Below are 144,179 nucleotides of genomic sequence, written 5' to 3'. Positions count from 1 at the left end.
TGAATTCTGATTTGTTCTCTCATTCTCAACTCCACTAGCAAAATTAGTCACCTTATTCTATCAATGATTAAAGGATTTTTCAAAATGTATACATAATACAAGTACAACCCCATTTCCAAAAAAGTTGGGATGCTGTGCAAAATGTAAATTAAAACAAAATGCAATGATATGCAAATCATTTAAACCCTATATTTCATTGAAAATAGTACAAAGAAAACATATCAAATGTTGAAACTGAGAAATTTTATTGTTTTTTTTTTAAAAATATATGCCCATTTTGAATTTGATGCCAACAATACGTTCCAAAAAAGTTGGGACAGGGCAACAAAAGGCTGTAAAAGTTGTGTAATGCTAAAAAAAATTTACCTGGTAAATTGGCAACAGGTCAGTAACATGATTGAGTATAAACAGAGCATCTCAGAGAGGCTGAGTCTTTCAGGAGTTAATCCAGAAATGCTGCCACCTTCTCTGGGCCTGAGCTCATTTAAAATGGACAGTTGCACAGTTCAAAAACCAGTATTCATGATGGTATAGGGGTGCATTAGTGCACATGGCATGGGTGATGTGCACATCTGCGAAGGCACCATTAATGCTAAACAATATGTACATGTTTTGGAGCAACATATGCTGCCACCCAGATGACGTCTTTTTCATGGAAGGCCTTGATTATTCCAGCAAGACAATGTCGAACCACATTCTGCATGTATTACAACAGCAAGGCTCCGTATTAAAATAGTCCAGGCGCTAAACTGACCTTCCAGTCTAGACCTGTCACCCACTGAAAACATTCAATGTGTTACAAATTGGAAAATGCGACCAAGGTGACCCCGAACTGTTGAGCAGCTGAAATCCTATATCAAGCAAGAACGAGAACACATTTCACTTTCAAAACTACAGCATTTGCTCTCCTCAGTTCCCAAACGCTTACAGAGTGTTATTAAAAGAAGAGGTGACGAAACACAGTGGTAAAGATGCCCCCGTCCCAACTTTTTTGGAACGGGTTGTTGGCATCAAATTCAAAATGGGCATATATTTTTCAAAAAACAATACAATTTCTCAGTTTCAACATTTGATATGTTGTCTTTGTAGTATTTTCCTTTAAAAATATGGTTTACACAATTTGCATATTATTGCATCCTAATTATATTTACACTCTGCACACGTCCCAACTTTTTTGAAAATAGCGTTGTACATAATTAAATTACTAATATATAACAAAAGTCATTCAGAGTGTTTTAATGTGAAACGGTGCACTGTAGAGAAACTTACTGAGTACACATGTCTTCTGAGTTTTACTATGTAATGTTGATAATAGTGAAATAGTCATAAAAAAATGTTAAAAAAACAAGCTTTAGACAAAAATGTTACCTGAAAACTAAAATTTATCATTAAAACAAAGTCTCAGCCATTAGGGAACATATTTCTAACTACTTTGTGCAATAACTTTCTGTTAAGGGAGCTTTTAGAGGCTTTAAAAGCTTCAGACTTCTGGTTCCTATCACCACCACTGTGAACAATTCAGACTCGGTAAGTTTTTCTAGAATGGTGCATTTCACATCAGATCACTCTGATTGACTTTGTTTAAAATCTGTGGATTTCCCTTTAGAGGACAGACAATTACTATTGCATTAGGATGTCAGAGATGCATTTAAACTGTATATAAAAGCCTTTCTTTATATGGGCATTTACCTCATACAGGAAATTATTGGGAAATTATTTGCAGTAATGACTAAAGGAAATCTGGCCAGAAAAGAGTGTTTAATATCTCAAATGCTGAAAGAAGAGTCCTGGGACCACAGATAGGATTTATATGTTTCACTTCCCCTGCAAGACACCATTTTTTTTTTTTTTATCATGTCTTACTTTCCTTATCTGGCCATAATTTACTGCTGTGGCTGTTCAGTCTAACCAAACACAAACACTGGGCTGTTGTGGTATGTTGACTGACTCAGCTAGCAGTGAGTGACTGGGGTAGTTGAGTCGCTTTGCTTATGTAGTCCTTGTTAGGTTGTGGAGTAGAGGCTAGATAAATGCTAGATATATAAAAGGCTAGATATAGGCTCCGACCCCCACCCCACACACACATTCCTTAATCACAGGACACTTCTTACTTATCACTGCCACTGGCCAGCTCCGCCTTCCATAGCCTGGGAAATCATACAACATGAATGAGGGAGGGCAAGCTGGATATCATCTTTGGCACTCTCTGGAGTCAGTAAGGCAAAGCTCAGAGCAAGGCAGAGATTTCAGCAGAGAGCAGGAGCACCAAATACCACTTTCTTATGGAAAAATAGATTCCATCAAATGAAGGAATGAAGGAAGGACCTGGGTAGACCATGATGAGGGGCTCTCTTCAGCTGTTTAGTAAGTAATGTCATTTATCAGTTTTGTCTACACTGCTTTACTAGGATTTAAACTCACTTCAATCAGTTTGTAAACTTCTAAGTACCAAATACTGAAGCTAATTTTGCTAACGTAAATTTAAAGGTGATTCAAAGGTGTGTTAAAGGGCCCATATCCTACATTTTTCTTGTATTTGATCTTTTTCCCTGAGGTCCACCTATGACATCTGTGTAATTCTGTGTAGCAAAAATAGTCGTAGTTCTTTTCACCTGACCATTTTTCCATCCCCTTTATTTCTTAGAATTAAACAGGCTGTTTTTGTTACTGTGCCTTGTCGACTGATGTAAATTATATTTTCATAGTATAACCATATTTTGACTATATGTGAATTAACTTTGCTCTGATTCGCTGCCCTGTACTGTGCTTCATTCAGAAAGCAGTCTGGGCCAAAACATTGTAACTTCAGTATGAATGGGTTGGGCCACATTGCTGTTGGTTGAATAGGTGGATATATGTAAATGTGTTGTTGTTTGTGACATCACAAAAATGCTGAATTCAAAACAGACTGTTTTTGCAGTTTATACAAACTGAGGAGTGAATTGCATGTGTTGAAACTTTAACATTGTCTACATATTACCTCAAAATTGAAAAAGTGGAGTTAATTCAGTTTTCTATGGACCCCTTTAATGATGCTTACTGACCCAATTAAACCAAGTCATTAACTATGGATGACAAAGGATGATCTATTTTGGATTTCTATTAATGAGCACTTCTACTTCTATATCTGTCCTCCTCATGCAGGGATCATGAATGTAGGTTGGAATAATGGGAAATGTTGTTCGTGGAGCTGCAGCCTTCATCCCGTCAGACAGATGTCAGAGATACTTGGTGGGGGACTTAAAGGAGATGCCCCTCGACTGTACTTTAGACCTGAGCAGTCACCAGCTGCGTCGCTTTCCCATTAGAGCATGTGCCTTCAGCGAACTTGTTAAACTTTACCTGAGTGATAACCACCTGAGCAGTCTGCCTCCTGAGCTCCACAGCCTCCAAAAGCTTCAGCTTCTGGCTCTGGACTTCAACTGCTTCGAGGAGTTGCCTTCGGTTGTTTGCGACCTTAGGCAGCTCAACATCCTCTACCTCGGCAATAATCGACTTTACAAACTGCCGAAGGAGCTGGCTCAGCTGACTGAACTAAAGACGCTGTGGTTGGAGACCAACTGCTTCATGAAGTTCCCATGTGTTGTATGTAAGCTTCCCAACCTCAAGACCCTTCATCTGGGCTACAATCAGTTTCGTAGCTTGCCGGGTGAGCTGGTTAGGTTAAATGAGCTGCGAAGCATCTGGCTAGCAGGAAATATGCTGAATGAATTTCCACCAGTGTTCCTAGAAATGCACTATTTGGAAGTGATTGACGTAGACAGGAACCGCATACGCCGTTTTCCAGCTCTTACCCACTTGAGGGGACTGAAGCTGGTCATCTATGACCATAACCCTTGCGTTAATGCACCATCAGTAGGGGAGGGTGTGAGGCGGGTGGGTCGGTGGGCTGACAGCTCTGAAGATGAAAATGATGAATCTGAGGTAAAGCTAGCTGAGGTGTCCATAGAGGTGAGAGGACAGATCCCAGAGAGTGAGTGATGTGAATGCTACAAGTACTAGGGTGTATACAATGCCTTTAGTCACACTGTATCTCACAATATGATATGCAAGCAGTAAGACACTGACCATTAATACTCAAATATCAATTCTATATGTGGTATTATAACAGGTACTTCCTAATGCAACAATATTATTGTTTAATTAAAATGTTTCATCTGGAACAGTGAAAAAATCAGAACAACAGCAGCTTCCATTGTAGTAAATAAAGACGTATTAAATATCAGTAACTTGTTTGGGTTCCTCTTATTTGCATTGCCTTGATTTCAGAAACAAACTAACTATTGCTGGTTGGTTCACTTGAAAAAGATAATGTATTTCAATGATGGATTGTTAAATTCCAACAATGTACCTCATCTCCTCAATTATGCATGTTTCATGTGACAGATTTGGGTCTCCATTTTGATGTAAGACCTTTAATAGGTTTTTATCATCATTCTTGCTGCTCCAGGTCTGTGGTAGAGCAAACTGCTGAACAGATACTGTTCTCTGCACAGTTATGAATGACCCTCTTTAAATGATGTGTTTACACTTGTTAAAATACATGAAGAGGTTTCACTGATACTGTTCAAGAGGGTTTACTGTATGCATCAATGTTTGTGATTAATGTCTCAAAATCTCATCATGACTATGTGAAGTGTGTTGTTCTCTGTCTCTCTCTCTCTCTCTCTCTCTCTTTCTCTCTCTCTCTCTCACACACACACACACTTAAAGAGAAACAGAAGACATTCCAACCTTTAGTATCAAATTCTAGTTCTTGAAGACTTTGAAAATAGACTGTTCTTGAATACCTCAGAAGTCAACGTCAAAATGAATAGGAAACCACAAAACATTTTCCTTCTGTACCGTGACATATTTCTGCATGAAATGCTGTAACAGGAAGAGTCTCTGAGCTAGCAGAGCATGTTATCTCAATGATAAGTGTAGGTGGTGAGAATTGGATGATGATGATGATTGTTATTATTATTATTATTAATATATAATAATAATAATAATAATAATAATAATTTTAAGGTGCTGTCAAGTTGAGTCTGACTCTTGGCAACCAAATACATAATGTTTCTCCACAATATCCTGTCTTCTGTCTGCGTTAATAATGATATTAGTATTTAACATTATTTTTCCCACCCGCTGGTGCATGGTGATGTAACCAAGACACTGAAGATGTTTTAGAGATGGGCTAAAGTCCCAACACTTTGATTAAAGGTTACAAGAAAAAAAGAATTGTGACTTTGAAATGAAATGGAATTATTAGTTGTGCTTAATATGACCAGGGGCGAACTAACAAAGAAAAAACACCTGTTTTGATTTCATACGACCTCCCACAGAGTCACCGTTGGGATTAAACAGAAGAAGCCTGAAAAGCCCTGATGGCAGCACGCTGGGTAACAACAAAGTTCGAGCGAAAGTTTCTCTTTGATGGTGGTAGCAAAACACATTGGTCTTTTAAAATTTTTTTTTTTTTTATAAAGGATAATTACTGGATATTTACAGTGCGAACCTTGCGAACAGTGAAAGAACAAGCAAACAGCGAGTTGGGTCTTTTATTATGGAGGGCGTATTTCAGGCCACCGGCGCTTCCTTCACGCAGCTTGAGCGAGTTTCATTTTGCGGCTAGCTGGGCTCCATTACCGCACAGCGCCTTCACAGACCGTCACAGTGATGGGAAAGAAAACCCGGACGGGGACGGGCCGGCGGACAATCCTGCAGCTTTCTCCACCAGGACCTCGCAGTGGAACCGGAGTAGGAAGAGAAGAAGCGTTAGCTTCTGGGTCCGAAGGTCAGAAAATGTTCTTGTTATGTTTTAAAGCTCATTTCATTTGACAGGCCCAGTAAATCTAACATTATGTAAGCTACTTAGTTAGCTCGACTGAGGTCTCCGTGCCTTTCGGCCTCGCCCAGGCCAAAAAGATTTACAGCTAACCTCGTCAGCTTTTACCGACAACGTATCACGGTAGCCAAGTATGTTGAGTAACGTTAGCTAGCTAACTGAATAAGCGTGGTACATTCACAGTAATTAGTTTACTGAACTAATACAACTAACCTACGGTGTTTAAATTCACGTTGAACAGGACTGAGTTGAGTCACTGTGAAACAGGAAGCTAACGTTAGAGGGGGGATATCAAGCTAACCTAGCTAGGTTAACCTAAGTAACTGTTAACGTTAGCACTAAAATGGACTTCTAAAACGAGATAGCTTCAGACAACTAGCAGGGGATTTTGTCGTTTTGTTTATTCAAGCGGTAGTTAGCTACGCTGTTTAGCTCCGCAAAAAATCACTGGTATAACTTTGCTAGCTAGCAAAGTAACGTTAGCTTTAATGTGGGTCGGCTCGCTAACAAAAGGTTTGTAAGTTAAGCGGAGTTTGTTAGCGCACACTGCACGGGGCTGCAGCGTTCAGCGCAAAGCACACCACTCACTTAATCAGTAGAGGTACACAATATGGCAAAAATACTTAGACATTTTTATTGATTAACGGTGTGCATCGCTATATTCCGTTTTCCTGAAGTTTGATAAGGTGGAACTGACCAAACAGAACCATAAGTGCCACATTAAAAATACTGTCAAAAATTGAACGCAGCATTTTTTGTTCTATGTCTTCTATACGACACCACAACTTAATAGTAGGGGTAAATAATTTGCAGAAAGTACCTGATTGAGGTTTTTCTGACCTGTATTTGGATTGAAATTATTTTCTATAAATTAAGCTTCAGGACTTATTTTTTTTTTTATTTGTGTGTTTGTTTATTTTTGGCAAAGAACACCAGCGTATCTGCTTTTCAGGCTTGAGGCTTGAACGCTGAACATAGTGTGCCAAACTGTCAGTTAGTTGTGGTTGTGTTGTCCGGTACGTAGCACATGGATGTTTAGTTGCTTCTGACTGCTCGTGTTTAGCTGATCTAAGGGCAGCTCACAAGCTCTTTGTTATTGGGTTAAAATTCCCCTCTTAACACTTGTGAAGACATTGGGCCTCATTTACTAATATCTTCCTATGTTTTTTCTGAAGTTTGTTATTATGAAAAGTCCTAAAAAAATGTACATCAGATTTACATGTTCTTAAACAGAGCACAAAGGTACAGAACGGTTCGCACCTTTGTGCTCTTGAGTGTGTGTAGATTCTGTTCCTACCTAAGAACAAATCCCAAATAAGAAAACATTGGTGAATGTCAGAATTTTCATGAAAACCGTGTAAGTGGGTTTTGCAGGTTTAATGATATGAAATAATGGCTTTTTGTGATTTTTATATAGAAATGATAAGTCTTTAAGCCCTATTAACTTATATGCTTTTTTTGATGAAAAATACAGTTAATCATTGTTCTTGAAGTACTGACGATATCCACAAATAAGTTCTTAAAAGCATATTGTGATCTAATGTGACTCCCTACTGGCTAGGCAGGCGATGTCTTAGCAAATTACTGCGTTGTATTTCTCTGATGTGTCAGTACATTTGATAAATGTTAATGTTAGTGTAGTGTTAGCTGTATCATAGCTCTTGGAAGTTCATTGGTAAGATTCTGCGTGTTTATTAATTATTTTAATATTTTGCAGAGGAGCCGGAGGGTAACACCGACGACCACAGTGAACTGAACATCAGAATGAAAATGCCAGCTGTGAAGGCAACACGTACGTCAAGTGTCTTATACATACAATGCCTACTTCTGGTGGTCAATGTTATGTTTATCATTTTAACTAAGTAGAGTCTGGAGTCTGAATTTATTTTTCATAGGAAGAGTTCTGTTAGCATGAGGTCAAGTTCGTTGTGTTTGTTTTGTAGAGGGCTTATCATTGCTGGGTGCCTATGAGGATAGTGAGGAGGAAGATGCATCTGAAACCAGTTCTACCACAAAGGGAAAGCACAACCGGTCTGCCGACATTGACAGTACCCTTGCCAGTTTCATGGCTGTAAGTATGCTTTATTTGCTTTAATAGTCATTCAGTGGTTGACATTTGTATTTATATATTGTTGTTTTCTCTGCATTAGATCTCTTTAGTGGAAATTTTAATTATATGAGCTTTTTTAAAATATTCACACTGTTTTCCCACTTTCTTACTGTAATGACTAGATGATACCGATTAAGTATCTGTTGATAACTCCCCTCACCCTTTCCTTCTGTTGCAGGAAATTGATGCTATCACCACTCAACCCCCCCAGACTGATGATTCTACGCCCAGTGCTCCTGCACCTACCCCGCCACGTCCTGAACCCAAGATAGAACCACAGGCCCATGTTCAGAATGGCTCAACACAAGAATTTCAGTATAACACACAGTATTCCTTGGCAGGAGGTGGGTTTTCTAGTGTGCTTTTCTCAATTAAGAGTATGTCCAATTTGTTAGTAGTTGCTTAATGGTGGTTATCATTAAAGTGGTACATGCATTGTAGTATGAATACTTGATTATACAGTTCAAGTGTGCAACTTATTGTATTGGATAGAGCAGTGTATTTAACTCTGTAAACGAAATAAAACATTTGTATTGGCTAAATACTGGTTTTTCCTATAACAATACTGTAGTCTGTTAGGAAGAGGTAAATAGCAAGCCTGAAGTAAACTTTTAATTTTGTTTTACTTTAGCTGGGCTTGAGATGGGCGATTGGCAGGAGGTGTGGGATGAGAACACAGGCTGCTACTACTATTGGAACACCCAGACTAATGAGGTTGTGTGGGAGCTCCCCCACTACCTGGCAGACCAGATGCAGAGTCTTCAGCAGTACACAGACAGGTGAGTTTTGACTAAGACGTCAGTTAAGCAAACAAAACATTTAATTTGATAATCATTTATTCTCCATAGCCATTTGGGAAAATGTCTATATTCAGATTATTGAAAACATATGCTGCAGAAAGATCTATTGGAAAATTGTCAGACACCGCCTTTGTTTCAGCTGAATGTTTTATGTTCCACAGTTCATCTGTCAACGGCAGTGGCGTGTCGCATCATACAGATGGTCATCCTGAACAGCATTCTGCTTTGTCTACTACTGCATCTAAGAAGGAACCAAAGAAGAAGGCATGTTTTAAATTTTTACTTCATGTCCATGTCAATAGTATTATAACTTGATATTTATATATATATTGTATGTACATTTGTTGTTTACAGTTTGGTTGTGCTTTGGTGGTTAATAATTCCCAGTTCTGTGCTGTTACACAGGAGGTGATTGAGAGTGTGGTGGCTTTAATTAGTGATGAGGAGGAGAGGAGAGGGGTGGCTGCCTCTCTCCTTGCACCCCTCTTACCACCTGAAGTGAAAGAGGTAGAAGAGAAATGGAGGAAGAAGGTTCTGGCCATGGAGGAGAATGTGGAAAATACTCCAGAGATCGAGGGTGATGTTCCTCACTCTTCAGACTCCCCTGCTGTTGGTGATGTAGAAAGCCCTGCTCACTGTAACCAACACAGTAGGAACCACTCTGTTGAAAACTCTGATGGAGAAGAGGAGACAGAGGAGGATACCATGGAACTGGAGCTTGCGTTAGAGAGGAAAAAGGTACCAGACCAATCAGACTTTGTTCACAATTACTAGGGACTGCATGTGTATACTTATTCAGTTTTTATATGGCAGGGCAAATACTTAATCTCTTGTCACCGCAGGCGGAGCTTCGTGCATTGGAGGAAGGTGATGTCAGTGCTGGTGGTTCCAGTCCCTGTTCTGAGGCCAGTCAGGAGGGCTCTCGGGGTCTCTCGTTGAAGAAGACAAAGTGGAAAACGGCTTTTCTTCGCGCTCAAAGCCCTGACTCAAACAGCAGAGGCTCTGATAAGGCAGGATGTGACACGTTGGAAGATTTAGATGCGGGTAGGAAGCACCACACAGGAAAAACACATGATTTACACTCGACAATTTAATGGTTGTTTTAGTGTTCAATTTGCATAATGTCCACAACATATTCATTTTTTTAACATGTATTTCATGTTATACCATAGTCATACCATGCATAGCTACTATATAAGTTTTTAAATTTGTGCATTTTTGGGTTTTTTTTTCCCAGTACATTCCAGAATAGCTGACAAGCAAGGGGACAAAGAAAAAGAGGAAAAGGACAAGACTGTGCCCAAAGCCCCAGAGGAGGAAACTCCAGACCTCAAAGTAATGCTAACATATAGCAAAATTTCACATAATAGTAAATGTTGATTAAAAAGAAAGTTCAGAGAATTGCAGTAAGCTTTTCTGATTATTAACAAGTTGCAGCACAGTTGAGTAAAATCACACTTTAATTTTGCTTTAATTAGTTTCAGATCGGAGAGCTTGCAAATACATTAACCAGCAAAATGGAGTTCCTGGGAATCAACAAAAAGGCCATCTCTAACTTTCAACTGCTCTTGTTACAAACGGAGGTAAGTCTGTAATATTGCAGTTTTCTGTGACCTCAACAAGAGTACTTCAGCTGAATGAGTTTTACATATCCCATAACCTAATGTTTTAGGAGTTTATATTGCCTGTGCAAGTAATTGCACTGAAATGTGATTGAAAGAACAAAGATTATTGTTGTGCTCCGTGAAACATAGAAAGTAGATTACTGCAGGTGTATAAATAAAAAAATCTGAATAAAAATGGAGTGAAAGAGCGCTGCTGAAAAGTCTAATAAAAATATATATTTCATTAAATAGAGTGCAAAAATAAAGAGTTTTGTGTAAACCTTGGTTTGTGTTAGGCTTTTATTTATTTATTTATTTATTTTAAAGATTTGTCTGACTTTTCATCAGTGCGTGGGCAACACTCATTTTATTTCAGTGAATTAAATGACCACAGAATTGTGATGAGCTGTTTTTATTGTCTCCTTTTGTGTATGATGCTCCAAACCAGTCAAATTCAATTTGATGTCATTGCAGAGTTCATGATTTCTAAAATTTCTGAGACTGCATGTACTGTGAATTCTAATTTTCACATTTGGTTTTCTATCTTCTTTAGACACGGATAGCAGACTGGCGAGAGGGTGCACTGAATGGAAATTATCTCCGTCGCAGGTTGCAGGAAGCCGCTGAGCACATAAAACATTACGAACTTAACGCCACTCCCAAGGGCTGGTCCTGCCACTGGGACAGGTACGCGCTCCTTACCTTTCACATCTTTATCACGCCACCCCCTCCCTTAAAAAATAAAAAAAACAAACAAACTCTTAACTCCCATCCCACTCATGTGATGATTGACTACATTACCTCTGCTACATGGCAAATATCTGACTGGTTCATGTAGTGTTGGGGAATATCACCAAACGAGGAGAAAGACAGTTATGGTATAAGGGAGCATCTGTAAAGAGCCAGCCTGACAGCAACAGAGCCCCAAAGAGATGAGCCCAGTCACCCCAAAATCAGACAGAAGGGTTCATTAGCTCTTAGGAAGGTGCTTGCGCGTGCAAGAGCTTTGAACTTTACAGGACTGGCCCAAAATGATGGGAGAATGAGTGACACAGAGTGACTACATGGAAGCAGCGTGTCACACAAGCATCAGTTAAAGCGAAGACGGTGCCTTTCCCTTGGAGCCTGAAGGTCAGACCAATCTATTTTGTTTACTGTTTTCTTTTCCATGCACCATTTGATGATTGTATAAATGCTTTTCCTTTTACCCTCTACTGAAGATGTCTTAGGGCATCTCGGGTGGGTTTTTTCTGTGTGAGTATTGCTGTGGTTGTTGTTGTTGTTGTTCAATAAACTTTACAGGTTTTGCTATAATTTTTTGGTTTGTTTTTGAGAATAAGGTGGGTCCATCACCAGTGTCCCCACTTCCAATCTGGCTCCTCTCCTGGGCTTAAAGCGAAGCCCAACTCAACTTGCCCCAATGGGGAACTAGAGACCCCCTACTTCTTTTTAAGTCTCCATGGGTCTCATGTTCTTAAGCTCAGTTTAGAAACCAGTTGGTAAGACCTTGTTGTGTGTTTGTTTCTCCACCTCTAGAGATCACAGGCGGTACTTCTATGTGAATGACCGGACGAGTGCCTCCCAGTGGGAATTTCCAGTAGTGGAGGAAGAAGAGGATGCCAAGGCTCCTGAACCTGCTGTAGCTGTCCAAGGAAATGCAGGTCATCTGCCTGCTGAGGTTTCCAGTGGTCTAGTAGGTAGGCATCTGTTAAAGAACTTTACAGTACCCAGAACAGTATGGGTATCATGTTTGATGTAATGTGCCCAATATTGAAGGCGTTGATGAACAGCAGCTGGTAAAAGGTAACGAGCACGTGTTTATTTCAGCAGGAGCATCGTTTGGAGAAAGCCAGGCCTACTGGTCTGTTCATCAACCTCCACTTCCTCCAGAAACTCCACCTCCTCCTGTAGAGCAACCTCCTCCACCGCCACCACCACCAGAATCACCTCCTCCACCCCCTCCCCCACCCCTCAGTGACGATGGGGAGATTGAGGAAGTAGAGATGGAAGATGAGGATGCTGAGCCACCTGCTCCTGGAACTGAAGAATTCAAGGTTTGTGTTCAGTTTTACTAAGTATAATATATGTGCTCTTTTTTATGGAAGGGAGTTTTCCTTTTTATTGCAGTGTTACATTTGGGCTTAAGCATTTGTCTTCCCCAGGCCAGTGAAGCAGCAGCAGCAGCAGCAGCAGCAGCAGCCCAAGGAGCCACAGCTAAAGCTCAGAAGCGGAAAGCTCTGGGCTCAGCACAGCCAAACAAGACCATCACTATTGGGAGCAGTCCCATACTTTATACCCAACCAACTGCCAGCTCAGGTGAGGGACGAGGCTTGCAAAAATGCACCTCGTCAAAGAATTGCTTGCCTTGAATTTTGAGTATTTATTCCTTTGCCACTTCATCCAATTATGAATGATTTCATGTTCTCACAGTCCCTGTGATGGCTGGAAATGCTTACTGGGGAATTCCAGCAGTAGCTGTACCCCCTCTGCCATCAGAGAACTTAGCTCCACCAGTGCCAGCCCCACCCTCTCAACCTCCACCGCCAGCACCTCAGCCCCCAAGTGACCCACCGTCTGGGAAAATGCTTGTGGACAAAACTAAAAAGCTAAAGAAAGAGAAGGTGCGTTGTTGAGTTTGCCTGTCTTGTTCTGTCTCTCTTCTGTGTTTTAAAATGTTGAAGAGGGTGTATCAGATCATTTTGTTTTTTGTACAGTAGCCCCAAATGTGAATAATATTTATGAATGAACACTAACTGTACTTTCTCTGTTGACTCGGGCAGATGAGATTTCAGTGCCGATGAAAAGCTTGCGAAAACAAATATTAAATTCCACCCCCCCCCCATTTTTGTTCTTAGATGAAAAAGAGTAAGACAAAAATGCCGTCTCTGGTGAAAAAATGGCAGAGCATTCAAAGAGAACTGGATGAAGAGGAGAAGTCAAGTTCTAGTGATGAAGATCGAGACCAGCTGAACAACAGGCGCATTGAAGAGTGGAAACAGCAACAGCTTTCCTCGTAAGTCTGTTAAAGAGGAGTGAGATTCGATACTTTTTAAAATCTATTGAATGTACAATTACAGTGTTGTTAATCTTAAATTTGCAGAGGAAAGGCAGTAAAGAATGCCAACTTTGAAGCCCTTCCTGATGACTGGAGGGAGAGGCTGCTGAAGAAGAGGAAGATGATGCAGAGTTCATAACATCTGTAATGCACAACTCGCACATGGTCACTTCAAACACTTCCATCTGCAGTGGTCCGTCTTTGACTGCATCTTTCTTCTTTCATCCTGGTCCCGTAGGATGAATTAGAGCAAACTGAATGAATGTGTTTTTTTTTGTTTTTTTTTTTGTTTTGTTTTTTTTTTTAAATATATGCACAAATATTGCCATCTTCTTACCTTCAAGTCCTTTGTAACACTTTCATTGAAAAGACAAAGTTTTCTGTAAAAAGGTGTTAAACAAGATGTCTTTCTGCTTACTGGCTTTTGTAAAGTGGCCCCTGAGTGTAAATAGAATTTGTATTTCATATTGTTTACATGTAGACCCTTTACGCTAATCAAAAATGTCAAAACATTCATTCTCAAAACTGCCTTCCTTTTTTTGTTTCAGCATGGTTTGACTTTGAGACTAATGGTCGATATGGACTATGTCTGTTTTTGTGATGGGGATAGTTACTTTTGGGAATCTTGAGCCTTAAATCTCAAGATTGTTCACTGTGGAAATTAAGGGATTTTCCAAAAATGGACACTGATGTCTAGGAGATGCAGCCCTGGTGATCTAGAGTATTTTTACCAACTTGAACCTAAAGAGTAGTACACATTTGTGGAGGGGACATTTAAGAACCACTGTGCAAACAGGTTTTCTCCACCACTTTTGTCTTAGAATGTATGTGATGAAGCTATATGAACAATGACAATAACTTAATTTCTGTGGTTATAAATTATTTAGGTTCCCAAAGAGAGAACTATAGCCTGCTCACTCTAGTGTTGAGATCTTGTGCTCATTTGACTAGATGAAATGACCATGCTGGCTGCAACCATTCCACTCTAATTCTTCATAAGTGGACTAACGGTGCATCATTTTCTCAGTTGAATCTGCATGGAGACAAGTCAGCTCTGTGAATGTGCCAACTGCTTCAGTTTTCCTCAACACATCTCAACGTTTATCTGTTTTACTGCAGTGTTACTTATACATCTCTCACTGGAGTGTTCTGTGTAGTTGTATACTTGACAGGAATGGGGGCCAGTGAAGTTTTCTATGTTGTAAATAATGAATAAACTTTTTTCCATCTGTACAGATTATAAATTGTTTAGCCGTTTTGAAAAGCGTTACTGGAAACTACAGATCTACAAATATTTGCTTTTTATAATAAAAAGTGTCTGAAGGATTTTTGAAATGGTAGACCGTGCCAGTTTATTAGAAATGAGAGACAGTTCCACAGCAAGGGTTGTTCAAGGTTTTAGATAAGAAATTAATGGTAAATAACTATGATGTGTTCAAATTGAACTGAACTTTCAGTCTGAAGCTAATTTGTGTTGTTTTAACCAACTACCATCCTACTGTAAATGGGCTAATAATGTGACCCAAATTTAGCTCTTTATAATCTGTGAGCAAAATTAGATTAACAGAAGACGCAACTATATGAAAGAGTAGGCATTTAACACATTTCTAGTGTTGGACGATTTATAACGGGGAATGCTGTTATCGGTTTAATTTAAAAAAAAAAAAACCTTTTGATCAGATACCTATAGAAATTCTGGTCAAAAGCAGCACATAAAGCTTATTAAAACTACATAACGTTATTTTGGAGCACAACAGTCTCCCTGTTAAGAAATTAAAGTTGAAAATAGTTCGGAGCCGGTCTTACAGTAGACTGCGTTTCATTAGGTATATTAACCTTTTCCCGTCCTTACCTGGAGTTATTATTTCATCTCGATTAAAATAAAACGGGGAGGTGTTTTACAGTGGTGGTGATAGAAACAAGGACCAGGAGACCTGATGTCTACATCGCAAATACAGCCACTTTAATTACTTCCCAAGACCGCCAGTGAACCTATACGTGTCTCCTGAGTTATGTATGTAATGGTGAAAAATCTGAAAAAAAAAAAAAATTGTGGACTGTTTTACCTATGAACACCCTGCATGTATCCCTCCACCGTAAATGGATTCAAATTTGATTAAAATTTGTTTTGGACCAAAACTTAATCATAATACTGCTGCAAAATACTGTCTCAGACATCAGGCTGAGCATTTATAACCATTTCATGCAATGAATTTCTGTGAGGGAGGTTTAGGGGCATTAAATTCTTCAGACGTCTGGTTCCTATCACCACCACTGTGAGCAAAACTGTAAGTTTCTCTAGAACAGCGTTTCACACGAAACCACACTGATTTCCCTTTTTGACTTGTTAACCACTTAATTATGCAGAAATGTAGAAAAAAATGGTGGCGTCCCACTTTAAGGATTTTGTGCAATCATTGTGGCTTTCACGGAAAGTGCACTTGGTATCCATAGTAACGACGGCACAACGACGTCCGTTGCCTAGCAACTACGATACGATTGATACATGCAGTATGCCACCTTGTTAGCCAGTACGCCAACGTTAAGCCAAACAAAGTCAGCGTAAAATATTTTTTCCGCGTCATTAGTTGTTTTTTTTTTCTTTTTCTGTTGTTAAACGTTAGCTAAGCTACATGTCAGTGTAAGCAGCTCACCATGGACAAGTCGTGAAAGCTCTTTGAAAAGTTAGTTATCGAGCTGACGTTACTTCGCTGTAAGTTAACGCACATCTTCAACTGGCTGGCGAACATTAGCTACGCTAGCTAAGCTAACCAAGATGGAGTGAACTAGTTTATATCTTGCATTGAAATTCATGCTTATAAACGGGGCGATGAAATGCAGGTAAGTGGACTTTTTAAACTACGTGTCATCTCTACAGATGTTCTTAAGATACAAAACTCATTATCTATCATTATTTCAGTAATAGCGTACATATATGTGTATGTCTGTATGCATTATATTATATGCTATTATAGTAAGTTATGTAGGTTAACGCTAACTTAGTAACAGGTTGTGCTTCACTGTAGCTTATCAGGTTTGCCTGTTTTGCATGTTTCAGTCTAGTGGTTTTAAAAGATAATTCTGTTCATTCCCTTGTTCATTCTTTCCTCCATATGTAACTTAAACTTCTGATTTCCTGTTTTCTTTTTATTGATAATGTTAAAAGACCCTAGATGATCCCTATGAGAAATTTATTCTGCAACACTTGAAGCATTATGGACTTTTTACTGGTGAGTCTATGCTCTTTTTCCAACATGCCATTAGAATTCTTGCTTCAATGAAAAGCAGCAATATGATTTACAGACTGTTATGGTGAAGTATCTGAGTTAAAGTCAGAGCACATTTGTCCTTTTTAGTCTCTGTTAAAAGTGTAAAATTCAGTACTTCACATTTAGCAATTTAACATGTGATAGGAGTACTACCTTGAGCACTTAAATGAATATTAATTTTGGTCTCTAGGCCAGGGTTCATCATCTATTCAGACAAAAGTCTCAACCCGTAGGACGTGGGAACGCACCCATGACTCTTTGGTCACAGATGCCATCCATTTACCTGTCGACAGCATAAACTTGGAGGAAGAGCCAGAACCACATCAGGGACAAGTGTAAGTTTTGTTGCTGTTTTTGCGTGTTTTGCATTACATTAACAGTTTCCCAATATTTTCGCACATCTCAGCTCCACACATCTCAACTGACATCTTATCTCAGTTTATTTAAACAATATGTTTAACAACATTTTCAGCATGTATGTCATTCATCACTTTACACTGAGTTTACCACACCTTGAAGTTAGCAATGCAGATGGTTATGCGGTACTGTAACATTTCTACATAAGATTTCTTTAATAATGATATAATATTTGTTAAGACATTTATTTTAAGTCATTTGACTGTTATGAATTTTCACACATTTCCTTCTCTGTATCTTTCACAGGTTAGTAATAGGTATTTGTTTCATCAACTGTTCAATCATTTATAAAATTATTCATTGTGCATTCTTTTATTGTTACCAAACAACTGTTGTATTGACCTGGTAGGTCATAGCCTACATTACATTTGAGTCATTTAACCAATTCTCGGTTGGAATTTACTGCCTTTATAAAAAATTCAGACACTTACAACCTGTAACTGTTTAAGGGAAGACGAACCAGTGAAGTAAGTGTAGACTGCCTCTCAATTACACAGTTAATTCACTAGTTAAGCAATAAGTGCTGACTCTTCTTCTCAGATTTCTTCTCTTTCTTCCAGTATGTGTGTTCCAGTGTGAACTGTGTGGTGTTGGATGGCTTGATTGATACATTTTTTTCACTTTATTTTTGTTTTTACTTTGTACTTTCTAGTCTCTTTCAATGTGGAGAAATATCTCAGGACCAGGCAGCTGCTATTTGATTTTGAAGGTGGACGGCCTATCCCTCGCCTGAGGGAACCGTTGGACCTCTTTACTATCCCCTCCACCTCCAGTCCCTTCCAGGGTGTTCGCTGGCCTGTTGAATGCGAAGTCATCTGTGACAAAATCCATCACATAGGTATCTGTTCCTTCCTGGTACATTAACATTTTTGATTCATACTTTGTCCCAAAGGGATACAGCTTCTTAATTTCAGCAATTTAGTCACATTTATTATGTACTACTGAGCATGCAGCGGAAAGGACTTACTTCCCCTAATTGTCCACCTATGTGTTGGTATAGAATGGGACCCTCCTGAACCAGAGCCATTTTACCAACAGACAGGCCATGAGCGCACCCCAATGCCAGTTGGAGAAGAAAAAGGAAATACTGTCTACTGTATAGACTCAGGTAAGATGAAAGTTTTCATTTTTGAACTTACTTTGTTCTTCAGTGTAATGGCTTTGAAACCACTATTTATAAAAGTATAGCCTTCTTATGTGACTGTTTACTGAATGGCCATTTATAATTTGTTTACCTCATACTTTACCAACTGCTGTAGTTTGAAAACACTAAAAGACTTTCTGAGACTGTCAATCATAAAACTGTCCCTATTTTTTCCATTTGTTTGTTAAGCCACAAAAACATTGTACTTCACACGCTCTCGTGTTGGTGGAGGCAGAGAGCCTAAAAAGGGGGCCACATCTTGTGCCAACAGCCAGGCAACATCCACCCTGTCCTTCGAGTCTCGGTTCGAGAGTGGTAATCTTCAAAAAGCAGTTCAAGTGTAAGTGGGCCACACCAATACCTCCAACACTTTGTATTCACCACAGTGTTTGCGCATATCACTAGGTTTTCAGGTGAGGCAAATGAAGTAGTGATGCACCGATATGGGAATTGTGGGCCGATTCCAGTGTACAATATTTTTATGTACATACCTGCCAATGCTGATGCCAATATATACAAATGTGTATATACTTAGCATTAATGTTTATTAGCATTTATTTCTGTATTTCTGATTAGTTTTATGAATAAAGCTTTAAGTAAAAGGTAAAGAACAGCAATATTTTGTCATCTTAGGTTTACTGAAAAACTGTTTTCAGTCTGCATTTCCTAGGCCAGTACAGTTCATGAAGAATGTTCAATATTATAACATAATTTCAAGAAATGTACACAAACCTGACTGGCAAAAAAAACTTAGCAGGAATACTGTAATTCTGCTCTGTTATCTCCATGTAGTTGTGATTTATTAGGAGAAAACAATCAATTTACTCAACGTGAGATGATGCCATTTCAGATGAACATTTCCTCATTAAACTACCTCACAGGTAGTGCTATGTCAGCACTGTTTAGAGTCTCCTGATTTTTTTGTTGTTGAGAATTTCATTCTAATGTTACTGTGAATCTAAAGTGTAATGAGTGTTTTTTTCTTTTTTAGTGGTGTGTATGATTATGAGCTCACTTTGTGCAATGACATGTACACCACAAAACATACGCAGTGGTTCTACTTCCGTGTGAGGAACATGAAGGCAGGTGTCACCTATCGTTTCACTATTATCAACCTGATGAAATCCAGTAGTTTGTATGAAGCAGGCATGCGCCCACTGCTGTACTCTGACCTTGCTGCATGGCTGAAGGGAGAAGGTTGGCGCCGTGTGGGCAGCAACATTCGGTGAGTTTAGATGGCTGTTAAGTTAGTGATCCATGGTGTAATGTAAGTAAAGTATACATACCTGCTGACACCCTGTCACATCTTCATGAAGGTATTACCGGAATGACAGTGAAAAGGGTGGAAAAACACTCTACTCCCTCACCTGGACACTTCAGTTTCCTTATGAAAATGACTCCTGTTACTTAGCCCACTGCTACCCGTACACCTATTCAGACCTCCAGTGCTACCTGGGTGGTGTGATTTCGGACCCGGCCCGGGCAGCTTACTGTAAGGTGCGGGTCCTGTGCCGCAGCCTGGCAGGAAACGCTGTGTACGCATTGACTATCACAGCACCCGGTGGTACCTGGCAAGAGCGAAGGAGCAAGCGAGCAGTGGTAGTGACAGCTCGAGTGCATCCAGGAGAGACTAATGGGTCATGGATGATGCAGGGCTTCCTGGATTTTCTGTTGGGAGACTCACCAGATGCACGGCTATTGAGGGAAACATTTGTCTTTAAGGTGAGTGAATGCAGTTTTGAGATCATTTGCTTCTGTAGCACCAAAAAAATAGCACAGTTTTTAAAAACAGGAGAATAAAGGCCAAAATGTACCATTTGCAGGTTGTGCCAATGCTGAACCCTGATGGTGTGGTAGTTGGAAACTATCGCTGTTCACTGACAGGTTGTGATCTAAACCGCAACTATCGCACTGTACTGCGGGACTCTTTCCCCTGTGTGTGGTACACTCGCAACATGGTGAAACGGTAAGGAAAGTGCTTTATGCACTTTTAATGCATGTCAATGAGTCAACATAGTCAACATAGTCAACACAGTCAGCGTAGTCAACTAATTTACCTTTAACTGTGTAGGTTGCTTGCTGAGAGAGAAGTAGTGCTTTATTGTGACTTTCATGGACACAGCAGGAAAAACAATGTGTTCATGTATGGTTGCAATGATCGTAAAGATGCTTCACTACATCTTCAAGAACGAATCTTTCCCCTGATGATGAGCAAGAATGCCAAAGACAAGGTGAGAAAATGATGGAGCTGTCTCGGTATGATAAATTAGGCTTAACTGATACCACTTAATTGGATTGATGTTGGTTGATACAGCTACATGAAGCACACTTTTTTGTTGTAGTTTTCTTTCAGAAGCTGTAAGTTCAAAATGCAGAAAAGCAAAGAAGGCACTGGCCGTATTGTGATGTGGAGGCTGGGCATCAGAAATAGTTATACTATGGAGTCCACCTTTGGAGGCTCCACTTTAGGTACGCACCTGAAGAAATACCCTGTGCATAATCTCAAAACTAAAAAATTCACACCTGGCTATTTTCTCTATGTCAAATCACTTCAGGCCTTAAGTTCAGTTCCAGTCATGGAAGGTCTCAACTTTGACTGTTCTTTGTCTCCTCTGTTTTTAAAGATCTGACAACTTTAAACTGGTTTCCATAAAAAGTCTTGTAAAATCTTAATAACAAAACAAAACATAAGGATATAAAATGTCTGAAATGTCTTATTTTTACTGTTGGAGGTATTAAATTTTAGTATCGTGCCTAAAGGCTGGTTTTAAAAGAGTCCATGTGTATTTTTTTTTTTTGCACCAGGACTTTACCAGAAACATGTCAATTTTGCTCGCTTTCTCCACAGCCATAGACACAGCCATAGTCATAGACCTGTACATACAAGAGACGTGGAACTGTTGTATGACATTACAGATTACTCTGTAAGTGAGAGCAAAATGGCTGTAAATTGCGATTGGTTAGCCAATATTTGATTTTAATAACATTTAAGGGGCTCATATCCTACATTTTTCTTATTTTTTTATTGTCTCCTTTGAGGTCCAGTTATAACATTTTTGTGCTTTTATATACCTGATTGGTCTGATTGGCTACCCTGTAATGTGCCTCATTAAAAAGCACTCAGAGCTAAAACACTCTTTTGCACTTCAATATGAATGGGCGGGGCTAAACTCCTGTAGGCTGAATAGGTGGAAAATAGTTGGTTCTTGTGACGTCACAGAAACCAAAATTGGCTGCTTTTGCAACACGGTTTCCATATATGGACTGTATGGACAGATTAATGAATGGTACGTTTTGAAACTTTTTACTTTAAACTCCTTTATTTCTAAAAAGCTGTTCTCCATGATATGTGCCATTTAATAATGTCTACCATTTTTAAACAAGTACCACTTTTTTAGATATGGCTGAAGCAGATTTAATAAAATGACAAAATCAAAAATAATGAAGTGGTGATACAACTTGGAGATGTTTCTGCGGCCCCTTTAACACCCCACTGCAGGGGCTTTAGGCCCTCAGTTTGAGAACCACTGGGCTAGAGGATGGCTAAACTGATAACAAAGTCAAAAGCACACTGAAAGACTGTAAGGAAAAGAGAGAGCAGTTAATGGGGCTAGATAGAGAAGTTGAGAAGAGGGCTAGTGACTGACATACATTAATTTAATAACATTAATGCATGCCGTATTTGAGTTTGCATGCGATGTTTTGGAAATTATTTTAGTTTTCCTTTTTTAAGTTCTAAAAAAGTATTAAAGTTCATGGAAATGACTTTAAAAATCTGTAGCAATCCTGTGTAACATTAAATTATCTGGCTTTTCATCTGTTAAATCAAATCTTGAGGTCTAGAGAAACAGTAATGCTGTGCTGTGGTTGTCTAGGACTGAGTTGCAGGAACTTGCCTTTGAAAGTTGACACTTCATTAATAAATTCTGAGGTATCTTCTCATTCAAAGGGGACAGGAAAGGTACACATTTCTCCATAAGGGACCTGAAGTCTATGGGCTACCTTTTTTGTGACACCTTGTTGGACTTCTGTGACCCAGACACGACAAAGGTCCGCTATATACTCCATACTATATTGTAAATATATGTTCTGCCTGTGAAACAGTACATAAGGCACTGAAAATCTGTTTTAATAATTTGTTACCTGTTTTGTTCCCCAGATTGCACATTGTCTGACAGAGTTAGAGGCTTTACTGAGGCAAGAGATAAGACGAAAGCTGGGTCAGGATGTGGACTTGGACTCCTTCGAAGGACTTTCTGATATAGACATTGAGTCGAGGTGAAAAAAAAAATTCTTGAACATGCTAGAAGTAGATCTGGGTGTTCTAACAGAGAGGATGGTCAATGATAAATTGTGGCTCAAAGGAGAATAGCATTGTTGTTTGAAGGCATCTGCAGTGCTAAAAGCAAGTCAGCCGGTTTCTGGAAATCCTTGGAGATATTAGTGTTTTAGAAAGAACTGAATATACTAATAAGTAACTCTAATATTGCACATTATCTGTGACTCATTACAGCACCAGTGGTTCAAATAGCACCGAGTCAGATGGTCTGCCTGTTCATCTTTTAAACTGCTCAGATCAGGTGCAGTATTTGACTGATTTATATAGAATTATAATAATTTATATACTGACTAATAGATGTATTCTAAACAGCTGACTGCAGTTTTTCCATTGGTTGTATGGGTACGCATGGGTGGGCAATGTATCCTTAATTTTTCTTTATATTTATTTATGTCACAATATGTTTTAATCCTGTCTAACTGGATTTACTGTAGTGCAGTATGTGAAATGCTAAATAAAAAATCATTGTACTTACATTATTTGATAACGTGGTTTCAAATGTGGTAGGACTGGTTCTTTTTTCTTTGTTCCAACCGATCGATTCTCAGACAAACCAAAAAAATGTGATGCATATTGTGTATCGCAAAAATGTCTTGAAGTATCGTGATATTGATTTTTTTGCCGTATTCCCCACCCTTATTTTCATGTTGCTTTTACTTTTTCAAGAATATGAAAGTGAAGAAGAAGCATTTGCGAAGCAGAAAAGAAAGAAATAAACTACGACAGCAGCGAACACAGAGTGCGACATCCGAGATTGTTCACAGAAACATCAAAAACGCTGTAAGCCTCAATCACCCAATGCCCAAAATATGACGGAAAAGCACCATCTCCCACTGCTGTATCATTCCTGAGGATCTCTTTTCTTGGCAGGATCCTTTACCATCAAATGAAGACCTGGTGAAAGTGAGGATTCAAGAGAAAGCAGTGACTCTAGAGAAAGACACAAAGGACAAAAGTCAAAAGGTAATGAAATCATATGCTGATTCCTAAATATAAATAAATTATGTACATGAAAACATAATGAATAACATGTATAAACATATATACAGTATATTCACAGTATATATGGATCATTCTACCAAATTAGTACAAACGGCAGTCCCACAGTAAAAAAAAACTACTACAAAAAGTACTTAGAAGATATTAAGATATTTAGAAGAGTTATGTTATTAGTAATAATTAGATCAATAGATATTAATAATAATAATAATGATTATGAGATAGTAATAAGCCAAATGTATACAAAATTGTAATGTATAGAGTACTTTCTATTGGGAGGTGGCTGTCCCAAACCCTAACCCCTAAATTTTGTTTTTTTGTTTTGTAAGTTTTGTTTTTTTTTAATATGTTTTTCTTTATTTTTTAAAGAGAAGCTGAACGATTTATATTAATCATGAGTTTAACTTTTAAATAGAAAGAAGTCTAAAGTCTAAAAGTCTAAAGTGTTTTAGCACTTTGAAGCAATTTGGTATTAATATTCAGTAAATGTAAATTATATAAACATATACAGTAAATGTTACTGTATTCAGACGCAGTTAGTAGTGAGGGGCAATCAGTCTGGAAGGTCCTGGATCCCTCATCCCACCACACGCATTGGTGTTCTTGACCATGCAACCTTTTGGGAGCACAAGCCAGAAAAGGTAAGGCATCGAATTTTAGTGTTAATGAGAGATGGTATCTGTGGGAAACCCTCAGGGTCTTCTAGGCCTTCAGAGAATGCCTAAGTATTTCTGGGAGCTAAAAAAAGTCTGTAATTTTTAGTTCATTTTTTTTATTTAATAGAATCATCACGCTTGTTGTAATTAAACTCTGCTGTATGGTAATAATACTCTTATTTCATTGTTTGATCCTGAAATACTGAATGAAAAATTGGCCAGTCAGGATTTTTTCCTCTGTGTTATCTCTATGCAGATAAAGCCGTATGTCACTGACTGAACACGAGCAATATTCTAACTGAGTGTTATAGTGTACATCTGATCCGGTTATTTCTTAGCACCTACTCTGATTATGTAAAACGTTTTTAAATGCTTATTAATATTTACTGATTTTCTTCTGTCATGGTATGCTTGCATGGTTGGTGTTGACTATATATCCCATGCTTTATATTTGTGGCATCCATAAAAAACCCAATTTAATTATTTTCTGTCATTCAGAATCCATATTTGGAGGCTGTTAGTGCAGCCTGTCTGCGCAGTGGAGGCTTGAATGATTCCTGTCAACGGCCTGTCACAGGTAAATGTCTGCAGAGGATTAGTTATCTATCCATCATATTGGCATCTTTTGTTCCAAGACAAGAAAATGTAAAATTCAACATCTGAAAAAAATAAGCTTTTATCACCTTTTTGGAAAGAATCCTTTTGAAGTACATTGGCTATAAATCTTTGCCTTGCTCGGCGTGACTTGGGTGTGTTCTTCTGTCTTAACAGAACAAATGTGTCATTACGCCTCGCGTCACTCCCAGACACAAAGGCAGCGTCAACCCCTGACCATCACTGCAGTCCGGCACCGCTTCTCGTCTGTGCCAGTCCAACAGTGCTCTTTGCTCTTCAACTCAGATGTCAGAGCACATGCTGGAATAAGAGGTGCAGCCATAATGTTAACATTATATGTGTGTGCCTTTCACCAAAATTAACATCCAGTAAATCTCATTTTAGATTTTGTGATAAAAACTCATGCAAGACCTGTCAGTGTGATGTTCTTTATGAGATTAAACTATACTATATACTTCACAGGAAGGTGCTCTGTGCCAAACATCTCACTGCGTAGGTAAGTACTCTGTTCACATTGCATATCTGTCTTTTTCATAGCGATGCGGAAGGTGATGTTCTGTGTTTTCTGTAATCGTTACTCTACTTCTAGTCATTGTCTGCCCTTCGCAATTGACCCTGATCTGCTCTTCATTTCTGTCAAATTTTTGAAGAACTGTAGTAACAGACCACAGACAGTGCAGGGCTGTTCCAGAGTTTCTTCCTATCAGAGGCCTGGAGCCCTGTGCCTCTGTTCACATCTACCCAACCCACACTGACAACCAGCAGAAGCTCATACAAGAAGGAACATCCCAGTCAACCAACATTTCATTCAAATACTTCATGCCTGAAATACAGGACACTATGGGCACCCTGAGGACGAATCATAAGAGAAATGCAAGAGGTGAGGATGATTAATGTTCATATGAGATTTGAAGAACGTGACTCCAACATGAAGTGGCTGTTTATGCACATTAAGTTGATAACTTGGTCAACGAAGTCTAAGTCTAATCTAAAAGTTGAGGGTAAAAGTAGGTGTGAGCAGAGAATGCTGGTACATAACATTTGTCTGAGTGTAAATGTACTTCTCTTTCACAAAGTTCACTGTTTTGGGATAAAATGGAATGCAGGTCAGATATTTAAAGGTGTAGCATATTTCCATTACTCTAGATGTGTTATCTTGTGTGAATAACAAGACAAATGCCATTTAAGAAATCCACAATTAGAGCTTAAATAACTGCTAAACCAAATGTTAGTGTTGCAGACATTAACAATTCATTTATAATAAGTAACCCAGAGATATTTTCTTTGTCTTAGCGGCTCCTACCGGAGGTGTGGCAGTACTGGACGCTGTGCAGTCCAGTGAAGCAGAGCAGCTCAGTAAACAAGGGAAAGAGGACTGCTCCTTTTTTCCTGATCTGAGGAGTGTTAACATGCATGGCAGAAGGTTTTTTTTGGGTTTTCTTCTACAACAAATCTTTTTTTGTTTTTCATCAGTTCACTTTCAGAGCTCTCACTACTGCATGCTGTTTTAACCCACAGCCACAGTCATGACAGGGCTTCAGGTGACCAGGCTGGATTAGGGGGTCTGGGGAAATTGCCAGGAGGGAGCGCAGGGCAGCGGGTATCGGAGGGAGATGCTGCTTCACCAGAAGGCCTACACAGTGAAGGCAGGTATATGGTGTTTAGTAAACATACCATTTTTTCTCCTTTATCATAACAGAGTTCTTATTCTAAGGCCGTTGGTTTATTTTATTTTCTGGTTCGTTTATTCTTATCTTTATTTTCAGTGTTGTTTCAGTCTTTATTCTGCACAGCGGTCCATCCTCCATGATTGTGCTGTTCTGTACCCTCACTTACTTTACTGTGAACAGTCAAATCTTTTATGATCGTGCGTAATTATTTTTAGCCCTGGATTGAAGATTATACTCATATTACTCAACCATTTTATGATTTGCTGAAAGGATCACCCATAGACAGGGTCCAGTTTCCATATACAGCTGAAGCTGCATTTAATAGGCTTAGATCTCTAATCTCTCATGGTTAATGATGACTACTGTGTAATTCTCATGGTGAGACAGTTCCGTGTCAAGTTAGTTAAATGTTATAGATTGGTCAAATGTTGTAGCTGTTAACGTCTGGCCTTACTCTGTCTGCCCTAACTCAGATTCGATACAAAATACTTCGAATAAAATTCAAATAAGGACAAGTGTTGTTGCACACCATACTAACACTAGAGCTGGGAGGGTGCTAGAGTGAGCTGATTAGTGCTGATCGTGTTCATACAATGCAACTGCATTAGATAGCGTAATTAATAGAATTTCCATTCACCACAGTGCCTTTTTACATCACCACAATACAAATTGTTACAGTTATGCACAATGTCACCATGCCTTGTTACACCCTTAGCCATTACTTCCTGTATCCTATGATTGACATGACATTTGCAAGGAACAGATATCTTACATCTCATTCTGTCTTCTCAGAGAGGGCCCACGCTGTACAGAGACTGCAGAAACAGCACAAAGCTAAAATCTCATGAGGCGCATAAGAAGAAGGAGTGTGAAGAAGATGGAATCACAAGATCCACAAGATCAGCACCACTTCAGGGAACAACATGGAAACATCAGTCCTGGGATGCTAGGAAAGAGTATCTTGGAGTATGCATATTTCATTTGACCTACATAATACATATGTAGTAAGGTGTACTGTGGTTGGTAAAGTTGAAGTTAGGAACTTGAGCATGTTCCCACTCTGAACTAGAATATACTTTTGGTTTTGTACAAAACCTCTATGGTGTCTGTTTAATCAGATTCATAATCTACATTTTTTCTGGCGTTTATGTACTTCTGCACCCATTTCAATAAAACTGATTATCTTTGTAACATATAAAATGTAAAGGCACCGGTGTGTTAGTGTCATGGACATCATATAGCTTGGTGTAATGTTTTCTGTATGATAAACTGCGCCAAGTATATTTTGGAAAAAAACGCATTTGTGACCTCTGGACAAAAACTAGTTGCAAATTTTCAGTCTCAAGTAAGCATATTGTGTTACTATTTATATACTCTCTAAGTCCCCATCTGCATTTCGTTTACTTTGAATATCATCTATAGTAAGACAAACACAAGTATTTGTTCTTCGTTTTTTTTAAAGAAACATAAATAACCATATAAAATTCTATGACAAGATGCACTGCTGATATAACAAAACTGATTGGGTGAAAAAAGACATAATGCTCCAAAATATTTCACATGAACAGTACTAATGATCACTTTAGTCTTTCAAATAATATTATCAAAGATGTATGCAGTTCTTCAGCAGCAGAACCACTTGTCATGCTCCAAGTTCTTGAATCCCATTAAACTGGCGAAGGTGGAAGCGGCTTTCAGTGTGTCTGACCATTGCACGAAGGGCGACAAAACCAGACAGAGCCTGCAAATGTGTGAAAAAACATACAAATGGGTAACATCAAGAAAAGAGTAAAGTACAACTTTTAAAGAGCTATTTATGAAGATGCTTTAAGTGTGCTGTTTATACCTCTGCCAGAATGAACAAGGCGAGAATTATATGAACTCCTCTTTCCAAAGGTTGAATTAGTATAGCTTCATTGAAGAGCTGGAAGAGTGTTAAAGGGAACTGCAGAAGGAGGCTCAGGAGCCAAAAACCAGCCAGTTCAGGGACCTGCAATAATGAATAATATATTGTTCTCCAGGTAACCAGTTTTAAATTAAATTAGAGCTGGGTGATATGACAACATATATCGTTATCATGATCAACTGCAGCCCTATTTGAGTGGGATCAGTATTACCTGGGGACGTGCTGTAAATGGAGTGATTACTGACAAGCACTGTGATTTTAATCCAGTATAAATTTAATATGTCCGTAGTTTTTACAAGCCTGCTAAGCAATACTTTTGTGATCTGAAACTCCATGACAAGAATATTCACATGATTTTTGATGATGGCCAAATTACAAAGAGGAGAAAAATGAGAAAGGAGAAAAACAGGAGTACCAGTGCATTTCCTCTCTTGTTGGGTGGCATTTGGTAAATTGAATGAAACCACTTTACTAGCCTAATGCTTGTCAGTATTTACCCCACATTGTTTTTTTTTTGTTGTTGTTCAGAAGTGTGGTGCCTGTGGAATGATGATGTTTCGATCTGGGCTATTTGGGGTTATTTGGGACAATTAGAGATCCATTATCCTGTATGAATCGGCCAGTAAAAACACAGACTAATTACATTACCAGACCTCCTCTTTTGAAACTAATCCAGCTTTCTGAACGTATCGTGGGTATCGTCAGTATTTGCAGAACACTGACCAACTGCACGTTTCATTATAAAGAGAGCAAAATTAGTCCCATTTAACTGGATTTAGTGCAACACAGTATGCTAAATATTAATAATTGTGTTCACAGTTTTTGATAGTATTTTTTTTAAATATAGGTTCTTTTTTCTCTGTTCCAACTGATCAGATGTCTAAAAAATACAAATCGTGACATAGTGTGTATTGTGATCATTTCTTGAAGTATGGGTATATTGTATTTTTGCCATTATCACTCACCTTTACATTGAATGTAATTATACATGCTCTAAAAGTTACCTTTTCTTGCAGATTCCCTGCGTAACCCAGGTAGAGTCTGATAGCCTCGATGAGAGTCATTAAAATTAGGATGGTGATTAAGATGAACTTGTAGTAGTCCGGGAGAGCAGTGTACTGAAACAGAGGACGAAAGGTGCCCATCCAGGTCAGTCAGTTGAACAATACTGCTATAATAATCAACTGTGCACCACAACCGCGCGATGGAAATGAAAGGGAACTTACTTTGAGGTGCAGCATCACTACTTCACTAATCCACCACAGAGGAAAGAACCACAGGTTGAAAAAAAGGGACATCTGAAGAGGGAGGTTTGATACAACTTCTCTGTCTGTGGAGAATAGAGGTGCTGTGAGTGGCCACTGCACACACTTCACTGATGCGGCAAGGTATAAACTAATTACCCAAGTTAGTTACTGAATTAGCTAAGCTGATTTAGCCACTTAACAAAACATCTCATCGGTAAAGAGCACAGCACCTGAGGTCAGTCCTAGCCATACAGGTAAATTAGTAACGTTAATCTTTAAGTGTTAGGGTTAGCTGCATGGATACGAAGCTAATGTTACTGCATAGAGCGGTTAGCTGAGAAAGTTAGCCTGCTAACTTTAGTGTGTGGAGCTCCATAACAGAGCTGCAGACTCACTCTGATTAAGAAATGTGACATGATCCTCAGGCGAAAGTCGGGAATGAGTCGGATCCACAAAAACAGTTCTTGAAAAATCTCCCAGACGTCTTCTTATGGGCTCGGGAAGGTCCATGGTGCAGACATCTCTGTCTCTAGCTAACGCTAATAACAACAGAGCAGTTGCTAGCAGCAGCTGTAGGCGTGTTCAGGCAGTGATGCTGAACGTTACTAGTACAGTTAATCTGGCAGTTCATAAACTGAAGATACATTTTAAAACAGCAGTTTGTACATCTAACCGCTATGAAATTACTGACAATGAATGTAAAAATAAACAATAATTTAAAACAGTTTAAAACAACATAACTGTTAAAAAACCATTAATAAACGTCCGTCAGTAGAGTTATTGGCTTTCACTGTAATCTGATTAGTGGGAACAGTAGCCTAAATGAAGAATCCCCTCATAAATAGCATATTATAACATGACTTTATTGTTCACTTTATTACTTCTGCCACATCAAAGGAGAATCCCACCATTTTTTTTTTAAATTTCCGCATCACTGAGATGTAAATAGACGTTCGGAATGGTTTAGAGTGAAATTGTGCACTGTAGAAAAACCTGCAGATTCAGATTTATTTAGGGTTGTGGTGTCTTTCTAAAACAACCAGTGAACCTACACGCTTTTTAAATATGTAAGGTTAATAGTGGCAAATCTGAAAAAGAAAAAAAAAAAGTTTATTGTGGGACTATTTTGCCCTGTTTGTATCTCTCCATCATGAATGGATTTTTAAATATATGTTTTAGGCTAATACCTAATATTAAAACAACATAAAACTGTTTCAGGTATCAGAAAAATGTATTTGTAACTACTTTGTTTAATAGCTGTCTGTGATATAGCTGTTAGAGGCTGTTAGAGATGTCTGGTTCCTATCACATCCACTCTACAATTCTCTCAGCAAGCATGGTCAGAATGAAGCACTTCACTCTGAATTACTTGTCGTAAATCTTAATGATTTAAATGTGCAGAAATGTAAAAATTTAGTAGAATTCCCCTTTAAGGGACGCACTAAAGCACAGCTTACGTAGACATAACAGGAAAATTTAAGCAAATTCATAAGTCATTGTAAGTCTTTATGTTTGTGTGACGCCAGCGTCTTGGGTCTTGACCATCATGCAGAAGTTAAAGGATCATTTCCAAGGAAGCTGAAGTTCCAGAGTGATCCACTGTGTCATAGAATCGGAGACAGGCTTTATACTGCAGGAGCTTTTCAGCCAGGTGACTCTGTCTCACTCCTTTATCCAGTTCAATACTCAGATCTGTGTACCTGCACAACAAAACATATAAGTTGATCTCAGATGCTTACAAGACAATACAGCAATGAGCCAAAGCATTATGATCACTTGCAGATGAAGTGAATAACACTAATTATCTTGTAACAATGGGCATGTCAAGGTCTGGGATATATATTTAAGTGTTGGTTCTTGTAGTCGATGTGTTTGTATTTCAGTCAGTTCTTGTAGACGATGTGTGGGATGTGGGAGAAATGGGCATCTATGTGCAGGGGCAACAAAGGCTATCCTGTCTGGTCCAAACCAAAAGAGGGGCTACTGTGGCACAAGCTACAGAAAATTGTACTGATTATGGGAGGAATGTGTCACAACATAGTGCTTCACACCTGTTGCGTGTGGGCCTGCATAGTCAGAGTGCTCATGCTAACCCCGTCCACTGTCAGAAGCATATCAGTGTCAGAACTGAACCTTGGAGCAATGGAAGGAAGTCAGGTGGTCCAATAAGTCTCTTGCGTGGTCCGATAAGTCTTGTTTTCTTTTACATCATTTGGACAGCCTGGTACGTTTGCATTGTTTACCTGGGGAAGGGAATGGCACCAGCACATACTGTGGAAAGAAGACAAGCCAGTGGAGGGAGAGTGTTGCCCTGGGCAATGTTGTGCTGGGAAACCCTGGGTCCAGGCATTTATATGGACATCAGTTTTGGACGTGCCACCTATCTGAACATCATTGCGGACCAGGTACACCCCTTCATGGCAGTGATATTCCCTGATGGCAGCGGCCTCTTTCAGCATGATAATGCACCCTGCCGCACTGCACACACTCTTCGGAAATGGTTTAGGGAACATGAGGAAGAGTTCAGGGTGTTATCCTGGCCTTCAGATTCTCCAGATCTCAGTCAGATTGAGCATCTGTGGGATGTGCTAGAACAACAAGTCCGCAACAAGGCAGCTCCACCTCGCAGCTTACAGAACTTAATGGATCTGCTGCTGATGTCTTGTTGCTAGACACCACAACTTCAGAGATCTGACAGAGTCCATGTCTTGGCAGGTCAGAGCTGTTTTGATGGCATGCAGAGGTCCAGCAGCATGTTAAGCAGGTGGCTATAATGTTTTGGCTCATCTGTGTATTTGTGCATGTAGTACCATCAGTAACAGCATCATAGTGCTTTCTAGGTATAATATATACAGAGATGTATAGTAAATAGTTACATTTACCCCATTGCATGTACATGCATTCAATTTAAATGAATTTGTCCTTTCCGGAGTATTCTTGGATGTTTTTACATTTTTATTTAAGTAAAAGTCATTTTATTTAGTTCTTTAGTGATATTTAGTTACTGATTCCTTTTTTTCTGTTTAATTTATTTCTGTAATGTTGGCAACAGCATCACACTGCTTTGTGATTGGTCACACCTCTGACTTTTGAGGTTTATTATTTTATTTTAGACCAAGAGTATGCAAAAAGAGAAGAATAGAGCCTAACAAACTCCTGTTCCTATGTGGATACATACTAAATGTACAAAGTAGTTCTGCTGCAGTTCTGTAAGTTACTCAGTACTTAAGTAGTTGTTTGACTTAAGACTTTTAACTAATCAGGATTTCCAGAAGCAGGGTTGGGCACCCCTGATAAGGCAATATTTGTGAGTGATGTGATGTAGCCGTGCCTATCAAACCTAAATCTAATACTTTGAACAAAAAACAAAGTACGCATTCATAGCCTACCTGCAAGATAATTTCCAAAACACCAGTGTATTTATGGCCATCAGCAGCGCCAGCATGAAGAAAAATCTCTCCATATTGCCGTTGCTGAGTGTATTTGGATAAAAGTTCCCTGAAAGCAGAAATGATCAAAGTGTTAGTCATCAGCCAGTGGCTTGGCCTCTGTCCATGAGCTCTGTTGTGTTTAAGGAATGCTGAAAGAGGAAGTAGCCTCACCGCCAGACATGAGATAAAAGAACTGAATCAGAAGAGCACCCAGAAAGCATCCTCCTCCATAGAAGAGACTAAGGAAGTGTAGAGAAATGCCTCTGAGGTTGCTAGGAGTCAGACAGAAAGAGATGAGGGAGCCTGAGTAAAGGGATAAGAAAAAAGAGTGAATTGTGCACGTCAAGGATATCAGTGACACAGCGTAGTTGCTCTGCTCTCAGCTAGATAGCAGAAAATGACAGGAGGAATCATACCATTACTGATAATGTGTAGATGCCTTTGAAAACGCTTTTGAAAACAGGATCTTGTATTTTTTACAAGAAATGAATGCTTACATGCTGGTGTGACAAAGGCCTCCGCTATACCCAGTAAGATGTACTGAGGTGCGAGCTGAAAACAGGCCATTGAGGACACCTGTAGCACTGTCCCTGACAGTGTCTGCTCCACCTGAGGGTAATCCTTTCTGTGGATCTCAGCAATCCCTGCAGCTAGTGCAGAAAGAGCCGCACAGGCATGCCCCATTGCTGCAAGACAAGACACCACAAAGTAGAGCTTGTTTTTATCTGTTACATTTATGCAGTGTGGAGTAAGTTGTCTTTAGAACTGTAACATTATTTGTAATTCAGTGTAGATGCGTACTTATGAATTTGGTTGGAGAAGGAGGTGTTTTGTTTGAAGACTGGTAGCAGGTGTTGACAAATTCCAATAGTGGTGCTAAAATTAGCAATGGCAGGATACTGATCACATTCATTGCTGCTATTGGAAGGAGAAAACCATTGAAGTTCAGGTGTGAATGCATGGTCTGGAGGTAGTATCCTGAAGGAATCTGTAAGGATGCAAATTAAGTTATATCCCACATCTGTGAGATCAACATGTACATTCAGAAAAATAATATGAGTATTTGAAGAATGAAATGTTCAACTAGACAAATAAAATTGTCTATGTTGAATGAATGTTGTATTTTTATAGGTAGTTTACTACTGCATGACCGGTTGGGAAGGACAGTACATGCTTTTTCTGGTTTCACAAGATCTTTTTGAGCTAAAATCTATGTACTCCTTAAAACCATGTAGATGCAAAGTCTGACTGGTACATTGCAGTAACAGAGCTGACAGATTCTCAGTGAGATTGCGAGCTTGTGCCTTCAGGGAACCCTTGCCAAGAATGGCAAATGCACTCTTAAGAATAAAGATGGTTCTTAGATTGCATGTATGGATCAAGAAAAAAACATTTAATTGTTATAGAACAGGGCTGGCCAAATCAAACATCCTCACTAATTAACTTTGGCATGTAGGCCACACTTTTGGCATAGAACCTTTCCATTATGTTGAGGTTCTTTAAACTTTAAACATCTGCCTCAAACTTACACACCCCATTCACAAAAACTTTAGGGAACCAGATTGGCTCTTCTATGGCACCACTGCTAAGATTGTTTTGACACAGTTATTTTTCAGTGAGGTGCAAAACTGGGACAAATGTCCACCTGTAGGACACACTACTGTACAATGTATTAAACAGTCCAGAGCCAACCAAAAAGTCCAGAACCAACCAAATATCTGCAAGACACTTCATGCTTAATTGATTACATTGTTACCATTATATATCATTACTGTTGTGTATTGGACCAGTGTACCAATGTTACCCTACCCCTCCACCATCTTGAGGGCCACTATCTTGAGGTATTTTACAAGATATTTGGGAGATTCCTGACTTTTGACTTTTGTATTTCCAGGCTGCAGGTTTAATTCACATGAAACAGGTGATTCATATATTTTACATACATTTAGATACATTTTACTGTGTAAGAAAGCATTTGTTTTGAATACATATTTACTTGGGTAATACAAGCACGGTAGAGCAGCTGCAGTCCGAAAAGAGGAAAAAGCTTGACCAGGATCTTAACGTTTTCTACACTGGTCTCAGTGTAGCGTCCTCCATTGTTCTCCTTGGCGCGGTCAAGCCAGTTAGCCACATCTCCACTCAAGTGACGATAACGGAGGCAGCACATTTTTAGGGAGTTAAGGAACACACCCAGTGTGGTCAGTAACGAGCTGCCTGTATGTTGCCGAACATATGAAAAGTTCATGAAGTCAAGGAAGCAGTCACAAAGCCAGTAATCAAATACAGTGATATCAATATAGTGCTGCCTATTTCTTGTGTATAATTTGGGTAAACTATGTGGATCTGTTCAGCTTTATTTGCATGCTGGGTTATAAATGCAGTGAAGTCATGTTGTGCGTTTCTGGATATGTTTGTTAGTTTGCTACCTTTTTTTGGACGGAAGATGAGATTGTTGCGAGCCATATGTATGGCAATGAGAGCCAACAGAACAGAGGTGAAGGGGATGAGAAAGCCCAGGTTTTTGCCCACGGACTGCTGAATGTATGAGATCCCCAAGAAGACAACGGTAGAATTCAGATTGACTAGCCAGTAGAACCTGTGGGTATAAAATGGCATCTTTAGCACACTTTCCAGAAATGTAATTCAGGTTTGAGTTAGGTTGAGAAATTCTTTGGTAGCAGATGAAAGTAGATGTAGACTTTTTTATGTACTCATAATTAGCCATTACTAGTGAATGAGTTTCTTACCAGTTGAAAAAGGACAGTATCTGGTGTTGGTTGTAACCCTGAAGGTGATAAGCTCCTAATGGGCAGAGGATAGCGCGGAAGCCCCCGATACCAAGGGCAGCAGCCAGCAACCCTGTGTAGAAGAGAACATGTTGCTCTTGTGGCTCCAGTTGATGGATAGTATTGTGTGTGTCGATGTAGAAATCCTCAAAGGGGAATGCAACTACAGGGAGCATGGCAGTACCTGTGGATAGAAATCACGAGTTATAAGATTGATGGTTGCATCCTGTGCTAGCGTTGCCACCCATCCAGTATTTCCCTGGATTGTCTGGGTTTCTGGTTGCCTGTCCAGGAAGAAAAATCATTAAATTTCTGGACACAAAATGTCCAGGAATCCAAGCATTTTCATATGTTAGTATTTCTTATGAAGTTATGAAATCCAGTGCCTTTGTATAAAAATAGCCCCTGATTGAGTGTCCAATAATCTTACAGGGCTGAGGTGGCAGCCCTTTCTTGTGCATTAACCTGCAGGCTTATAATTCTGATCTTATCTAATCTCAACATTAAGACTTGCTACAATAAATCATTTGATAACTACCATGAAATTTATATGCAAGTTATGTAGTTACAAGAGTGAGGAACTGAAGTGTGGCCCACTGGGCTGTATATGGACCCGTAGGGTTTAAGGTTTTAAATCCTCTGAGTAGATTTGACTGAAACAAACATAAGGTACTTATTCTATAGTACCTCGAGGAGCATGTTTAAAGTCCTGATAAATTACCACATTCTATTCAAGGGGTTTGTTGACACTTAGGCTACATTAAGATTTGACATACATGTGGATCTGCATATAGAAGACATGGCTGTGTGTGTGCTTATCTTTGCATGCAAGATGACTTTTAGGGTTTCTGTTGGTCACATTTTTTCAAAGAAGATTTTACTGCTATCAGTGAAATTTAAATAGTCAAGCTGATTTAGCAGTAAAAAAGGAAAATCAAAATCAGTGAAAATGATATAATGTCTAGCCTTCACCTAGTAAGTGTATATGATATACAGTGGCCGCCAAAGAATTATCGATCTGCCCATCCTTAATTTCAAGTAGTTATCCTGCTGAAAGATCCAGTTATGTTGTTTTCATTGATGCAGCCTTGTTGAAATTCTTCTCCAGGCTTTCAGCACAAAAAAAGTCTACGATCTGTTTTATTTTGAGCAAAAGTTTTTTTTTAAAACTATTTTCATTTTGTTAACATTACTTTTTGGGACCACTTTACAAGGCTCATATAAGCTTTATAGCTTCATATGCAACTGCGTTTCAAAATGTTCCATATGTTATTAGTGGTCAGATAGTGGAGTCTTGAATCTACTTGCCTTTAGTATGTATTATGACAAACATAATGCAAACATGTATGTTAAGGTAGAAAACATAGGTAGAAAACATAGTTCTTAAGTTCCCCAAATTGACCTTATAATGTTTGCTTCATGGAACAACATTCTAACTACAGATTTGCAGACCTTAAAATTATTCAGTCACATAATGAAACACATTAAACACATTTTAAAGCATTGAACAACTTTTAATTTGTCTGAGTTCAGTATCATAATCTTACCAATGAAATGAAGTAGAGCGCAAAGATAGAGAACTTTTGTCCTTCCCAGACACGTCTCTGCAAACCAGCCCACAAGAACAGGAGTGAGTGTACTGGCTCCAACAAAACACAGGTTCACCGTGGCTGCCTGGTAATTGTGATATCCCAACTTGATGGTGCAAAAGAGGATCATATTGCAAACGATCCCAAAGAAGGTGAACCTCTCGAATAACTCCACAAAAAGAATACAGATAATCACCTGCAGCTTCTTTCTGGTCTTTCGAGGCTTATATGGAGTGACCATCCCGCTTGGGCGGCGAGTAGTGGAGAGCCGTCGTAGTGGACGGCCATCATGAAGGCCAGGAACGTTCAGAGCCACCATGGTGCTTCTTCAGATGCTCCTTTGGAAGTGCAGTGTGGGCTGTGGATTATCCCCTCTATCTGTGCCGGGAAACAACAGAGCAATTTCTCTTACAGCTGTGAAGTGTTATGCGTGCCAGCTAAGGTTTGCAGTAAAAAGAGCAAAGTCATCTGCACGTGCAGAAGCTCACACACATCTTCTCCTGCAAGTTCTGAGTAATGTTTGTCCACCTGCTCTCCTCACTAGTGTATGAACTGGTCTTCGCTGGTTTCTGGGGCAGCTCATTAGGACAGTGGACATGACGCCAACGTGATGACTCAAGCTTTTATAGTGGAAATGATGTCAGGAACTTGTGAAGTATTTTTGTAATGAGTTGCGTGGTGGTTCTAGGTTATCACTTGTTATTCTGCTAAAGCTAATTACCCCCTAAAAGGAGAGTAGGGGACTGTTAGTACAGAGAAATTGTAAGCCAGGAAAGGTCAAGGTCCTTACAGTGAGACACAGTATTGTGGGTTTTATCCCACTTTGCTTATTAATTCTGTATTTTAAGTACTTGTATTGTCCAAAAAGTGATCTGTTAAAAAACAGATGTATTGAAAGCGCTAGACTTGTGGTGTGGTATATTTTAACGTTTGTGTTTACACAAAGAAAGTCATTATTACATGTTGCTTTTTAAATTATTTAAAAGGCATCAAAATCTGATCAACAGGCTCATTTCACAGGTATATATCAAAATGGTGTCTGCGTTGACTGAGTAAATTAAATCTCATTCAGCCTTTAATGATTAGAGATGCCTACAGCATGTCACGTCTTGGTGTGAAAGTTGGTGCAGTGTGTTCGGGGTGGGTGTTGTTCTTAGGGGGGACACACTGCTACAGTTAGGTAGATTATATGAAGCATGAATTCACAGGTATCTAAATGCGTTGTTCAACTTTTGAAACAGGAGACCCTGAAAATCATGAATATGTTTTTGACATGTAGCACAGCAGTATTATTAGTATTCCCAGTAAGAGATAAGTAAGAGAATTTGGGGTGAGATGCCCCCCTTATGTTTACTCCTTATCAAATGATGGGGCCAAAGGCCCCCTTTATAATACTGCCCCAAAAATATTATTCACCATCTAAGGTTAATTTGCTCTTTAGTTAAATTGCTATTATTATTATTATTATTATTATTATTATTATAATCATAATAATCAGTATAATACCATGGAATGCATATAGATAATATCATTATGCAGTTAATCACTGTAATCGTACTTTAATTAATGAAGAGAATTGACATTTCTATTATGTCTGTTGTACAGTCATTGATCTTTTGTCATAGCTTATTAAAATGAAGTGGAACCATTAAGACATAAATTGATAGATGCATGAAATTAATTTTAAAAAATAATATATTTTTGTGTTGTACTTTAATAACAAAAAAAAGACATATTGACATATAAATTATACATTCTGTAAAACCTAGATGACAAATTGATGCAAGATGAAAGGCGATGACAGTCAAAATAGATGTACATTAATATGTGCATATTAATTATTATTTCATTTAATTGCTTCAGTTTTTACAGAGATAGAAATAATTTGTCATTTCATGGTAGGAGAGTGACCTTTTGAAGTTGAGTTTCTTTGTTTGTGCTTGTTGGCCTGTTGCCACTTGGCGTCACACTCTCACTGTTCTGGATGGTTGCGGTGTGCTGGACTTGAATATTTCTGCCTGAGCTCACCAATTATGAGCAGAGAAAGGGCCACACTGGTGGTGCTGACTGGGCGTGAATGGAGCTCTAAGCTAGCGGAGCTGCGTTGAAAAGAGAAAGGAAACCAGTAAGACTGAAAGAATACCAGCTCTGTGTGGTGCATCTGTGAATGAGCCCGCAGTTTGGTCGCCATGGATCCCATCCTGCGTTCATCCTGGACCTGAAACACTTGGATGAAATCATTTTCAGTATATTTCCAGGATATTGTCTTGTTTTGTTTCGCTTTTAGTTTTACATGTAATGTAAGTGGGTTAAGTGGGTTAAGACCAAAATAAGACCAAAATAAAGATATGAGAAAGCATGATGACGTGTAATGCTATAACAGTTGCTTAGACTTGTTTTGTGCCCATCTCTGCCTTCATGTGCAATTCCTGTAATTTCCCACTAGGAGGCACTGTTTGAGTTGGCATAGACACTACCAGGATGAATACATTTCTAAAGTGGGCAAAGTTTCAAAGCTGGTGTGAATGAAATGAATGTAGTTTTAAAGATTCTAGATGTGCAATGCATTATTTTGCTTTAACTCAGTTCATTGATTTATTGTTAGTCATATTTCTGAGTCACATATGTATTGGAGTAACCACTACAAGCCAGCAGTTTGAAATGTGTGCCTAACACTAAAGTTAATCCTGTTATTGTGGTGATTCTCAGTGTCAGGATTGGGGGGTTCCTGATATAACACATCTGATTCAGTTCACAAGATGTGCAGTGTGTGTGTACAGTTAATTAATTAATCTTGTTGTTGAATTGGTATATGGGCTCCTCAGGACTGTCAGTGGGAGCCAAAGCATTTTATCTATATTTTTATACACAGAAGTATATGAAGAGATATGTATAGGTGCACTTTATCTGCTTAAAAGTGAACGTGTGTAAGCTGGAGGTAACACAGTAAGCATGCACAGATTTTGCACAGATGTGCTTTTGCTGTTCTTTCTGCTTTCTGGCCTATTGTGTTATGGGGTGGGAAAATTAATAGATTCATAGATTTATCACAGTTCTCTCTTGAAAGATTCTGAATCGATTCACAAAAGGTCTTATTTTTATATAGGCTCTGCATTTCCCCTCCTGTCAAAAAAAAACAAACTCATGTGCAGCTAGAGACTTAGAGAAGTAGGACACATTAACGTAAATCAATCTGTAGTTGAATTCCACAGCACTAGCACTATAACAAAGAAACATACTTTTGTTTTAATGAAAGCACTGGGACGTGACTGTGGAACTCGCTCATTTACTTGTGCATGTATGGCAATCTGGAATTTCTCCACAAGGTGGAGCTCTTAGCACACAAGCCGCTTTTGTACTAATGAGCCTGCACCGGCAGGAGCTCACAAATGCGCATGAAAATCATGATGTAGGCTATAGAAATCAAAAACTCAAGATGCATTGTGAATTCGTTGTATAATCTTGGCTCCCTGAATCAAAATCAAATCGATTTTTTTAAGGTGTCTACTGATTCTCACCCCTGTTATGTTATTTGTGCTCAGACCTTTAGCCACAGGTTCTCGTAAAAGGCCCAATCTGTATCATTTGAAAGCATCACCTGCTCTTTACATTGTGTAAAAAATTCATGAAGAATGGATCAAAAGAAATGGTCCAAGATTACTCAAATCAAATGTCATTATTAAATTACATGAACAGTTAAGAACATGTTTCTGTTTCCTGAAAAGCTACCACTTTGGATATAAATTTAACAGCAATTATAAGCTGTTTGAATTTGGAAAAAAAATCTTTTCTTATCACTGTAGGTGATCATTACTGTTATTCTGACTGTAAGAAGTAGTAAATGTAAGTAACTGCTGATTTGCTAATCGAGATTTCCTTTGCCTCTGAATTTAAGACTGTAATCATGTTGTTTGTATAAGACACTCTTTCATGTGCCTGCCTTATGTCCTACAGGTCTACATCTTCAAGGATCTTTAATTAAAACCTTTAGCATGTGTGTTTAATGCACATCAGGCCTGAGTACAAAAAGAGTTTAGTTTGCCATCAGCACTGTTTAGAATATCATGTCACCGCTAATGAACCTGACAGTCAACAGGTGTGCTTTTCATGCTACAGCCATTACTGATCTGCTAAACACTGGAGCAGGAAAGTGCATAGCATTAGTTGTCTTGTGTCCTTTTTTGAGATTCAGGTCTAGACAACTTTAATCACATCACACTGGAAACGTCTCAAGAAACACAGGCCCTCAGTGCTCCACGAGGCACACAACATAGCTTTAAAAGACATGCAAATAGTAGAGCATTCACTTTGATCTTTGCTCTTGAGTGGTTTCCCTGGTTGTAAATAGGCTTGGCGACGGAGACTTGCTTAAAACACCCCTGTCAGACAGCACAAGCGAAAAAAGAGAGCCCTCCAGTGCCGTCCATTGGGCCACTTGCATCTTGTTGCTCAGCTATAGATAGAGGAACACAGATCTGTTCCTTGAGGTGGGATAGCAGTGAAAGGTTTCAGGGTGCTAATTAGCGAGGTGGCTTTTGATTTGCGGTGCAAAAACGGCCAGTGCAGATGTATAGGGCAAAGGGATTAGGCCGCTCGCAGTGTGATGTACGCCCAGTCCCTTTCTCTGCTGCTGGAAACTCGGGCATTGAGGTAAAGCAGCCTCGGGATGTTAAGCTTCTGGGGTGCCAAAGGGGCTGTTGTGTGGCGTGACAATGGTGCTCCCTCCGCCCAGACAGAGGATGTGATAAGGGAGCTAATGTAGCCTCTCAGCCAGGCCTTTAGGTGCAACAATACGCTACATGAAGTGCACTCAGTACGAAGGCATACGTCCTAACTAATAAACGGACAATATAACAACTGATTCATTTACCTACATTAGTCACACTCCTCATTTAACTCCTTAAGCTTTAAGGGCCTGTATGTGCCCATATGGAAGAAAAACGTATGTTCCTATATTTGCTCATTTTAAAAATGTGCAATATACTGTATCTGCTATAAATATGATGTATTAAATACAAATCTGCTCAATATATTTAACTGTGCCATTTTTGAATGTTTAATTATATGCCAATATATGCACATTTATGTCAGTATATTGAAATGTATAGGCATATGTAGTCAGTGTCATTTTTTCAAATCAAACATTCATGGAAATATTATAACATTAACGCAGACTTTGAAAAACATATTGAAATATATTTCCTTTGCATATGAATGGGCTCACACTTATGTTCCTCACTGTAATAACTACATAACTTAACGTGTTAACTTCATTGTAATTGCACAATAATTTATAGTAGTTCTGAGTACTACGTCTAAAGGCTAATAATAAATAATAAGCCATGGGTTCAATATCTATTACCAAGGTTTTTTTCCTATGTTTATTACTCTTTATTCTATTCTGCTCTATTCTATGGTCTGTATGGTTCCTGAGTGGATAATACTTTACAAATAGTTACAATAGTTGCAAATAAACTTTGTAAAATTTGCTCATGATTCAGGTTCAGCCATGACTCCTCATAAAATATCTGCACGTTTTCATCTGAGAAGGTTAGCCAGAGCATGTGCTGGGCTGATTGTGAGGAGGAATGCCATTGAATTTGGACCTTTTTTGTGCGCAAGGCTCTTTTGTGCCGGAGCTGAAGAAATCTATTGTGCAGCTGGACACCCTGAGAAAGAGCGCGCCCGGAGCCGTTGTCTGCAGATGCTTCTGCTCGGCCTCAGCAGCCTCAATGGGGTGAATAGCGTCGGAAAAGGCCATACCAAGGCAAGACAATACCACTGGGCGGCTTTGAAGATTAAGAAATTAGGGATGGGGAGGTGGGGGCATAGTTAGAAATACTGTGTCATTGTTTTGCTTATGCATATGTGTTTTTTTTCTCCCTCCTCTTTTTGCTCTCTTTCCAGTGGGTGTGGATTGGAATGGTGTGGTGAGCTTTTCTCGTCTCTCAATTGTATGAAGGTGAGAGAAATATCACGATTTTTATCTCTCCTGCCACTCGGAAGCACTGTTTTAACCTTTTTTTTTATTTTGGTACATTGTGTGGGTGGCTTAGTGCTGAAATATGCCTCTGCAAGTACAGTATATGCCTCCCTCACTGTGTAAGCCTTGCAAAGCCCTTGACATAGGTCTGCTGAGGGGAAGTGTTGTGCTTTTAAATGGACGCAAAACTTTGATGGTAGCACTCAAAGTGTTTGCTAAAAATGCTTGAAAACTCTTTCTTTACTCATATTCAAATCGAAGAATGGCACTGACTGGCATTTACCTCAGTGCTCTCCTGTTGCTAGGAAACCTCTCTGCATTGGTTTGGTTCCTTTTCCCCTTCTGGGTCCCTTTTTCACCACATTTTTGTCTAATTGAAGACAGCTTACATATGAGATGAAAACAATTAGGGCTTTGAATACTCTGTTTGCAGTTTGTCAGGGCCGTACTGCTCGCTGGCTCACCAGTCCTTTCGCTCGATGTAAGACCAAAGTCAACATCTCATTTGAACCACTGAGAGCATTTTGAAAGTAGCCCTGTTTAAATGCACACATCAGATCAGACTAGAGCTTTAAGTGTTACCTTTTCATTCACCAGTACTACCAATTGACTCGCTAATGCTGTGGATAGCTGTAACCTTTCAACAGTGATGAAGAGCAAAGACATGTTAAGGTCCAGGCACATTACTGCTGTGAAAAGGCCCTGTCCAGTTAGCCGGAGCTCTGTGTCACAGCCACAGAAAACTGGCCAATCGATATGTGTTAATTAAGCCGAGTTAACAAACTGTGCCTTTGGCGAATGCTTGGGAAGTAAGCGATATGTGCTCTGGCATCACTTTCTGGCCTATTTAGACAGTATTTACCCACTTAACATTTAGGCATATGCTCACGTTTTGCGAGACAATGGGTGAAAATAATGCTTTGTTTTTGTTCATGCACTTATGAGGTGAGATTAGAAGGCACGCTCAGCAAAATCATGAGTGTTAAATCAATACCAGCAGTGTGGATCTTTGATATAACCACCCAATACACCGGAGGCCTGTACCATAGTTGTTTCGTAGTGTGATTTTACGATGTAGTAGTCTTTGGTATAATTACTTCTCATAGTGGAAAATCAAGATCTGAAGGAAAGTTAAAGAACAGAATAAAAAGATGGAAGAATGTTATTGGTTAAGGTTATTGCGACTGGAAAGACCACTAACTTTGCCACTGATGGTGAAGGTGTAGAAGTGGTGGACAGCTTTTGACTACTTGGACCATTTTTCAGCAACAAAAAATCCAGCACTTTAGAAATACAACACTGATTGGCCCTCAGAACAGCAAGGACAAAAAAAAATCTTCAAATAGTTTTTTAATAATTAACTTAATTGTGCCCGTTAATGTGTTCTTTTGTAGCAACATTTTGTAGGTTGGACAGAACACTGCCAAAGATCCCATTCCATGAGAAAATTAGCACACAACTCAGTTTTTGTCAGAATGTGGATTTGTTTGCCAGCCTTCTATAAAGCTTGTTCAATTTTGCAGTAGTTGCATTGAAAGAACACAATTTGTGAGGGAAGCACAGATAAATCAGTTGTTCATCATTTTATTCACAGTGTAATTATGTACCCATTTGTTTAAACTACCAAGAATCTATCAATACTGGAGTGTTTTAATGTCAAAGTAGCATCTCTTCCTTCTGTCTCACTGCTGAAATCTGAGGTTTTGTAAGTTTGTGTGTGTCTTTGAGCTAGTGCATTTAATTGTATGTGTGTGTGTGATTTCTCCTCTCCCCCGTTGAGTGGCGGAGACGTGAGTCCGGGCTTGGCTCCGTCGCTGGGGCTCAGATGAAAGGCCTCTCAGTCCCTACTCTCCTCTTTTCTCTCCCAGGACTCAGGGAACCTGATGTCATTTGGAAGCACTTTGATTTAAAGCTTCTGTTTGAGCCGCTGAAGGGGCGTTTTGTTCCGAGGCTGGTATGTAGAGAGCTCCACGCTGCAGTGGACACCACTCTCGGCCCAGAGAAAATGAATTTGGGAAACAGGGGCTCCACAGTCGTCCACACAAGCCTTGCTGCATTATGGTCCCACAATGACAGTTAATCTTCATAAAGTGTGAATGGTAACCAGGGCTCGCGAGCTGTTGGCTCTAACAATGGCGCTCCAGGGTTTTGAATGTTGATTCAGCATCAGAAAGTCTGAGGGAGCTCTGATGTGGAATTGTCTTTTTAAATTTTCGCACAGCAAAAGGTGGATTAAGAAAAGAAGAAGAAGAAGAAGAAAAACAAAACGAGCTCAAGCGAAGCCAGACACAAATGATAGAACTGCCCCAGATTGTCTATAGTGTCCCCATGTTCAGGTCACTGAGTTTAATGAAAAAATGACTGTGTAAATAATCTTTCTGGCACTAGTTGTAATAACCCATGCTGTTAGGTGCTGCTTACTTATGAAGGTTAATGGGGATGTGAAATACTCCCATGTCATCTAAGCTGCTTTCACCATCGTGCCCGAAGCATTGATTTGTTAGGTTGCATTATTGAAGGCCACACCATCCAGCTGCTGGTCAATAATGCTGCCAGGGCCCTGCAACCTCTGGTGTCAATGAAACCATGTGATGGCTGCAAATCACATCATGTGATGAGGCTGGGAACTTGTCTTTGAATGACCCCAATTTTAGACTTTATTTCTCTAGTTCGTGCCTTCATTCTGAGACTGAAGTTTTCTACTAACCTAAAGTTTTTGAAAAAGTGTTTGAAAGTGGTTCTGATAACAGTGGGTCACAAAATTTCTTAAAAATCTCAAGCTTAATAAGCTAAAGAGCTGGCAAGTTAACACCCAGGATAAGATTCTGGTACAGATTATTGGTTAGTTTCTCAAAATTGCAGCTAAAGAACTAAACAATCTCAGTAACATAAGATAAATTCACAACATTACATGAGAAACCTTTGGATTACTAACGGTTGAAAGGCTATGGAAGCAGAAAATGAAGTCCTGGTAGTCTGAGGGATGCCTTATGTTTCAGTAAGTGGCCACAATAACCTCAGTGTAATTTTTAGAAGTTTATTGTGTTTTGCCATTCTACTTCAATATTCTTTTTGTTTACATTTTCAGTGTTTAAGGGAAGTGTGTTGCTGAAAACCCAGTCTTCTGCCTTCTAAGAAACTCCATATTGTTGTAGTTATTTAGTTATGTATTTTAAATATGTAATCCTGTTACAAGCATGTAGAGTTTTAGTGGAAAAATGTTGAGTTCCTGACATTCCAGCCTGTTCACATGTTGATACCTGTTGCTTCATAAGCCTGAGCTGAGTTTTCAAAGTATTTGTGAACTAATCAGGCCCAATATCAATACTCAGCTCCGCGTATGTTCAGCATTGTGGATAATTATCTTGTCTTTCAAATATATTTGAAGTGGTGCTGTACATTGAAACATTGAATTTTCCTCTTGGCATAATGACAGTCAATTTTGTTTCCTTTAAGGGCATGTTGACCCCAGTATGAGTATCTGTCCTGTTTGGTGAGCTGTAGTAGATATTCCAACATTGTAAGTAATAAAAGAATAAATTATTGAATGAAATGGCAAAGTTATATTATTATTATACGTAATATATTGTTTTTAAGATGACTAAACACATCAGAGTATACACTTGACATTTACATGTGATTGGCTTAAAGATAGCTCTCTGTGATTTTGGCCACAGATGGTGGAAAGAAATGTATAGCAAAAAACTTCTGATATTAAAGTGAGGCCCAGCAATATAGTAACACAAGTGTCATTGTGTCCGAGTGAACTTTTGGCTTAAAAGGGAATTCTTAATTATTATTTTTTTTAACATTTCTGTTTAATAAATAATTAAATGGTTGAGATGTAAACAAAGTCATTCAGAGTGATTTGATGTGAAGTGCTCTATTCTGGAGAAACAAACTGACTCAGAATTGTTCACAAATGGCTTAAATGTTGAATGCTTCTAAAAGCTACTTCACTGAGAGTTATTACATGAAATGGTTACAAATACGCAGCCCGTTGTGTGAGACATTGTTTTACCACAGTTTTGAAAAAGGGTTTTTGCCTAAAATGTTTTTTATAAACATGTAAAAATAGCACAGTGCATGCTGGGTGTTGTAAGGCAAAATAGTGCATTTACCACTATTTTGGCATTATCAACATTACATTTCAAAACTCACAAGACACATGTAAGTTCACTGGTCACTAAAGGTAGTAAATAAAATGGCTTTATTTGTGTTGTAGACATCATGACCCTTGTTTCCTATCACCACCACTGAAAAGAAAATATGAATCAGCAAGTTTCTCCATTTAACATCAAACCGCTCTGAATTATTGTATTTGTGTCTCAGTATAAACATTTTTTAATTTGTGATGCAAGACACCTCACGAATTATAAGCAGCCAGTAGCTGTGAGTTTTCAATGGGCTGACGCATCCGTCATCCATTAAAACTCATATATACAAGTAGCTTTAAGGCCATGGTGTCGATTCACCCCTCACAATTTAAAAAAATCTGTAGAGTTTAGAGAATGACTGTTCATCAGGGTGAGACATTTTAATTCATTGCTCTTCAGTGCAACCGCATTTGAGAGTAACAGCTTTGAAATAAAGGCCTTAGCCTGCTGCCCCCTGTATGAGACTGCATGAAAAACACTCTCTGGTATTGATCAGAAGTTTCCTTGAAACATTTTATAAAGTTTCTCTCTCTCTCTCTCTCTCTCTCTCTCTCTCTCTTTCTCTCTCTCTCTCTCTCTCTCTCTCTCTCTCTGTCTCAGATTCACTGACTCAAATACATCATACGTACAAAACAATGGCCGCTCTCTGAGTGTAAGAGCAGTGTTAGTGGGCCCCATGGAAATTCGCAATCTAACAAGTGAAGTGCAGACGCTGCATAAATTAAAGATAATCCTTGGTAAATTATGCAAATGTATTCGCGTGGCCTCCAGATGAGGAACACAGTAGAATATTACTGAAGTTTTAGGTTCTTATTTGTAGAGGTAATTGGACATTTTCTGTTACCAAAATCTCTGAACAGTCTAATTACACATCACAATATACACGTAATGTAATGTCTTATGTGTTTAACTAATCAATTATGAAGTAGACATTCTACAAATGTTGAGTTCCTGTCAGCTTTTGATGCAGAATTGCCTTTTTTCATCTTTTCATCATCTTTACAGCTCAGACAGTCTGACCCCAGTGGTCTTATTGAACTTTACTTTGTATAAAATTTAGCTGAATGTTCTCAACAAACATCAAATGAGGGAGTGTTTGAGAATGACTCACTGTTTAACACAACAGCAAATGTAACGTGTTAATCTTATCCTGCTCAAACAAATATAGGGAGAACAAAAGAGAAATAGAGTGGGGCGATGGCTGAAAGAGACTGAGTAATGTTTTCAGTGTTTCTCAGTAACATGTATGACCTGCAAGTGAACCAGCTTAGTCCAGCCGAGGTGAACAGGAGCTAAAGTCACCTTTGTCACTTTTTGGGATTAACAGAAAAAAGAGAAGGCCAAGGGGAAATGAACTCACAGTCAGTAGTAGACTCAACAGAATGTAATAGGGTTTCTGTAATGTATCAGCGTTTAAATAAAGTCCTTTGTGTCTGTATATCAGTGTGCTCACTGATATACTCACTAATTATGTTCAATTATAATGTATGTTCTGGACAAAGGAGAATACAGAAAACATACTGAACTATACAGCTTTAAGTTGCTTTGTTCTGTTTTCTTGCTAAGCAATCATGTGACATTTATCATGGACCCCCTACGTATGACCATCTGTAAGCTGAAGGTCTTGCAAATATGCAGTCTGGCAGAATCTCTTCAGCTTATCTGGCTCTACTCAGGACACCCCCTCTCCCTCTCTCTCTGAGTGCTATCACATTGCATGGCTATACACTTCATTTTCAGGGTCACTGAAGATCTGCTGGTTGGCACTTTGGTTGCCCGTTTTGTTTAACCCTTTCCTTAAAGTCAAGAGGTCACAGGTCTTAGCAACAAAATGCTGATCACCAAAACATGATGGTCTTTTGTTAAAGGCTTCTGTCCTGCTCTTCAGCTCAGCTTTTTAGCTTAACTAACTTAACTGAGTGATATTAACTTGTTGATGGCTGGTGAGGAAATTGCGGATGCTGTTATTTTTGTCTTTGATGGAAGTTACTGGGTTATTAGTGTTTTCTATCACCCATTTGGGTATACAGCTGTTAAAATGTTGTGAAAAGAACTAATACTCAGTGTTAGGATTTAACAGAAAACACGTTTTTGGAATACATATTCATAATACACAAATAAAATATCTGTATTCAGTCAGTGACATGTTTTGAAAAGGCAGTATTTAGAACAATTACTTTTTTACATTTTTGCTTGTTTATTAACTATTTATTAACTAAAATCAGCACAGGGCATGTAGCAAATGTGCTCGTTAGACACACTTTAGAGAAGAATTCCGCAAATGGCTTCTTTGCAAACACTGAAGCATGAGTAGACTGATAAATCAGAGCTGTGGGAGCAGCATTGGACTGAAACAGGCAAAAAAACCTGAGGATGTTGATGAATTTTTCATGAAGCACATTAACAGAAGAATTACATAAAGAAACCTGACAATAAATAATGAAGATTTACGAAGGCCTGCTGGTGACATCCCGAATAAATAAAAATAATGTGTGGCCACGCCGTATTAACGCATGGGAACAAGATCCTAATGTGTGGCCATGAATTAGTAAGTGGGAACGAGATAATTAAGTTGTGGCCATTATTTTTTTTTATTTTTATTTTAAATGACAACAACGTTTTCCCTGTGTGCCTTATCAAGATGTATTCTTGTAAGTTGCTCTGGATAAGAGTTAAAATGCCATAAATATAAATGTATTCTGTGTACAAGGACACATTTTAGTTCCTGAGGTTGTTAGGGCTAACCATTCGCTTTAAATTGAGCGGCAGTTACATTGGCCAGACCATTTGAGGTGGAATGGGAAATTTGAATGCTAACTTAGGCTTCGTTGTATAGTTGTTGTAGCTTAAATCTGCTGTACTACAACAGCCATACAACAAAGCTGCAGAATTCGAATTTCCCGCTCCACCTTAAATGGTGTAGCAGAAGCTGGCGAATGGGCTCTCCCCCATGAGTACATTCTTAATAACAAATTGAAAGAGCTGCTTTATAAAATATTGCGTAGATGCTGCCCTGTTAATGGTACTTAAATAAATTGTAAAAGTAAGTTTTTCGATGTAAGTGACGTGTTTTTCTCTTTCTAGACTTGAAAAGAAAGACTGGTAGAGAAATTCATCTTAAAAACCACTGTTTTATTAATTTTTGATGACCATTTATTTAACCCCAATGAACGCTCTAAATTAAAGTTGATCATAATAACATCTCAATTTTATCTAAATAAGATGAATGCAAGAAAAATACCTTCACATATGACTTAGCTTTGAACACACAGATCTATGTGATGACATACCTACGTTAGTGAATTCACACCTGCAGGAAAACAGGAACTTTTGTAAATCCATTGTTGTGTTAAAGCTTTTCAGTTCTATTCAAATCCCAAATAGTATTCTTTTTTGTCTTTTTCTTTCTTTTTCTTTTTTTGTCTTTTCTTTTTTTCTCTGTTGATGTTTCACAAAGAAATCCAGTTTTATATGTGAATGTTGAGCTTTTATGTATCCTATTGTTATTCTGTAATTATAAAAACAGTTATTCGAAATTTTAAAAAAGAAGCCGCTGACTAATAAGAAGAGCACTTCAGCCTCGTAGTCATATACAGAGGGAAAATATCCCCACAAAGACAGGAATACACATTTGTGTAAGTGGTGTGTGTGTGTGTGTGTTGTGCGTAGTGTGTGTGTGTGTGTGTGTGTGTTTGTGTGTGTGTGTGTGTGTGTGTGTGTGTGTGTGTGTGTGTTGTGGGCGGCGCCCTCTCGCGGCTCTTCTCGCGCATGGCCCCAGGCTGGAGCTCCATTCAGCGCGATGGCGCCTGTGGAAGCGTGACAGCGGCAGCAGCTCGCGCGTCTCACTGATGTGATTTTTTTTTTGCCGCCTCGTCGTTTGTGGACTTTTCCTGTCGTCGTCTTCATCCTCACAGTTCTGTGTGTCTCACCTCTTCTCAGCTCTTTCTCGAGAAGAATATGGAAGCTCTCGACAGTAAATGTGCCCTCTCGCTGGCGGTGTTAGTCTTCTGTCAAATAGGTGTGTATCTGCGGTTTAATGTTGTCTACTTGCGAGGTTTGAGGTGCTGACTAGCCTATGGTGCTGAGCGGCTTAGTCTGTAGTCTAAAAACTTTATAGCATAATATAACTTTGTAAAGCTTGGTCGTGTTTCCACTTGAACATGAGACAGTTCTCAAAAAGAAACGACTGAAGTTCAGGTGCCCAACTTCTAAGGTTATGTACCTGAATAGACTAGCAGCTTTTATTTTCGACGAGTTGATAAAATACGACCGTTTGTGCTTTATTTTGGTCATTTGAGATGTAAATGAGTATGTCTGTCTGTTAAAAGAAGACATTTATTTGAATTGTGAGCAGAAGTTGAGAATATTTTACTGCCTAACTTTAGTAGTGTATTGGGTCGTGAATGGGTGGATTTTGCTTTGGCAGTCTGAATGTCATCTCATGTGAGAACTGAAAGGAAAGTGCTAAAGCACGGCCACTCATTCTTCGGTACCTGTAACATTAAAGTGATAATGCTCTATGGAGGTAGAAATGTTCAATTACTGCTGTGCTTCAGGGCATGAAGGTCAGAAGTGTTCCCAAACATTTTAGACTCACAAATTAAACAGTGTTGAGTTGTGTTCTTATATATACTTGTGAACATAGAGTCAGTTTTATCGAGTGTTTGTAGCACACATTTTGTTTGAAATTGGTAGAGCCAGTATCTCTTTCAGCACTCTCACAAATAAGACGATTTCAGCTCTCTGAGGTTCTCTGGGCACTCACCCTGGGACGGCAAGTCAACCCATGCTCCAAAAAAGGCTCAGTTGTAGGACTCTACCCTCAGCTCCTTTATTTCCATTCCTTTCAATTTGGTGCTCTCACTGGTGCTTTCATGAAATCTGTGGCACAAAGGATGGGGCTCAATCTTTTGGAGCTCATAAGCCTTTGCAGAAGAAGAACGAACTGTCTTGTGAATGAAACGTGGGTCTTTGCACCATCTGTTTTCCCCAAGTGCTGCACTATAGATAAGTTTTTTTCCCTTGTGCTTTTTGGGCACTGCTCTGTTTTTTCCACTGTGAAAGTCTCAGTGTTGTTTTTGAGGGCCCAGCTTGTGACAGATGGTGGCTGTACACTGTGGTGCTGTCAATCAGAAGCATGTTTGGGTTCCATAGGCCCCTCCCCTCTCACATGCCCTGTGTGGATGTCCACCTACGAAGGGTGTGCTCCAGTTATTTGCACGGCCACTCAGGCTCTTTGAACAGTATCAGCTCTGTGTATGTACTCTGAGTGTGACGGTAAAAGCTCATTCTTTAAAAGTGGAGCTTTTTATTTTTTAATCGCAGACTTATTTTTATACAGAAATTGGATGGTGGAAAGTTCCTCTCACTGTTTGTCCTCTTCTCTTCTTTCTCTTTCTCTTTCTCTTTCTTGGGGCAGTTAGGCTCGCACGCCCACCCTGCCCATTCTGCTGCTGCTGGTGAAAAAGGGGAGCAGATTTCCCCTCAGCGGCAGCGGGGGCATTTGATGACCAGATTAGTTGGTATTAGTCTCAAGCGTATTCACTCAGGCATGCAGACGGGACGCACTGAGCCTCCGAGTCTTGTCTCTCTCCTCCATGGGACAGTGAGCGGGGCCGTAGCTGAATGGACCCAGGGGGGCTCCAGGGGAGAGCTAAATCCCCATTGCTGGACAGCCCAGGGCCCTGGGCCTAGTCCCCCCAGTGAATTATGCTGTCAGCTGCTCGATTTGTTTTGTGCCTTGGCTGGCAAGAGGCAGCCGGTGCTCACGGGCGCACTGTGACACAGGGAGCCGGGCTGGGAGGGGGAGCCTCATTGTATATGGCATGTGAGAGTGACACTCAGACGGGCCCCTGATTTGTCCCAGTAGTGATGGAGCAGGATGCAGTTTCTGAAGGGGGGGTCAAGTACTTTTGTGTGTGTGTCTGTGTTTGTGTTGTGTGTGTCTGTATGATCTGAACCCATCATGAAAGTGTCAACAGCTCTAGAACCTCGCTGGCTGCCCTGGCTACCACCTTCTCTTTCTGCAAACTCAGGCCATCAAGACTTTGAGCATTTTTCTTTTAGCTTGCTGGAAAAAGTCTTTCAAATGAGTACTCAGCCCTCGTCTTCATTCTCTTCCCTCTCTCCAACCTGCTACTTCCTCTCCAATTATATCCTTTTTCTCTTCTCTTCTCTTCTCTTCTCTTCTCTTCTCTTCTCTTCTCCCAGCCTGAATTCCATTTTCCATTTATTTATATATTTTTCTATATATAACCCCCTTTTCGGTACTTTATCATATCATCAAAACACTTACGGCCTCTCTAGAATTTGAAACTTTTTTATTTACATAATCTACAAAAAAACATAAAAAATATATGATGGGTGTGATATACAGTTACATTTTTAAGTATTGAGTTGTGTACAGTTGTTTTGATTAATGTTTTGTGTCTCCAACTTAGCAAATGGACAAAATTTCACCCCCCCTTCAAATTCTTAGAAAACATGTAAAAGGTATCTGATTTTAAAAATCCCCCCAGGCAATGTTATAACATGTTGTTAAATTCTGACAACTTGTTGGAGCTGCCCAGACCTGGACAAATTACTAAGCTGTGATTGGACAATTGTTATTTATATAGTGACCCTTCACACCACATACTGTGGTTTGATTCTCTGGCTAGGCAAACACATCATGCTACACCAATGAATGGTTTTTGGGAAAGACTCGCAATGCTACATTTGCCTACCTTTGTAACATAATTAGATTGTAAGTCACTCTAGTTAACAGCATCTGCCAAATGCATACATGTAAATATATTTAAGGGAGGGGTTCAGTAGCAAAGTACATGTATTTTGTTATTGTCCACTGTTCTTTAGTAGGTGCATCTGAAAGTAAAAGTGTGTGCAACTTAGTACAGAAAAGGAAGGAGGATTATTATGGCTTGAGATAACATGATTATTATTTTACTTCATCATCTTGCTCTTTTTTCTTTGATCTTTTACCTTATCTCATGATTTCTCATGTCTCATTTGCTGTGTCCTCTCCCTCTGCACACTGTTCTCATCTATCTTCTTTCTGCCTGTGGCTGTATACCATCAGCTATTCCTTTTTTTGTGGTTTCTTTCACTCATGGGCTCGGCATCTTCATCATCATGTGTGTGGGGTGAAAGGCTCTGCTGGTGCCCTGGTGCTGCTCTGCCAGCAGGGTCAGTGGCCCTGACTAGCCACTTAATTAATGACGGTGGAGCAGGCCTGCCTCAAAGGCCTGCTCCCATCAGCAATTTGAGGGAACAACAGGAGGCCTGTTGAGGAGCTGGTAAAGAAGCATTGAGTTCTCCTCCTGTTCTTTAGAGGTCTCTGAGGTGTGTGGTCTGGAAGTGTCTCAGATATTGATGGTCTCTGGACGAGACCAGAATACAAATGAAAGTTTGTGGAAAGCTTGTACGGTAATGGCCTTTGATGAGTCGTGGATGAGCAAGCGAAAGAGAAATCTGTTTTGAGTGGTGACTTGTGATGTGTTAATGGTTGAATTAGTAATTTAGGTTTATTTCAAATAATTGTGAATTTATATTGAATCACACTGTCATAACAAAAGCTTGCATGTTGAAAAATCAAAAGTTTATAGAAGAAGCAAAAATATGTTCTTAACTTTGAAGAGATTTAATTCTGAATAATTTGGGGTCATATTGGTCCATTTGTTAAGAAATGTTCTCGCAATGTAAAGGACAGTTAGCATTTTCAATCGGAATATAAAAACATCCATGATGTCCATAGTGTCTTTAATTATGTGGTATATAATAACTGTGATGTAAAGATTGTGTCACATGCTCTTGTGGGATATGTTTTCATCTGTTAATAGCCGACAGCTTAACCAAAGGAATTTAGTCCTATCCCCCAGGTGCTGGAAGCTGGAGAATGAAGCTGGGTCAGCCTGGTTTGCTGCGTTATTGTTTGCTAACCACCTCCAAAACAGATGCATTTTTCAGTTTGAAATGTTTATCATTATCTCCACTGTCTGTCTGGTCTTGTGCCTGCTTAAAACTGCAGCACACCCACTCGTTCTCTTGACCATCCTGTTTTGCTGGCCCTTGGTGCTTTTGACACCCATCTGCATGTGTCAACTTATACAGTATAGTTAGGAGGCTTGACAAAGTTCTTCTCTTGTCGACAGTCTAGCACTGCCGTACATCTGTGCCTAATGAAAGCATCTGACTGAGCCTGAGGCTGAGCTGCAGGTGGTACACAGTCATCTGCGTCTTTAAAACATGTCTCAATCTGTTCAGGGCAGAGCTTGGATGAAGAAAAGAGCTTTTTTCACTGGACAATGATAAGTTGTGATTAGAGGTGATTAGACCGCTTAGCCCTTAGCCGTTCAGCCCAGTCGTTGTGGTTGAGATTTTAGGTTGTGTTGTGACGAGAACAAACAGAAGGCATTAAACTGTATCAAATGTTTGGGAAAAAGTAGTATTTTTTTAATAATGTGTTAACGCATCATGTTTTTAAGGGCTGTTTTCGTTTGGGGCACATCTGATATGAACATTTTATTGTCAATACTAATACCGTTTTTAAAGAATTAAAATTCTGATGAATTCATAATATTGGCTGATATAATTTTATATATCGTAAATGAAACAGTGGCTGCATATTTCAACCAGTGAGCTTAAATGTCATATATATCCTATATACAGTCAATATACAGTAGTTCCAGCTCCTCTGTGATTGTAGACTCCTGCTCTTCTTCTTATAGCTAGCAGATTCTTGTTACAGTGGAGGCTTTTGAGAGGGACTGTTGCTTTCCACTTTGCTATTGCTATTGTTAGTTTGCTGCTTGTTAATTTATCTATAGGTCTCTTGCAAGCACTGTCCTGCATTGTCTGCCTAAAGTGCCGACGTTGTATACAGTACACAAGCAGCTGGGCTTTGGCTAGTATGGAAAGTCAATGGTGTTAACTATTTGCTAAAAATTTGTGCTGCCAAAACTTTATCACGTTATGAATGTTTTACTGTGTTACTTATTTAAAAACTCAAGTAAAAAGAAGCTCTTAAAGTCTTAAGTAATACAGTTTTAGGGGTGGAACTTTGTGGCATTTGTAGCGGTGTTGTTGGTTTCTGTTAATTAGCCCTTATTATATTAAACTAAATATTTTATTGTAGAACATGGTGTGCTAATGCCAACAGTTAGATTTGAATGCACTTTGTGTGATAGTGTTTGTTTGTGTTCAGGTTTTCCAGTTCAGCCTCTATTGCTAAAAATAAAGGTAAGGAGCTGGTGGCTTCTAATTTAGCGGCCTGTGTTAAAAGTGCTGTTAAGAACGTGAAAGGCCATAAAAGTTCTCATTCCTTACAATAGAAAATGTGCAGGTTCAATGTAATGTAGGTGTTTTATTGTCAGGGTTTTTGCAGATACAAATAAATCTGTGGAACTTTAAAATTGACCTAGTTTTTCTGATATCCAATAAATTGGTTGGGCCCTGTTTCCAGTATATCGTGTTACTGTGGCATAGATTTTGGGAGCAAGAGAGCATTGTGAGTAAAAAGTTTTGGATGAGCAGCCAACTAGGGCCAACAGACTTCCCCAGTGAGGAGATGGTGTGATAGTGTGGCTCACTGAGTTTGGCACGGCAGCCCGGCTGCAAACTTTTCAGGGTCAGTCAAGGACAAAGCCTGCCCAGAGTGGTTAACAATCCTCCAGTTACCCACTCTTCCCCATCTGAGAATCTGTGCCCTTTTCAATTAGGATACCACTCCAAATAGCTACTCGCCTGGGTACTTGAGGCCATCAAAGAAATAATGGGAGATCTTCAGAGTCTTTTAATGAGGCTGATTCTCGTTAATCCAGTTCACCCTGTCTGCGCCGTATGGTCCAGGGAAAACCACTGTTGCTTAGAGCAGGTGAAAAGCAATTAGCAATTAAGCCTACTTGCTGAGCCCCTGCCGTTGTCTTTTCTTTTTCTCCCTTTATGGTTTTGAATATTTACCATGTTGAGCCTGCAGAACCACTACTGTGAATAAAAGGCACTAGAAAAAAATAGTAGAGAGGTGGACTGCTTTGTTGAGTGCCTCTCACATTCCTCAGAACTCTGTACGCTTCTTATTGGCATTGGGATTTAGCAGATCAAGTAATTGCTTGATCAGACGTTCAAACCATGTTCTGTCAGGCTAATTAGAGTTGATTATCATGGCTCTTAGTTGTGGTTGTGGGGATTTTCAAACTTTTTCAGCCCCATTTTGGCAGCGGATATTCTTGGGAAAATGCTAATTACCAGTATGCTAAAATGAAAACGGTTTTAATAAATATATTAAAAAAACATATTTGCTGTGGCAAATGGCAACAAGGTTGTGCTTTTAACCAGAATTCTGCTGTGCTCTAATATCCTTGTTTTTTACATCTTCAACTTAACTGCTATATTTTATGGCCATTGTTGATTTACATGTATAGATAAATGACTGTTGAATTCTGAGTTATTTTAATGTAATTTGTTTTGTGACCCTAGTCAGGAAAACATACATTACTTTTTTAGCTTAACTACTGGATAACTGCTGGTCTAGTTTAGACATGTGCATAATATATGTCCATGATGCATACTGTTGAGTAGGCTTATAGGTTTTTGACAGATCTCATAGAGCAGTGCACTTTTAGCATGTCAATCAAAAATAGCCTAGCTGTTTCACTGCAATACTTAAGTGGCAAAATAACTTATGCTTAATCGAACAGTAGTTTATTGTTAATGTTTGTGGTAGAATATTCCCAAATATTATGTAGTGATGAATGATATTTTAAGCATTATGAGGTGATGATGTTTAGATTTGCATTTTGATGTGTAGACTAGATGGGTAGAGAGAGCAGATGAGCTGGAGGAAAATAATTGTAACATCATTGGCATTTGTCTTAATTACTCAAAAGCTTTGTCCTCAAAGGAGTATACAGCCCTTCTAAACATGAGCTGTTGGCAAATAAGGCACTGACATGATTAAGCTCATGAAGATTTAATTGAAAAAGTTCAAGTTACATGTGGCTGTTTTGTGTTTACGCTAAACTGCTGGTACATTTGAAACTTGGACTTTGGCAAGAAACGTCCTCCTTAAACTCAAGATAGCGTGTGGTACCAGCAGGTATTGTTTCATGAATTCAGTGTTATTCTGGTGGTTTAGTGCAGAATACTTCACGTTTATAAGATATCGGGACTCATTCACCAACTGTTCTTAAGAAGAAATTTCTTCTTAAAACCCATTTACGCAGCTTCCACGAAGGTTCTGACATTCACCAATGTTTTCTTATTTGGGATTTATTCTAAGATAAGAACAGCATCTACACACACTCAAGAACACAAAGGTGTGAACAGTTCTGTGGCTTGAGAAAATATCATAAATCTGACATAGACTTTTTCTTGGGACTTTTCTCAAGAACAAATTTAAGAAAAACTTAGGAAGATATCGGTGAATGAGGCCCAGAGTTACCAGTTAATAGCACTTCAAGAAATCAAAAGCTGATGACCAGAAAACTTCTCTTTTTTCTCCTGTTAAAATGAAATTGGACTATTGGAAACAAATCCAGCCAATAAAAGTGCATCGTTAGTCTCCAGAAGGGAAGCACCCAAATGGCAGTTGTGGGCCAACATTGATATCCAGTATATTTCATGTACATATCTGCCAATGCTGATATCAGTGTGATACATAAACATTTACCTGGAGTTTAATTTTTCATGTAGAGGGTTATAAATGAAATGAATAAATATGCATTTTAGTGCAGTTGTCCAGCTTCACCTAAAAATTCTGCTCTTCCTGAGCACAGTAAATATGCCATCAAATACCACTTTGAGATATCGGTCAAATCAAACATCTGTCCAATGCCTTTTTAAAATAAATTACTGCCAATACTGATATGATTAGTCTCATAGTCTCCAAAGCTAGTTGCTGTATTTGGACACATAATTCTAGCAAACTGCAAGTCTATAAGCTTGTCCTAATGTGGTTTAATCATTCCTGTATTCCTTCTGTGCTGCTTGCAGAGTGCTGGTGGGCAGCAGATTAGATTAGCCTCCATCTAGACCAGCTCATGCCAAATCAGAGACACAAGCTTGCATGTTCAAATTGAACCCTTTATGCATGTGGAAATCTGTTTCAAATGATTCGTCACAGATGTAAAATAGTGCACCATGGCAGATAATATTGCCCTGTAAACAGCATGTTTTTCTATATGCTTTTGATGAGTATAATGCATAGCATACATGTATTTTTCTTCCATCTCTTCATTACATTTGGGGAAACACACTAAACCAGTGCCATGTGAACAGTTTGGTTCATTTTTTAATGCATAACTATAGTTGTTTTAATAGGCATATGAGATGATTATTTTAAAGTTTTTCCTGAAGACAGTTTTTTACAGTAGACTGCCTCTCCCTTATTGGCAGTGCCACAAAAATAGTATTATGGAAGTTAATACATAACTCCTGTAATGCCAATTGAAACCTCCTGTCACATTTTTTCAGTTACTGCCAAGAGAAGAATTAGTTATAAGTAGGTTAATGCTCTGATTAATTTTGGGCCACTGATGAATCAAGAAATATGGGTAAGGATGGTTCTTGGTTCCAGTATGTGGGCTGAGGCTCTGTAAAGGAGCCACAATGTGGTAACGCTTCCGTGCTGTTCAGCTGTTTCACAGATTTCTGTCTATGTCTTAATGAATATTTCTCTCTCAATGATCTCTACAACTCTTGTCGTCTATAGATGGGTCCATGATAAGATCCATGATTTTAATCCGGTACAAATCTACAACGTCTATAATTTTTACAAGTCTGACTGTAGTAAGTTGAAGTTAAGAGTTAATGTCAAACTGGAGCTCCCTTGATAAAATAAGTCTTGTTCAAATGCAATGCAATAACAAAATCTGGTAATATATGGCTGTGTCCTGTGTTGTTCGGATGTAACAATGCATTGTGACACAGTGCAATGCAAAAATGTGACAGTGTACATTGTGAAGAATGGATATTCCATTAATTATGCCATCTAATACAGCTGCATTGTTTAAACACAAAGTTTGCAAACAGTCAGTACCAACTGACTCCAGCACTCCTTTGTAGTGTCTCTAGTGTCATTAGTAAGTTGTGCAGCATGGTTATAATGATCATTTTTCTTCATTAGAAGAAAATACAACCATACTGAATCGTAACACAGTATTGTGAATTGAAACAAATCGTGAGTGAATCATTACATACCCCTACTGTGTTGTTATCGTTAGTGAGTGTAGCTTCTGTGTAGCACAAAATGTTCATTTGTATATCTGGGCTAAGACATTTCAATCTGGGCTATCTGCGGTAATTTGGGGAAATTACACAGATACTTTATCCTGTACGAATCGGCCGGTCAAATCCCTTACAAATAACATTACGGAACCTCCTCTGGTAAAACTAATCCAGCTCCAATACTAATACCAGCTCAGTAAAACTAATCCAGTGCTTTAGTCTCAAAGCTGCCTGATAACATCTTCAGAACTGAGGACCTTAGATTTCTCATTAGCTGACTCTTATACTGACACTCATCCCAGTTCTTGCAGGTCTTCTTTCACCTAGACATGGATAGTCCTGTATCCCAGCTACAAGGAGCTGTCGTGTCAGACACATACTGAAAACACAGACTCAGTGAAACATGAGTGACTGTTGAGCAGATTTTGCCATTTTTTTAATTTTGTATATCTGGCTGCATATCTCCTCTGAAATGACTTTATGCCATTTTTATAAAGTAGGACCAACATTGCAGGCCTTTAAAATCAGGCCATTTCAACTATTATTTGTTTATGGAATATTCGTTAATAAAGAGGGCTCTGTTAGGCTGTTACAGCTATATACAACAACAGCTTCAAATGAACATAAAGTGGTCACACTTGTTTGCTAAGAAATGTCTCCTTAATCTTATGGGGTATATCTTATGGGGTAATGAGTTGTGAAATTTGATTTTAAACCTTCAGAATGGGGACACAGGTCCTTGTCCAGTAGTTAGGGGCCTTGAGGTAAATTACATTTTTCTGAAACTTGGTTTATGGTTGTTGAAACTTGTAGAATGCCAGGCAGTATTCCTGCTCAGATAAGAAGGACAATGGGGCTGAACTGATAACTGATGCAATCTTTAGAGGGGGCAGTTTTTTTGAGAACCCTCTGGGGGTACTGTAGAAGAACGCTTTTCTACTCTGATTGAATCTGTTGGTTAATTAGTAAACAAGTTGCACAGTATACAGCAGGTAAAATCATTAGTGTTAAATTGACCCTGGTAGCGGACATCTTGAAAACTAATAGGCTAATAGGTACAGCTATTGTAGAGAGCCCTCTTTACCCAAAGATCTAAATGTCCCAAAGCCAAATCTATTAGGATGATATTAAGATTTGACCTTCACTTTCTGGCGCTACGATGCATTAATTAGGTGCTATCACAGATAAACAACAGGTCATACTTGTAGCACAAGTGACTATCCTTTTTAGCTGCTTACTGCTACTCTGTTAGCAAATGGCAGGGAGAACAATATGCGTTATCTGACTTGTTCAGTTTAGTGTTTGTAGGTTATTGTAATTTGTGATTCAGTGTAATAAATCATAAATATCAGCATCACTGAGAAATATCAGTCTTAAATAATAGTTAAATAATTTTATTGATTGAATTTCCACATTGATCTATCTGTAGTAGATACATTCCTAAGAGTTAAGGTTACAAAATAGTTCCTAAATTTCCTAATTTGGCTTGGACTTACGGTTCTATGAAAGAAAAAAAAAATTAAAATATAACTTTTACATTATGTGAAGGTTCCTTAAAGTTTAAAAAGGTTCTTCACACTCACACGTCTCATTTATAAAAATGGCTCTTTAAAGCACCGTTCATTGAAAAGTTCTTTGCGCCATCGACATTGGTTCTTCTGTAGCATCACTCAGCCCTTTTTGTGTATCTGAGTGATTTTGCTTTTGTAAATAATTCTTTGAATCTATTATATGCGTTTATTGCTCTTAGTCTTGTATGTGCTGAGCTGTGCTTTAATACTGTGTTTTTATGCCTGCTGAACAAAAGAATGTCCCTTTAGAAATCAAGTTCAGTTCAAGCTACACTAACAAAAATGTGGGCCTGTACTCCGGTTACTCTTTGCAGTCTTGTGAAGAAAATAGGTCTCTGTTAATGCATCAGGTCACTGAGTAAAAAGTTGTACTGCTCTCCCAGTGGTAGAGTTACAGTGGATTAGAAGAGCCAGGTCCTTTATTTGTTTTTCTTCCAGTCCCAGTTTTCACGGCTCCCTCCATTTGGCAATGGAGGCTATAGTACAGGAACATTACTGCAGGCCTGTATGACTGAGAGAGGTCTTAACTAAATAAACCTCCTCAGTGAAAACGTCTCTCCGGTCCCCTCAAAGCTCTCCGTCCCACTATAAACACAATGTTTAAATGGACCTCGTGTTTAAAACACTCCCGGGCCCACTGTAAATGTTTACAGACATTTCACAGAGTGGTTGGGTGAAAAAAGAAGCAGCTTTTTGTCTTCAGGAGGTTCTAAAGTCTGACTAATGGCTGAAAACAACAAGAATTGTGTGAGCATCACAAAAGGTAGCATTGTTTCTGTAGAAAGGTTGACCTGTAAGAGTTGTCCATTCGAGTGAGGAGAAAGGAAGCAGGGTAAAGTGATATAAACTTGTGCAGTGTCTGACTGAATGGAGCTGGACTGGTGCTGTGTCCATGGCGATGAGTGAGGGATGGAGGGAAGTCAAAGTGGCCAGAGGCCATGTGGAGATCTACTTGTTTTCCGGGACTAGTGCTGCTACACTGCCTGCATGCTGATTGGCTGAAGCAGCTTTCCAGGCTAAGTAACCTGGGCTAATAGTGATAGAAGGTGAAAATTACAATGTTCTGATTGATGGTTATTTTGGTTGAGGGACCCAGGATCTGTTTCTTGTCAGACTGGCTCAGAATGTTCGGAGGGGGATTCTAGAAAGTTCCTTAAGACCAGGACTGTTAGGACTGGATGATAATGGACAAAGTTTTAAATCATGACGGTGCTACATAAATTGCTACATATTACAGTATTCCTTGTGGTATGTTTTAACCACGCTGCACAACTCTTGATGTCGTTAAAGGTCACTCTGCATTATTTTGACAAAAAATTATGTACATTTGTTGGATCTTGTGAGGCCCCTGGGCAGAAGAGTTTTTGGAGGTCAAATTCTTCATATGGTGTCACAAATAAGCAACGATAATGCAATGTACAAACAATGCAAAGCACACTAAAGGTAGCCCTTCACCTGAATAGCCACGTCCCTGATCACCTGCTGTATAGTCATACACAGTCTGAGTTAATGTTAGTCCGGGTTGTTATCGAGGGAGGAAATAGTAGGGATATCTACTGAACTGTTGAGGTGTAACTACAGACTTTAGCCTGAGGTTAGCCTTTACATTAACAGTTGTTCGCAGCTGTTAAACCCACAGCTCAACAGCTGGTACTGAAAGCGTGAATGATTGTAATATTTACTAAGCTCCAGTAATGTCTGATATAAGCACGAGTGTATGGGATGCACATATGACTCAAAACTTGAGAAATTTGGAGCTGAAACAACCTTTAGCTCAGTTATTGCTGAGCTAGGTATGCTGCAGTGTGCTTATATGTATGCACTCCAGGTTTATCTATATATTGTTTAGATAAAATTAAATATTTAAAAAGTAGAATTGTATAAATATTAGGATTTGTGGGCACCTATCGAGTAGTTAGTATTGGTATCGGTCCTCAGTACTAGAGGGTCAGGTATCAGTATCAGAAGGGAAAAAGTGATATCGGTGCATCCCTAAGTCTTACACATGGAAGGGGAAACACTAACACTACTATCACACATGTCATTTGAGTGGGAACAACAAAACCCTAGTTAATAATAACTGAAAACAGAAAACTGTCATGAAACCAGGTACCATTTCCTCACTTATTTAATTTGTGTAGCTATTAGGACATATTCAAGAGCTATTTGCTCATCTGACCTTTGCATCTGCAGTGGATTGTCCCAAGTATTTGAGCCTGCTCGGGTCTGATTCCCCCATCAGTCAGAGGTGTCTGAGCGCTGACGCCAGTGGCCTGTTCAGTAATCCATCCCATGCACACAATACATTTGGCAGCCCTAGCTTTGTTTATAAATTTGTCTGTTCCTTATATGTCAGTACCTCTTGTATCTCATACTATGAAGAAACTGTATTGAACCGCTGCTTGATGAATGCTTACTTTCTGATTTTGGCTAATCAAAGCACATCTGGCGATTATAAAACACCAGGGACCTACATGACCGGCTTGACCTCAGAGATGATGATTTTTGAAACTCATTAGTAAAGTGATAATTCATCCCTTGACATCTTGAATATGCACAGAGAGTCTGGTGTTTACTCAAAATCTTTCAGTTTTTGATCTGTCCTTTCAGTTTTGCCATTAGTGCACTAGCGAGAGGCCTTTGTCTGACCCTTTAATGTGCCTGATGCAGATGTTAGAGTCGGTGGATTGAGTGTAACTATTTAATTGTTTGCAGTTGAGGGGAAATTCTTCATACTTAATTAATGTGTAATGGCCTGCTCCTGCCAAACACGCGCATGGTGTCTTGTCAGTATAAGACAGTGAATCACTGACAGTGATTGTAGTGTAATTATAAGCACATCCAACTCCCACACACACTTTAGCACCATTGTGTCATATTCTCACAGATAAGCTCAGGCAACACATACGCACACACTCTGCTGTATTACTATCTTCATTGGGGTTTTCATTTCAATAAATTACATGTTACTGTTGCTCTGTATTGCTGTATCTACACTTGAAAATGATTCTATCCTGTTCTAAGTTTTATAATAAAGGTTGCCAGGTGCAATAAAAAATATCGAGGACCAGAAAATGGTGTTTTGTGGTCCAGAATGTTCATGGTTTTCCATCATTGTGCTGGCATTTTGTCACCATAAAGAACATAAAGAATTGAGCACACACACATAAACACAAACATTTCAAAATGCATTCACTGCCTTGGGCTAATGCCACACACACAGCCAGAGCATGGTGATTTGGCAGATTTTAGAGTGTCTGTTGACAGCATCCAGCTCATGCTTGTGGTTTGGCATGAATCAACTGAAAATGATAACCTTATACATGTTAATATTGTTCCTGCATTTGGCTCATAAATGCACCTATTATTATTATTTTCAGGGTCAGTGACATGATGAGCATTTTTGTGTCCGTTATTTTAAGTCCATTATTTTCCTATTGAATAATTAAATAAATATGTGACATACATCACTTTATTATACAATGCCTCCTTTATTACAGTACAGTGATCATATCAAAATAAAATTAATTTCAGGCATTTTTGCCTGGCAACACAAAACATTTTGCAGATTAAGTAAACTATTAAAAGGTGTCATTTATAATATTAAAATTCTAGTTTGGCATGATTTTCGATTTGTAACCTCTTTAATTGTAACATGTCGCAAAATAGGGTAGCTTTTAAAGGTTTCAACTCAATGAAAAACTTTTATCCATAAATTCTGATTTCCTCAAAATGTCATGCGGCACAACCAACAGCAAAGAATATTTATTCTGACATGCTTTTAAGAAAGAGTTGGCAGGTATTGCCTCATAAAGAAGACCCCAAGTGACCTTCATGGTGGAGTGTCTGTAGCCCTTTCACAAATATTGCAAAAAGCCGAGATTAGACAATTCAAATGTTATGACCTGAGGTAAATCATAAAAACGTGTTATTGTTATAATTATGTTTATTTTTTATAACCTTTATAACTTTCAAGAACAAAGGGGTGTCCCAAGTACAAAGAGTAATTTCTACACATTCAAAGTAGTGGTAAATAACTTTTTTATTAATATGGTTGTGCCACCAGACGTTTTCTGAGTGGTAAAATTGATTCTGATTCTTTTTAAAACTGAATTTATAACATGTGACATATATAACATATGAAATCTATCAAACAGATATCAGCACATTGAATAGATTCTTTCAGATACCCGTTAGCCATGATCATCTAGATATGATCCAAAAGATTTGTGGTGCAAAGGGGATTTACATGTAAAATAGCAGTGAGAGAGATTCTGAATAGTTGTGCTATCCTTAAGATGATACATGACTATGACACAAAGGCCCACTGTTAGTTTCTTGTGCAGCTTTATGGTGAATCCATGCAAAATATAACCCATTCACTTTCTGTGGAGTGTCTCATCTAATTGTCTTCTACTTCTCTGACCTGGTGTCCTCATCTCATTATAAAAGGAGTATTTTTACAGTCGGAACTGTGAGTTCACCCGATATATCCCCTGCTCTTCCTCAGCTCTGTTCTCCAAGGTGTCTGTGCTTCATCTGCCACTTCTGCTGTGTCAGTTTAATTTGGCTAATGTAGGCTGGGGTTTGAAGTGCTGCTGTGTGACTGTGAAGGACAGTGGACACAGGCAGCGCATTCTCTCGAGGCTTACAGTGTCTCAGAAAGGTGTAGAGTTCGTACTGTGAACAAAGCCTTGCTCTTTTACCTTGCCATCTTCATTTTACTCCCTGTTGCTTTCCTGTTACTCTTCTGACTTCTTTATTTTGCTTTTTACTTTATTTATCTTTGAAAACCCATTAGTTGGGTCCTTAATGGAAAACAGGTAAAGTTCCACATTTTAGAATACGTGTGCCGCTAATACATGATGTGATGGTACCTCTGAAATAGAGTACATATGTCCTTACAACGTATGTTGAATTTAGTGCATAAATCCGAGTGAACTCATTTAACAAGAATGAGAAAGGAAAAAAGAGAAAGTGAGAAATGAAAAGGAAACATCTCCTAGCCACCATATGAGAAAACTCTGTCTTTGCTAGCAGTTGCCTCAGTAAAGGGTGAGCCCCTGACCAACTTCTGGACATCTTGTTTGTTTGGTCAGACACTTACAGTAACACATTTCACAAAGCGATGAGGCTTTTCAAGGCCTAATAGCTTCTTCAGTCTTAGAAATGCATTCCTGCCCCATTGAGCGCAATTTGTCACACTTACCAAAACTAAGTGTTATTTTCAGCTTCTTTCTCTATCTCTCTCTCTCTTACCCTCTATCTCTCCTGGTTTTTCTTCTTCCCCCCCTCTTTCTTATTCTCTACTTCTGTTTCTCTTCTTCTTTCTCTCTCTCTACTTTTTTCTCTTTCTCATTATTTTCCCTTTGTCTTTCTCTGTTTCTCTCTGTACAGTGAGGGGAAACAATTATTCAGACACTTTTTTTGTTGTTTAAAATAATCCCAGGTCATATATCCACTTTAGATTTACGCTGAATGTCTTTTGACAAAAAAGTATGTATGCATAAGCATAAACAGTGATATGTTTAAAAAACAAGATTGAAAAAAGATTTCAAACACCAAAAATGAATAATGTTAGTACTTTGTTGCAAAGCCTTTGTTGGATTCAGGATGAGGTTCAACTTTGGTGCATTTCTCTTCCATTCCCAAAGGTTATGAGGGTCACTGATGGCCCTGCAATTTTAAAATCCTTCATAAATTTTTCAGTGAAAGTCAAGCCCAGGCTATTGACTAGGCCATGCAAGAAACCAGTCTTGAGTTAATTTGGCTGTATGTCTGGGGTTATTGTCTTGAAAAGTCTAATTTTCTCCTCAGATTCAGTTTCTTGGCTGATGAGATTAAATTCTCACCAAATATATCCTGGTACATCACTTTATTCATGTTTCCTTCAGTGACATGTACTGCCACAGAACCATTTGCAGAGAAGTAGCTTCATATTGTGATGCTTCAACCTCTTTCTTCACTGTGGGTTTGGTGTTCTTGGGATCATACACGCAACCCTTCTTTCTCCAAAAATGATAAGCCAAATTGTTGCAGAGTTTGTTGTTCCAAAAGAGTTCTGATTTGTTTAGTTTTGTGTGGGGTAAAAAAACAGAGGTGACTGTGGTGCAGTTCTTTGCTTATTCTTCACTGTGCAACTGTTGTTTCTGCTGATTTCAGGTTGTCTTCTTTTTGAGCGACTGCTGACTATCCAGGGACAATTAGTTGTGGACGAGGATGTTTTTCCATTTGAGTGTTGTTAAGTAATGTTGTCCCTGAGACGCTTAGAAAGCGCCTTCTTTTTCACTATGATTACTACTTGTTGTCTGAAAACTTCCCAACCAATGTAGTGTCTTTAAAGATGGCACCAGGTGCAATTTGCAGCATTGATAACTAGAACTGAACTATACTTGATACATAACCTATGTATTTGAAGTGGATATATGCACTGGAATCATATTTAATAACATAAACTAGAAGTACCTGAATACTGTATATCCCTCTCTTTTCTCTCTCTCGCTCTCTCTCTCTCTCTCTCTCTCTCTCTCTTTCTCCCTTTCTCCCTCTGTATGCATGGTGGGTGGGGGGTGTGGGGTGTATGTGTGTTTGAGTCTCTCAGGGTCTTCTTAATCCTCTTATTTTCCTGCAGTCTGTAGATTTTACAAACGCTAAATTCATTTGGACTTTACAAACCTGAGCTTCTTGTCCATACAGTCCACTGCAGGATCATGATAACAGAGAGAGGCTATGTTTTGTATTATAGTAAAGTTGCCAAATCTTTTATGATAGGCAACTGAGAATTATACTGATGTGTGATTTGCCATTAGGCAAAGTATATAATAAATGAAAGGCAGAACCAATTTAGATGGATGGTTTGAAACCTTATATGTCTTGTTCCACAATGGACGGTAAACAAAAAGCCGCAGTCTCCTACAGTTAGGACGCAGCAGGTCTTTGTACGCTTCCATTCACACTCTGTTACCATGAACAGGAAATTGAGCCGTCAGCAGTGCGGTTGGCGTCAAGCATGTCTGTTGATTGAGTGAAAGAGAATATGGGTCCTCTCAGACTAAAGCTACATAAGTTTACCTGCAGACTCGCTGTGGCTCTTTACAGCTCTGATGCTTAGCTCATTAAGATGTTTATGTTCAAATAGAGAAGACACTGGGTCTGTGAGACTTGGCAGAAACAACTGTGTATTTATGAGTCTGTTTCATTAGTTTTATTTTTAGTCATTCCACGATTTAGTTTTTCAGGTAATTCAAGTTCTGGTAGTTTCAGAAAATACTGACATTAGCTGATATAAATGGCTAATAGCACCTAAATACTCCAAGCAACCAAGAGCGCTAAGGTAATATTAGGCCTTGCAAATAATACAGTAATTGATTACAAAGGGCCAATTAAACAGAAAGCCAGTTATGTTCAATGGCTTACTATTTGTGTGTGTGCACTGCTAAAATACAAAAGCAGGCTTTTACCTCTGATCATACTGCAGTTGTTAAATATTTGTTTAATTTGAACTACTTTATGCCCACCTCTATATAGCAGTGTGGTATAGCAGTATAAAAAGAAAAGCTGAAGCGGCGTTTGGTTTTATAGCACCTGAGTTAGTCACAGCAGAATATAATTACGGAATTTCCTTGTCCTCAAAGAAGCAGTTGCAAACTGATTTTATTAGTTTGAGGTGGTTTCATTGAAATATATTGTTAAGAAAATGGTGATATAATGTATCTTATTTCAGATTTGCCATTTTATCAGCAAGTAAAATCAGTAAGAGCTCCCTCACGATGTAGAGCACGACAACACTATTAGCTTCCAAGGATCTGAAAAAAAGAGGAATTTTTTTCATGTCATGTAATTTTTTTTTTTTTTCAAAAAAACTAAAAACCTGCAGTATCAAAATATACTGGATAAAGCTGAAATATTTTACACTTGAATTCTCCAATAAAAAAGCAGGGCACTAAGCTAATGTTAGACTTTTGGAGCTGTACACAACTTGATTGCACAGAGCAGATGTGAAAGATATCCATTGAATGTGTATAGATGTGTCTGTGTAGTCACAGGTGCACAGACAATCCAGAAGGGGCTCAATCATGTTGTTTGTCAGACAAAGCTAACAGTAAGATAAGCCAAAAGCATAATCCTCTGTTGATACTGGATAGGTAGGCAGGTACTTCTGGCTCACCTTTTCACTGTAATGTATCTTCCCTTGTCGAGGCAGGGCTAGTACAGAAGAGGTCTTTCATGTCACGGCCATTGTTGCTTACATTGTTTTCTTTCACCCAAAGGAGAGGGGTCCTCTCTGGGGACTGCTCTTTTATGTGGAAAAAGAGGACATTAGCATAGTCTAGTGTGGGAGATACTGGACGCACAAAGAAGAGACGAGGGTTTTAAAGGTGATGTGAAGTGTCATTTGAACTGTTTGCTTTGCCTCACACAATGATGCTACAGTGCAAAATGATAAGACAGTTAAGGTTTGGTGACAAAAAAGTGGACATTAACAACCCACTAGGGCATATGTTGATTTGATCAGGTTTGTTTAGATTGTGAGTGGCTAGTGAGTAGTTTCACTGATTTATTGGTATGGGAAATCCTGCTGATAAGGCACCAATAAAGGCTATTTAAATGTTATATAAGGGACATGATGCTATTTTGAGCACCTCCCAAACATACTGTTGTATGCAAAAGTTTGCATACATGCTTTTTACATTTTTTTAAATTAACAAAACATGTAATTGGGGTGTTCAAACTTTTGCATGTGACTGCATGTTTGGTAGGTGCACAGAACAGAATGATGTTTCTTATATGACATTTAAATAGACATGTTGACATGTAAACTTGTTGATCAGGGGCACCAAAATGTTTATATACGACTGTACTGTCAGGCATCAGGGGAACTCTTGTCTGATAGTTTAACATTGTGATGGTTCATGTTATTCACCTCTTTTCAGGTTAAGTTCTAAGGTCATTCACACATGGCTTTTTTATATTTGCATGATGAATTGTAGATTTTACTGTTCATTAGGGTCAATAAAAATAAACTAGAGGTATCAGAATCTGTTTAATTTTTGACCATTAAAATTTTATCAGCAGTTAACAGAATTTTTGGGGTTTGTGTTGTTAGTCGGGACCTAGTTTTACCTCAAGAGGTAAAGTACAGTTTTTCATGAAGGCAAAATTCTGTTTTGGATTTTTCACAGTGTGCACATATTCCTTCTGATTTGGACTGAGTTGGTGATGGATGGACTGCTAAAACTAAAATGACACACTTAAGAAACCGACAGCTATGGGTCAGAGACCTGGCCCACATAGCGGCTGCGCAAGCTAATCATTTGGAAATTAGATCATAACAAGGGAGGCTGCTGGCATTTATTTTCTCCACCCTCGGCATCTGTCTCTGCCTCTTCTCAGTTTAAGCATTCACTCAAAGGTGTGAGTTAGATGTTTGTTGCAATTTGTTGAGAATTTCTGATAACCTTATTCTAAATCTCAGCTTGATTTCCTGAAGACCTAAAAAGACAAGATCTGGACACGACTGGGTGACTTAACAGTTGTTATAATACTCCAAGTTCAAGAATTAGTACTCAAGTTCTCTTAGCTACAGAGTTTAATTATTCCAGCATCTAGTAGTTGATGGCTTAGAGAGGCGAAGAAGCTATCAGGGCTTTTTTGAGGCCATTCAGCACCAAAGGTTGGGTTGTGTTAGTCTACAGAATGATGGATAGGAAAGTGCTGTGTTGGGGAACTTTTAACCTCTGACTCTGTAACGGTGGGTGGTGACCCTTTGAGTGTGTGTAATGGTTTACTATATGACGGGTATGAATTAAACCGCCAGGCAGAGCGCTAAGAGAGAGAGAGGGTGAAGAGTGGTCTTAGTATTACAGTCTGCATAAAGGCATAAACATAGAGCTAAACATTTGAGTTTAAGTGCTCCTGTCTTTGGCACATGCCATTGCTATGAAAAATCACTTTGCTATGCTTTTATTAATTTGAAGTGATCAGAATACAGCTGCTTTGTAATATGCTAGTACAAATGTTGTTGCTACAGAGGCTGACAGCATGCCTGCCATGTTAGAGGCCATTAGTCTTGGAGTAGACAAAAAAACCATGCTGCATTCATGCACAAATGAGATGATATTGCTTTTACTCTCTGCTCTTCTTGTGTCTGTGTTCATGTCTGGGTTTTCTCCACCACATTTAGACTATATCTTTCTTTATAAACATTATAAAAGTGTATGTTGTATTCAGTGTCCAAATTGCTAGTCTCCTACACTGTAAAAATTATGCACCAAAGTACTTTTCTGAAGCAGCTAAGGGCTGTCTTTACTGTAACTAAGCCCAGCTACCTAACGCTGCCTAACTATCTAACAGCATGCTAGATTACCTAGCACAATCTGTACGACAATAAAGTAAAGCATAGGATATTCAAGTGAGTTCACTTTGTTAGTATCTTTTTTCTTTGTATGTGTCTTCTTACCACTGCAATGACAATGCTAATTTTTGCTAGCTATGGAATCCAGTCTATATGGGAATTGCAGCTAATAGTGTTATACATTCATTTTCCCACACTGAGTTTAATACTATACAGCTCTAGCTTAAATTGTGACTTGTGGAGCTTGTAATACATGCACATTTGGGTAGGATTTTCCTTTAAAAAGTATTTAAGATGCAAATTAATGGCATGAACTGCTGTTTTGACTTGTTCATTTGCTAATATCCCTGCTAGAAAACCCAGCAAACATAGCTGGCCACTGGCAAAATCATGTTGTGTTTTGGGTGCTGGTATGCTGGTCAGCAGCAATGGAAGGTGTTATGCCAGCAAAACCAGCAAATGGTGTGTTTTGGATGTTGGTATGGAGTTCATGCTGGTTTAAGCTGTTTTTTAGCGGGGATGTGTGCGCACATATGCAATATTGAGAAAAGGGGATATTGTTGATTTACCGTAAAATAGTACTGGTGGGCTCATAGGCCTATGTAGTCTTGTGAAAATTTTGTGCAGCAATTAAAAACAAAGTACAATATGTCATTAAACATTTATTGAAATAACCATTTCAGTATGAGTGCTGTAAATATTAATTACAGCAACTATCTGGCAACTTTGCTGCCAGCCAGTTACTATAAATTTACAGAGTCATTTTTTACGGTATATAAATGCACAGAATTGTGAAATTTAATGATATCTCTCCTGTATTTTTTCCAGCTGAAGTGTCACAAGCTTATGGATTCAGATCACAGAAGAAGCTGGCAGAAAACATAGACTGGTCATATTCGGGTAAGTGTTACTGAGCTGTGATGATTACAGGATTTTTAGTTTTTCTTCATGAGAAAACAGGCAGCCAGTGAGTAAAGACTTACCTACACTGACAGCTGTCGTGCAACAGCAGCAAAAGCTCAGGAACCATCTTGTTGGTTCATGCACCGCATAACACAACAGATTAGACTCATCCTTATCCGTTAAGTGGAGCATTTCATCAGCACTGACTTGTCATGTCAAGTCTGCTTTTGTCTAAGAGCATTTTGAGTTCCTGTTCTTGTGGACCATGCTTTGCATTTGTCTTTTGTAACTCGTTGCATCTTTTCACTGCCTGTTACGCTGAACGGGGGGGGGCACAGTAACACCTTAATTTTTTTAATATGCTGTGAATGTGTTTTGTACAGCAAGATATTGTGTTTCTGATTAAGCTTTTTATCATACGTAAGGTTACATTTGTTAAGTCAAAGTGCTAAATTGGTTCTTCACTCAATTTATTGTTTTCATTACATGAAGACAATTCTTAATGAATTGATCACTGAATGAAATTTTGGTTGAAAGACAGAGGGAAGAAGATGCAGTCCTCGTGTAAGAGTTTGAAAAGCAGTGTTTCGAAAAACAGTGTGCTATAAACACTTGCCTTGGCATAAGACAGGAAACAAATTTGGTAGAAATAGAACAACAGGAAGATATTTAATAGGCTTTAAGTCAAGTGAAGCTGAGTGGGCTAAGATTAAGCAGGAGATTAGGTGACTAAGATCCATCATCGTCAGTTTTAACAACATCAAAACTTACAGAACTATGACAAGCAAACATCTCAAGAACTGCAATAGCTTAAAAACTCCCTTTGGTTGACCAAGGTGTTAAACAATAGATTGCAATATTTGTTCTAATCCATACCAAATGATGGCCTTAAGGCACCAAGAGTAGTACTGTAAATAACAGAGATTTGTAATGCCCCAGCTGGAATTGTAATACATTGAGTTCTGCAAAGAAGGTGCTGAAGATGCTCAAAGCATCCATGTAGTACTACATTTTGGGGAATGCTGCTTACAAAGGAACACTACGTGTGCATGCTTTGGTAGTATGCAGCTTTTCTTGTTGAGTGGCCATGAACTATTTCCAACCATAGCCCATGCAGGAGTCTTTTATATTGTTTAAACTGGGGCCAATTGAAAAAGGAGCTAGCTTTGAGATTTAACACTGCAAGTATTAGCTTTAAATTCATCTTGATAGGCTGTGGAAGTGCGGGGGCCACGAAAAAATATTCCAGTCGTTCTGTACGTGTGATATAACGTTCTTTTGTTATGTTCCACTCATATCTGTATTTATATATTTCACATCTGTATTTAAACATTTATTTTCTTTTATCATGACAGCTGTACGGTACAGGACAAGCCACGATTGTGTTCAGTTTGTCCATACATGGGTTTAGACTCTTACTTTATAATACATTTACAGTTGCACTCTAAATGCCATCCCGCAAGAATATAGTTAATGTCTCTGAAGTGCGGTTGATCTGTTATGCATGCTGAACTAGCAGTGACTCCAGGATCTAAGCACATCATTTCCATTGAACAGAGCCAAAAGTCCAAGTTTTTAGCAGCAAATAACATCTGTGACACATTTTTTTTTTTCATTATAGCACCATGGAGAATTCCCCCATTTCTCACCCAGCTCTGCTTTGAAAAGTAGGCCAGATTTGAAAACGTGCTCTGTTTTTTCTTTCAGATTTTTTTAACACTGAGCTAAATCATTGACTAATCGTTTGTGTGGCTTACTATATGGGGAGGGAGAAACAATCACTACAGCATAATATTATAGAAGTGCAAAGTAGTGTTGATACATTGAGACCCAAGTATCAATATTTTATTATATTTTAATGTGCAATTAGATGTTGCTGATAAGTCTTTTATGGTTGGGAATGGTTGGATAAAGTCGATCCGCCTCAACCCACAGACAAGAGGCTGGGGTTCAATTCCCCATCCAGGCAAGAAGCCAGTAAGATCTATTACAGCCATTAAAGTCCTTGGGCAAAATGTTACAATGACCTACTAGTTTAAAAGGCTCTGAGCAAAACAGAGAAGCCTTTCTTTTGAAGGCATAACTTGCTGGCAAAAGTAATAAATTGCAAAATACCAAAGTATATCGCATTTACGTTGATGGCAGATGCTCCTAGCCAGAGTGACTTAGAATTTGATCATTCTGCGCAGATTGGTGTAATGAGTCTTGCCCAAGGACTCTTATTGATATAGCATAGTGTGCTTGCGCTCATTTTGTGATAATAACATCAGTGTTGTGATAATATTGTCTCACAGCGCATGTAATGCTTCCTTCTCACTATGGCTTGCTCTCTCCTATATGGAATTTCTGCATAATTTAATCTTTGGGATGCAAACAAAGTAATTCAGAGTAGTTTGATGTTAAATCAAAAACATATAAGGAGTCAGAAATCAACATATAAAGAGTCAGAATTCTTCAAAGTGGTGGTGATAGGAACCAGATGTCCAAAACACTTAATGCCTTAAAAGCTATCTCACAGAGATTGTTATGAATACATTTCCTGATGCCTGAAACAGTGTTTTATGGTAATTTTATGAGAAGGTTTTGGTCTAAAATGTATTTTTTAATTCATTCATAGCAGAGAGATATTTGCAGGTCATTGTAAGGCAAAACTGTACCCAAAGAAAGCATATTTTGGATTTCAAAAAATACAAAATATGACCGATTTTACCATTGCCAATATTACATTTAAAAGCTCAGAGTACACAAGTAGGTTCACTGGTGTTTTTGGATAGTAATTAAAATGGCTATATTTGAATTGTGACATTTTGAACCCTGGTTACTGTCACCACCACTGTAAAGAAAAAATCTGAGCTGCTATTTTTTTCTATAGCGCACCATTTCACATCAAAGCATTCTGAATAACTTGTTTTTGCATCTTCACTGTCGAATTATGCAGATGTTTTAAAAACATTGGTGGCATTTCCTTTTAATATTGTATGTTTGCTTGTGAGACAGTGGATATAACCTAGTGTTGGGTGGCTTGGTTCACTGCAGGTCACCATAGAAAAGCTTGTCTTACTTAAATTCATACTTTCATCTCCTCTGTGTAAAAATTTCCCACTGCTGTCATGTAACGTATTTCTTTGAAAGACTTCTTCTTCTCAACTTCTGTAGAGCTACATTTCTCTTGCCCTCATTCATCTCTCCTCTCTCTCTCTCTCTCCTCTCTCCCTCTCTCTCTTTCTTTTTCTCTGGCCTCTCTTCTCTTCCGCGTCACAACAAACAAGGTCTGGGTGACACATGAGGTTGGCACGACAAAGAGGACATTATTGTGCCCAGTATGCAGACAAGCGTCCAGGCAGATGGGGTATTGTTCATCAGCACTGGCCCAAATGCCAGCTTCTCCTCCCCCTAACTGACCCGCTTCTCTGCCTAATTGCATAACTTCAGGATCACCCATAAACTCTCCTGATTCAATCAATTCCTGTATGCTAATTTTAACATACTGAGGTGGCACACTGTGGCCTTTCTGTAATGGAGTGAAAGTGGCAGGACAAAGGCTAGTGCCTTGACACAGCAGAATATTAGAAGTCATAAGCAGTTGGGGCAAATGGTGTGTTGTACTCCAACCAACTTACTGCCTGACAGACCATTATTCCTCATATGGTTATGTGCTCTCAGCCAGAGAGGGAGGGGGTAGTGACTGAGAGAGAGCTTTTAAGGACTGGTCAGTCTCTCTCTGTTAGTTCCTGTCCTTGACTGAGTGACACCTCAGATACTTAGTCTATGACGTAAACAAAAAGCACTGTCAGAGCGAACATGCTGTGTTTTTCTGAACAGTGTGGTTTAGATCAGTATATACAAATTAATTAATAAAAATGTTAATTTTATTGCATCAATGCCTTTTTTCCACGGCCAGAAAATGGCCTGTATGCCCTTTGAGGCAAAGAGGCTGCCCCTACACCTGGACTTTTTCTGGCTGTGAATAAAACTACTCAATTACATTTCCTCAGTTCAAATTAGTTTATATGTTTCCAGACGAGCTTGTATGTTTCAGGCTCGTGCATTACATTAGAATAACTCGACATCCATAATTTCTTTATTTGCAAAATGAAGATTGCTGTTCTGTTGTTACTTATAGTAAATGAGAATAATAATAATCTGCGTATGACATGAAACTAACCTTTTATAAATAAAAGTGCCAGAAAGGATTCTTTGCATAATGCAATAGAAGAACCACTTTTGGTTCCCTTAAGAACTGTTCAGTGGATGCCTGTAGGAGAGAAAAAGAAAAAAGAGATCTCCTTAGTATCTCTATAGTATGTCATGGACAACAATGAGAACAAATGGAAAGACAAAGGAGACCTTTGCTTAAGTCAGACATTTCTTCTGAACAAAAGAGCCCAGTAACCTCACCTGTGTCCTCTTGAGTTTTAATAGAAATTTCACGTCATGGTTAGATTTGTAGCAATAAGTTTATCTAAGTTTAAGTTCATCTGAGTTTATCTAAAACTAAACTCTCATCTCTCCCTTGTCTGTCCTATATCTCAGGCCTCCTTTTTGTCTAATGCTGTTTCTCTGAAAGAAGTAGAAACACCATTAATCCTCCTGATCAATAAAAGAACAACATTTGTGCAATATAATTATCCTCTAGAGGGTTCTTTAGAGAACCAAAAGAAAGAAAAAAAGAAAAATTGCACTCCTATAGTTCACAAAATATTTTAAAGCACAAACGCCACTGTAGTCTCCAACCCACTATGAACCGCTCATATGATGTCATTGAGGTGAATCACAAGTACCAACAAGACCCTCATTGACCATCTCCAGTACAAATCAAAGCAAACCAAAAAACATAATTATAAATAAAAGAGAGAACCATTTTTGTAAATGAGATGAATGAGTGTAAAGAACCATTTTAAAGGTGAAAGAATCTCTACATAATGTAAAGGTTATAGGAAGAACTCTAAAATTGGTAAAGAACCTTTATATTATGTGAACATGATTCCTTAGGGACCCAAAAGTGTTTTTTCTGTAGCATCACTCAGATGTGTGTGCACAGGCTGTACAGTAAAATAAAAAAAAAAATCCATAGACACGATGTTTCCTTTTGCTTTCACTGGGTTGAAAAGTAGTATAAAAGCCTATAAAAGTATCTCTGGCAGGAGTAATCACTCACAGTCTCAGTGGGTTAAAAATGGTAATATCTTAGATGTGAGAAACGTGCTGTGCTTTTAGTGATATCTCCATTTAACTCTGAGGCAAAGCTGCTACATTCCTGCTGAATGGTTGAAGGAGGTGTCAGTGTTGAGCTTGTGTCTCTGTCAGTGGGTAAATGTGTGTGAGAGGACATGTGGTAAGAGGTGGACAGCGTGTTTGTGTGTGTGCGGAGAATGCTCTCTTTTATCAGTATTGGCTCTGCAACACACGTCTCAAATTCTCTCACTCATTTAAAATGCCCCTTTCAGAGAGTACTTTCATGTGAGTCCAGCTTCAAAAACTGGATGAATGCCTTCAGAAAAGTAGGTAACTCATTATAGTATATGAAAGTTTGTTTGTCACTAGGACTGTGAAAACAATGGCTTAAAAGGACTTTTGTTCTTACTCTATTTCCTTTTTTCCCTCCAGTACACAGCACTCTTGTTTACTTGTTTACTTTTATGATCCTTAGAGGGAAGAAACTTACTGATATAATCAAAAACAATCACTCTGTGTGTGTATCCCAATAAGACACTATATTTTCTGTCATTCCCCCTACTGGTACTTAACTGGAAAAGACAGACAACATGGCTAATAAGGAACAGAGAGTGTTTAACTTGCTTTTGTCTCCAGCAAATTTACTGCTGATAATAGTTGAGCTCGTCAGGCCTGTAATTAACTGAGCAGCAGTGCTCCACAGCAGTGCTCATTGAGTCTTCAGTGCAGACTCTTGTAATGGTGTTTGAAACGTGCTGTGTCCACAAACTCCACATTACACCATATAACATCATCAGTGTCACATGCATTGTATTGTTCTTGAGTGCTACACACACTCTCATATAGGATATATTGGGTCAGTGACATGATATGCATTTTTGTATCAAAAATGCTTATGTATTTTTTGTAAGTTCATTACTTTCCTTTTAAATACTTAATCAATATGTGGCAAGAATGGAATTTAAATGTATTAAATACTTTTTAAATTTAGAATTTCTTAAATCGTAATTTTTAAATCCCATATTTGTCACTGGCCCACATAAGACATAATACATGGTACCAGTGTCCTCTCCAATTCATTTTTTAATATATTTATTATTTTTAAATTTATTTTTAAATATTTATTAATGATTGCTTATATAAAACTTATTGTTATCTAACTTACTTACACTTATTATTATCTAACAATTTAATGTATAGGATGAGGCTGAACTGTACTCTAATGTTGTGCTCTTATACTCTGTAATACTGTACTATGCTCTGCACCACTCTGCTCTCCTCTACTCTGCTGTGCTCTGCTCTACTTTACTGTTTATCAGCTATTGACATGCTAATAGCAATGACCCAGAACTAAGGATGGCCTCATTCATCAGCTTTATCTTCATGTTAAAGACATGTCCCTTGAGAGAACCCAGATTAAGCATCTATTTTAGCTCATAATATTCTTGGTCTAATAATATACCTGAGTGCGAGTGTGTGTGCGGCAATGTTGCTGTTTCATTGAAACCTGTTTTTGAACCGGGAAATTTCACTCTTTTCATTCTGAGAAATTAATATCCAGTAATGTTTTTCTTTGTTTAGGAACTCTAAACCAAAACAACTGGGCCAAGAAATACCCATCATGTAACAATGCCAAACAATCACCAGTAAACATCGAGGAGAGTCTTGCACAGGTCAAAGTTCAGTTCCAGAAGCTAAGGTTAGAGGGCTGGGAGAAGCAGACCGATGAGTCCACCACAGTGAAGAACGATGGAAAGACAGGTGTGCTGCTACTCCATCTGAACGTGGAACATGATGATGATATGAATTAAAGTGTAAAGATTAGAATATATAAAATGGCTTATCTAGAAAACCTTGCATAAAATGCAGTACAAGTCACAAGACTCATGACTATATACAGTAAAGACGAACTGATGCTTTTCACTACTAGTATGTTGACCTCCCTGGGTGTATTTAACAGTAAAACACTGTATCCATATTACATATTACATGTGTAATGAGCTCTCTGTCTCTCTCTCCAGTGGCTATAGATGTGGGTGGTGAGTTCTATGTGAGTGGAGGGGGATTGAGGTCCAGGTTTAAGGTGGGCCGCATCATCTTTCACTGGGGTCGCTGCAATGCCTCTTCCGATGGCTCTGAGCATGGCCTCAATGGAATCAAATTCCCCCTGGAGGTAAGACAAGGACTTCTTCTTTGCTCCATATTTATCCATATATACTCTGTTTCTTGGACTATATGTATTTATTACATACTTCTTGTGTTGTACTACACTGTCTTATCTAATTGAGCTTCATTTCACATGTTTCACAAGTTTACCAGCTTAGCCTGTATAATAAAATATGACTAGCTGGTGGTCTTTGCAGGCTCTGTAACGAGTGATATAACAACATGAGACCATTAACATTATCAAAAATTACAAATTTTCATCATATTAGAGATGTGTGTTCATTCTGAACTTCAAGGTAAAATTGATATTTTTGAAGATGCTAATAAATCTGTGAAACCTTGGTTTGATTTTTGGTGATTTTATCAGCCAGCTGATATATATCAATGCTGTTGGAACAAAACCTCGTATCTCAAAATTGGTAACTTTACAGGAGAACTAAAAAACGTTCTTAACTTTGAATGGAGGTTAATGGAACAAGAATTTTTTCAAGTAATTTTCAAATATTTCTGTTGGTCTATTAATCACAAAATTTGTTATGTTCTTAAGGGCCAAGGGCAATTTCAAATTTTGTAAGAAGAAGTACAGAATGACAAAAATGGAGATACAAGGTTTTGTTCTGACAGCAGTGATATGCTGGGCCCTTGCTTTGCAGTGTCTTGTTCTCTTGTACTGTGTAAAGTCATGTACGCTGCCCTTATGTTGTACTTTGGTCTGAAGCCCTGGAGCAACATTATTTCATTCTGTTCTTCTTGACTCTTGACTTGACACTGTTTTTGGAATGTGCAATCCTTTCATAGAGGCCCACAAAACATTGAACATTCGAACAGGTTTTGCATTGTTTATACAATTTAAATCAGGACCTGAGATGACATTTTCCCAGAGACTTGTTTTTTTATGTACTGTTCCTATAAAGAGTTTATAGGGGCATGTATGCAGTATGTATGGCAGTATATGTATGGCAGTCTATACACTTTAAGGGGCTGTGTATAAAGCGTATATATTATGCACACAGATGCAGATATATTGTTATGAAGCCCATCAGAGCTCTATTGATGCAGCCCTGAGGAATGGAGGAAAAATTACTGCTCTTGCTGTATTGATCGAGGTGAGTGCTAATGATTGTTTGTCTGTCTGTTTGTGTGTGTGTGTGTGAGAGAGAGAGAGAGAGAGAATGTTTGAAGACTATAATATCCTTGTGCTGTTAAGTAACTGGCAGTGATTTTGCTATCTTTGAGTGTAATTTGTTCTGGCATATTTTATGATAATACCACATACTGTGCATTAACATTCTGCCATTCCTGTGGCAAATGGGGTTTGAATATTATGTGATTTAAGTGTAAAGCATAAACATAGTCTGTTATATTGTAACACCGCTGACTAAATTACTAAAATCTGATTTTTCAAAAATATAGTCCGCTGCCACATTAGTTTCAAAATCACATTGGGTGTAGAAAATTACAAATACTGCATTCATGTTATTTTTGATTTTGAAATTACATAATGAAATTACACTAAATTAAAAGTTAAAAAAGAATTATCATAGTTTTTGTTGGTTAAAAATAGAGCAAAGAATACATAGATGTCAGTTTTCTGTGGTTTATTCTTATTTTGAGCTCATTTTCCTGGCTTCAAAGTTGTGGAACCCTACAATGGTACAATGAGCCTAATACATTAAAGCTAAGAATGTTTTTTTTTCCTAAATACAGTATCCATTTTGGATACATGGGGTTTTTTAACAACAACAATATATTACTATGGAATTATTAACATAAAGTCTATTTTTGTTTTTATTTGCCTTTGTTTTTCATAAATAAGCTCATTCAATTTTAGAGGCTTTCTTTTTGGCCTGTAAGCCAGTTGATACTAGGCTTGCTGACAACACCTTTTTCTCCCCGCAGTTTAGTCTGAGGAATGGACTTCAGTTTGGGTGGAGATGGAGAGGAATAGACTTGTCATTAGAATAGTCATTAGACTTGCACAAGTCTGTTACTCATGTGGGAAAAAAGCATCCAGGCATCTGTGGTCTCTGGCTTCTCAGTAGCCTCTGTTCTATGTATTTGCGTATAAGCATGAGTTCATGGCCTGTATGAACATGCTACCTCTGTGGAGGAACTAGACGATTTAGAACACACATGGCATCTCTTGGGCTATGGAGTATGCCTGTGTGAACATGTGTGTTTGCCTGGAGAGTATACATGTTGATGAGTGTTGAGTTTGTGTAAAGATCATGGTCATAATGATGTGTTTGATAGATGTGAGATGATTAAAGAAGGTTGTTTATTTTCCTTTAAGAAATGGTTTAGAAAAGTGATTAATGGAAGGTTGTGTATTTTGGGTCTTCCTGATTGCTGTTGATGCTGATGGTAATGAGACCCAGCAGTCTGAGCTAAAGTTACAGGTGAGGGTCCAGAGGCAGCAGACAGTGACATGCATCCTATAGAGAAATACTGTATAGCAAAATTGAGACTGCTGTCCTTTAGTAATGGTAGTATACAGTGGCCCCAAAAATATTTGGACATTTCACACTTAAAAATGGTTCAGGTTTGTTGTGTTAGGAAACAAACCAGGTGCCATTTATTTTAAACAGATCATTCCAAGACTGTAATTTTCTTTTTCACAAACTGATCTTTCAAACGGCAGCTGATGTGTTTCAGGTCATTATTGTTAAGCAGTTTTTTTGCAGACTTCTGCAGGTTTGCAGGTTTGAGTTCATAATTCCATCAATAATTACAAGCTCACCAACACCACTGTAAAACAAACAGCCAAAGACTTTTAATGTTTTCCCTTCTGTGCTTTACAGCAGTCTGGTTCAAATTCTTCTTTAGGCTTTTTCCACACAGAGTCCATTTGATGTTGTGCTAAAAGATTTTTTTCTGAAACTAATATCGCTTTCTTAAATATCTCAAAAGAATCAAAAGAGCCAAAAGGGTAACCAAACCCTTAAAGTTCACCAATGACTAAGTGGTTTAAGTGGCCAAATAGTTTTTGGGGCCACTGTATATCACTGTTATGAGAAAACGTTATGTCTCTGAAATCAGCAGTGAAGTTTTGATATGGCAGCAGCAGTTTGATATTATTATAACTGAGTTTAGAACATTTTTTGCATTGTTTGCCCATGTTTTTATAAAAAAGCTCAATTTTGAGTCTTCTCTTTTTGACCTTTCTAGTTTAAGACACTTGTAAGCCAGCTGGGGTAAAAAATAGAAAAATTAGAAATTAGAAAATTAGAACAAAATGATGTTATCAGATCTTGATATGACAGAGACAATATGACGTTACTGTCTTATATAAAATATTTTGAAATGTCTTATCTCCTTCTCTCACAGACCAGTGTTGAAGATAATGAAAACTATGCAGCCATCATTGATGCAGTCAACAGTGTCAGCAGACATGGTATGTACATTTTAACTTAAAATGATGTTATGGTACTTAATGGAGTCTCAAATGTGCAGTTAGGAGGAGAGAAAAGATGAGCTAACATTGTCAAATGTATTGAAGCATAACTTCCCTCACACTTAGATCAGCCAAATCCTCAGAAGCCCACCTCATTATTATGTTGTCTAGGGAGACACCATTCAGAAGCCACATCATATATATCATGACCTTCATCTCATGTGATCTGCTACTCATCAAACAATACTCCACCATGAATTATGTACTTAGGAAAAATGACACCGAGCTATTATGTGCCTTCTTTTATTCAGGGAAGACTGGCAGTATATCTCCATTTACCCTGCAAGGCCTCCTGCCCAACTCCACCGAAAAGTACTTCATCTATAATGGCTCCCTCACCTCCCCTCCCTGCTCTGAGACTGTGGAGTGGATTGTGTTTAAGAATACTGTGGCCATCTCTGAGGCACAGGTCAGCACACCACACTACACTAGTAGGGGTTTCTCTATGTCACACATTCCCCACAATTGCAGAATGTAAGGATTTTGGGCTACTGCAGCAAACCCTGGATGACAGGTGAGGCAGTGTACGACCCCAACCTGGTCACATCTGTGAACAACCTGTTTGGTACGATTCAGTCTCCCTATTATACTTCTGTGCTTGAAATCAAACTGGCAACATGCTTAAAGCTAGGTTGTGATTCTGGTAATGCTAGGTAATGGCTAGCATAAGGGTTAGCTTTTTTTCTGCATTAACCTTTAACATACCTCAGCCACGTCCCTACTGAAAATGTTCTCAACAAGTGACAGATTTGTACAGTGCCCACAAGTGCACCTGTATAGCAGGAAATGGTACCCTAATGGCCTAATAGAAGTATGTTTTTCATAGCTTGATGTCAAACTGAATGAAACTTAGACAGTGTTTAAGGAAATCCACTTGATTCATTTGGAAGTCAGTGCATCTAAGAAATCAGGACTCGGGTTTTATCGAATATGGATCTTGCTAATCAGATAATTAGAAGCTAGCTGTCACATTTTTAGGGAATATTCTGCCATTCTGACGCCTCTCCCACTCGCTGCTAATAATTTACTGACACTACGTTAACTCTTGAGCGGCTTAAGTCAGTGGCTCATACTGGTAAGGCTCAAGACGCACTGCCTGCTCTGAAACACCTTTCCCCATCGAAGATGGGGATGGTAGTGGAGAAAAATCGTCAACCTCATGAGACCTCTCAGTTGCAAAAGTGCTGTTCGAGTCTGTCATTCTCCATATTTACTAGTAGCTAACGTTAGCTATAAAAACACAGCAGCCCAGGCCGCCCTGGCAAGCACAAAACTTCTTGCAAGAACTGTGTAACGCTTTAAGGCACAACCTCAGACTAGCTAGATATAAGAAGCTAGCTCAGTATTCAAGGTATGAACATCATGGCAGAGGCTGTGAAGAGGCCGAAAAGACGATTTTACCCAAGGAAAAGAAAAAGAGAGAGTGACCGAGCAAAAGATGGGACAAGAGTAAATCTCAGACTGGCTTTTACTTGTTGGTGAAAGCGAAAAGAGATGAAAAAATGCAAGACAGTCTCACAGCTAATGAGAAAAAAACAAAGTCCAACAGCATAGTGTACATCCTTGCCGATGTTATGTATGAACCACTATGACGTAGGCTGTAACCTTATCCATGTCATCCCTGTCTCAACGGAGTTGTGTATTTTTCCAGATGCCAAAAAAACGAATTTCATCTCATGCCAAAATGTCTGGTCATTGTTTCTAAATCTCATGCTAAATAAGCCTTGAAAGTTTGCAGCCTTCTGTAATAAAATCCTGTAATATTACATGTTTTCTCTTCTGATGTTCTGTGCCAGTGTTGTGCCGAATTACGTCTCGCCACCAGGATCTGACTCCCCTTATATATGCATACTACAGATTACACTCATGATTTTAGTTATTTACACATAGAAACGACTGAAGTTGTGAGTGTAATCTCTCGCGTCCATATGTCTGCATATTCCGAAGGGAAGTCAGATTCTGTATCCTTCAGCTTGTCAATAAATGAGTGTGTACAGCTGTTCTCAAAGCACGATTTGTATTTATGACAGTGTTGTGAAAGTGAAATACACTCTGCAACTGTAGGGGGACCCCAAGACCAAAAAACACATCTTGCAAAATGCTGCTTTAATGGCCATTTTGACTAGAAATTAAATGAAGGGTGGTCTTTAACTTTTGCACAGTACTGTACATTTCTTCTCTTAAGAATGCATTAAGGAAAAAAAATTACCATTGGGAACAAAGTCTCAACATGCCAGATCAACAGATAACACAGTAAATTTACCTTACTTTAGCACATTATACTGTTAAGATATACATTGATTTTTTATGTTTTGCAGATTTTTTGCATAAGTATGTATGTGTCTGTGGGTGTATGTTTGTGTGTTAATGAGTGAGTGTTTGTTATGTGTAAGTCGGCCTTTAAAGCGTCAGCGTTATGAAGCCAGTAATTTTGATTCACCTGCTGACAGCTTGACAGGTTCTTGTTTATGTTGATACTGCCTTATGAACCTGTTTTTTTTTGGCCAACAGTTTTTTATTCATTTCCCCTGTCAAAGCAATTAATTACTATTGAAAGACAAAGTAAAAAATATAAAAGCTGCAGGTTATACTTCAGTTGTCTGCCTTGCTCTTCTCATATTTATGAGCTAAATACTATTTGATGCAAGTCAGATGATCAGATAAAGCATAATGTTTATTTTTCATAGACATGTTGTAGTAATGCATTCATTTATGTATTTTTTCCTGATTTTTGTTCAAATATTTTTGAAGCAACCTTCATACAGTAACTCTCTGTATGGCAGCTGATTCACTGGCTTTTAGACAACATAAAAGCTACCATGTTTGAACCTTTTTGTTTGAAACGGTTAACGTGACATTAGCGTGTCTAACATTCAAAGGCGCACTGTCATTAAGCCGGAATGGGAGTGAGCGAGGGTAAGGTTACCCACATCAAAAGGGTGTGAATACTTAAAGACTTTTTCTGCTGTGTGTCATTTAGACCTCAGGCTATTCCCCTTAAGTAAGTTACAAGTAGACACAGGGTGATGTTGAATGAGATGAGTGCTGAATGCCTGAAAGCTTTAGGAAGAAGAAAGGCAAATACAGGTGGTCTGGCTCATTCAAAACTAAACACAGTAGCACACAATGTCACAGACTTTGTCTCCAGCACATTGGCTCCAGAGCAGGCTGGAAGTCTGAGTACAATGGACAACGTTCTTGATGCATGTTACTATTTAGGAAAAGTCAATGCTTAAACAGGTCAAGTCAAACAGGGCCTTGTCTAAACACACAGCTCTTTTACCTTATTTTCTGTTTTCTTTTTGTTACTTTTGTTGACAATTTGTCATGTACTTTTTAACACAAAGGTACTCAAATGGTTGTGGAATCCTAAATCTAAACATGTTAACATAAAAAAATACCTTTGTCACCTGAAAGGTTGGTTAGAGTAAAAAATCATGGTAATACAGCAACAGTGTTATTTATGAATTGTGGCATAAACTGTAGAAAGTGGCCTCAAACCATTTAAGCACTAGTTCAGGAAAAAATGCTAACCCCCCACCTCAAATATGGTCAATCAACCAAGATATGTTTGGTGTCTTTAGTTTTACACTGGGGCTGCAAGGCTAAAGTGGCTTCCAAGTAATGTATGTTTATAACTTACATGCATTGTGCAAACTGTGAGCCTAAATCATAACACGCTTACCTCAAGCAATGTCAAGTTGTTACGTAATTTCAAACAGACCTATGTGGTTTCTAGCATTGCATGACATACTGTTAGCTATAAAACCAGAAAGCATAAGTTGCACAGCCAAAAACAGCACTAAGCCATCTTGAAAACTGAATTTTGTCAGTACGTTAGGTTTTTAGATATGCAACATATGCAACATACAGTACTATGCAAATATCAGAGACCGCATTCATTTAATTTCTAGTCAGAACTGCCATAAGTGATTCATTTTTCAGGAGATATTTCTGAGGAGATTAGATATAAGATAAGGCACGCTCATAAAAAATGAAAAGTCAAAGGAAAGTAAGATAAAAAAAAAAAATTATTAAAAGATACAGAGAAAATGGGACGTCTAACAAGACCTGGTAGACCACCAGAACCATCAGGTAAATCGTGCTTAAACCTTTCATTTTTGAGAGGTAGGAGAATATCAAGCACAGCTCTTGCTTCAGACCTGAAAAATCTGCTGGTGTTTCTGTCCATCCTTCCACTGTGAGAAGACAACTCAGTGGTATGGGTCTGAAAGGATGTGTAGCTGTCAAGAAGCTGTTACTGAGAAAAGGAAATAAACAAGAAGAGAAGTTGCAAATAAAACAAAGACGCTGCTGCTTTTCTCAGAACAGTGGACTGACCACCCCAGAGTCCAGACCTCAACATTACTGAATGTGTGTGAGATTACTGGAATTGTGAGAAGCAGAAATGAAACCAACTTCTAAGACTAGAAGAATATTCTTTGAAAAACTGAAAGCAATTCGAAAAGAAAGTAAGCTGTAATAAAAGCAGAGTTGACACACTAAATACTAAATGTTTAGTTATTGAGGTATTTGAGTTCAGTTTTGACTGGAAGTTAAATAAGTGAAGAGCGATCTCTACTTTTGCACAGTACTTTATTGAACCATGCACTTTGCTCAGTAGTAATTGGTGGGGTATAAGCTTCTATTACTTGTTAGCTTTTTAGCTCCAGTACAAAACTAAAGAAGCAAACATCTGACACCAAACATGTCTTGACTAGTTGACTACATTTGGCACTGAAGACACTCCTTTTAAAACGGATTAAATGTCAGATCCACAGTATTTGGCACTGCATCCCTGAAAAATCTTTATGTCCGACTTGTGATGCAAAGATGATTGTTAAAGTTTCAGACTTGCATTGTGTTTTAAAAATCCTTTGGTTCCAGCTAAGCTCTTTCTTGGTGGTTGCTTACTAGACCTCTACAGAAAGACTCTGCATGACCCTAAAAGAAATCCTTTATAGAGACAAACTGTTGGTCCTACCTGGAGCTTCTTTTATATATTAGACTTAAATGTCTGTAACTAATGATACTTACACAGAATTCCTCATGTGTCTCATATGTTTTCTGTGAATAGTTCTGATTGTTCTTAATGTAAATGTCTTGCTGGTGCAGTTGGAGATGTTCTGTGAAGTGATGACCATGCAGCAGGTTGGCTATGTGATGCTGATGGACTATCTCCAGAACAACTACAGAGAACAGCAGTCTCAGTTTATGGGCCAAGTCTTCTCTTCGTACACCGGCACTGAGGAGCTCCTCACACCAAGTATGTACTGTTCCACTCATACACACACATGTTTTCTGTACAGAGTACATTAGGTTCTTTATTTTAAACAGACTTGACAGTTGAAAAGTTAGTTATCTGCACTTCAATGAAAACATGACACATTTAATGCTTCCCAGTTAATAAAGTTTCTATTTTCATAGTTAGTCTGTCCTTAAGGCTTTCAGCTTTTCTCCATGAACAGAATTAACTCTTTGACCTATTTATAAGCAGTTGGCAATATTGTATCTTGACCTGCTTACGTTTCTCTTACACATTGAAAGATTAAATAAGGTTCTGTGGAGTGCTGTATTTGTCATGTTTTTATTTTCATTAATTACATTTTCAACAATTTCCACAAACTGATAACATTATGTTATTGCCAGTAAACATGTTTAGACAGAAACTTCTTCAGTGGAATAGATTGTTCAGTCGCTAGTGCTCCAGTACAGTTTATAGGAAGAGTGTCCTATTATCCTCATTGTAAGAATCAGTGTGTAGTTTGGGTTGTGTCAGTATCCATATTATAGACGGGTCTGCCTTCAGTGTTTTCACACCAGAGAGAGGCGAAAAACCAGCTGTTAGCATAGCAGTGCCCTATTTTAGATATGTCTGCTGCAGGCCTCAGTGAGGCGTGGGTGACTCTTCACAAATGTCAAAAGAAAAGAACCTATATTTAAATGCTGAATATGGCGAACTTAGAGCGTTCTTCGTCTCTTCTGTCAAACATGATGACTGACTGGGAAGGTTACTTTTTAAAGTCCTTAATAACAAAAACACTGCTTACCTTTAACATTATGAAGTTGAAATGCTCTTCCAGAGTGTGATTAGACTGGTTAGTTCTTTGTGTGAACACTCACACTAACAGGATATATAGGCATAAATATATATGACCTAATTTCTGTACTGCAGTTTTAATGCGCTGTTTCTTTGCTTTCTTTTGGGACCTTCTTTCTCATTGTTGGATTTATATTTGTGTATCAGTGAGTGAATGTGTCTGACTCTGCTGAAACAGTTTGTAGTCTTTTCAGTGTGCTCTATTGAGGCTGGGTTATCAGAGGATCTTATAGTAGCATAAAGAAAGACAAAAACACTACAATCAGCAGTTGGCTTCAGTGTGCTATCTCTGTCTCTGTCGCTTATTATCTTATTATTCAGTAAAAACTTATATAGTGTTGATCAAAATGTTAAAAACTAGACACCAAAAAGAAAACTAATGGATTATTCTATTTTGAAATATTTTAGGAGCAATGAGAAGCTTCCAACTTTAAGGCAAAACATAGCATTTGTATAGTAGTAGTAAACCTGACTCATTATTTATAGTAATTTCTTGATGTCAAATAACTATAAATAGCTATTTGATCAGTGAGATTCCATTTTCAAATATAAGTTTATAAGTAATTAAATTTATATCAAATATAATATTTAATTACAGGTTAATGCTCCATTTAAGGTTTTTTATAATTTCTTATTTATTATAAAATCATCTACGGCTCAGTTCATCATCGAAGAATTCTTATTTTTACAGTGTACTTCATGCATATATCTGCAACAATGGTTTTATATTATTGAACTAAACTCTTTTATCTAAACTTTTGAACCGTGATTCCCAACTTTTTTAGTTGTCACAGCAAGTTGCCCTAAGGCCTTCATAGGTTAGATTTGATTATTAATGAGATTAAGAATTTTAATTATATGAAGCAGCCAAGACTTTATTTTAGTACAGTCTTAAAATGCCAGTTTTTTACATAAAGGATGTCTGTATTTGTGTGTTTAAGTAATTTGTATGTTTATTTGTATGTGTATTATTTCAGACTTTGCTATACAGCTAGGACTTCCTTCAACAGTTTTGCACTTTTTCAATTAATTTTAGGATGAAGACCATTACGCGTTCTCTGGCAGCTGGTGTGATTATGGTCCACAAAACTTTCAAGGCAATTTATTGTGCAGCCACATTCTGCCCTCTGGTGTTGAAAGTGGATGTTATGTCTACTAATCAACCCATCTGTGTTTATTAGATGTTCTCTTACATTTCTCATGTTTGATAAGCCAGTGATGAATGCATCAGTTATCAGAATTTAGTAAGCTCCACAGTTTAGTAAATTTGTTAACAGCTTTAAAAGTAACAGAACAAATCAGCGTTTTTGATAGTGTAATTGGTGGATCAGTCTAATCTGCTTTAATCTGGTCCTATCAGTGTGTCTGAGTGCTATTTTTTTTTTGGAGGTTCTTAGTCTCAGACACTGAGCACAGATGGTGAAGAATGCCCCCACCCATGATAAGGTCATCATGTGCTAGGACCAACAAAGAGTGAATGAGGAAAATGAATGAAAAACGCATCCTGTTTGTATGAATCTGTTAAAGTGACATTATGCTGAATTTATATGCATGTAGAAAAATAATGGATTAATCATGTTACATTTGATGGATTTCAGTTCAAGACAGCTTTTAACCCAAGACCCATGTTATTTTTTATTTAAAAAATCCATAGAAAACACTGCAGCTAAACCAAAACAATGGGGCAAATTTGTTTTTGCAATATAATTAATCTGTTATTTTTGTTATTTTAATCTGATTTTTAAATGCTGCTGTTAAAAGTGTGTCTGCTGGCCTTTTGCAGTTTGTAGCTCGGAGCCAGAGAATGTGCAAGCATATCCGCACAACTACACAAGTCTTCTAGTGATCTGGGAGAGGCCACGGGCTGTATATGATGCGAGCATAGAGAAATACTCTGTCACCTACCAGCAGACACGGGGAGATGACCAGCCTACACTTGAGTACCTTACTGATGGAGACCAAGATGTGGTAAATAAACTACATATGAACGCTGTTTGAGACTTAAATGACTAAGCTAGGCTGCTTTTTAGCTGAATTTTAACTAATTATCTTTAAAAACTGTACGATTTGAATAATAACAGCAATAACTATGTATTGTTCCCTTAGCCATTACACAAGACAAAAGAAACATTTTGCAACTTTAAATTATTTAGGACAGGGTAATGTAGCTAATTTTCCACATTTACACTCACTGTACACCTGTACACTTACGCATTCATACAATTATCTGATCGCCCAATCATGTGGCAGCAGAGCAGCGCATAAACTCTTGCAGATATGGGCCGGCAGCTTCATGTAATGTTCACATCAACCATCAGAATGGGGGAAAAAATGTGATCCCAGTAATTTTCACTGTGGCATGATTGTTAGTGCCAGATGGGCTAGTTTGAGTATTTTTATAACTGCTGATCTCTTTCATGCACAACAGTCTCTGGAGTTTACTCAGAATGGTGCAGTAAGGAAAACACAGTGAGCATCAGTGAGCATCAGTTTTGCAGACAGAAACACCTTATTGATGAGAAAGATCAACGTAGCCAGACTGAATTGAGCTGACAAAAAGGCTGCAGTAACTCAGATAACCACTCTGTAAAATTGGTCTGACCAGAAAAGCAACTCAGAATGCTTAACATGTTGAATCTTGAGGTGGACAAGCTACAACAGCTGAAGACCATGTCAGGTTCCGCTGTCAACCAAGAACAGAAAGCTGAGACTGCAGTGGGCACAGGCTCACCAAAACTTTACAGTTGAAGACTGGACAAGCATAACCTGGTCTGATGAATCTCGATTTCTGTTCATGGTAGGGTCAGAATTTGGTGCCAACAGCATGAATCCATGGACCCAACCTGCCTTGTGTCAACAGTTGCAGGCTGGTGGAGGTCATGTGATGGTGTGGGGAATGATTCCTTGGCACATTTTAGGCTTGTTAATATCAGTCAATCATCACTTGAATGCCACAACCTATTAGGGTATTGATGCTGACCATGTGCATCCTTTCATGGCCACAATTTACCATCTTCTAATGGCTACCTCCAGCATGATGATGCACCGTGTCACAAAGCAAAAGTCCACTCAAACTGGTTTCATGAACAATGAGTTCAGTGTTCTTCAGTGGCCTTCTCAGTTGCCGGATCTGAATCCAATAGAACACCTTAGGGATGTAGTAGACCTAAACACTGAGTCGGATGTGTCATGTTAATGTGTGAAGACATATGACGTAGTCAGAAAAACTGCTCCAAAATCTGACCTGACATCTCTGACTTATTATTATTTCAGGGTTTACAGGGCAGCTTGCGGCAGCGCACAGACACTATATTTTAGCCTGTGTTGTTTTTCCTGTCTCAGTAATGCTACTTCTTTCAACTTTAACAACATTTTTTTGCATTGTGCAGCTTTAATATTAAGGTAATGTCAGTGTTTAGGGGACAATATGTTTTCTTCACCCATGCAATAATATTGTGCTATTGCTTATTGATGAAGCAGATAATACACAGACCTGCTATACTTTTATATCCACCCCCCCTCCCACTCTTTTTCAGGGAGCCATCATCCAGGACCTGTCTGCTAACACTAGCTACATGGTGCAGGTGGTGGCCGTGTGCAATAATGGTCTTTATGGCCGCACGAGTGAGCAGCTGATAGTGGACATGCCCGTGAATGACCCTGGTAAGACCACTCGCGCCCGCCGTCCTCGTCTCCGTGGAAACTGAGCAGTCCTACTTTTAGTTTTGTAATGCTGAAAACTGGGTATAGCCACAATTTTCAGATGCTTCATACTGTAGGTTGATCCTTTGCAAACCAGTTCCTTGTGTAGATAATGGCATGGTGTTTGGTAAGCCCAGTGTTAGTTAGCATGGTGAATAAAGTGCAGTCACCCATATTTAAAATGTGATTCACTTGGCTGATGTAGCCACAGTGTTGCACTATATTTTGGTGCAGACAGGCTCATATAGGTTTATATTAACCACATTCATTATTACATCAAATTCCAGTGTGTCAGTGTGAATCTATAGAATAAGAATTCGATTTTACTTTTCACTTGTAGACGAGTCCCAGTTTAATAGAACAGCTTCTTTTAAAATTTAGGGAAATTACCACTTTTTGAGATTACATTGCACTAATTGTTCAGTAGCTACTCAAATGCCTAGTAAATCACTACTGTCGAGCTAATTATGTGCCAAGATTTCAAAAAAGTACTAGACTTGTTTAGTTTCTCTTAATTTTAAAGGAGGAGGCCCTCTGCTGATTTGTATTAGTCTGGAGTTTTTTCAGTTTTCAAGTGTCAAACATAGCTTTCTTTTTGATGAAAATTCTTTGACATCTTTGCCCCTTTCCCTTTTATATCTCTTTCATCTGCTTTTGTTCCTCCTCTCTCTGTGCTTTCCAACTGCTCTTCTTTTTGAACAATAACCTTAATATTTCAAGTGCACATGCCAGTCTACTGTGTACTTCTTGGCCTCTTTCAAATTTTAATGTTTTCAATCAATTTGTAAATGCTTTTCAGTGCTTTCTATGCAGATTCTTACTTTGAGGGAGTTCATGTTTTGCCATTTAACAGAAAATTTGATATTTTTCTCAGAGCAGTATACTTGCTGTATATTTGTTAACTGAAATGTTGGGATTCTGTATTATTGCTATTTATAATAAACTAACCTGTATTGCATAAAATCATTTGCATCATATTTCAGTGTCTATGAATGTGTGTGTTCACATTTTAAAACCATGCGCTCTTGGTATTCTGTGGATCAAGTGACTAATAAGAATATTTTTGTCAGTGAAATATACTATCGCTGTTACACCTGCAAAACAGAGCAACCGTTTATGCATCACTGACTTTTCGTATTAGATCCACATTGAGTACACCCTCTATGCATGTTATAATTACTTAAAAAACTTGCTTTACAAATTATTCTGGTGTCTGCATCATGACAATGCTGGAGTCATTTCTGCATTTTGTGTCATTGAGTTGCTCCCACTTGGCAGGTAAGATTCAGTTAGAGTCTACAGTCTCTCTGCTTGTGTGTGGGGAGTCACTCTGGTGCATGAGAGTGCCCAATATCCCCTGTGCTGTTGTTTTCTGTGGTCATTATAAACCTGACATCTGACCTGGACCTACTGTTTGTTTTGCTGTGTGACCTGAAATGCCCGACTTGCTGGTGTGGAGTACTTTCCCCTCCTTTTCTTCAGCAGACCTTACCTACTGTTTGAACCAACATCAACTATTCAGATTTCTGCACAATGAAACTGACATACAAACTTTTACTATATGTCTTAGGCATTACAATCTGTGTCTAGGTTGTAGTTACATACATTCAATTTCATAATGCAACAATAAAAGGCTTAGTTGTCTGTTACTTTATAGCTTTTGGCTGATGTGTGAGAGCTCAGTCCATACTCCCTTTTAATTTTTGTATTGTATTTTTGCCTTTCTTTCAGAAACAGACCCTGATCCTGATCCTTTTGAAATTGAAGAAGAGGTGACTATGAAAGCACTTACTTAACATGCTTTACATTATGAGCAATCGGATAATTTCCTTATCTAAATTAAACAGTAATAGCCTAATATAGCACTGATGAACAGCTACCTTATCTCTTATTTCCTGTTTTTCTTACAGGAGGAGTATCAACCTAACCCCTTTTTGGTCAGACAGGACTTGAATCAGGCACCCTTTCCAGTTCAGACCACTACGGCCTGGCCCACATTTACCTCAGTAGACCCTCCCGTGCCTCCCGTCTTTGGTGTAACGACAACCACTACTACAACATCCACTGGAACCACAGTGAAAAACACTCCCCCATCTTCCCACATGACCACTATCACAACTTTCATGACAGATTTAGTCACTTCTGAGTCAGAATACAGTGGCAGCACGGCACTGACAGATGTACTCACTTCTGATTCACTTTACAGTAGCAGCACAGCACCAAGCATGACCTCAGGGAGTGATGACAGCAGTTATAGTGTTGTAGATTCTACAGTAGAAACGGTCACCCCTGATGCAGAATCTACATCATCCTCAGCTACAGCTGAAGGGGAGGTCACTGGCTCAGATGGCTATGGGCAGAACATAGTTGCAGTTACTACAGTTATGCCCCTCTCTGAAAGCCCTGCAGCAGTAACCTCCTCCCTCCTCCCCCCGGAGGTCTCATTGCAGACTACAACTCCCAGCGTGTCTTTCCTAACCACCACTGCCTTCAGTACCATCCACTTGCAGACCACTCAGCCAGTGTTCAAGGGTGAGAGCTCCCCCTCTGCACCTTCTGTATCTGACTCCTTGCATGCCAGTCCTGTGTCGCTTCCCTCCTCTAGTGCTATGTTGTATGAGTCTGCGTCCGTCTCTGACTGGGGTGTCCCATATTCTACTGTTATCCCAGTGGCGTCTGATGGGCAGCCGTCTGTCACATCCTTCCCTTCCTACCCCACCCAGTCCTCCTCCAGTTATGTGTCTCGTTGGGCTGTGGAATCTGTCTCTAGTGGTGGTTGTGGTGATGATGATGGTGATGATGGTGACGTATTATCTGGGTCGACTTCTAGCGCCCCCCTCTGTAGCAGTTCAGGTACTGTCCCTCTACAAACTTTGCCTGACTTGGTTGACTCTGTGCTCTCAGAGTGGTCCGAACAGACTCACTTCTCTAAGCCTCGCAGCACTGTCTCATCTCTGCAGCCTTCACTTGCCTTTTCTAGTGACTACTCTTTGGTGACGGATGCTTCTGACTTTAGCACTTCACTCTCAGGTACCATTGGAAACTCTGGCCTGCTGTTGGAGTTGGCAGAGTCTTCTTCAGTAGCTCTAGCTATTAGCCAAGATCACGATGGCTCTTGCATTCGCTGTCTCAGTTCCACCTCTCTGCATGCCTCTCCTCTCTTCTTGAAGCCTTCATCTACCTGGGAACACCTTTCAGGTGACCTGTCTAGCCTGGTAGATCTCCATTCATTTCTGTCTTCTTCCACGGGGACTTCCACGTTATGCAGTGCAGTAGACTGGGAACTCTATGCTGGGGCTCCTCTGTCTTCTGCCGAGCCTTCTAGTGACCTACACTTCTCTATTACAGCAACTGGTGCCATCATAATCAGTGAAAGTGTCTCTACTTCCTTGGAACCCACCACTTTGTGGCCTAACTCCAGTCCAGAGACTGTCTCCTCCATGCCCACCCACTCTGCTGAAGGTCCTGTGGACAGCAGTGCCTCAGGCTGGGTGGTGGACCAGGACTGGGGCCAGACTTCAGGATCTGGAGACTGGAGTTCTGCTCCTTCCACATCAACTGCAGTCCCCACTGAAGCCCTGCCTGAGGAGCTAGAGGAGGAGCACTCCTCGTCCTTCTACTTTGAGAACGAGAGTGTGATGGAGAGCGAGGCAACAACAAGCAGCATTGCTGTCCACCCTAGCCCACCCTGGGCTCTCGGAGGTGTGGAGGAAGAGAGTGGCTCAGGCGAGAACCTTACGGATAATGAGACGTCTTCAGATTTTAGTATCCCAGAGCGAGGGGACAAAGACTCAGAGGAAGAGCCGGTGGCAGGTAAAACTTCACACTGCCGCCGCCATCTCTGCTCCTCAAGAGGCTCCATTGGAGCCGGTTGGATTAGAATCAACTTTCTTCCTAACTACTGAAGAAATGAAATCTCTTCTTGCCAAAAGGATGACTAATAAGCCCTAAGTGTCTGTGCCTGCAAACCAAAATTTCCCATAGAAAGCATTCTATATAACATAGTGGCACATGCCAGGGAAGTTTTGGAGGGTTTGATAGTGTTTTCATCATCTAACAATATTACAACTAATGACATGATCTCTGTAATTCTTTTGCTCTACATTTAGTCTAACGATCTAGCCATCTCAAACTGAGAGTCCCACAGCCATCACCACACTGCTTTCGTTAATCCCTAACCCTCTGTGTTGGTCTGTGTGCTTTTCTTCCACAATACCCACAAGCATGCACTTCCAGATGCTGATGTCATAAAACCAGAAAGGCTTGGCTGCTACATGTTTTAAAAAGCTGCATGGTCAAACTAGTGTTTATCTTCTGAGGTTTTACAACAGATATATAACTCAAATTTCTCAGTCTTAAATTGATCCTTTATGTCACAACTTCCACATCTTGTTAATCACTCATAACAGTCATAGTCATGTTCACCTCTAGGCTTTCTCTGACTCCAGTGGCTTGTTATATGTACCAGTCCTGCCAAGCTTTGTCCAATAGAGGGTAGCAGAGATCCTGCTCTGGCACCTTAATAAGTGACAGCTGGTGCCATTGTGTTTGGGTTGTGCCGACAGGGCCATGTCATTCCTAGGTTAGTTCCTAATCTTTCAAAAGTCTGTCTGCTGTGAATCATGACCTGTGAACTAGCCAGCCTCATAATGCAGGATTTTTTTAAGCATTAAAAGCATTAAGCATATAATTATGGGAATTTTTATGGATAACAGACATATCGCAGGTGATTAATATGAATATAATATTCTGAGACACTAAGTTAAAGTGTTGGACACTGGACATTTGAAATGTAAATTACACTTTAAGGAACAAAAAACTCACAAAAGAAAACAAGTTGTTTTGAGGGAATATTTGAGCTTTGAGCAATGACACTAATGAACTCTCAGACCCTGTTCACACTTGGCATTAACATGTGTCCTGGTTGATCTGTTCTTAAATGGACAACACTAAGTGCAGGTGTGAATCCAGTCACTGAAACCACCTTCAGAAGTGGTCAAGGATGCATATGATCACATAACATTTACAGTGTGAATGCTAAAGCGACTTGATACCTTGATACCTGCTGTCATCACAGCAGAGTCAAAAGCAACTGAGTAGCTTCGTTTTTTATCTCCTCTACTATTTGTTTACAAGTTGCATTAGCAGTTTGTGTGGTTAAATATTTGTAACAGCCCTTTTTACATGACCACGGACTCACGGTACATTTTTGTCTGACAGTAAATGCAACGAGAGACTGACGTTGTAAATGTGGGTGGTTCCCTCACTTCCTCCAGTCATGAAATCCGACCACTGAAGAGGCATTTGAGACACAGGGACATGCCAGGTGTGAGCGGCTACACGTCTCGCTGTCCACTTATGATCAGATCACCTGAGACGGATGTTAATACCAAGTGTGAACAAGGCCTCAGATCATTCCACAACACCAGGCATATTATTTTGCTTTAGTTTTAATCGCATCTCAATGGGAAGATCATGCTTGCCCCATATAGATGCATGTTTATTTTTATGTAGCCATCGTCATCATCATTACTCACATAGAAGAATCTCTAACATCCCTTTTGTCTATGTTTATATACTGTACTAGTATACATTGCTGTGAGGGAGAGATTTTTAAATCAAGCAGCTTATTTTGCTTAAGCTAAGAGGTAAGTCGGATTTCTTGGCTTATTCTTTTCATTTAAACCTAATCCTGTCCTCCACTGGTTTGCAAACGACAATGCCGTGGTATGAACAAGTAAGCTTTATTTTGCCCGTAAGTGATTTGACAGTATTGTGTCATTGAGCTTTTTCGGTCTGATAGTGAATTGTGTGTCCTGACTATAAAAAAATAGATATTCAGTGCTGTGCAAAAGTCAGAGACTAGCCTTCATTTACTTCATTTCTAGTCAAAATGAACATGAAGTAAAAGTTTTGTAACATTTTACAACATTTTTCAGCATCAGGAAAAAGCAGAAAACACGTATTTAACAGAAAATTACACAGAAGCCTCCACATCTAAATATAATATATTTTTTCAAAATTTAGTGTGTCCACTCTTTGCTTTTATTACAGCTTCCATTCTTTTCAGGAGAGTTGCTTTTAGTTTTTTCGAAGAAATCTGCAGGGATATTTTTCCAGACTTCTAAAGTTCAGTCTTAGAAGATGGTTACATTTTCTGCTTTTCAAAATCCAAGTAATCCCAAACACATTCAGTGATGTTGAGGTCTGGACACTGGGGTGGTCAGCCCATTGTTCTGTGAACACCAGCTGCTTCTTTGTTTGATTTGCAAAATGTTCTTTTTGTCTAATTTCTCTTAGTAACGGCTTCTTGGCAGCTACACATCCTTTCAGACTCATAGTGTTGAGTTGTCTTCTCACAGTGGAAGGTCACAGTAGACAGAAACAGCTGTGTTTTTTTTCAGATCTTGGTTTACCAGGTCTTGCACAGTTGTTAGAAGTCACATTTTCTCTCTCTTTTAAGTGCATTTTTGAACTCCAATTTTGGAAAGACCTGTTATATCACTTATTTTCCTTTGACTTTCTCATTCCTTATGATAGTGCATTGTCTTATAAAAGAGATATATCTCAGAAATATATGATCTCAGAAATATTTCCTGATAAATGTTGAACTTACATTTTCACTGGAAAAAAATATAATAAATAAACGGTGATCTCTGACTTTTGCATAGTGCATGTGAGTAAATTCTTTTTAATTTGCTCATTTATTTTTTAAATGAGTGATGAGATTTGTTTTATGTGCCTCCACAACACACCCATAGGACTGCAGTTGGAGAATGTTATGATGTGACAAATCACTGCTCTCATATCAGCCTTTCTCTTGCTTGTAGATGCCAGTAACAGTAGTCATGAGTCACGTGTGGGTCTGGTAGGCAGTGTGGAGCGTCAGAGGAAAGCTGTGGTTCCTCTGGCTGTTGTTTCTACCCTCACTTTCCTGTGTCTTGTCATACTGATTGGCATTCTCATCTATTGGAGGTGAGTTCCATACCCTGTGCTGTAGGCTTATTTTTATTTTCCACATACTGCATTCTGTGGACTGTGTATGAGAAAAAAGCTTTTGCCGTGATGCACTGACTTAAATTCAAACACTGATGCACTAAGTCAAGAATACAGCATTTTCAGAACTAATATTCATATATAAAATACATTTTTGAAAATGCCCCCCTGATGTGAGAAGTAGATTCAGCACACAATATGGTTGGTCTGACATTCTATGACAGTTTCCCCAGAGACTGCTGTTGATGATGCACCTCATATTGTTATTAATCCCTAATCATAAGAATCGTGTGTTAGGGAGGGTTTGAAAGGGGTGGAGTGGAGATTCCTGTTTACAGAGGCTGATGGTTTAATCTCTATGACCCATCCTCAGTCCTGCCCCACCCTGTTCACCAGTCAGAGATACAAAAGACAAGTCACTCTGTTTGAATGATTATATGACTCTGGATGATTGTTTGTGTATAAATGTTTGGTTTCAGGCACTTTTAGGACAAATATGCCCTGTTTTTGTAGAAAAATGATAGAAAAACAGCTAACCTTCCTTATAAGGATCAGCAAATGTCCCCATGTTTATGGGGGGAGGGGGAGGGGGGCAAAACCATTTTGTCACTTAATTTTTTCCCTTTTGTTTGTTTTATTACACAGTGTCTTGCAAGCTGCCCTTTACGTTGTATGAATATATCACAAATGGACCAAAAAGAATGGTCCAAAATTACATACATTAAACTTACATTATTACATACATCACATACAATACAGTAAAATTAAATACTTTTTTCCTTCTTTTTAATAAGGCTAGCCTTTCAGAGACAAAATGTTTTGTTACAAAAGCAATAATTTTTTATGGTTACTGAAGTTACAGAAGATACATTCTGTATTACATATAGTTACGTATAAATCAAGTGGGATATATGAGTGTGTATGAATGTGTGATCCCGGGCCCTGACAAATTTATATGTGCTTTTGGCCAACACCCAAAAGTATTTGTTTTACATGGCATAGGAAAACCATATATGCATGTGACTAAAACTGTGAACCTTTAGCAAGGTGGTGCTAAGGTTTTACCTCTAACGAACTGAGAGGAACACATTAAACACATTAGACTTTTTTCCCTCTAATAATTTTTTTCAACTGTGAAATAAGCAACTTTTGCAATCCCATCAAGTACATGACTCTGCTGTGTAAACAGTTCAAGCGCATAAGGCTGTACATTTCTCATCCTGCCAGGGCTCTCGGCTCGTCGGCGTGTTCCTCATGCTTGACTTATGTTATTACACTGTGGGGATTGGGCCAGATTAAGTCACTAATCTTGAAGCGGGTGATTAAGTCTCTGAGATTCTGATCTGTTGTTTGCGGCCCCACGCTGGAGCGCAGGAGCAGTAGAGCCGATGCTGAAGAAAGGGCCTGCGCTTGATTATGTCTGACAAGGCCAGAGTTGTGTTGCCGTCTTGTCTGCACAGCGGTGGGTGGTGGAATTGCGGTAATACAGGGCATGTTCCACTGCATGTTCCTCCGCACTTACATGGTGCTCATTTGGGTAGCGCACAGCTGCGCACTCGAGGCGAGCCTTCAGGACATCTTCAACTGTTAGTGATTAATCTGCGGAGACATTATTGTAATGTGTTGTTGCCTCTAATCCCTTCCAAGAAGTTGCTGTTATGGACAAACGCAAGTCCAGGTTAATCAGAATATCTTTAGGGCGATCCTGTTAAAAACTGGTTGCAGATTAGATTGAACATCTTTTTCTCTGTGTTTTAATGCTTAGAATTCATTCTCAAACATAAGGAGATGTGTTTTTTTTGCGTTTTGTTATTTTCAAATTTGAAAATAACAAAAAACAAAAAACAGCCTCTTCGTGGAATAGCTTCTTTGGATCAGTGCGCTAAAATGTGTAGTGCACAGTTTTAAAAAAGAATCACAGCTCAACAGTTATTTTTAGCTTGATAGAGAATATATGTATTTGTAGTGAACCATTTCTGTCTGCTGTGGCTTCCATTTGTCAGTTAACCCTTTGAAAAGCACACCTTAAAAACAGTGATGAATTGTTTTTTTTATTTATACCATCTCCCCAGTATTCTGAGATCAGTAGCATTTTTGCAAAACATCTGTTTCTGTGTTCATGTGCCTGTCTGCTGTTTGCTTGAATTTGAAGTAATGTAGGTTGGTGCTAGTTTTACATGGGAGTGACTTGCCTTTTCCTTTACAGGAAGTGCTTTCAGACTGCTCATTTCTACATAGAGGACAGCACTTCCCCCAGGGTCATATCCACCTCTCCTGCTCATCTCTTAAGTCGCACAGGTAAATCACACCTATCACAATGGAAAATGCAGAATAAGTGTGACATGCTGTTTTTTCCCAAAGGTGAAAGTGCGTCCAAGTAGAGTAATTGTTTTTACTTGCTGTCAGCTGTGTAGTTATTGACCTCTACCGCAAATATGAGGACTTTATTCAAAGTCTGTGCCATGATGAAGGCATTTTAAGTGACAGTTGTAGTAGACCTGGGGCCTAATTTCCTGAACAAGCTTCAGCTTCACAAAACCTAACAAATACAACCGCGGTTAACTTGTAATATGATAAAAATGTTCTCTGTCAAACAAGGTCCAGACACTCAAGCTGTGATTAATCCTCATGCACGTGTACGTCAGAGCATGACGTTCATGACAAACAGCTAGTAGTGTGAAAGGGGAGGTGAGCGGCATGGAAAAAGCAAGCAAAACCTACCATGTACATACATCGAAATTAAGGAATAATGGGAAAAGCAGCGCTTTGGCACTGACCTTGTGTTAGTTCTTATTGGAGAAATAATTGCTATATATTCTTTATATATATATATGTCATAGAATTTATTTCCTCCACTGAAAAGCAGTATTGTCCATGTCCATATTAAGGCCACAAATGTAACAAAGGAAAAAAATGACCCCAAAAGGACAGGACATCCTTCAGGAGGCTTGTCCCTGATTGGTCCAAGAGCTGTGATCCGTAATCCCAAACATAACCTGTCCTGGAGCAGGTTAGGCAGCATAAATTGCCATGGTCTTGAAGCAAAGTAAAAATTGATCTACTGTCGTAAGACAGAAAATTTAGGGTTAGAGTAAGCGTTAAGTTATCTGGCTGAGCAAGACATCCTGCTTCATGACACAGGCCCCTAGTGTGTTTACATTTATGCCTTTGATAGGTGCTCTTATTCAGAGCAACTCTCATATTTGGAGATGCCAATGGTCACCGACCCTACTCATGGAGATCTACCTTCCTGCAGAATTCAGCTCCAGCCCAAATCTAACTTATCTGTTCCGTCTAATTAATTGGACTGATGACGTGGATCAGTTGTTTTCCGTCAGTGTGTCAGGGTTGAAAGTGAACTTTTCAGGAAGGTAGATCTCCTGGAGCAAGGTTGGTGACCACTGAGATATGCCATCAGAAAAGACTGGATGCATCAAAAGTAATAATGCATTTAGAAGTTTACTAACATGGTGATGCTCTGACATTGTGCTATATGGTTTTCTTCAGTACGTGAGTATTTTTTCTGCCTCGCAGGTTTGGGGATGCTCTTTATTAAGGCTGTTTATCAGCATTATTAAACAATAATGACATTTATGAGCTGTTTTCTCTCCACCCTTGCAGATGAGCATGAGCCTCTCTCAGTGAAGCAGTTTGTGAAACACGTCACAGAACTTCATAACAACAACTCCTTCTCCAGAGAGTTTGAGGTGCGTTCCCTGTAACTCATTTTTTGCGTGTAACAGCACGCACAGAACATTGCTCACAACTGCACGCGTGAATAAACTAGTTTAATGATCTGCTCCATCTTGGAAAAGATTGAAGTTAATTTGCGGATATCTCTGCTTAATTTGACTTCTTTTAGGCGTCTGCATTCTAACCACAGCAGATGAGTGTTTTGAATACTGGAACAGTTTTTTTCCTCTAATTTCGCTCATGCAGTACAGACTGCAAAATACACTTTGCCCCTTTCGTTAGTTCAGGCCCACTTGCCCTGTCCATATTCAGTCATGTGTGACATAAACTGTAGATAACATTTTCAAAAGAGTAATTAAATCACTCACATGTTCTCGCTTGCTTTTGACTCTCATGCCAATATTCCACTCAGATGCACACAATAATGCACTTGTACACAATTAGAGCTTAATTAGCATCAATCATTGTCAAATTGCAAACACCCTCATTCCTGAGTTTCATTTATTGGCTTTTGATTAGATAATTAACAATGAATTAGGTTTGCTTCCACTTGAAATAAGTGAGATTCCACAGGCTTCTTTGCAAATGAGTTTTAATAGTGATAAGCTGTGAGTTGTCTCTGGCACTCTTCATAACCTTAGTCATCTTAGCAATGGTTGCATGAGAATATTCTGAGGCATCTATATAAGCATTGTCATTATGAAGGATCATATTATTACTGCAAGTTTTTTCTGGCGTTTGTCCTCTGCTCTTTTCCAATCTTACCTTGCCGCATTTTGTGTAAAGTGCATGTTTTGTGAGCAGTGCAAAGACAAAAACAGTGCTTGGCCTCTACACACCACAGCAGCCTGTCTTCAACCCACATACCATTCTGAATGTCCTTAATTTCGCTAACATATTGCCAGCAGTTTTCATGACTCAGCTGTTTAACAACCTTTTATATCTGATTAGAAATATCCTCTCAAATTTCTGATGTTTGTGTCAATGGTTTACATTAATGTGACCTCATTACTAAACAAGCCTCAAGAAGTAATCTGTAGCTAGCACTCCACTGTACATTGTTATGTGGATATTAAGGACATTGGACAGAATCCCAGACTATTCCAGACTACTTTAAGAGCCCTTTACTTATGCCAGCTCAGACCCACACAGTGCATGAGGCATGTTCTGAAAGTGTCCTGCCAGTGGCTTTTTGCTGTGTTCTGTCATTTGTTTTGTTTGTCACGTGGTTGTGCACTGTGTGTCATATAATTTCATTGCTGTGCTTTCTGCGTTTTCACCCCCCTGATTAGATATTGAAAGAGTATTTTGAGGTAAGCCATATCTCCCATTTGATATCTTTGATCTGATTGCATTTAATATCTGTAGCATGCCTCATTTGTACCACTCATCCACCAATGTGTACCTATTTTGAGAGAGACAGTGGCTGTGGTTTTAAACTCTCATCGCACAGAATTTCTGCAGTGGAAACAGCCTGTGTGTGTTTATTTGCAGGAGGTTCAGACATGCACTGTGGATCTGGGAAACTACAACCGATAGCTCCAACCACCCAGACAACAAAAGCAAGAACCGATATGTCAACATTTTAGCCTGTATGTAACACTAAGACACAAAACAGCATAAGAACAATGCATGTGAACACCATATCTCCTTATTTAATACATTTGATATATTTATATTACTAGTAGGACTAGAAATTAGAAATTTTATGTCACTAATTGGACTTCTCATAAATGTGCAAGACGTGGTAGACCACCAAAACTGTCACCATCAGATAAACAGTACTTAAAGCTTTCATCTTTGAGAAAGAGGAGAAAATCAAGCTCCACTCTTACTTTAAATCTGAAAAAATCCAGAACTGTTTCTGTCTGTCCACTGGGATGCATAGCTGTTAAGAAGCTGTTACTAAGAAAATAAAATAGACAAAGACAAAAATTTGCAAATCAAACAAAAAAGCTTTTGGTGTTCTCAGGACAGTGGACATAGATTGTGAGAAGCAGAAAATGCAACCAATTCTTAGGCGGAACTTTGAAAGTGTAAAAATGCCCCCTACGGATTTAAATAAAGTGTGAACACACAAAATCATGAAAAAAAAGATAATATCATATTTAGTTGTTGAGGCTTCTGTGCAATTATCTGTGAAATAAATGTAACAAAATAAATGAAGGGGGGTTTCTGATCTTATATGTGTATAGCTAGTAGTATAGTATATATCACTGTTGTGCAATGTTTTGCACACTTTTTTGCACAATTTGAAAACACCCGATAGCCTTTACATGGGGTTAAAATTCATGATGAGCAGTATATAACAGTAATATTGATAATTTAGAGTAAATCTTTGCAGGGATTGGTACAAATATTGGTACAAAAGTAAATGTAGAGCGTTGCGTGCATGCTTTGTTTCAGATGACCACAGCCGAGTGCACCTCTCATCCCTGTCTGACAAAGATGGAAAAAATGAAGGGGACTACATCAATGCCAACTATGTAGATGTGAGTATTTCCTCCTGTTCAGAGCTTCAAAGTACTTTTTTCCAGGCACGTCATGACAGTAGCAAAAATGCTGTTATTCCTTTACTTAGTGGAAAGTAGGCACTGTTTGGATACCAGTTCATTTCTGCTAAATAGAAGCTTAACTAACTAATGAAACTAATGTTTCAGTTAATGTGAACCCTGGGCTGTGGGCTGACAGACTTCAACTCAGATATGTTAACATCTTCATCTGCAGAAAAGATGTTCTTGTCTTACCACTAGTGTAAATCTCTGACCTTCGATTCGATAAGATTACTGTTTTTTAAGAAGCCGTTCAATTCATCATGAAATCCTTGATTTCCCCTCAGTTTTGCTGAAATATAGGCAACAAAAATATACTCCATTTTTTTATTTATATGTTTGGGAATTTTATTTTGGCCAGAAAATTTGCTACATTGATCTCATCTCTCTGTCTCTCTGTCTCTCTGTCTCTGTTTACCCCTCGCTCCTTTTCTCTTTTGCCCACACAGGGTTTTAATAAACCACGAGCCTACGTAGCAGCTCAGGGCCCTCTGAAGTCAAGCATAGTGGACTTCTGGAGGATGGTGTGGGAGCAGAATGTGGGAGTGATCGTCATGATCACAAACCTGGTGGAGAAAGGAAGAGTGAGCCATCTTGCACTTGTCTCTAAGCATTCCCACACACACTCAACATGTCAATATGTTCACCATACACAATCTGTTAAAGAGACAGTCCAGCAAGAGTATTGGTTCATGCAGTTCCTGTGCCAGACCTTTTAAAAACATTCCATTTTGGTAATACTTATTTTTTCTATGTTGCAGAGAAAATGTGACCAGTACTGGCCCTTGGAGAACCAAGAAGAGTATGGCTGTTTCCTTGTGACTGTTAAGAGTACTGAGGTTATGGCCTATTACACCCAGAGAACTTTCACCATTAGAAACACACATGTAAAGAAGGTATGATAATGTATAATCATTTCCTTGTGTCATGAATTCTCATATCCTTTTCTATGGTTTATCTGTACATAAAATGTCACTGCCATTTGTTGTTTTATTATTATTAATTTTTCAGCACTTTTTGAAAATGCCAGCTGCCATTTACATTGTGTGAACATTTCCTGGTGAATGGACTAATAGAAATAGTCTATAATCACTTGTAATAAAATCTTGCTTTATCATAGATTCACATTCAGTGCTTTCTCTTTGTCCTATGAAGTTACCATTTTAGAAGCACAAGAATTGTCATGACATTGTCTGTATAAAGCTCGTATGCTCCAACTCAAATTTTTACAAACTGGACCTCAGAGTGTACCTGACACAAGACATATACTAAAAAACATCGATGTCAGTTTTATTAAAATTAAGAACCTTTTTTGGCTTCTTTTATAAAGTTATAATTTCTGAGGTTTTCATCAGCAATGATGTGCTTTGTTTTCTCTTTTTAATGATTTAAATTAGTTTTTTGTTTCTGTTGATTCTTGTCCTCTTCCTCTCACATCCTCTCAGGGTTCTCAGAAGGGTCGTACTAATGAGCGAACGGTAATGCAGTTCCACTACACACAGTGGCCAGACATGGGTGTGCCTGAATATGTACTGCCAGTGCTCTCGTTCATCCGCAGGTCATCCAGAGCTAGGACAGAAGAGGTGGGGCCTGTTGTGGTGCACTGCAGGTAGGCCTTCTGTGAGGGTCTTACAGAGGCTCAGAAGCAGACACTGTGGCTTTTTGTAACCACTTAAATCGTAGACTTACTATAACTATTATTAATATGTTATTCATCTTATTGTTCAGTAAAATTCCTGAAACAAATATGTAAGCTGTGTAGTCATGAGAGTGAGGAGTTGAAGTGTGTGCCTACATACAGAACTTTATAGTTTGAATGTTTAAACTCTTAAACACCAGATTGACATTTTAACTGCAGAGAAAGAAAACAATTAACATTCATTTGTATTATAATATATATTGCAATTGTAAGATAGCAAAAACAATTTAATCATTATATGTTAGGTTCTGTAAAATGTGTTTATTTTAATTGTGTGTGTGTGTGTGTGTGTGTGTGCAGTGCTGGTGTGGGGCGAACAGGTACCTACATCGTGCTGGACAGTATGTTGAAGCAGATTAAAGAGCAGGGTTTGGTGAACATCATGGGCTTCCTCAAACACATCCGCACACAGAGGAACTACCTTGTGCAGACTGAGGTGAAGTAGAACTGTTTAGAGTCCAGTGTGCAAATACCAACATACTGATATATTTTTATTGCAGCTTTGATGCCTGTCTTTACTTCATGATTTGATCAAACAAAGGCAGTTTGGTCAGTTTGTGAGACATTTTTACTTACTGTAGTTATACTGCTATGTTCTTACTTCTTTGTAATTGCAAAATCAATTACAGTCAGTAATAATGTGATACAGTAATGATTACTGTAAATTTATCTAAAACACAAAATTGTGTGAACCTTTATTGTGTGTCCTCTTACACTCAAAGTCACTGTTTTTTGTCTTTCTCCTGCTCTTCTGCAGGAACAGTACATCTTTATCCATGATGCACTGGTGGAGGCCATTCTGAGTAAGGACACAGAGGTGCCAACAAACCGCATCCATAGTTATGTTAATGACCTGCTGACCACCGGACCCTCGTGCAGGACTCGCCTAGAAAAACAGTTCAAGGTATAAAGAAATATTGTGGAACAGATTACATTTGACTCCTTTGCCATTGTTCTTTATGCTTGATATTTGAGTGCAGTGATGGTTATGCTTCATGCTTCTGCAGCTGGTGAGCCAGTCCAGTGCCAAGCAGTGTGATTTCTCTACTGCTTTGAAAGAGTGCAACAGAGAGAAGAACAGGAGCTCCTCTTTGATACCTGGTGAGGTCCCAGAATTTCAGGCATGTTCACAACATCAAATTTGAAAGTGTTGTAACTATACGGGTTGAAGTTCAACAAAATTACTGTGTGGGGGTTTGTACCCAACCTTCTAAGTGGCCACGCATAGGAGCGGGGGTGGACAGATATAAAAAATTGCACTGGCCGTTAAGCCAATGGATCCTAATAAAAACATGTTTATTATACGAAGAGTTCCACTCCAGAATCTATTTGTAACAATTTTTGAATTAACAGCTTTTTGAAAATAATAACAGTTTACATATAATAGAAAACACAGTTTTATTTCCCTAATAAAGGCAGCATTGATCATGATGTAGCGTTGATATTTTTTGTTTGTGTTAAGCCCCCTTCCAATAGTCACGTGTTACTTTGAAAAAGGAAATATTTACTAAAAAGTTTACGTTAATCACAACATTGCTCACGTCAGCTGCTCTGTTATTTTATTAGGTGCTGTTCAGCTACTGCAGTGATTGCCTCTCGCTGTAACGGCAGCTTATTTAACACCTTATTTTATTTAAGACCTTATTTCATAGAATGATATTTGTAAACTTCAGTCGAAGGAAGATCATCTGTGAAGGACCACCGCAGTCACCACACCATTGTATTAGCAGTGGTTACAGCTAATGAATTCAGACAAAATCTGATTTGATGCATTTAGTTCTGTGTTTGACCCAAAAAGTTAAAACTGAAAAAAACCAAGAAAAGTGGCCACTGGGGCCACAAGCTCTTCATTTTTAGTGGCCAGAATAGGAAATGTATGAGCGGTAACCAGTTCAAAAATGTGTAAATTAAGCTTTTCTGCATGTTTTCTCATGTGAAATGAAGTTGTGAAAGCAGCCATATCATAACCAAGTGTGGTGGTGCTTGATCTGTTTTAGTGGAGAGATCCAGAGTGTGTTTGTCAACATCAGCAGAGGAAACCTCAGACTACATCAACGCTTCTTATATTATGGTGAAACATTAATGGAACTTAATGATTTTTTAATTTTTCCTTAAATATTGGTTGGTGCTCATTTTTTTTACCATCTACATATTTACTCAGTTTGTTGGGGGGTTTTGTTGCAGGGTTATCGGCAGAGCAATGAGTATATCGTTACCCAGAATCCTCTGCCCAGCACAGTGAAGGACTTCTGGAGAATGATTTGGGACCACAATGCCCAGGTTGTTGTGTCACTGCCTGACGCCAGCAGCCTGGTGGGTAGCCCGTCTCTGCTGAGTTTATTGATCTTCATATCAAACTTACTTTTCTGATATTCATTGTTTAAACATGACTTGTATGTGTATGTGCATGCTTGATTTTGCTAATCCTTACAGCAGTAGTCTTAGTGTGGCTGTAAATAAGCCAACTTTATTTTTCCAGTTCTCTTGCTAGCTGCATTCCTTGTGTTGGATGAGATGTCTCACTTATTTCTCTCTCTTCTCTTCTCTCAGACAGAGGAGACTGAGCCAATGATGTTCTGGCCCAAAAGAGATCAGCCAATCAGCTGTAAAATGTTCACAGTATCCTTAAGAGGGGAGGAGCATATTTGTCTATCTAATGAGGAGATGCTGATTGTACAGGATTACATTCTAGAAGCTACTCAGGTAAGAACCTCCACAGGTGAGCTTTCCCTTACAACACTGTAATATACTCCAGACACTTCACAATAGGTTTCATTTATATTTTGTAATACAGTACTGTGCAGATAATTAAAACGATTAAAAGATATAGAGGAAATGGGGCATCCTAACAACAAGGCAAAACCTGCTAGACCACCAAAACTGTCACCATCAGATAATAGGAGAAAATAGACAAAAAAAAGAAGATATTTGCATATCAAACAAAGAAGCTGCTGGTGTTCTCAGGACAATAGATTGGCCACCTCCAGATCTCAACATTATTGAGTGTGTTTGGGATTACTTGGATCATAAGAAGCAGGAAATGCAACTTCTAAGACTGAACTTTGAAGGTGTGGAAAGTATCCCGCAGTTTTTTTTTGAAAAACGAGAACAAGTCTCTTAAAAAGAATGGAAGCTGTAATAATGTGTGGACACACTAAATACTGAAGAAAAATATTATATTTAGTTGTTGAGGCTTCTGTATAATTTTCTATTAAATATATGCTTTCTGCTTTTTCTGATGCTGAAAAATAAGTAATTTGTAATTAATAGCCATTTTGACTGAAAGTTTAATTAAGGAGGATCTCTCAATTTTGCACAGTACTGTACACTGACAATATATTCCAATATGCACTGTCGTCTGTTTATAAAAAAGTATCCAGATGCCTCTTCCAGTTAGCACTAAGATGAATACTCAAAGTCATGGAAATTGCATGAGATTTTGTTCTCTGGAGTGATGGAGCACCATCAGATACCTTTGGGATGAGTTCAAGTGTCATTTATGATCCAGAACTAATCATCCAACATCAGTAGCCTGAGTAGGAGCAGTAGATCAGGCTGAATGCTGTCAAATCCTCACAGCAGTGTTCCAACATCCAAACGATTGTGGCCAATTCAAGGCTTCTTCTAAAATCAAGAGTTTAATAGAGTGTATTAGTAGAGTTCCCCCTTTGCTGCAACAACAGCCTCTACTCTTTCGGGAAGGCTTTACACGAGATGTTGGAACATTTCCTGTGAGGATTTGATTGCATTTAGCCGCAAGAAGCTGAAGAGTCACTCAGATTTGCCTTGGACTGTTGGAGAACCTGTATCACAGTGCATTTGAATACGTATGCGTATACGTATATATTCCATTTTCATATGGACTGGACATACAGGATGTCTGCCACACTTACATAAGTAAGCTGAGCTGAACTAGGCACATCGAGTAGGACCTTCAGTTTCACTCTTGGTAATCTGGCTGTGGCAGTAACATAATAAACATCTATAACTATATAATATACATTATGAAGCTATACATTTGCCTAGGCTTTTCGTGGTCTGTTTAAGGACTACATTAAATCACAGTTTTTTTGAATATCCATGCAGTGACTCGTTCCAAATAACTGTGGAGCTGATTTAGAGAAACACATGGCTGCTGAAAAGACTGAGAGTTGAGCCTGGTAAACACTGAGCATGCCTCAGCCAGACACATCTGTTCTCTTTCACAAACCTAACACGTCTCCATCTGTATCTGCAATTAGTGTAGCATATATACCAGACATGCGCATTTATCAGTACTGTCCAATGCACACACGTGCAAATTCATGCATACACAAACAGGTTGTCAAATGCTCTTTTGTGTTTATTCATATTACTACATAGTGTAATGATCTCATTCTCTCTCTCGCTCTATGTGTGTTTTCAGGATGACTATGTTCTGGAAGTGAGGCATTACCGTGCCCCTCGCTGGCCAAACCCAGACAGCCCCATCAGTAACACATTTGAACTGATCAGCATTATCCGAGGAGAGCGAGGGTCTAAAGAGGGGCCCATTGTTGTACATGATGAGTAAGCTCAGAATAGTCATTTCTGAAGTTATGATATGTGGTGAAATATGGCTTATAGAAAATAGGAAACATATTCTGTACATTAAGATTTTCTCTTCATTTTGCTTCTTTACAAAGCATCCGCATTGAATTGATCTACTCCTACTTCTCTGCATACCAGCTTATATTTAATCATCACAATAATTCTGTGCACAGTCTTCCTACAAAGCATAAGTGAAATAAATGCCTTCAGTTTAGATAAAGAAGCTAAGAGCTGCTAACAACCAACAAGGTTATCTAAATCATATTTTCCAGCAGGAGGTGTTGTTTACAGTTTTTTTTTTTTCTTTTTAACATAATTCTCTAAAGAGTGTCCCCAGGCTGATTCACATGCGAGAGCTCACTGGGCCAGTTTCCCAGACCCAGATTAAGCCTAAGCCTAGACTAAACAGAATTTCCAATGGTGATTCACCATTGGCACAGCAATTTGGTCAAAGACTAGGCTTAATCAAGCAATTTACTATAAATATTATCATGAAAATGAAAGCAAATTTGGAACATTAATTGCCACAATATATTTTCAGATATGGAGTTGTTAAAAACTCACAGATTCTTTATTTTCTCATCAAAAATAAAGAAAAAATCTTGAAATGATTTGCTTGCATGATGTATAAATGCACAAGAACACTTCATCAGGTCTGTTACGTCAGCACAGACAGCTGTACATTCCTCATGTCAGCTCTCGCATTATTCTCATCACAGAAATACAATTAAACTGCTGCTCTAGCTCAGCCCCAGAGATCAAAAGCTCCGTTACTGTGTTTGTGTGTGTGTGTGCAGCTATGGGGGTGTGACGGCAGGGACGTTCTGCGCCCTTTACACTCTGCTCCAGCAGCTTGAGGCTGACAGTTCTGTGGATGTTTACCTGGTGGCCAAGATGGCCAACCTCATGAGGCCAGGAATCTTCACAGACATTGTACGACTTTCTTTTCACACGATAAGCCAAATGAAGAAATACATTCTAATACATGTGATATATGTTGAAGAGAATCAAATGAAAACAATGGTCTTGCTGTCTCTGATAGGAGCAGTACCAATTCCTCTACAAAGCCATCTTGAGTCTGGTTGGGACCCAAGAAGATGAGAAAGCGCTCCAGTCCTCCGACAACAACGGCACAGTCCCAGGAGGCCCTGCAAGTGCCGCAGAGAGTCTGGAATCCCTCGTGTAACCATAGCAACGAGCATACACAGCTCACATGGACGCTCCCTTTTCCCTGCTGCTCTGCTCTGTTTTTATCCGTTTGTTCACCACCTTCATTTGACAGTCCGCATTGCTGGACATGGTGCGATCCTGGAACTTGGAATGTGTGCCTTTGTACATTCATTCATCTTGTTTAACCACTTTGATACAGTTTAATGTAGACTAATGTAGTCTATGTCTCTGCCTCTTTGTACTAACCTCGTACTAATTTCTTTTAATAGAATTTCATATTTATTGGCATTATGTCTCAATGAAAGGGAAGAAAATCACTTTTTAATGACATATTTTATTAGTCTATATTTTGTAGTAAGCCACATTGTTTTCCACATGGATGTAAATACAAAGAATGTGGCATTTTTTTTTCCGTCACAGTTTTCAGACAAGGTCATGGAATAATATTCTAATTTGTAAATAATATTATAGCAACCACGTCAATGGACCAAATTTCTATTTATAAGATTAGATTTTTATATTTTACTACTGTAGTGCTTCACACTGTATGCACTCTAATAATGTAGTCAAAACATTGTTCTGATATTTCTGAAGTTTCCCAATGTTTTGTACTTTCATTGAATTAACATAAATCGTGATTATACTGACACTCTTTAGCTGTATATAAAAATGTTTCTGCTACATGTAGAATTAAACACAACACAAATAAAACCAAATAAGCAGGAGATACTTGTTTTGCACTACAACTGTCTTTGATTTTATTTATTTTTGTTGTTTGCATTTTACATGATTTCTTGCCAATTTACTCTAATGTACAGTTGAGCAATCACTTGGCATCTTTGTGAGGGTAAAGTATGGTCTTTCTGTGTCTCCACTGAAAATTGAACCTCTTAAGACTTCATTTTGACACTCAGTTTAAAAAATTAAATGCAGTGAAAAAAAAATTATTTGATCTTAATGATATGAAAAGTATAAAGGTTGGACTGAATGTTCTCAGTGGTTGCTGAAGTCATGAGCATATCATCATCATCATTAGGACAAAACCTTCTATCTCCAAAAAAAGAAACTTTACCAGAGCCGAAAAAAAAATTCTTAATTTTCAATGTTAGGTCAAATTCTAGGTTTTGGCCCATTTCTGTTGGCCCGTTCTGTTGAGATTTTGACACACTGCAAAACATACAAGATAAAAAAATAGAAATACAGAGTTTTGTTCATACATTGATGATATTTACAATATGACCTGCAGAGCTTTACTACACCATCGCTGAAATTGCTTAGTGCATTAGATGAGGTTTGCTGTGATGAAGCAGCATAACTGTTTTAACATTTTGTTTAAAGTACCGCACAAAATCAGTCATGCTTCCATTTCATAAATCCTCAAACTTTCTTGCCCATTTGCCCTCAGGACAGACTCATCTTGAAGACATACTAAGTCTCTTGGCGCGAGTCAGTTTTAACTCTACACGTTGCCACACAACTTCCCTTCTATTAATACTATCAATGAGGTCAGGTTAGCAATCCTGGTTCAATGAATGTCATCTGACTTAGCAAAAATGGAGTGAAAAAGGGTTGCTTTTTCCAATTAACTCCTACATAGCCATTCATCACCTCAGCCCTGGCTTAACCCAATACTTTCAAATCATAATGATCACGGCAAGACACTTCTTAAGGGGCTCTGTGGTCCTTCTAAGCCATTACTCAGACTATACTTAAAGAAATAAGGAAGGGCCAGCTTTAAGAAAACAATTACAGCATTAAGACTGGGGCTTTTGCTTTGATGACCAAGACGACAACTATATGGAGTTATGGCATAATCCGTTTCAAGAATCGTTCCATAATTATTTCTATGTTCTAATCCAGTCTAAGACGCAAAAGGTTATGCGCATTTGCAGGGAAATATAGGTCAAATGGCCAGACACCGTCTTGACCAGAGTGTATCGTTACCTTAATTTGCATTTTTGACTTTTAATAATTACAAACCCAATTATCCTGAGCTTGGTGGCCTACTTAATGACGACTCACCAAGTGATCCACACTGGGGGCAAACAAGACTGCTTCTGTGACTGTTACTGTGTGATCAATATAAGCTTGGTTGTTTAAAAAAAATGTATATATATATATATATATATATATATATATATATATATATATGTGTGTGTGTGTGTGTGTGTGTGTGTGTGTGTAGAATTTAAAATGTACAAAATATATTAAATTTTCTATTAAGATGCATGGTTCAACTGCTGTATTAGTACTTGACACAGGCCATCAAAAAACAAACAACATTCAACTTTGTACATCCTTTTTATGCAATTCAAAAAGTTGAAACATAGACATATGCATTTGAAACAAATACATGAAGTCTGTTTTTTTGAGAAGGTGACAGAAAAGTAGAGAGAAGACTGTAAATTAGTGAACATCAGAACAAATCGAGGGCATTTTCAAGAGATCTGATTACTGAGGCCTACATTTTTTCCAATTATTATCCTCTAGTACTGTTGCACTGCACAGCCTTGTGTGGATTTAAAATAGAAGTGCAAGAGCAGAGAAAACACAAAAATGTACAGAGCTCAAGGACCAATCGAGAAACCCTGCTCTACGCCTAAAGAGAAAAATAAAGATGACCGTAAGTATAATTTAGGATTGTCCTGCATAAGGCGGACACACTAGAAACAGATCTCCAATCTCATAATGCCAATTTTGGTGAGTCTGTGGGTGTGCTGATCATATGCAGGTCACCTGCCTTTACTATTTCTGAAGAGAGTAGGCTCTACTGAAGAAAAGGCACTGAGCAAAAGAGCCCCTGTAGCTGAAGCATATTCAGTATTTTATTGGGTTTGCAAAAATTTGGCAACAGATTCCATTATATGGCCTATTGTGTCTTGCAAGCAATCATTTTTGTTGGTATGTCAGCATCAATCCTTTGCGTTTCCTTTTCATTAAATTGGGCCTCTCTAGTTAATGATAGGTGTGAATGATGGACTTATGGTTAAGACCAGCCTAAGTTAGTGTTTTTCCTTTATCTTAAATAAAGGATCCCATTAATAATTTTAAATGGACAAATCCCATTAATGGAACTGCTTTATTCCCCAACCTCAAACAGAACCCATGCTACTGTGTTCTGTCATGATTAGTTTATCAGTTTGACTCAAATTAACCGTCATCTCCACGAGAAAGCTTGGAGAAATTACCCCAAGCAGTATTTTTTACAACAGATAAAAAATGATTTCTGTAAACAATGAGTTCTCAGGACTGGTCCAGTTGACATGTTACATTAAATGCAATGGTAAGGTAATCCAAATATTCCATAAAGTGCTTCAGTACGGCAGACGGCCCCCAATCAACAGCATTTCTATTTATGTACTGTAGTGCTTAAATGGCATGAAAAACTGTAATGAGTTTTAAAAAATGTCACATATATTAGACAATTTCAAATTTCAGATATGCACTGAAGAACAAGTACAAAGCAACATAATGACAGTCAATAAAACCGTTTCACCATGACATCAGTGGGCTGCACTAGTGTGACTTTCTCCTCTATACCTACCAGCCCATGCACTTCAGTAGCTTCTTACATAAAAGCAGAAAACAAATAAGAAAATAGATGTTTGGAGAATACTCGTAGTGTTCTTGAGTTTCAGTGTCAACAAGTGTTTTCTCTCACGTATTTTACATATTTATACTTCAACAAAACATCTATGTACTTTAAGGCCTGTCAGACAATCAATTTCTCTCTTGCTTTCTCACTGTCTCTGAATTAATGCAGGCCTGAACAGAGTGTATGAAACTGATTACTCTGATATAGTGCTTTTGGAGATGACCTGAAGGCCTTCCTCCTGAAGTCTCTTCAGAACTGGGCCATAGATATTCTTCATCAATGGCATCACAAGTCCTTTAGTGTTCAGCTCACCTGCGAAAGCAAGACATGACCACCTTACATTTCATTACAACTAAAGAATGGTCAATTTAATGTGAAATATTACCGCAGTCAGAAAAAAACTTAAAAATAAAAAAAGCAGATTTTCATCTGACAGCAATAATGCTGAATAATGCTAGTACAAGCTGTTTTTTCACCAGGGGGTACATTCATCATGAAATTATCACAAAGCATAAAGAGCATTTTGAATGTTCCCCCTGCTGAAAAAATACAGCATTGACAGTTAAAGCGTAAGGCTGGTTAACGACATAGGGCATGTTTCGTTTGAATTTGATGGTTCAGCTGGTCGATCAGCGTGACTGTACCAGCAAAAAGTATGTTTTCACCAAGTCCATCTGGATGTCCAGCCTGTCAACCACCTTGAACATCAAAGACCAGCTTAGACTATCTGAAACACCAACTAGAGACGGTCTTAGCTTAATTTTGATCCACAAGTACTTGAAATAAAATCTCTTAACATTAACATAAAGTTTATTTGTTAATCTAATAAAGTTATTATTTCAGAGATATGAGTTTTTTTGCACAGCAATTTTTAAGCTGTTCTAGTATCCGTAGCTGTGGTTTACACTGTTTGTGGTCACTAACCATTGAGCAGCATACGAGCTGCAATAGCTGCAGGGTATCCCACTGTTTTGGCCATGGCTGAGAAGCCATTGGGGTCCCCATAGACCACCAGGCTCATGTGCTTCATCTCGAGTTCGCCAGTTGGGTGCCTGATGCCAACATCATTCCTCAAGATGATCATGTCTCTCTCACCTTTATCTGTTGGAATAGAAAAACAGAATCCAAACTATTTAGCCTTTGTTCCCAGAGAGAGACAATGCTTCTGCACGAGACCAATGGAACTTTTTACGGGTGTTTACCAAAAGAGAGCTTGGCCTCCAGGTGCTTAGTGAGGGATGCCAGGATGGTGCCAGCGTGTGGCACAGGCTCGTGATTCAGCATTCCAAGCCTGTTAAAGTGGTACAAATATAACCCATCTCAGCCTGGATTAAAATATCTACACCAAATTCCAAGAAGAATGTTAGCATTGTTCACTACGCACCATCTGAGCGTCTGCATTCTGAACTCATCTCTCCCTATCTGGTTGAACACAGCTTCCTCAAAGGAGTCATTGTTAACTGAGGAGGACAGGCCAAGCTGCTTGCACAGGAGCTCTTTCTGTATGCAAGAAGGGGAAACATGATTAAAATTACAATATACTAATAACACACACATTTTCTAAAACTTCCTTCTGGGTGACAGGGAGTCCATCCCAGCTGTCATTGGGCAGAAGACAGGATACACCCTGGACAGGTTCCCTGTCCATTGCAGGGCAGACAAACAGATAGACATACACATTCACACTCACAATCACACACACATTTACTCTTGGGGTCAATTTAGCGTGTCCAATTGGCCTGACCGCATGTCTTCGGACTGTGGGAGGAAACCGGAGTACCCAGAGGAAACCCACACAGACACAGGGAGAACATGCAAACTTCACACAGAAAGGGCCCTGGTCACCTGGCCGGGAATCGAACCCAGGCCCTTTTTGTTGTGAGGCGACAGCGCTACCCACTGCACACCATGCCGCCTAAACAAATAACACAAACAAATTTTCAATAACCAAAAGAGGTCTGTGTATTTGATACTGTGTCCAGTAGTAAAACCCCTGTTGACTGACAAGAAGAAGGCTTTCATTTAGGCTTTGCATGTTTTGATCGCTATGTCATTAAGACTGAAAACAGAAGCATGAGAACTGCAAAATTATTATAATTCCTACACCCCTCTCCCCTCCACCCATGAAACTAAAGCTTGTAAAAAATCTTATCTAAATTATACAAGACTAAGAATCCACAAAAAGATTTTTTATGCTCATCATTAAAAGACATCAATGTATAAACAATGCATATAACACACTATGTAAGAATATAAAAATTACAGATTACTAATGACCAGGGGTCGACACTTCCTACTGTCCGGGGCCACAACATTTCAGATTTAGGCTACTACATATAATTTATTTATATTTTTATTTATCAAACTACCAGACCACTTAACCATTTATAAACATTCACCATTAATTACATAATAACTTTGCACCCTCCTGCACAACACCCAGAGCCTCTATGGTTGGACATAGAACTCAAATCAGTCCTCCAACTAACATGACAGCAAGTGACAACTTCTTTATAGAGCTCTGAATATTCTGTCATAGTCTGCTGAGGGCTGGGTTATTAAAATAATAACAATATTAACAGTAATAACAATTACTATCTGTGGCAGTGCTGACAATATAAATTAATCAGATAGTGATGACTACAAAAAAAAAAATTAGTTAGAAAGTTGAGTTAAAGAAAGAATTTGTGTGGCTGGAGAATGACTGAGAAGGTACTAATGTTTTGTTGAACATAATGAAAAAAAATGTAGTGGTTGTTGGAGATTTGTTAACGAAAAGCAACACCTGACTAGTTTTTGGTACTGCAAGATGCTTGTTAACTTAAATACTACATAATGCTACATAAACATGTTCCTATAATTCTATCAACAAATTAATAATTTTGGCCACAAGACTCATTGCCGCAGTGGCCAGAGTGGCCAAAGCAGATCTGTCCACCCCTGCTAACGACTCAAAGCTGTTAGACAGCTGTTAGAAGCTTCACTTCATTGTCTTTAACTAAAGCCTGCTAAAGCTGTAATAAATCCTGCAAGAACTAGCCATAACCTTTTTTCACACACAATCAAAAAACTGGTACAGAATATGGTAATAAGTAATAACTAAACAATGTCTTTAAGTGAATCTGGACAGGAAACAAAACACTCAGCATGAGCCATGCAACTCTATATATTACAATGACTTATAATTGTTAAGCAAATTAAGTGTGTACCCAAGAGACAGGGCTGGCTGTCTGTTCCAGCATTGGGCAAGGGTCTGTGTTGATAAGTCCAAGTTTTACAAAGCTGCTCATTGCACTGGAGAAGCCCTGCAGGAATAAGCACAAACAAATACAGAAGTGTACGGCAAGTTTTATCCAGGCCATCACACTTTTTCTCATCTGTTATAAAGGGATGAAAGCAGACTAAAAAAACTTCCTGCAAGTTAATGAAGTCAAATATAATTGGTTTATATGAGTCAAACTGAACCTGTCAAACCAGTAACAGCAAACATGGTTATGTGGCAGCAGAGGTAAACACTGCTTACGCTAGTATTGTAGTTATAATCAGGTTAACATGATTCTACTTGTTGCTAATATGCATCATTCTGTAATATATGTACTGAAAGTTGCTCCGGTGTGGAAGATCTTGCAGAAAAGTTGTTTGGGGTACCCTGAAGCGCAGAGTCCCTCTGATTACTGTGTGTGCAGACTCTATGCCGTAAGCCTCAGCGTATTTAGTGCTATCGCGGTTGGGAAAGCCCTCCAGGTTAAAACCTGGCAGGAATTCCATGGGCGTTGTGGCTTCCAGTAGAGAACCACCAGGGGGAACATTGATCACCTGAGAAAGGAGACAAAAAGCAAACATTTCGAGAAGTTTCAGCAGTCCACCACGGATCACTAATAAAAATATCCTTGTGTGAGAACACAGGTCACAGTTAACATTCAACAGAGATACTGGTATATATATAATATATAATATATATATATATATATATATATATATATATATATATATATATATATATATATATATATATACACACATATGATGACCCTGACAAAGGAGATGTCAATAAAAGAAAATGTAAAGGCAGCAATATTGTCCTATTTGCTTTTCGTTTCATGCATTCATTACTTGGTTGTCTTTGAGGTAGACAGCAGGGCTGATGGTATTAAGCAACACTCCATATGGACTCCAGCTGAATTTGTAACGCAGTGGATTTTCAGAACACTCTGGTGCAGGAATACCACCACAGAAGGAGCTGTATGACTCCACCTGTGTGAGAGAGCATACACAAAAATACATCTGTGAATCGGCAGCAGTGCACACAGAACACAAAAAGGCTAAAAGGCTCGTCTTCCTCCAGGCTATCAAGAATGAGTGAAAATGAACATGCAAGATAAAGTGTCAATATATTGAGCCAAGTCATATGTCTCCCACGCATGCTAATGATTCTACCAATGGCGATATCTCACACCATCACACATATCCATAAACACACATGACGAGTGAACACAAACACACAATACCTACAGTGCAACCGTCTGCCTTGGCCTGGTCGATGCACTCCATGGCCAACATGTGATCAATGCCAGGGTCCAGGCCCATCTCATTGACTATGGTGATGCCAGCCTCTTCAGCACTGGCAAAACATCCAATCACGATACAGCAATGTCAACAGATCAGTCAATGAGAAAGCAGCCAATAGGAACGCACACTGAGGCTAGTCGAGTTATTTACTTGTCAAACAACATCAGAAGACGACTTTAAATGATGTTTACAGCTTGAAACATACTAACCTTCTCTCAAGTTCCTTCATGGCTGGACTCAGGTAACTAGCTGTCACCAGGTTCACCTTCTTCGTGATGCAATGCTTAGCCACCAGAGGATGACAGTTATAAGGTAGCATGCTAAACACAAAAAAGCATGAGAGTCTGATTGCAATGTTGCTCCACAAATTGTTTAGAGCAAAATAATATGAGGTACGGCTAAACAATATATTGTTTGTTAATTGTTATTGCATGTTAATGATGACCGTTACACTAGGAGGCTGCACTAAGCAAATGAGCCCTTTAACAAAACATTTTTATTGTGTGCTGTTAGCATTCTGACCAACACTGGACTTTCCGTATGAGCTTCTGTGCTTGGTTTTGATTCATCAAGACAGTCAGGTGAATACCATACCTAATAATTTGGTTAAAATAATTTGGCCAATCTTTTTTCATATCTGATTAACGGTTCACCATTGTGTCTTTATTATACTGTAAGACATATTGCAAACACAATATGCAGCAATATCACAGAAATATAATACCAATTTGGTATTTTGGTCATCTTGTGCAGCTCTAACGTTAAGGAACCAGATTTAGAATACGTAATGGGAAAAGAAAGTCAGAGCTTTGTGTTCATGACATGGGCAGCCTTCATGCCTGATGACAAGGTCATGGTCTTTCACCAGAGACTCAAGATGGCCTTCTTGGCTGGTCACATCAAGCATCACAGGTATGGTGTTAGGGTATTTGGCAGCCAGTTCTTCAGCTTGGCTCAGAAGCACGCTAGCTAAAACAAGACAGTGAAAACAGCCACAAGAGAATTAGTTTAAGATTTGGTGACTAAAAAAAAACAGTGTGAGACTGGTGTCAAAACACTAAAGACTCATATGGGTCCACACTAATTATTGAAGTATTTACATTGTAGTTACACAGTAATTACTGAATAATTAATTGTAGTTATGAATAATACATGATGAGACATAACTGAATAATAAGCCTTTTTTTAAGGGGTTAAAGAAGCCTAGTAGGATTTCTGTGGCTGAAAGCACTTACCCACTGTGACCTGAGTGCCAGCATCCCTGGTGAGATACTCAATGACTGGCCCAGACACATAGCCAGAGCCCAACAGCAACACACGCTTCATCCCGATTTTCTTCAAGATCTGCTCAGACTCCCTGCGAGCCAGATGGTACAGCCATTACTACTGATACACACACACACACACACACACACACACACATTCTACAGCATGAAGTGATAAACTACTGATTAAAAGACAAAGAGAAAAAAAGAAAAAACACAAACACCACTGAAAGCAGGGGAAGCAAACACATTGATGGTCTTACAATCACATTATGCTAAATTGGGATTGTATACTTAAACACACATACATTACTGAGCAGATCAATTGTGCTTCAATTAGAATTTGTAATTTCATAATAAACAATTTGCAATATACAAGAATGAGGATGTTGGCATAAAGCTGGGTTTCAATGGATCATTGGCAACAATTTTATTAACACTTAAGATTTGGACTAAAAACTGAACTGTTTTTAGACTACACTGCACTGTAAATCCAAATGTTTAGGTTCAAAACACTTTTCTGTAACACTTAAAATGCATCGGAGGGAGAAAAAGAATGTAATTCAATCCTGTAACAAATCAGTGTGAGCACTCACTCACATTGTGTGATGTGATGTTGTTAGCTGTGTATTTCCTCCTGTGGGGCAGTACTGTGTTTGAGTAGTTTGAACGTCAGACTTCTTTTAGATTATCATCTTAAAGTGAAGTGCTTCAATTAAAATAGCTCATTCTAAAGCTTTTAAAGATTTTAAAAAAGAATAAACGCATTAGATCGACATTAGACGATACTCAAGCGTTCAGTATGAGTATCACAAAAGAAAAAGTGGTATCATGCCATCTCCAACTGAAATGCAATATAATTATTTTTGAAAATAATTGTTCACTTCTTTGAGATTGATGTTTATTTGATGCTGCACCAAGCTTTTGCCAGTTTTTGCTCAACTAAGAGTGTCAGTTTAACTGTGTTGTGTTTAAAGAGCGTTACAGAAAAGTGCTTAGAGCATTTAGATTTGCAGTGAGGCACTGTAGAGCAAGTTCAAGAACAGAATCAACAGCAAAAATTGAGCACTGAAGTTAGAGTTGGCACTGAGATCTGTGGTGATACAGAAGAAATCTGCCCCTCATTTAGCCATCAGTACTTTGTCACCATGGATGCTTTAATCCCACAGTGCTACTACAGGCTGCTAAATCAGCGTTTTAGCCCGACAGACCCTCGGGAGTCGATGTCAGCCAACCAGCCGTGTTTAGCCTAATTGGATTTGACACTGCACATGTGCACAAATGCAACCTAGAAGCCCTTAACCACTTCCTCAAGATTTGAGGGTAATGTTTCCTAATTACATAGTTGTAATTATCTGAACAGACACATTTACATAAATGTTACTCAACAAATCTATCAAGCTTGATTTTAAAGTCCTTCTATGATTAAATGGAGAGTAATATCAATGTAAAGCCCAACTACAATAAGCACACAACACGCTGAACACACACCAGACTGAGAAATCCAATCAATAATCACACAATTCCACTGATTTCTGGGACCTTATATGACAATGCACATCTACTGTATAAATAAAAAATGGAAGAATGGACAGTGCAGCCGAAGAGGCACCGTCAACTACCAGAAGCACAGGAGGGTTAGTCAAAAGCTTTTTGCATGCAAGTTGTTGGAGGATGAATTAGGCATCTAGGAAGAGAAAAAGAATAGACGGCCTTGTGGAGAGAAGCTATATACAAACAAAAGAGCTTCTTTATAGTGAAAAAGCTTACTCATTATGATGATTTATCAATCACTGAAAGAAATCTTTTGGATTAGATAGGTGTGAGAATTCATTCAGACGATTTTTGATCTCAGATGGCATTGTTAATACGTAAATTAACAAATATATGTCAGGCTGCATGCCAAAAATCAAGCTTAGAGATTAATGGAGCAGGAGGCAGATGTGGCGGCTGTGGTGAGAGAATGAGATGGTCTACCCATGACAGGACGCTCAAGCAGGAACGCTCTAGCCATGCAAGGTGTTAAGGCAATGAGGAAGGCAAACAAACCACACGCTGACCGCACTGTGCCTGAACAGAACAGACATGGCTGGATGTTAGTGTGGACAGATGGAGAAATAACCTTTTCTAGAAATGAAGTCAGGGGGCACTGCTATATCTGGTCATCACTACTAAATAATTTAAAATCACTAGTGTATACAAATTATCAGTATTACTCAATGCTGATTAACATGACTAACATAATAATAACAGAAATTTGCAGTTATACATTTGGCAGATACTCTTTCCAGTGTGACTTACAATGTCACAGAAGTAGGCGAATGCAGCATTAGGAGTCTCGCCCAAGGACTTCTACTGTTATAGCATGGTGTGCCTGCCTGCCTGTGCGGGGCATCAAACCCCAGTCTGCTGCACGGAGGGCACTAACCACACAAATGCTCACTCAAATCTTTTTCCAGGGGTAGAAAATGCTGTCAATGTTGTTTAAGCCCTATTAGCTATGCAAATGCCAACGGCTAACTATAAACCTGGTTACTTATTCAGCTTTGCATTAATAAGGTACATGTAACTACATCTAGATACAAAGCCCACCACCGTCTGAACTTAATGACCTGAATTGGAAGACACAAAACAGGCAAACCTAATTGAAATGAGCACATATGATATGTAGGCTACAAATGCTATTTTTGTAGGCTTTACCTGTCCTCTGGTCTTTGGAGATATCTTCATGTATCCAACATCCATGAAGTTGAAGTATAGTGTATTGTTTTCAAAACAGTTTCACAAGCAATTTTATGTCTTAGTGATAATAATCAACAAATCTGCTTTTATGTGACTTTTATGTTTTCTGATCTATCTGATCAAACATGACTTAGCTCTTGCATTTCAATTAGTTAAAAGACATCCTCCATTTCTATACAATAAAAAAAACTTTTGGCTTGGATTTGGCTTTTGGATTGATCACATATTAAAAAAAAACTATGTTCCTTACCTCCTCTCTCTTAGCTTCCCAATGTACTCAAACTTGGGAGTCAACTTTCCGTTGGATGTTATTACAGCCTTGAGGGAGACGTGCGTAAAATATTAACAAAAAAACAAGTTCATAAGATAGAAAATTTAACCAAAACCTGTTGAAATATTTTGTCTAAAATTAGTGACAAAAAAGGAGAAAGATCTAGTAAGCGTTTATTCAAAAGATGTCTACTGAACAATCTTCAGCTGGGAATAACTGCTAAAGCACATTTATATAAACCAAACCACAATACTGTTACTGTCTCACACAGTTCAATGTCAGACATAAATAAGACCTGCTGGTCAATTGGCTAGAAGAAAGTTTATTAGGACATATTTGCCACACTTACGTCTTTCACTTGAGGAGAGAAGTCCTCATCATCCAGTGGTTTGGTTGCATCTGAGGGCAGCTTGGGATAAACACAAAGTCAAAATAACTGAAAACCAACAGCAGAGCATGTGACATTAAGCAGCTGCAAGTCAGCACTGTTAATAGCAGGGCATGTGATGTTGAAGAGCTGAAGTTTAGCACTGTTAATTAACAAACCACGTTAAAAGTAAGGCTTAATATACAGAAACAAACCTGCCTCTATCCAGTGCAGCCTTCTCCAAAACAAACCAAACCAAAACTGATACAGATGAGTTTTATTACTTACCCTTAAGTACTAGATCTTACCATTTCCCAGATGTAGGGGAACAAGCGGTCACCAAAATACTCTGTAGCCTCAATGGGAAGTTGGGCAGGCAGGTTATCAATGGAGCACATGAGAATGCCATTTCCCTCCACACTAGAAAAAAGGACATGGTTGTTGAGTGAATGTGAAATACATGAATGCTGTATACATATATATTCTTAAAAAAATGTACAGTTCTAGGAAAAACCTTTAATTGTTATACACCTTTATCATGTGAAGATTCTTTAGACTTCCAAAAAAGATTCTTCCTACTCATATGTCTCATTTACAAAAAAGGTAAGTGATCGTTTAAGAAATCAAAAGTCGTTCTTCTATGGCTTCACCTTTTGCCACCTTTATTTTTAAGAGTGCAGAAGTATATTATATCCACACTCTCTATAGCTTAAGGGCTTTCTGATACCACAAAAAAGACACTCAGTGCCATACCTGTCATGGTCTATGTGCTGGTTGGGATCATACATACAGAAGGGCTTCTCAATGGTGGTACACTCTGTCATGAACTCAATGGAGCCGCCTGTGTCTGCAGAAATGTCGCATATAGCCAAGAACCTGGAGATGAGCAAGAAGAAGAAAAGAGAAAAAAAACATTTCATATGGAGTATGCTTTCAATAAGCTCAGATTTGCATAGAGTTTAAAGTGTGCATTTTAGGTAATGGAGGATTACATAAGGCTCATTCTGCACACAACTTGAAGACCAAACACTGTAGAAGATATGCGCATCCAAGGACTTCTCAACAAGTTCACAGCCTTGAGCTGAAGGAGCTACACTGATAACTGCTAATATTCATTTTTTAAACAGCAGATAATACCACATTATTATACAGTAATTCAGAAGCACAGTAATCACAGTAAAAAGCTCACTTGTGTGGCAGTTCAGGCCGGCCCTCAGTGGCAGAGGCTGAAGGTTTTGAAGGTTTCATGAGTTTCTGTGCGTCCAGTCGCCTTAGCAACCTAGGAGTGTGTCGTTCCCAGTAAATGCCGTTTATCAGACAGGTTGTATAGGGTGCAACCTTTGAACATAAGGGGCAACATTAGTTTCTTTCTTGGACTCTCTTAATGCAATGTGATGCAGCTCACATTTTAAGCTGCCCTCTCAAAAAACAAACTCAAAATGAACGAGTGCATCTCCACTGGGTGAGAAAATCTTTATCATTACATGATCTTGAGCTCCAATATCCAAGATCTCCAAGATAATCTGTAAGCTGCTCTTTAAACTCACAACTCAGCTCATTGAATCAAAGCATGACAAAACAGGCAGGTCTCTGAAAATAGGCCAGTATGACTTTGTCTGACATTTCTTTCAGGAGAATTATAGAAAAAAATTGGAGGCATCTAATAACCAGCAGTTTAATGTTCCCTATAAGTAGTTCCCTAATAGTAGATTAAATAAAAGTACATTTGACTAATAAAGACACAAAAACTATAAAGAAAAGAAGAGCATTTTAAGTTTCTAGATGTTCCTGAACCTGACTTTCCCACAAATCAGTCATTTGGAGGTTGGCATTTGCTAAACAAAACAGGCCTTAGAGACTAAACCAAATAACCAAACAACCAAATAATCAAATAATTTTTTACAAGTGACTACAAGTTACAAGAGGAACATTTACTTTACAATGACAAAACTGCACGACATATATTTACTTCATTTTTCAGCACTTTCATTCATCCCTAGCTTTGTGGACCATTATCTCAGAATCAGCAAAAGCATAAAGTCTTTCAAATCTGTGGTGGTAGTACTCACGCTGGATCTGAAATGTGAAGTGTAGAGTTCAGGATGGTGTTCATACTCAAAAGGATCATATACGCCATCGCTCTTTCGAATGAGATGGTGGCGTCTGCTGATCACCGTGCCATACACTTTGGTGGGGTCTGCAGTTACATCAAAACATCAACAAACTATATCCGAAAAGCATAGTTAAAACACAGGAAATGCATGCATGCATACAACACAACTTAAGGCCCCCTTGTCACTCATACAGAGAAAAAATAGAAACACTACACATTCATATTACAGGGAATAAAATAGGAGGGGTGGTTGTACCTCCTGACTCAGAGACCTCTTTCATTTCATGTGGCTCCACATATTCACATGGAAGCTCATTGAAAATGTCTTGTGCACCCTACAGAAATTGATTAAGAAACAGAAGATTAATAACTGATTACTGTCCATTTTACGTTCACATTGTATTTAATGTACATTCTTTGCATTTTCAGTCAGTTTTACCTTAGATACATTGCCAGTGCCAGTGAACACAAACGTGAGTGGACCAATGGACTTGGGCATGAGGCCAAGTGCTACCTCATAGCCACAGTCCCTTACAGCTTGGATAGCTTGACTGACATTCCTGTAATTGTGTGCCATTCCAATGTGCTGTTACATTATCATCAGAAAAAAGAGACATGTTAAGCACCCTGAAATCCACATCATATTTACAAATTATAAAAGTTTATTCTTGGTGGCCTTGGACAAAATGTAATGCTTTGAGAACAAACATTTTCCACAAAAAGCTCCAAAAATAAAAAGCAGCTTTTGTACCAATGAAAGCAATATTCTCTGCCATTTTTGTAGAGTGACACTGTCTGGCTTTCTATATGAAAACAAAAAACAAAACAAAATAAGAAAAAAAACATGGACGAAAGAAATGCATACCATAAAGGGAGTGTGGTGCCCAAGGGCGAGGAAACGCAGACCCAGACCATGTAAAATATTAATCATCCCTGCAGGAATGACCAAAAATTAGTTGAAGAGGTTAGACATACAGCAGCCTTTCCCAGAGCCATATTCAGTACCAGTGGCTATTCTCTTTTTATCATCTGAACAAATTGTGCAGCACAAATCACGATAAGTAGTCCACAGAAACTTTCACAATTTGGCAAGCTACATTCATGGACTTTGATAAAGGTCACCACCTGAATTAAGTAACCTCCCATAGGATACTCTCGTATTCTTACACAATGTGCATTTTCTTTACCTGCAACACCAGCCCACTTTCCGAATGCAACAATTCTGAAACCATTCTCGTCCACCATTTTTTCATAGTCAATGAGCCGCACATTCTGTAAAGAGAGAACTAAAGGTGAAACACCTGCTCATGCTTCCTTACTTACCATTCCTTTAGCAGAAAAAAAATAAATTGCATTTCAAGAATTCTGAAGGGGAAAAAACACCTCCAAAATGTTTTGGGCGAAGTTAAGTCTGCTTCTAAATAAAGTGCATTGGGACCACATACAAACCTAAATATTGGAAAATTATTCCTCAGAGCTTTACCTTTTGGAGGATATCATCTAAAAGTCCCATGTTAGCCTCCTGGGCTTTGATGGTGTGGGAAAAGAAAGCGTAGGTTTTATCTGGGAGGACTTTGTCTTCTGGGGGTCTCTTTACACCGACAATGAGAGAAGCCTCTGAGATGTCATCCTGTAAGATGGCTCCTGCTTTCTCATAGTACTAAAAGAAAGACGTAAGTGTGAGTCAGATTTCTCCTAATTGCACATGTTCAAATGCGCAACTTCTCTTTTTAAAACGCTTTCTAGTTTTTTTCAGGTGTTTCGGCTGAAAAGTTCAGGAAGATTTTTTAATACCCGACATTAACTTACGGTTTTCTTAACAAGAAAACTACACTGGCTATTCAAAACTTATAGACCTTAATGATTTGAGAAGATGTTGGTCATTAAACTGGAATAAACTGGAAACAGCACTTACAGCGATGACTAACATATTGTCTTGGTCATCGTGACTGTGAGGACCCTGCTTACTCACTCTGTCGTGGATGGCTCTCCTGTTGGAGGGCTGCACCAGGACTTTGTAACCTGCTGCAGTGATTTCCTTCACGTGCCGGGGAGCAAGGGGTGCTCGCCTCTCCCATACGTTGACGTCCTCACGCCGGATAGCCATCACAGACTTGTGATGGTGTGACCTTTGCAGGCTGCACTTGCAGCCTGTCAGCCCCCTGATTTGGTTTCTGACAAGTCGGAGCATGGCTTACCGAGGCTTTCGGGAAAAGAGAGTTAAAACTACAAATTTAATTTTAAACACCATGCAAATTAAGAGAGGTACAGCGAAAATTTACACAATGAAGCCTGTCAAACATTTTACACAACAGACGTGGGTTCAGTTTGCAAGGGAGAAGACTGCAGCTGACCAAAAACAACATTATTAACATTATCTCAAGTGCATCTTCCAGTCCTAGTGAGGAAGAACAGGAGAGATCTTGTTTAAAGGGAGTCCAACGTTTTAATATTTAAGCTTTCTAAATAGCAAGGACGTCTTAATGCACTAATCTTAAAAGGACATAACGTGGAGAGGAATATGACCACTGTCCCGAAATGCAACTAGAGCTAAAAAAAATTCGAGCACTTCAGTGCCAACAATCTCCCACCCGTCTGTAAGCAGCGAGTCTTCTGTAATTAGCCAGCATGCTAGCTAGCAAGGTGACGCGAGCTCATTAGAAATGAAGCAGACAGCAAGTATCCAGCTAATGTTGCATTAATTCTTCACCAGCTCGCCAGCAACAAGTGTTTTGTAGCCGTCGTCGTTGGTAGTAACAGAGCTAGGCAGTTAGCTTATCCTCACCTACCTGTTTAGTGTTTTAGTGTTCAGACTGTGGTCTCGGCTGAAACGTGACCCTCCTGTAATCTCATCAACAGTGTGGGGTGACTGCGAAGCAAAGGTGCACAGTAAGCAAAGGGCAACGTGGTGGTACTCAGAGACAGCGGCGGGTCTGCGGCTGACACCCAGGAGATAAATAGACAGAAACACCGCAGGACACACTCGTCTTAGGAAGGACAGACCGTCCACTCGTCGAACACGCAGCACGCGTGTACTAATGACAAACTTTGTGGTGTTCAGCTGTTGTGAAATCTGTAAAAATGTGGGTGTGTAACGTGAGCCGAGCCCATCTGCTGACCAATCAGAGCGCAGCTTCAGGATCTGCCTTCTGCAGCCCGCGTCGCACTCTTATGACTTCAGCAGGCAGGAGCGAGCAGACTGCACGCGCGTACTCAGCTCTCAGCTGCACTGTCTCCTCTCGGAAATACGGCACTCATTATTTCACACCAAGAGCTGAGGGTTCAGAGGCCCTACCGCTGAATTGCCCTCACTTATCTCAAATAAAGACTTTGATGTAGTATGTAAAACACGATCAAAGTTCCAAAACGTAAGCTTTACTCATCAGTCTCTAGTCTAGGCTGCAAAAGCAGCCTGTTTTACATTTACCGACTTATTTACATACACGCGCCTATTCAGCCTGCAGATGTTTAGCTCTGCATATTCATACTGAAGTTAAGAGTATTAAGAGTGAATAGGTCAAAAAAAGAAAAAAAAACCCCGCACACTACCATACTAAATAGTATGTCAAAAATACTACACCACTGCAAGTGCATTAATTAGCGTAGCATGTAAAGTATGGTAGTATGAGGTTTTGGCGGAAGTGTTTCTGCCTGGGCTGCTTTTTAAATAAGGCACAATATAAGGCTGCCAATCAGAACTTAGCTCATTTACATATATCAGTTTCAAAGGCGCAGTAACAAAACCATCGTGTTTAAAGCCAGGCATACACTGTGCGATTTTACAAATCTTATTTTTGATGACAGCTCACACTGTACGTTTGAATCGCCCCTCGTGTGCGGCCAAAGCCTGCGATTTATGTGCTCACACTGTACGAAAACACTCGGTCCGACTGACACGACGCGACATGGGTGCTCGCACTGCACGTGAAACGCGGACCCTACAGACGCTCTGTCTGCAATAAAGCTGTTTCATTCGAAACAACACGCTGCGCCTCCGATGTCCTGATCAAGACACTGGCTGCATCTCAACATAGTGCACTGCATATTAAAGTAGTGGCTCCTGCACCCATAAAGTGCATCACATGTCTAATAAATAGCCTTCTGAGGTTCAGCCATGTGTGCACAGTTCCGTACTGGACAAACAACGCACTATTTTGGAGTAGAAGCCAAAACACTACATAGGTGCACTACATAGTACACTACATAGTGTACTACATAGGAAGTAGTGGGCCGTTTGAGATTCAGCCGTTGACAAACTGCTACATCAGCTTTGTCAACTTGTGCCACACTGTGCACTGAAGCTGAAGAGCAGGCGGTCTACAGGCAGATCTTCAAAGACAACAAAACACTATTTATTTATACCTCGCAATTCAACTCACTCAGATGGAGCAAAATCGTCACATATGGACACTGGTGCCACAAATGTGGACTTTTTTGCCTCTGTGCAGGAGCGGTGGTTGTGATTGTGTGTGGTTTTGGGTGCGACTTTGAGAAATCGGTTCGCGAGGCTGCTCACACTGTGAGACAAGCGACCAAAATTTCTGACATGTCAGAAATCCATCCGATCGTCCGACTGCTCAATCGGAGCTCGTTTGGGCAGTTAATCGGGCATCGTTTCCCCTCTCACACTGCACGGCAAACGACGGCCGATGAAGCTAAAATTCGGCCCGATAATGAAATTCAGTCGGCTCCGACCAAATCGGGCTTAAAATCGGACTAAAATCGCAAAGTGTACGCCTGGCTTAAGGGATAACGAGAGGTTAGGAAATGGTTGTGTAAAAATAGTTATGACTGTTTTGGGTACATTGATCCACATAAACATCATTAGTGGACCTCAGGGGAAAAATAAACAAATACATAAATAAATAAATGCTAGAAATATGTATGATGGGCCCTGTTGGTAATTAAATCTACATAAATATTTCAGGATACTCCTTAATGTGCGTGGAGCATTTATTTATTTATTTATTTATTTATACTCCATTTATACTTATCTTTAAACAATTATGTACTGGCTGCGCATTGCATTTTTCATATTTGTATTCTTTTTACTTGTTTGATTGATGTGCTCATTTAATGTACTGTCACCTGCTTACTGTAACTGCTAAATGATGTAACCACAGTTTCTATGAAAATACAATTCCCAAATAAGTAAATACATTAATAAATGCATTACCTTACAAAAGAAGATAGGACATTATCATTGGTGCACTTTCGTTGGGGGGGCACGTGTTCCCTTCCACTTTCTGAAATTACATGAGATAAGGACAGCTGTTGAGCAGTAGGACGGTTGAAAAAAACGTACATTGAGCTGTACCAAAGTGTGCAGCAGTGCTTAGTGGAGCAGGTAGCCTAACAGCTAACTTCACTACCTTTTATTTGTATGAACATTACGTGATTATTATCTGTCCACACTCCAAAGTGTCCACATGTGTAATTCCTTTTGTTTGTTTTTTTGTACTTTAATATTGACATATAAAGCATTAGACGTTATGTACAAATGCCAGAGAGTAACGGTGGTGTGTCCAGCGCCACCCTCCTGTAAAACGTGGCCCTGCTTCTGACCACCCCAGTTAGAAAAGCAAGAGAGTCAGCCGTCACCACTGAAGCAGTCATCAGTAAAGTTCAGTGAAAATCTGCCATCAGGGCAGTTATCGATCAGTTATCAATCAGCTCTCAGTAATCAGCTTATTTTACAGGTGAGTGAACTCAAAATCTTAATGTCTTGGTCGGACTGATTAAGAAAGCCGCTGACTGTGTACATCAGGAAACATTTAACATCTATATGGATTACTGTAACAGTACTTTGACTGATGATTTAACAGTTTTCAGCAGAGAGTAGGAATAGTACAGGGAACAATACATATAATATTTTCGCAACACCTATTGGACTAAAATCACGTTTAGTTTTCACCAAGTAAAACTAAGTTTCATGATCAATTATGGCTATTCTTTTATTAATCTTTATAGAACGTTCACGTTAATAATTTGCCCAGCGCACTTCAGCGGTGCTGCTCTGTGAGCTACATTATATGAAATAGGAAATATCGTAATAATATAGTAAAATCAGGTGCCTCAAAAAATAAAATAATAATAATAATAACAATAATAAATAAATCAAAAGCGAGTAACTAACCTTTACCATCATTTATCATGTACAATGCTTGAAAAGATGGTTATTTAAGGGTTCTTTAGTAAAGCCAATGGTCCTATTTAGAACAATGAGTTGACCGTTTGCTTAAATGGTTCTTTAGATTGACGGAGAAGGTGTTGTAAATGATTCTATACAAAACCGAAAAGGGTTCTTCTATTGTTACAAGCTTGACATCGTAACAGTAGCAAAATCCTTTTTGGTTCCCTATAGAGTCATATACAACACATTCTCCATCAGTCTGAAAAACCATTTCACCACGCAAAGAACCCTGTAAGCATGAAATAGTTCTATATACTCATGGTTCTAAGCAGAACCATTCCCTGTACTAAAGAAGCTTTGAAGAACCATCAACAGGCATGTGTTTTTCATGATGCTGGCTAGACTTCATCAGAGTGTAGGTTCCTGCTGATGCTCCAGGTTGGCTTCTTATCCAGCCGAATATAATTTTCTCGTTATGTTGCCTCACATCTTTTTTTCCGAACAGTTTGTCACCCAGTAAAATCGCTGGGTCTCACCTGGCCACCCACACCGTGTGCTCACCAGCTCTATGACTCTGAGACAGACGGTTCAGCCCTGCATAATAATTAAGCTTGTTTTTCACTGTCCTTATTACTGAGGTTTTAATTTTTAGGGTGCCACTAATATTAATGCTAATTAGCCTCAACGTTTCGTCTCACACAATAAACAGAGCAGAGAGCAGAGATATGATCGTGATCCAACAGTCAGACCTAGTGTAGTTAAGAGTGTGTAGATTAGATTAGAGCGGAGCTGCAAGTTTAAAGGAGTGCTCCACCGATTTTTCAAGATTTCTGTTGAATTGAATGGCTAAGATGTGAACAAAGTGATTCAGAGTGGTTTGGTGTGAAATGCTCTGTTCTAGAGAAACTTACAGAGTCAGACCTGTTCACGGTGCTAGTGATAGGAACCAGATATCTGAAGAGTTCAATGTCTTCACAAGCTACCTCACAGAAAGCTGTTACACAAATTCTAACAAACATATTACAGCATACATTTAAGATTATTTTAAAATCAGATTTTAGGCTAAAATGTGTTTTCCTTAATCCACTCATTGATGGTACACTCAGGGTGTTGCGAGGCACAATACTCCTCAAAAATCGTATTTTTTTTTTAGATTTAGCACAATTTCACCATCATCAACACTGATCAGACAAACTGAGAGACACGTGTAGATTTTACTGGTGGTTTCGGATAGTAAACTAAATGGCTCTATTTGTGTTGCAGACATGGCGACCCCTGGTTCCGATCACCACCACTGTACAGAAATCGATAAATCGGTGAGTTTCTCTAGGAATGAGCACTTCACATCAAACCACTCTGAATTCTGAATTCTGTAGAAATTTTTGAAAAAATCGGTGGAGTTCCCCTTTGAGAGCAGGACCAGCGACGGCGCGGATGGAGCTGTTCATGGTGGCGGTGCTGAACGTGGGAGAGAAGTTTGTATTTGGGGTCTTCTTCCGGAAAACTCACATCCTCGCGGGTAGGAGCGGACTGTGTGAGCCTGGCGGTTTATTTATCATCACCATCTGGAGATTAAACCGCTGTACACTCAGAAAAAAAGGCACTGAACTGTCACTGGGGTGGAAAACTCAAGGGTACCCTTTCATTACCTACATATTACATATTCTATTCAAATTACATTTTTAAAGCTGTATTGATTCCACAACCCCGTCTCGTCTCTAGCCTGTTTATTTTACTATTCAGTTTTATTAATAGGTACCAAAATGTTCTTTCCTTTAGGTAAAAAACATTTAATCTAGATAAATGGAAACTTAAAACCACTGCACCTTTGAGGGAACAGCTACACTGTTTGTATCTCGATGAACGGAAACTGTTCCTGCTCAGTCTCTTCCTATCTGCCAGTGTGAGGCTCCTGGCGCAGACTTTGAGAGCAGGTTTCAGAGGCTCTGTGATCTGCGCTGTAGTCCTGATCCTTTACTGTGGACTAAACACACCGAACCAACTCGCTTTACACACTCATGTCCTATGATTTTAGGCGAGTGCTACAGAACGTGTTCTGATTGGCCCAAAGTGATGGAATTGCGTTTAGTTTTTTGGTTGTATGTGATTTGTTTAATGCTTTTATTCACAATCAAACATGGCTTTTCTGTCGTTCAAAATGAGTAAAAATATGATATTTAATAAAACAAATTTAGCCATTTAGTTTTTTTTTATTTTAATTTTTAAAGATGCTTTACTGAGCTCGCACATTGCATAGACCAAATCTCAGACCCGGCACTGAATGGGTTAAGGCGTTAAGCTGAACTGTGTTGTTTATCAGTCCTCTGAACTCCTCACAAGCCCGCAGCGTTGCGCTCCAATCACGGAATAATCATAATTTGCGACATGAGGATGAAGGTCATTATCACAACCATAATCAAAGTGATTATGTTACTGACAGTAATCAATTTATTTTAAATCAGCTGTTCTGAAACAGTAATACAGTCACAGTAATAAATCGTTGGCATTGCATAGACCTTAATGCTCTCCTCTAGGGGCTCTTCTGTCTCTCCTGCACAGGCCGTTCTTCTCAGACACGACACAGTTCACAGCTCCTCAGTGCACACAGGGACAAATACACTCACCGTCACACTCACAGGACTGAGACGCGGTGGTCCTCACCCCGCCCCCCCCTTTCCTCCTCCTTCCACCACCAGCCCCTCCATCCACACTGTTTATCTCCATTCCCTAATTATGGTTCATTTTCTCATTAGGCACGAGTCCCATTACTCCTCCATTACTGGGTCCGAAACGCCGTCAGACAGCAGCACGAAAGGCAGATTACACGCTTCAAACACACATAGCTGGAAACGCTATGACATAAAACATATGCTTTTTTATTGTCTTTCCCCTCGTTATAATGATTTATAATCTATCGATTTAATGAGAAATCTGATGTCAGTTGTAATTATTTACAAACAAACCCTTGCATAATTCACGCTGATTTAACAACGGAAAAAACAAACAATCAAACCTGCAAACAGCATGAGCGATAAAGAAGGACGGACTATAAATAACAGACACTTTATACAAAATGCAGAAATGTACACAGCGGTTCTTTATCCGCATAACTGATCTCACTCTCTTTAAGTTAACGACAGCATTGCAATTTCAAATAAATAAAAAGTCTATTGTACAACATAGTAACAGTGACAGTGACAGTGATTACCCTGAGAGTGAAAAGCTCATTTTCACAAACGAGTCTCAAAAAAAAAAAAAAGCCGTGTTTGTTCGATGTCTGGTGTCGGTAAATTAGTCCTGCATGCTGGATGATAAAGATGAAGAAAAAGATGACGATGATCATGAAGCACATTCTTAAAAATAAAGGTTCCTAAGTGGTTCTTGGCTTGGACGGACACGGTTCTCGGAATTGCCATAGAACCATTGCGTGGAGCTTCTTTAAACGTTAGAATAGTTCTTCACACTCACATCTCACTTACAACATGTTTTTTAAAGAACCATCCATTGAAATGTTCTCTAGGAAGCGGACCGAGGTTCTTCTGCGGCGTCACTGGAGAGAACCCTTTTTTCTGGCACCTTTATTTTTAAGAGCCTGTAGCCGCAGGGAGCTGCAGGAGATGGAGGGGGTCTGTGCCGCGGGCGCGAGGGCCGAGCTGAGGCTCATTGCGGGTGAGCAATCGGGGTGGGCGGTGAGGGGGGTCCTGGAGAAACATCGTGCAGTTTCCGGATGTGCTTCTTAAGGTCAAAGTTTCTGCAGAAGCCCTTGCCGCAGGTGGGGCAGGTGAAGGGCTTCTTGTCGTTGTGAGTGTGCATGTGGAAGGTGAGGTTGTACACCTGGTGGAAGGCCTTGTTGCAGATATTGCACTTAAACTGCTTCTCTCCGCTGTGGGTCAGTTTGTGGTTTTTGTAGTTTCCTAAAAGACGAGAGAGAGAGAGAGAGAGAGAGTGAGAGAGAGAGAAAGAGAGAGAGAGAGAGAGAGAGAGAGAGAGAGAGAGGAAGTGAGAGAAAGAGAGAGAGAGAGAGCATGTGAATAACCTTAATAATAAACAAGGAAAAGGACTATTAAAATAAAGAGTAAACACGTCTTTATTTACAGGTTATTCATTCGCCCGTTGTGAACTCCAATATCACACATAAAGAAATCTACTGAGTCATTCAGAACCACATAACTTCACGGATTATATTTCAGTTTATATTACATTTTTCCATTGTAATTTTAGAATTTAAATAACAACAATTATAATACAGTTTTCTAAAACATAACAGCCTCAAAAATGTTAAATATTATCACTGTAATAATTATTTTATATAATAATAATAATAATAATAATAATAATAATAATAATGATTAGCCGGTGTGTGTGTGTGTGAGAGGTGTGTGTACCTTTTTGGTGAAAGCCTTTCCCGCAGAACTCACACACGAACGGCTTGTATCCGGCGTGTATGCGCGCGTGTGTGTTGAGAGTGGAGCTCCGGTTGAACGCTTTCCCACACTGAGTGCATTTGTGAGGCTTTTCCTGCACAACACACACATCACAGAACACTTTTACACATAGACACACACACACACACACACACACACACACACACACACACTCTCTCTCTCTCTCTCTCTCTCTCTCTCTCTCTCTCTCTCTCTTTCTCTCTGAAAGCCCCCAACACTCAGCTGCGCTCAGACTGAACATCTCACACAGCAGAGCAGCTTATAAACTCAGTCTCTGCTCACTGACTCACTAACTGACTGACTCACTGACTGACTCAGTGACAGACTGACCAACTGACTGAAACGTTGACTGACTGACTCATTGACTGACTGACTCACTGACCGACTGACTGACTCAGTGACTGACTGACTGACCAACTGCCTGACTCCTTGACTGACTGACTCATTGACTGACTGACCGACTGACCAACCGACCGACTGACAGACTGACTCACTGCCTGACTGACTGACTGACTGACTGATTAACTGACTGGTTAACTGACTGACTGAGTGATTAACTGACTGGTTAACTGACTGACTGATTGATTAACTGACTGACTGATTGACTGACCTACTGACTGGCTGACTCATTGACTGACTGACTGACTCACTGACCGACTCACTGACTGACTGACCGACTCACTTATTTACTGACTTACTGACTGATTGACAGGCCAACTGACTGACTTACTGACTGACTGTCTGACTGATTGACTGACTGACTGACTGACTGACATACCGACTCACTGACTGACTCACTGACTGTCTCTGACTGTCTCTGTCTGTCTCTGTCTCTGACTGTGTCTGTCTCAGTCTCTCACAGCAGAGCTGCTGATTAGTTGGGGAATAACTTCTCTTCCTCTGTGGTTATAATAATGTGATCTAACTCGTGTGAGAAATCTTCAGTTTTTATAAACCGTATCTCTGCTATAAAATCTCTCTGTGAAAAGCGGAAGCGGGCAGAAGATTATTTTGAGTGCTGTAGAGATTTTGGTGGGACTTCTGTTCTATCTAAAGTAAAAAGTCGCTTTTCAATGTTTCGTTTACAGTGTTTTTGTGAGCTGAATAGAGTTAAATACAGATTGACACCACATGAAGAATTTTTAGACTGAACTGATGAACCGCTCTTACAGCGTGAATGAGTTTATAACTGAGAGAGCTGAGCCGAGAGCTTCAGCGCGGATCACAGAAACACACAGTCAAACCACACAGCGGAGAGGAGCACAACCAAACCGCAATAATAATAATAATAATAATAATAATAATAATAATAACAATAATAATAATAATAACAATAATAATAACAATGTATGAATAATAATAATGTATGAATAATAATAATAATAATAATAATAATAATATATAAATAATCATCATAATAATTATTAATTATAAAGGCGTTAAAGTACTTTACTTTAAATATTAAGAATAGTAGGAATAATACATTTGGTCGTGATAACGTTACAGTATAAATTCTAATATTATTACTTCTACTACTACTAATAATAAATATAATAGTAAAGATAATAAAACAATAATAGTAATAAAGACAACAATAAGAATAGTAATGAATGGGTTATAATGGCGTTATAGTACTAATAATATTAAACATTTCAACAATAATGCATTTGATCGTGATAACGTTACGGTACAAATACTAATATTCAACTTATAATAATAATAATAATAATAATAATAATAATAATAATAATATACAAATTCTATAATGTCTATAATTATTATAACAATAATGATTAAAATGTTACAGTCTGTGTACTAATAGTGATAAGTGCAGTAGTGAGTGTTCAGTGAGTGGAGCGGCGGTGTGTGTTTGCTGTACCTGAGTGTGTATGATTTTATGTCGACACAGTGTGCTCGCCTGCCGGAATCCTTTACCGCACACTTTACACACGAAGGGTCTGGCTCCGGTGTGAACTGGCATGTGGCGGGTCAGGTTATAGTGCGCGTTAAACACCTGGACACACACACACACACACACATACACACACACAGGTCAACTCTCAGATTTAGTTAATAACAGCGTTTGTGCAGCGTTAATTCACAGAAAGCAGCGCCTCTTATTCAGCACACACAGCTCTCTCAGCGCTCTGCATCTATTAATTATTCTATTAACACAGTTATAATCAAACAGGAGAGAAAATCAGAGAGAGAGAATCACAGACACCGCGCCTCTCTACCCTCACAGCCTTAACCAGAATAACACAGTTTCAACTGTTGAAAAACGATGATGAACATCATGATCCTGTTTAAAATAAACGCTAATATTGTGATCTGGTAAAATGTTTTTAAAGAGTGTTCATAAAAATTACGACCAGATGAAAGCTGCTGTTGCGTTTTATGATCCGGTTTAAACTGCTGATGAAATAAAGTTGAAGTACATACAGACACACAAGAGGAGAATCAAAGCGGCAGACAAAAATTCTTCGAAAAATAAAAACAGAGCTGACTAAACTTTGAATCGTGTTCCCGTCTTTCCAGCTCAGCTGTCTGTCTGTACTGTGTTAATCGTCCGGTGTGGGAGCGGCTGCTGCTGTAGTTCAGTGACTTTTTTCTTTCACGGATTTTCAGAAAACCGGAATGAACAGAAAACTTTTCTGTTTCGCTCTCTGCTTTCCGAAAATCCTCCTTAACTCTCTGCGTTATTTACTCGGTGCTCCTGATCTGTTTGTTTGTTTGTTTGTTTGTTTGTGTGGTCTTACCTTGCCGCACACTTCGCAGGTGAACACTTTGGGCTTGCTGTGCGGCGCGGCGCCGCTGATCTTGGCCGAGCTCTTCAGGAGTTTCTCTGTGAGGATGTGCGCGCTCTCCGCTCCCGCGCGTGCCTTTTCCGCCCACGCGGCCTTCTGCAGCGGCCCGTTCAGGAAGTATGAGGCCACGGGGTGCAGCCCGAGCAGCCCCGCCGCCGCCGCCGCTGCCGCAGGCGCGCACGCGCCTTCCGCCGCGCAGCTCACGTATCGCGCAGCGCCGTGCAGGGCGTGCGCCGTGGCCGGGCTGAGTACGCGCGGCCGAAACAGCTTGTAGTGGCCGTGCTCGTGCTTGTAGCCCAGCAGCTCGCCGCCGCCGCCGTGCGCGTGCACGTGCGCGTGTTGCTGGTGCTGGTGGTGGGAGAAAGTCTGCGAAGGAGTCGCGTGCAGCGTGCCGCCGCCGAGCTCAAGCCCGTGCGCGGCCTCGTAGGCGAGCGGCACGAGCGGCAGCACGCAGCGCAGCGCAGGGGGAGACGCGCGCGTCGGGAACAGCGGCATCGAGCGCGGCTCCGGGCTGCGCGCCATGATCCGTTCGATGGAGAAAGCCAGCGGCTTCACGGCGGCGGCGGCGATGGAGCTCGCGGGGCCGCGCGGCGGCGGAGGGGAGCCGGGCGCTCCCGCTGAGGAGAAGCGCGCGCCGTCCATCGCCTCCGAGCGCAGCGCTCTCTCTCTCTCTTTCTCTCTCTCTCTCTCTCTCTCTTACACACTCTCTCTCCCCCTGTGTAAGTGTGTATGTGTGAGAGTGCGCGCGCGCGCGTGCCGGTGCGCCGAAGTTTGGCTCCCCGTGAGCGCGCGGAGAACGTGGCACAGCCTCACCGCTGGCGATCGGCACTTATGCGCGCCTCAGCGGGGCGTGTTGGCCAATAACGCGCCTCCAGCTCACCAATGGCAGAGAGAGAGAGCAGCGCAGCGCCGAGCCGAGGCGCGCGCTCACACACTC

The 144,179-nt window shown here is 39.1% G+C and overlaps 8 protein-coding genes across 9 annotated transcripts; 4 read left to right on the top strand and 4 right to left on the bottom strand.

Annotated features, from left to right (window-relative positions):
• Positions 1–2,208: 2,208 nt before the first annotated feature.
• lrrc10 (leucine rich repeat containing 10) lies at positions 2,209–4,206 on the top strand. Its single transcript, XM_036575467.1, has 2 exons — positions 2,209–2,364; positions 3,145–4,206. The coding sequence occupies exon 2, from the start codon at positions 3,169–3,171 to the stop codon at positions 3,979–3,981; it is 813 nt and encodes a 270-aa protein (XP_036431360.1). The 5' UTR covers positions 2,209–2,364; positions 3,145–3,168; the 3' UTR covers positions 3,982–4,206.
• Positions 4,207–5,592: 1,386 nt separating this feature from the next.
• fnbp4 (formin binding protein 4) lies at positions 5,593–14,639 on the top strand. Of its 2 annotated transcripts, none has more exons than XM_036576172.1 (17): positions 5,593–5,779; positions 7,548–7,622; positions 7,774–7,901; positions 8,119–8,284; positions 8,572–8,719; positions 8,902–9,004; positions 9,146–9,478; positions 9,583–9,784; positions 9,978–10,075; positions 10,219–10,323; positions 10,898–11,031; positions 11,881–12,041; positions 12,175–12,398; positions 12,507–12,660; positions 12,775–12,965; positions 13,200–13,357; positions 13,445–14,639. In XM_036576172.1, the coding sequence occupies exons 1-17, from the start codon at positions 5,662–5,664 to the stop codon at positions 13,536–13,538; spliced, it is 2,592 nt and encodes an 863-aa protein (XP_036432065.1). In that variant the 5' UTR covers positions 5,593–5,661; the 3' UTR covers positions 13,539–14,639. The 2 variants fall into 2 exon arrangements, with proteins under 2 accessions (XP_036432065.1, XP_036432064.1); XM_036576171.1 differs by having other exon boundaries at positions 12,172–12,398.
• A 1,315-nt stretch (positions 14,640–15,954) lies between these two features.
• agbl2 (ATP/GTP binding protein-like 2) lies at positions 15,955–27,686 on the top strand. The gene is made up of 25 exons (XM_036576169.1): positions 15,955–16,240; positions 16,566–16,629; positions 16,859–17,001; position 17,558; positions 17,738–17,923; positions 18,086–18,193; positions 18,419–18,569; positions 19,221–19,454; positions 19,546–19,951; positions 20,053–20,195; positions 20,301–20,460; positions 20,572–20,698; positions 22,179–22,279; positions 22,389–22,507; positions 22,743–22,809; positions 23,235–23,348; positions 23,439–23,531; positions 24,098–24,208; positions 24,722–24,800; positions 24,995–25,150; positions 25,301–25,334; positions 25,489–25,718; positions 26,132–26,261; positions 26,357–26,484; positions 27,301–27,686. The coding sequence occupies exons 1-25, from the start codon at positions 16,235–16,237 to the stop codon at positions 27,354–27,356; spliced, it is 3,147 nt and encodes a 1,048-aa protein (XP_036432062.1). The 5' UTR covers positions 15,955–16,234; the 3' UTR covers positions 27,357–27,686.
• Positions 27,687–27,924: 238 nt separating this feature from the next.
• Positions 27,925–30,212, bottom strand: tmem17 (transmembrane protein 17). Its single transcript, XM_036576168.1, has 5 exons — positions 30,057–30,212; positions 29,641–29,744; positions 29,419–29,532; positions 28,355–28,498; positions 27,925–28,249 (listed from the first exon to the last, which is right to left on the bottom strand). The coding sequence occupies exons 1-5, from the start codon at positions 30,169–30,171 to the stop codon at positions 28,151–28,153; spliced, it is 576 nt and encodes a 191-aa protein (XP_036432061.1). The 5' UTR covers positions 30,172–30,212; the 3' UTR covers positions 27,925–28,150.
• Positions 30,213–31,216: 1,004 nt separating this feature from the next.
• Positions 31,217–37,789, bottom strand: slc15a5 (solute carrier family 15 member 5). The gene is made up of 9 exons (XM_036576167.1): positions 37,429–37,789; positions 35,843–36,065; positions 35,522–35,691; positions 35,089–35,309; positions 33,894–34,080; positions 33,590–33,778; positions 33,264–33,395; positions 33,051–33,159; positions 31,217–31,361 (listed from the first exon to the last, which is right to left on the bottom strand). The coding sequence occupies exons 1-9, from the start codon at positions 37,787–37,789 to the stop codon at positions 31,217–31,219; spliced, it is 1,737 nt and encodes a 578-aa protein (XP_036432060.1).
• Positions 37,790–51,419: 13,630 nt separating this feature from the next.
• Positions 51,420–115,342, top strand: ptprz1a (protein tyrosine phosphatase receptor type Z1a). Its single transcript, XM_036576166.1, is given in 31 exon segments — positions 51,420–51,628; positions 73,585–73,656; positions 80,416–80,595; positions 80,856–81,007; positions 82,014–82,106; positions 84,328–84,394; positions 84,706–84,863; positions 89,570–89,720; positions 92,338–92,522; positions 94,091–94,217; positions 95,988–96,028; positions 96,167–98,069; positions 101,087–101,231; positions 103,459–103,550; positions 104,874–104,959; positions 106,238–106,258; positions 106,440–106,469; positions 106,471–106,537; positions 107,352–107,437; positions 107,947–108,081; positions 108,259–108,393; positions 108,943–109,106; positions 109,497–109,632; positions 109,954–110,100; positions 110,204–110,297; positions 111,194–111,267; positions 111,381–111,509; positions 111,747–111,899; positions 113,602–113,744; positions 114,563–114,698; positions 114,808–115,342. Coding segments are annotated over 31 exon segments (5,307 nt in total). The 5' UTR covers positions 51,420–51,567; the 3' UTR covers positions 114,952–115,342.
• A 1,875-nt stretch (positions 115,343–117,217) lies between these two features.
• aass (aminoadipate-semialdehyde synthase) lies at positions 117,218–132,932 on the bottom strand. The gene is made up of 24 exons (XM_036576165.1): positions 132,647–132,932; positions 131,830–132,060; positions 131,341–131,517; positions 131,045–131,129; positions 130,723–130,790; positions 130,297–130,443; positions 130,114–130,192; positions 129,814–129,941; positions 128,934–129,082; positions 128,498–128,620; positions 128,053–128,164; positions 127,727–127,786; positions 127,357–127,424; positions 124,335–124,456; positions 123,939–124,068; positions 123,309–123,419; positions 123,043–123,151; positions 122,644–122,784; positions 122,179–122,346; positions 121,740–121,835; positions 119,915–120,030; positions 119,733–119,821; positions 119,455–119,631; positions 117,218–118,842 (listed from the first exon to the last, which is right to left on the bottom strand). Exons 2-24 carry the CDS (start codon positions 132,046–132,048, stop codon positions 118,724–118,726), a joined length of 2,793 nt encoding a protein of 930 aa, XP_036432058.1. The 5' UTR covers positions 132,049–132,060; positions 132,647–132,932; the 3' UTR covers positions 117,218–118,723.
• Positions 132,933–139,650: 6,718 nt separating this feature from the next.
• On the bottom strand, positions 139,651–143,884 carry fezf1 (FEZ family zinc finger 1). The gene is made up of 4 exons (XM_036575464.1): positions 143,195–143,884; positions 142,315–142,449; positions 140,376–140,508; positions 139,651–139,904 (listed from the first exon to the last, which is right to left on the bottom strand). The coding sequence occupies exons 1-4, from the start codon at positions 143,882–143,884 to the stop codon at positions 139,651–139,653; spliced, it is 1,212 nt and encodes a 403-aa protein (XP_036431357.1).
• Positions 143,885–144,179: the final 295 nt, after the last annotated feature.

This window comes from Colossoma macropomum, unplaced genomic scaffold (assembly GCF_904425465.1).
Source record: "Colossoma macropomum unplaced genomic scaffold, Colossoma_macropomum, whole genome shotgun sequence".
In the NCBI taxonomy this organism is placed as follows: Eukaryota; Metazoa; Chordata; class Actinopteri; order Characiformes; family Serrasalmidae; genus Colossoma; species Colossoma macropomum.
The sequence above is the reverse complement of the archived record's forward strand: the minus strand, read 5'-3'. Positions and strand labels throughout refer to the sequence as shown.

Bases quoted from the DNA above. Each gene is read 5' to 3' on its own strand.
- fezf1 (XM_036575464.1), bottom strand. From the start codon at position 143,884: ATGGACGGCGCGCGCTTCTCCTCAGCGGGAGCGCCCGGCTCCCCTCCG. The intron at 142,450-143,194 runs GTAAGACCACAC...GTGTGTGTCCAG, and splicing joins CCTGCGAAGTGTGCGGCAAG to GTGTTTAACGCGCACTATAA. The intron at 140,509-142,314 runs GTACAGCAAACA...TGTGTTGTGCAG, and splicing joins ATAAAATCATACACACTCAG to GAAAAGCCTCACAAATGCAC.
- slc15a5 (XM_036576167.1), bottom strand. From the start codon at position 37,789: ATGGTGGCTCTGAACGTTCCTGGCCTTCATGATGGCCGTCCACTACGA. The intron at 35,692-35,842 runs GTAAGAAACTCA...TTATACCCACAG, and splicing joins ATACTGTCCTTTTTCAACTG to GTTCTACTGGCTAGTCAATC. The intron at 33,779-33,893 runs GTACGCATCTAC...CTTGTCTTGCAG, and splicing joins TTCTCCAACCAAATTCATAA to CAATGGGGCATGCCTGTGCG.
- tmem17 (XM_036576168.1), bottom strand. From the start codon at position 30,171: ATGGACCTTCCCGAGCCCATAAGAAGACGTCTGGGAGATTTTTCAAGA. The intron at 29,533-29,640 runs GTAAGTTCCCTT...CCTCTGTTTCAG, and splicing joins TAGTGATGCTGCACCTCAAA to TACACTGCTCTCCCGGACTA. The intron at 28,499-29,418 runs GTAACTTTTAGA...TCATTATTGCAG, and splicing joins CAGGGAATCTGCAAGAAAAG to GTCCCTGAACTGGCTGGTTT.
- fnbp4 (XM_036576171.1), top strand. From the start codon at position 5,662: ATGGGAAAGAAAACCCGGACGGGGACGGGCCGGCGGACAATCCTGCAG. The intron at 11,032-11,880 runs GTACGCGCTCCT...CTCCACCTCTAG, and splicing joins TGGTCCTGCCACTGGGACAG to AGATCACAGGCGGTACTTCT. The intron at 12,042-12,171 runs GTAGGCATCTGT...TGTTTATTTCAG, and splicing joins GGTTTCCAGTGGTCTAGTAG to CAGGAGCATCGTTTGGAGAA.
- agbl2 (XM_036576169.1), top strand. The intron at 18,570-19,220 runs GTAAGTGGGCCA...TTTCTTTTTTAG, and splicing joins CTTCAAAAAGCAGTTCAAGT to TGGTGTGTATGATTATGAGC. The intron at 25,719-26,131 runs GTGAGGATGATT...TCTTTGTCTTAG, and splicing joins TCATAAGAGAAATGCAAGAG to CGGCTCCTACCGGAGGTGTG.
- aass (XM_036576165.1), bottom strand. From the start codon at position 132,048: ATGCTCCGACTTGTCAGAAACCAAATCAGGGGGCTGACAGGCTGCAAG. The intron at 123,420-123,938 runs GCATGAAGGCTG...TTTTGTGTTTAG, and splicing joins GACCATGACCTTGTCATCAG to CATGCTACCTTATAACTGTC. The intron at 120,031-121,739 runs GTACACACTTAA...TCTTGCATACAG, and splicing joins CAGCCAGCCCTGTCTCTTGG to AAAGAGCTCCTGTGCAAGCA.
- lrrc10 (XM_036575467.1), top strand. From the start codon at position 3,169: ATGGGAAATGTTGTTCGTGGAGCTGCAGCCTTCATCCCGTCAGACAGA.